This window comes from Dipodomys merriami, unplaced genomic scaffold (assembly GCF_024711535.1).
Source record: "Dipodomys merriami isolate MVZ:Mamm:240054 unplaced genomic scaffold, mDipMer1.0.p SCAF_36, whole genome shotgun sequence".
In the NCBI taxonomy this organism is placed as follows: domain Eukaryota; kingdom Metazoa; phylum Chordata; class Mammalia; order Rodentia; family Heteromyidae; genus Dipodomys; species Dipodomys merriami.
This window is the reverse complement of record NW_027205159.1, coordinates 8,689,666-8,833,844: the sequence shown is the minus strand read 5'-3', so window position 1 is coordinate 8,833,844 and position 144,179 is coordinate 8,689,666.

Here is a 144,179-nt window from a genome sequence, read left to right as displayed (position 1 = left end):
ATACAAGAAATTGTGAGCAAATCAGAAAGGGTTTGGCCTGATGGACTGATTCTCATTGGTCCATGAAGGTGAAGTGGTTACATAATGTATGAGTCCTTTTTTCTATTTAATTGTTTTTTTAAGCAATGGAAGTGAATGTCCCAGAGGTGAAACACAGAATATTCGTGTTCTAAATTCATTACCTTTTTAAAAAATCTTTTCTTACTGTGCTCCTTTGAAACATTTTTTTAACTTGTCACTGTAATATAAATCAAAGTTATTTTTCTTCTCTTCTACTCATCTATTTGGTTATAAAAACCTCATAAAAGCAAACAATTGTTATGAAGATTAAAAGTTGGCAGTAGATATTTAGTTGATGCAGTGACTATAAGGTAAATTATTAAAACATCATTTTCTTGGTGATGTTATTCAACTCTAAGCAGGAAGGGCATTAATTTGCATATAGAAAATTAATTATCATACTGTTATCTAATACTAGGGTATAGCTACAGAAAAGATGAGACTACAGAAAAGATATAGACACAATATTCTATCAATCTTACTAGGCACTACAGATTTATAACAAAGATGAAGTCCTTTATTAGAAAGTAATTTATTCCAATCCAATGTGTTCTAAAAAGTCAGTCATTGCTTTTGTTCTTTTGTTTCTTTCTAAGTTTAGCATTTAGATATTTCTCGTCTGTTGTTTTACCTTTTCACTGGAGTTCATGTTGTGTTTCTTTTATTATCAACAGGAGCGGCAAATATTTATTTTCAATATTCTAGTTTCAGAATAAGAAATAATATTCTGCACTGTGGCAAACACACTTGCTTAGCATAAGAATGTGTTCTATTTTAAAAACAATTGCACGGGTACCAGCAGCAGCATGGGAGCTGGAATTCTTTGTTAGGGGAAACGTGGCTATATGATTAAAAAAACAAAAAACATTGGCTGCTGAATTATTTGTATAATCCCAGGATTGCAGAGATGCCTGCTATGTTTATTTTCTCTTTACCTCTTTCTGTCAAACTCATCTTGCTGATGGAGTCTTCAGGATTCTAATGTATTTGCATTTCTCTTATTTTCAGGGAAACAATGGTTCTGTGTTATAGACATGTTACAATGCTAATGTCTAGGAGAAGAGATTCCTCCTTTGGTTTTTGACAAAGTTTATGTCTTGTTAAGTACAGGACTTACAAGACAAAGTTAAGGCACATCTTATGTAAGAAGAAATTATGAGTTTTTTCTATTTTTTGAAATAATAGAGACTAAGTTTAAAAAGAAATTCTAATTTTCTTTATTCTATTTTTTTCCGTTTTTTTGAATGAAGAACACAATTCTAAAAAGAATTCAGAGCTGAAAGGAAGTATCTCTACCTACTGTGTGATTAAAAATTTGCTTTTTCAAAGCAAAATTGTGGAGATAGGGAAAAGAGCTCTGAAATATATATATATATATATATATATAATATATTATATTATATATGAGTTTTGTCTCAAAAAGCTGAGTTTTTAAGCAGCTAGTATGATTTTAAAATGCAAGAAAAATAATAAATGTTTGCTGCTTCCTGGAATTGTGATGTCATTGCCTTAAGATGCACCCTATCTTGCCCAAAGATCACCATCCAGTGACTGATTGATCCATATATTTCCCATTGGATGCAATTCACATAGTATAAATAAACATGTTTGTGTATCCAGCATTCAGTTCAAGAAGCAGAACATAACCACTTTCCCAGAATTCGGCCCAACAGTAGCCTGCATAGCAGTACCCACTTCTGTTACTTGTGTCTACCTAGATTAAATTAGATTAGGTTAGTCTTATCTATAGTGGACTATGGGTCTATAGACCAAACCTAAATCATTTCTCTCTGTGTCCCCCCTGACACACAAGTTGGAAACTGGTTTGGTAAAAAGGGGCTAAGGGAGAGTGACGAAATGTGCAATTCAGATCAAGGTGCATTGTATGCATACACAGACATATCAAACTGAACCCCCTTCCCTTATAACTGACAGTAATAAAATGTGGGAAAATGGTTATTCAAATAGAACTTCAAGAGATGAGCAAACTAGATGTGGCTAATAGCAGATTTAACAATACAGAATAAAAGATCAGTAGACTTGAAGATAGGGATTGATGGGATAGAAACTGTCTATATTTTTAAAAGTAAGGAAAAAATGGAGTATATACTGAGTCAGTAAACAGTATTTAAATGTATTAACAATAGAAATCACAAGAATGAAAGAATGAAGTGGTCACACTGGCAAAATTTAACCAAAAAGTCCAAAGCAAATAAGATACACACAGTTCATGAGTATTTAAAAAAAATATACACTTATAAATAACTACAGATCATTGTAGAAATGAAAAGAAATGAGAAATTATTTGAAATTGAGTGAAAATAACTTAAATGTCTATCAAAATATTTGCATAGAAAAAATTATAACACTAAATAAAGACTTAAAGATTCTTGAAAACAAGCAAATTCTAACTGAACCAAAAGGATATAGATATTATTCACTGAAGAGATAAATAGATAGATAGATAGATAGATAGATAGATAGATAGATAGATAGATAGATTATTCTTGAGTGGAGTAGAAAATACTTTCCAATGATAGCATCACTTTGATATCAAATGAGACAAAATGTTTTAAGGAAAGAAACCTAACTAGTATTTCTACTAGAATAGCAACAAATACCCTTAGAAAACATTAGTACATCAAACAAGTAACATTTCATGGTATATGTGTACTGTATTTTCTTTTTTCATTTATTACTTGTGAAGTAATTGGATACAATAGAATTTGTTACTTTCTCCCTATTCTTCAGAATTTATAGATTGAAGTAGGCCCTGAGAGGAGACTGGTACAGCTTCTTTCCAGGCTTTGCCTTTGTTTAGTGATTTTAGGGAGAAAAAAACCCTCTAAACAAGGTTAACTGGACCTTGGCTCCAACCAGCCCAGTTCTTGGAATGGAAAGAATGCCTCTAGGTCCCCCTCTCCTTAACAACTTAACCCACCTTCATTGTTCTGTTAAGGACTGACAGATTAAACAGCCAGTAATCTGGCTTATACTGGCAATATCGTAAGTTTACCATAAACTCCGCCTTTTTCACGTGCTTATGTTAAACTCCACTAAACTCCTCCTTTGTGTATGCTTACCATAAGCTCTGCCTTACCTTTGAATTCGTGAGTCATTTAAACCAAAAGTGATAGGCTGGTTTAAACAGCCATTATGTGACAAACAGTAACCTCATTGGCCACCTGCATGTGTTCTAGTGTGACTACAATCTTTTGGGTGTGTGACAATCTCATTGGTCACCAGGCTTGACCTTGTGAATTTTGCCTAAGTACGTGGGCCGCTCGGGGTCACAGTATCAGCTCCTGAGCCTGTGCTGTGGCCCTGGCTGGTCAGTGTAGGAACCTTCTCAATAAAGTTGCTTCCTTATTAACAATTTTGCTGTAGTGGGCTCTGTCACTCCAGATGACTAGGTGGGCTTGCCTGCCTGAGTAGCGGTCTTCCTACTACATAGATGATGTAAGGTCTGTTCCTGGATGGCTAGCAGACTCCACCCTCCTCCTAGCAAAGTCTCCACCCAGTACCTGCGTTACCTAGGTAACTGGGACACCTGGAAGAGGTCACATCTGCATCCTCTGAGGTCACATCTGAATTTGATGTGGCCACACCTTTCTTGGCCTAGCCAAGGCCCAGACGCCATCTCTCTGCTCTTTTCTAGCTCTTTCTCAGCTCTTTCCTTCTCTTCTCTTTCCCAGCTCCCTTCTCCTTCTTAGCTCTCTCTTTCCTACCTTTCCCAGATGCTCTTTTCTAGCTCCTTTTTCTCTTTTTTAGCTCTTTTCTCTCTCTTTCCCAGCTCTCCCAGCTCTCTTTCCCAGGCCTTTCCCCACCGCGTGGAGGACCAAGATGGCCTGGTGCCAGCCAGAACGATGAATAAACCTACCCCTTACCTGAATACCATGTGTGTGGTGCTGCTCTTATTCGGCTACCTCTTTTTAAAAACCTAACAGATGATACTTGTTTTTTTGTCTTTTTGTTGGTATTTTATTTATTTGTTTATATAAACACTTTTTTAAATTCCCTCCATAAAGCCTGAATCCTTTCATTCAGGCTGTGAATGCCAATACTGTTTGGTTAGTTTAGTGATCATATACTAAATAGAGATTTTCAGTTTCAGGAAAAAGCAAGTCTCCTAGTTTTTGCCATAGGGCCCTGTGTACATGCTGGGGAATGACTGCAACAATCAACCAGGAACTTTAAAACTATCCTTTCCCTTCAATTCTTGCTTTAATGTCAGCCAGAGGTGAATGCTCAAGTCCTTCTCAGGCCTCTGTTGGGGGTGTGTGCACTCTTGAAAATGGGTGTGGCTTTCCAGATTTCAAGGAAGATGTCTGAACTTTTCAAAGCCTCATACTGGCATTTAATTCCCAAGCATTTCCTTTAATATTTTTGGGTGGTGGGGAAAAGAGGGTGGCTTGTAATCATCTCCTGAGACATCTGGTGTGTCAAACTGATTTTGTTTTCTAGATACCTCTGAGGAAATGGCTACTTGCACAATTGAGCTCTGAGTCAGACCAAGTAAAGATAAATCTTGGAGTCTGATTTTCCAGGAAATTGACAGGTTAAATAATGATAATTTCTTGAGACTGTAATTAGGAAGGAGCTCCAACACATACCTTCCCTTCCCCCTTCCTTGTTGTTGTGGGACATGATGTCGTTTCAGGGCATGACAAATCTGCAAGGGACTGGGAACAGGCAACGATAATTTACCACAAAGTTTTCCACTCTTATAGGCATTGATCTATTTTTCTTAAGATTATTCAAGATCATTGAAAATCTTTGGTTGATTCCCAGCATTTCCAGGAAAAACTTTGTCTTGACTATTTTTGGTAGCATTCTCTTTAATGAGAAGAGTATTTGGGGAGATTCATATCTGCCATGCTTGATATAACAACTCAGAGTTGTCAACAATTAATTAGATAGAACACAGGAAGTAATATATACAAAAGAGGAAAATAATAAAATAGAAATAGTCCTATTTTTTTAAGCTGTGATGTAAACTCAATTATAATAATAGTCAAGCCACACGTCTAGAGAGTAGCTAGACCTATCAAAGAACTTGCATTCTCTATATCTTAAAAACTCAGAAAATCTGAGAAATGTTGAGCAACATTGGGTGCTCACACTTGTAATACTAGCCAATCAGGAGGCTGAGATGATGATGGATTATGTTCCAAACCAACCCATGCTGAAAAGTCCATGAGACTCCATCTCTGATTAACCAACAAAAATGAGTGGAAGGTGTGGCTTATGTATTAGTCTGCCAGTCATGAGCAAGGAAACTGAGGCAGAACATGAGGCTCTAGGTTCAAATTCTGGTACTGGGGAAAAAATAGAGAACAGACTAAAACAGATACTTCATGAAGAGATGCAAGCAATTGCTAAACTTCCAGTTCTTTTTTTCTAAATATCATTTTTCACAAGAATGAAATAAGTTCCATGGAAAAACAATGGATAACAAATTTACAACAGTAAACTTCCACAGTGACCCTAGGACACTAATGTACCAGAAAATGCTAAAAGGGTGCTGGGAATTCCTCACAAAGGTCATGGGAGCTAATGTGTATAGGGTGCATGGCCCATTTTAGGTCCATTTGTGTGTAAGAATTATAGCAATGGAATTATCACCCACTAGAAGACACATTTATGCATAATGATACATACAAGCAAAATAACCAATTAAATAACAAATAATTAGCAATGGTAAGCAAGAGGGTGTAAGTTAACCATTTCAAAAAGATTAGTGAAAGCACTAATCAGTCTTGAAGCCCACCTATATGACTGAAGTAAGTGATCATGGTGTATTTAATTCTGGGTGTAGTAAATGGCATTTTTAGTGAAAGCTGACAAAATTTGTTTTATTGTTATTGTGAAGGTGATTCATAGAGGGTGTACAGTTTCATAAATCAGGTAAAGGGTACATTTCTTTTTGGATAATGCCACCCTTTCCCTCATTTTCTCCATTTTTGTCCCTCCTGAGCAAGCCCTCTCCAAGTTCTATAGTTCATTTTCATCATAGTGTCTAGTAAATATCACTGCTGCATTAGTTCATCCTTTGTCCCACCATTTCTATGTTCCTTCCTCTTACCCTCCCAAAGAAGGATAAACTTACATACAAAACAAAACATACAGAAAACCCAAACAGTGACAAAAGAGAAAACCACAAAAAGCAAAAAAAAATTATTGTTTCCATTTTTTGGAGTTTATTTCATTAGGCATCATTTTATATGATCATATGCACATCGCTATTGAGCCTTTGTGATCCTCTCCTAAGAATATCCTCTTTGATCTCATTGTGTGAATATCTAGGGTCCTGCATAATTTATCATTCCCAAGTGTACTTTTCTGTCATTTATAATCCAGCATGTTGTAGATTTATAGGCACAATCTAGTTACCACAAATGAAGGAAACCATGTAACCTCTGTTTCTTTGAGTCTGGCTTACTTCACCTAATATACTTTTTCCAAGACATGGAATCAACCAAGATGTCCCTCAATGTAGGAATTAATTTAAAAAATGTGGCATACATACAGAATGGAATCTATGCTTCCATCAGAAAGAATAATACTGACAAAATGAGTGAGGGTTTAACAAATTTGATAACAAATGTGCTTATGTAACTGTAACCCCTCTGTGCATCATCTTAATGATAAAATAGTTTAATGATAACAATGGATTAGAGAATTAGATTCTAATTTTCAATTATCTACTCACACAATACACATTTTATTATATAAGACAATGGAAAATATCCTCATTGTTTTTTAAAAAAGCATCATAAGTAAATTCTCATGATGTTTCCAGAAAACAGTACAGAAAAAAACTATCTATCTATCTATCTATCTATCTATCTATCTATCTATCTATCTATCTATCTATCTATCTATCTATCTCTATCTATTCTCCTTATATAGGATATGCAAGAGGACTTATAATACAAAAGAAGATCATGTGAATGATCAGTGAATATGAAAATGTGAGGAATATAACCAAGGCTTAAAAGAACACAATGGGGGTAATCCTAGTTACTCTGGAACTGAGATCTGAGAATCACTGTTTGAAGACAGCCAGGCAAGAAAATCTGTGAAGCTCTTATTGCCAATAAACTACTCAAAAAAAAAAAAACCAGAAATGGCATTGTGGCTCAAGTGGTAAAATTGCTCATCTTGAGCAAAAGAAGCTCAGAGACAGCGACCAGGCCCAGAATTCAAGCCCTAGAACCAGCCAAAAAAAAAAAAATCACAATGGGAATGGGAAATTTTTATGGCATTTCACTTGTTCCATTCAGCCTTAGTATTTATCACATTGTCATCTTTTAAACCTTTTTTCAATTGGCACCCATAAATCTTCCATTACCTGGTTTTCCTGCCACTACCCTGCACCTTTATCATCGTAGTCACTTTCTCTTCATCCCAATCTCTAAATTGGTTTGTTCATTCAGATCCCTGCTCTTCCCATCAAAAGTCACCCCACTCTTGTGGGATTAATCTAGCCACACAGATAGATGTGCAGAAGATCTTTATTTAAGCTCCATGACATACCATGTACCACCTGGTCTCTACCCTGCTGAGTGCTCATGAGTTTCTCAAATATCCAAGTCCAATATGAATTTCTGATGTTTCACCTTACTGCTATGCTTGAATTTTTAAAAATATACTTCTTTATCTCTAATCTATCCTTCCTGTTGTTTAGAATAAAACACTGAAGTTATCATTGACTTCTATTTGTTTCTTTTCAAATTTTTTCAGTTTTCACAATAGCCCCATATCATCCTGTTGATTGTGCTTTCAAAATACATTTAGAAACAGATTACTTCCTGTCATTTCTACTACCAACATATAATTTCTACTACCATCATACTTGCCTAAACTACTTCAAGCATTCTTTCTTTTATTTTTTCAAGTATATTTAGTACCTGTGATGATTTATCTTGCTTGTCAGGTTGACTGGACTGTGGCATGTTGTGAATATTGGTAAAGCATGCTCCTTGGTTTCCTGTGGGTTGATTGGCGTGCAGATCAGTAGATGAAGGGATACCTGCCCTGGAAGTGGTGGCACTGCCCACTAGTCTAGGGTTTAGATGGAGCCTAAATTAGAAGATGGGAAAAGCTGGCATGCCACACAAACTCCATTCTCCTAGGCCCAGTCATTTTTGCTGCTGCCATTGCCTGTGGACATTTGATTCCAGATCTTTCAGTCTTCAAATGCCAATTTGCACCAACAACTCCCCAAGGGCCTTCTAGGCTTTCAGCCATGGACTGAAGCTACATCAATGGGACTTCTTATTCTGAGGCTTCCACCTCCTTGAATTGAGCAACCATGAATTTCCCCCAGCTATCTATAGTGCAAATGGTGATTGTGGGCCTATTTGGCCTCTGATTATGTGAGTCTTTAACAAATCCCAATCATCCTTTACAATGATATTTATATTTTACTGATTCTGTGCCTCTAGAATTTCCTCCACTCTCAACACAGAAGGTAAGTGTGAGGTTGCTAAAATACATGTAGTATCACCCCACTGCTTGGTTTCATCTCTCCACATCTTACTTAGTAAATAAGCACTCTAACGGTGACCAGAAAGGTTCTTTATGAATTTGTTACAGGAAAGCTGCAGCACCCAGATCAGGTCCTTTATCTCTATGGGATGAGCTCACAGACACAAAGGGAGAAGTAAAATGACAAAGACTTATTGAAGAGAAAGATAAGCATAACTTCCACTAAAAGGGATCTCAAGAAAAGGCACTAGCTGGAGTGCACGGGGTTAAGAAGGTGTCTCTAGGACAGCGCTACATAACTTTCAAGATCACTGGAGAGCCAGTAAGCCACAGCAATCCCCAGATCCCCATGTAGACTGTGTGAGTTCTCTATTTGCTCTTTAGCTGTTTTATGTCCATTCAGGCACACACCTCTATGTCCACACTTCTTTAGGGCAGGGAGCTTACTCAAAGTGTCTGGAGGAAGGTGCTCAAGACCACCTAAACTAAGTTAGTGCCTCCCACCACTCCCACCAATTTGTGGACTTCTCCCTGCCTTGTTTTCCTTAAGCAAAGTCAACTGGGTTTGTATGCACACAACACACACACACACACACACACACAATGTTCATGCACATACAAGACACTTGATTTACAATGGCTTGGTTTAAAATTTGTCTACCTATTGGGATAAAACTTGGTATGCTTGAGGAGTGTTGATTTATGCATCAGCGTTTGTCTATAATTTTGTCCTCACATGGCTATAGTAGGAATCTCTGTTTTTTATTCTTTATAGCATGTAATGAGCATCTAATATTTGTGAAAAATAAATAAATACTCAAATTTGTCTTTAGCTTTTTAATGTCTGCTGTGAAAGCAGAATTGGTCTCCACCTCCCTATTTTTCTCTAATTCATTTATTTTATACCTTTCATGGATTCCTCCCTGGTGACCTTTTAAAAATAACTAATCTGTAATGTGTGTCTGTGAAGTAATGTGGTCAATACTTGCCAGAAACAAGAAAACAAAACATTGTTTCAGTCATTGTTCTTATGAACTTTATGGTAAAAAATGATGAGCCTGGTGAGTGGCAGCAGCCAGCAATTAAAAGTATTCTGATGCAGTAGAAGATCTTCTGTGCCAATAGGTATCATGTCTACATTCTTGAATTTGATGCTGAAAAAAAGCTATTGTAGATTTCCATTTGGGCTCTTACTTTCCAGAACAATGATGCTGTTCTGTGGGAGATAGTCAAGGCAGAAGGAGAAAGCAGCAATTCACTCCATCTGAAACAGATTTTCTAAGGAAGAAAAAAAGGCAGACTGTGTTTAAGCACAGCTGAAACCTTTTGTATGAATCACTGCAATAGTGTTATATAGGTAAGTTCATTTCTGACTTTCTAATCATAACTCTCTGTAATAGTGTTCAAAAACAAACTGTTGAAATTTTTTCCCATCTCTCATCTGACTTCATGACTTTCTTGCTTCGCAGAAATTCCTGCTGGAAGGTCACAGGCAACTGAACTCTCTAGTTGAGATCTTACTAAATAAATTGGAACTTTGATTCCTTTTTGTGGAGATTTTGTTATGTTAGCTTTCCAAAGGAGCAGAGTTGAAATGATCTAGCCAGCTGATTCTATGATGTGGTTGTTATTATGGGAAATGAACACATGAATATATATGAGTTTGCACACAGTATATTGAAAAGGTTCTCTAGGCTGCACATAGGGATTGCTGGAGTAGCTGAAGCTGTCTATATGGAAATCCCAAGATAAGCCCAGGATTGGATACGATATTCACAGCCATGTGCTGCACATTTCTAGTTAACCTAATAAAAATGACCTCTACAGAAAGAAATACAGGAAGGCCAAAAGTGCATAAACATAAGGAATGCTGGCCAGAAGATCAGAAAAACACAGCCCTTTGGTAATTAGTGTAAATTATGGGAGGTACATTTCCACATAGTTTCTTCATGCTGAATACCCAGCAGTACACTAATTGAACACTTGATTATTCTCTGGTAATGATCTTCCTCTTCCAGAGTATTTGCAGTTTCATTGTTGTATTCCACCAGTCTGCATAAATCTACATTTTCACAGGGAACTGCTTTACCAAATTGCACAATTCTTCAAGGTCTTCAGTTAGGCAAGAGTAGATCCACACTCCCTGTTCCTGAATAGCCTTGATTTCACATCAGCACAAATGAGCTGACTACAGGAGATTACCAACACTGCACCATTGGATTTCCAGTAAAATCTGAAATGCAGTCTCCATTTGTAACATGTCTAATGTCTTCTTATTTTCCTCTTTCTCTTCTAACCTTCTGCTTCCTAATATCTGAGACACTGAACTACAGCATAAGAGACAATTGACTCATATCCATTGATTCCCAAACTATATTGAACCAATGGGCCATTCTATGCTCATTGTTTTCTGGGCGCCTAATGTGTTTAGCTTGGACTGCTCGAGTACTCTCTCCTGCTCACTCAGATAGGAAGAATACTCCCATCCAAAACACTAACATTGCCCCTGGAAAGCAGCTTAATGGAACCCAACAAATGGTTTCTTTGTTAATTTGGGATATTCAGCAGAGCAAACTGAGGTCAGGGTCTATCTCTGTTTGGCAATTCATAAAATTTTGAAATCAAAATCATAATTGAAATGGACATAATGAGTTTGCCTTGTCCAGAATCAATAACCAATTATTTGCAAAGCATATAGGACACTGCTTCATGCCCAGGTTTACAGACTGGTTCATTTCACTTGTGTCATTATACTAAAGGGATCTGGGCATTCAGGGATGTGGGTCCACCTACTTTCAGCTAGAGTATGAATAGAGAGGAAAGAGACTAAAAGGAAGAAATTCAACTCAGTAAGAACTGTGACATTGAACATATATGCAGGGCTGGGATGGTGGCTCAGTGGTAGAATGTTTTCCTTGCATGCATGAGGCCCTGTGTTCAATTACTCAGCACCACATAAGCAGAAAAAGCTAGAAGTGGCTCTGTGGCTTAAGTGATAGAGCACAAGCCTTGAGCTGAAGAGCTGAGGCCCAGGCCCAGGCCCAGAGTTCAGGCACCACGGCCAACACACAAACAAAACAAAAACAAAAACAAAAACAAAAAAAACATACATGCAAATGGAGCCATGTATTTTGGACGATGGCTGGGCTTGGGAGAGAATGATGGAAGAAGTGACACTGATCAAGATGTTTTGTACCCATAAATTGATATGTTGCAATAAATCTCCTTTTTACAAATGATTAAAGATATTATTAAATTTTTCAAAAAAAAGAAAAAAATTAAAAATGGAAAATAGAGAATTGTGGTATTATGAGCAAATATTGTGACAAGAGAATCACTCTTTTGAGAATGTAAATCTAAGAGTGCCACTAATAGATAAAATGAACAAATGTTTATTACTTGTATCAAGGAAGGAACCTGCTGGAGATAATTCGCAAAGCAATGACTTCTCAGGCAAGCTAAGTTATGGCTTTTATTGGGGACATTTACACATATTCATCTTGGAGAGATTCATCATTACATGGAGAGGTAGGCACATCCCTGAACATGTAAAATTCAAGTTCATTTATCTCTTGTTCAAAAAATGGTGGATGAAGTCATCACTGAGCAAGGAATCAAGTGTAATAAAGAGAATATGGTAGATCACTGATCTATATTACATTTTTGTGCCTCTGCAATCTAGAAAGAAAACCTCAGGTATATCGTGACCAAGATGGTCAAGCAAAATAGTAAGCCAGAGGGTGGTGTCAGTAAGTGACTACAGAGGTGAGAGAAAATGATAAATTACTAAACTTTAGATCTACCAAAAAAATTAAAGTGAAAACTTTGCTCGAGCAGGTTGGCAACCACCTTGAGGAAGCAAGATTGGAATAAATTCACCATTCTGCCATTCCATCCCCACTGTATTAATTTGTTTTGTTCTGTTTTCCTTTTTTTTTCTTTTTTTTTTGGTAAAAGCCACCTGCACACAACTATGCAATCAAAACAACTGTGGAAAAGGATAAATACCAGCCAGAAATCTTAGCTTGAGATCTGCCTGGTGTAAAAGGTAGGACTGAGAGTCAATGATAGTGGAGGGGTAGATTTGAATTTGACTGTCCATCACCCTAAAGGCATTTCCTAGCTTAGCATGCATCAATAAATATGAGAGCCAGCAGGTCTCACACAAACTCTACTCTTGAGGGCAAGTGAAGCCACTCTGGAACTAGATTTGAAAGTCAGAGAGAGAAGTAAAAACTTGGTTCTGGGCTAAAGCCACAATGTGGAAGTTAGAATAAGCAGAACACATGCATGGGAATCTTAACACAGTGTACTTCACTAACCAGCTACAGCACAAAAATGATCTTCTAGCCCAGAATGTTGCTGTTCATGTGAAACAGTGGCTATCACACCTATCCTAATCCAGAGAATGGTTGTAGGCCCAAATGAGGACTGGGTCCTGAGTAGGAGACAAGACAGAAGTAGGAGGAATATTAATCTGGAGATGTGATCAAAAGGGGGAACACTCAACTACATACAAACCCGAGCTGCAACTGGGTCCCCCATTCAGGGAAAGGTACAGGCATTAAAAGTAGGAGAGTGTTTTCTGGCTCACTAATTGTGTTTAGGTCCATTTCTACACATCCCTTTCATATACCTGGAACTAGTCCATTAAGTCTCAGTACTGCAGTACTGCAGTCCATCCCCTGGGATTTGGTACTACTCCACCAGACTTACTTGATCTCATTACATCCATCCACTGCCCCTATTCGAGCATCAATCAACCATGGAACATTGAACTCAGGTAATAGCCAGAAGGGAATCAAGGCAGTCTGGATCCAGATGGGATACAAGAGTAAGCAGCAGAACTACAGAGAGATGAAGATCAGAGATTTGAGTGGAACATTCACTATTCCCATGGGTGCCTAGCAGTATGCATTCTTATCAAGGAAGAAATACTGTTTTAGCTTTTCTACTTTCCTTTTACAAATCTATTAGTGTCCTATTTTACCTCTTTTTTAAAGTTTTTATTATTCCTATTTATTCTATTCCCTTACAGTACTTGACCATAACAGCCTTTCCACAATAATTGAATCATATTTCTACCCATATTTATACTTACTACAGCATACACACTCCACTTCCCTTCTCTCCAGCTGCTTTCTTTGTTATTTTTTCCCTCATCTCTACTTTTCATTTCTACTATTTTTTTCAGTATTGAAATTTGAAGTCAGCTTAAGCATGCTACACAAGGCTACTACTAGGACATACCTCCAGGCTTTTCTGTATACTATTTCTAAGATAGCATCTTAGTTCATGACTAAGTATATATCTGGATGGTAATCTGTCAATGTGTGTATTTTAGGCTTTCCATTGTAGCTAGGATGCCAGGTATGTCATCTATTACCACTATGCCAAGTTTCTTTCTATGAAGAGAACAAATCATCAGGATTTTTTAAGTATTGAAAGAATATATGCATCTATTGTCAGTGTACCATATTTCATAAAATAAAAATTACTAGACACGAAAGCTCAGATAGAACCCAAAGCCATATTAGTATGTGACTACTGTAACCAATTGATATAGATAAAAACAAAAAAGGAAATAGCAGAAGTAGTTGACATAATAGTTGAAATGGACACAATAGACATCTGCAGGGTTTTTTTTATTCAAGAATTGCAGAATATACATTCTTCTCAGCAATCTATGGTACTTTCTCCAAATAGACCATATTTTAGGATATAAAACAAATTGTAACAAATACAGGAATATTTAAACAACTTCCTATATTTGTCAAGCTACAATGGTATAAAACAAGAATAAATAATAATAAAAGGCATAGAACACATTCTAGTACATGGACATTTAAAAATATGCATTGAAGTGGTGAGAGGGTCATTGAAGAAATAAACTAGAAAATTGAAGAGTGAGAAAATAAAGGTATATAAAAATAAAGGCATAACTTATCAGAATCTTTGAGATATAGTAAAAGCAGCAATAAGGAGAAAATTTAGCCAGGTGCTGGTGGTTTAATTCTATAATCCTAGCTATTCAGGAGACTGAAATCTGAAGATTGCAGTTCACAGCCAGCATGGGCAGGAAAAAAAGAAAAGAAAAACTATTCATGAGACCCTTATCTTCAATTAACCATTAAAAAAAGAAAAAGTAAAAAAGAAAAGAAAACCAGAAGTGGTGCTGTGAGTTAAAATGGTAGAACCCTAGACATGAGCAAAAGAGCACAGGGACAGCATCCAGGTCCTGAGTTCAAGCTCCATTACAAGAAGAAGAAGAAGAAGAAGAAGAAAGGAAGAAGAAGAAGAAGAAGAAGAAGAAGAAGAAGAAGAAGAAGAAGAAGAAGAAGAAGAAGAAGAAGAAGAAGAAGAAGAAGAAGAAGAAGAAGAAGAAGAAGAAGAAGAAGAAGAAGAAGAAGAAGAAGAAGAAGAAGAAGAAGAAGAAGAAGAAGAAAGAAGAAAGAAGAAGAAGAAGAAGAAGAAGAAGAAGAAGAAGAAGAAGAAGAAGAAGAAGAAGAAGAAGAAGAAGAAGAAAGAAGAAAGAAGAAGAAGGAAGAAGAAGAAGAAGAAGAAGAAGAAGAAGAAGAAGAAGAAGAAGAAGAAGAAGAAGAAGAAGAAGAAGAAGAAGAAGAAGAAAGAAGAAAGAAGAAGAAGGAAGAAGAAAAAGAAGAAGAAGAAGAAGAAGAAGAAGAAGAAGAAGAAGAAGAAGAAGAAGAAGAAGAAGAAGAAGAAAAAGAAGAAGAAGAAGAAGAAGAAGAAGAAGAAGAAAAGAAGAAGAAGAAGAAGAAGAAGAAGAAGAAGAAGAAGAAGAAGAAGAAGAAGAAGAAGAAGAAGAAGAAGAAGAAGAAAGAAGAGAAGAAGAAGAAGAAGTAGAAGAAGAAGGAAGAAGAAGAAATAAGAAGAAGGAAGAAGAAGAAGATGGAGAAGAAGAAGGAAGAAGAAGAAGAAGAAGAAGAAGAAGAAGAAGAAGAAGAAGAAGAAGAAGAAGAAGAAGAAGAAGAAGAAGAAGAAGAAGAAGAAGAAGAAGGAAGAAGAAGAAGAAGAAGAAGAAGAAGGAAGAAGAAGAAAAAAGAAGAAGAAGAAGAAGAAAAAGGAAGAAGAAGAAAAAAGAAGAAGAAGAAGAAGAAGAAGAAGAAGAAGAAGAAGAAGAAGAAGAAGAAGAAGAAGAAGAAGAAGAAGAAGAAGAAGAAGAAGAAGAAGGAAGGAGGAGGAGGAGGACGAGGAGGAGGAGGACGAGGAGGAGGAGGACAAGGAGGAGGAGGACAAGGAGGAGGAGGAAGAAGAAAATTTATAGAAATTATAGTCACAAGTACTTACATACTAACATTAAAAAAACTGATGGTAAAGAACCTAATGATGTTTCTCAAACTAAGGGAAAAATTGAACAAACCAAACCTAAAAATAGTAGATGGAAAGAAATAATAAAATCAGAGAAAACAATAGAAAACAAACAATACAAAAAAGTAAATGAAATAAAAACTTGGTTCAAAATATAAACAAGATAAACAAATATAATTCTATTTAAAAATGATAGACATATCCTAATAATCTGATTTCAAACTATAGTAGAGAAGTATGTTAATAAAAATATGGTAGTTTTATTGCCTTACTAGGCAATACTAGGAAATATAAACCAATGCAATAGAATAGAAGATCTAGAAATAAGCCCACAGTTAGAGCCAGAGGATTTTTGCCAAAAGTACAAAAACATTCATTGGAGAAAGGATAGTTTCTTCAAGAAATGATGCTGGAAAATAATATTATAAATGTGTCAGAAACAATCGTATGAAAGAAAAAAAAAATTTAGGTCCCTCCCCCTGCTTTCACTGTATTTCATGTCGGTATAATTTGTGGAGGAGATGGGAAAAACAAATCATTTAAATAGGGATACAGGTGGACCCGTTGCAACAATGAGATGTACAAGTCGGTATGTCACAAACAAACTTTACAACTTTGGTGCGTGAGGGTGGGGGAGGGAGGATTGTGGGGGGGGTGGGGGGAAGATGGGAAGGGATGGGAAGGGGAAACAAAGGAGGAGGCTACAATGTTTGATAACAAATGTACTCATTATCTTGCCCATGCAATTGTAACAATTTTATTTTCACAATAAAAAATTAATTAATTAATAAAAAATTAAAAAAAATGATGCTGGGAAAACTGGATAAGCACAGAAGTAGAAGACTAAAACTATTCATCTCTCACTCTTTACTAATAAAACTTAAAAGTGGACCAAAAATTTTAATGTAAGATGAAACTTTGAATCAACTACAGGAGAACATAAGAAAGACACTGCACTTATGACACAGGCCAAAACTCTGAATAGAACTGCAATAGTTCAGCAAATAAAAACAAGTATTGATCAATGGAATCCTACCAAACTTAAAGGCCTGAGCACTGCAAAGATCAGTTAAACAAAGAGAAAACCTATAGAATGGAAGGTAATCTTTGCCAGTTATATTGGATAAAGGATTATAAAACAGGATATATAAGGAGTTCAAAAAAATAAACTCCCCAAAACCCAACAGCCCAATTAACAAATGGACAACTGAACTGAACAGACAATTTCTGAATCAAGAAGTAACCAACAACTTCAAGAAGTGCTTAAATGCCTTGCCATAAAGGAAAAAGAAATGAAAATGACATTAAAATTTCCTTTCATTTCAGCCAGAATGGCTATTGTCAAGAACAAACACAACAGTATATATTGCCAAGGAAATGGAGAAAAGGAAACTTTTTTGGGGGAAATTAAGATGTTATTAAAAGACTTCAAATAAATAGTGTATTTTTATAGTATTAAAATGTGGAAAAGAGGTTTTTTTTTTCTCCTGATAAAAAATAAGTTGTCCTGATAGAGACAGACACAAAAGGTCCCTTCATTTCTAGTCAGCACCTTAAGTGGGTTTGGCACACATATAAGTACTAAATGATTCAGAGCTGTGGGATTTGAATAAAAAGGAATCTTTAGACACTGTTGATAGGAAAGTAAACTAGTGTAACCACTTTTGAAAGCAGTATGGAAGTTTCCCCCCAAAATATTATATGATGAAACTATTATATGATCCAGTGATACCAGTCTTGGGATTATACCAGAAGGGAATCAGGATAGAATAGAAAAATTTGCATATCTATAATAATTGCTACACTATTCACAGTGATCAAACTATGGAAACAACTTAGATGCTCTACATCTAGAGAAAATGTGGTGTATATACACACAATGCAATGTTATTTGGTCACAGGAGGAATGAAATTATGTCATTTGCTGGAAAATGGATAGAGATGGAGATTATCATGTTAAGAAAGTAAGCTAGGCTCAGAAGGACAATAGTTGTGCATTTTTCTTCAATGATTTTCATGTTAAAACTCTGAAGAAATTAAAAACAGAGCAATAACAAAATAAAGGCTGTATATGACAAATCTATAGTCAACATCATACTAAGTGGGAAAAACAATAGAAACCAAGGTTTTTCATCTCTCCACTCTTATTCAATATGGTACTGTAATATCTAGCAATATATAAAATTACAGAGAGAGATAGTGGCTTTTCTGTATACCAACATTGAACAGGATAGAAAGAAATCAGGAAAAAAACCTCCATTCATAGTACCTGCAAAAATAATAAAATAGGTTTCTGTTCTGTCTCAAGAACTATTGCAGAACAATGAGAAGAACAAGTTGTCCAAAACGAGCTTTACAAAGTCGGTACGGGGGGGGGAGGGAGAAAGGGGGAGGAAGGAGAAGGATTGGGATTGGGGGGGAGGGGGGAGGCTGGGAAGGGATGTGAAGGGTAAACAAAGGAGGAGGCTGCAATGCTTGGTAAGAAATGTATTCATTATCCTGCCCATGTAATTGTAACCCCTCTGTACAGTATGTTCACAAATAAAATAAAATTAAATTAAAAAAAAGAACTATTGCAGAGATGGAGGTCTGGAGGAAGATGGCGGAGGAGAAGCTGGAGGCTAAACAAGCTCTCCCATAGAAAGCAGTTTTAGTGTTCCAGTGAACAGTCCTAGGCTAGAGAATCACACCAAGTGTGCCATCACACTACAGGGACTTTGGCCAGAGCGGAAAAATCCAAGCAGCTTGCTCAAGGAGACAGATCTGAGCACTTGCAGGTGTCCATGGTAGAGGTGGCAGCTGCTGTGGCCACCATATCAACAAAGGCACCAGACACCATGTATGAGTGGATTCTACTCACCACCAGCAAGAACCGACAAGAAGCAGATCCTTATATATACAAGAAGCTAGATCCTTATATATCACCCTGCACCAGAATCAACTCCAAATGGATCAAAGACCTTGAACTCAAAGCAGACACTCTGAAAACATTACAGGATGGAATAGGAGAAACCCTAGGTCTCCTTGGCTCAGGCTGAAATTTTCTGAATACAGACCCGGAAACAAAACAAATCAAAGAAAGGTTGGACAAATGGGATTGCATAAGGTTGCAGAGCTTCTGCATGGCAAAGGACATAGCTAGCAAGATCAATAGAAAGCCCACGGATTGGGAGAAGATCTTCACTAGCCATACAACAGACAAGGGTCTCATATCTAAAATATACTTGGAACTCAAAAAAACTAAACCTCCCAACAACAAATCCTCAAAGAAACAAATGCCCAATAAATAAGTGGGCTAAAGACTTAAAGAGAAACTTCTCTGAAGAGGAAAGAAGGATGGCCAATAGACACATGAAGAAATGCTCAACCTCTGTAGCCATAAAAGAAATGTAAATCAAAACAACATTGAGATACCACCTCACTCCAGTTAGAATGGCAAACATCAAGAACTCTAACAACAACAGATGCTGGAGGGGATGTGGACAGAAGGGAAGCTTACTTCATTGTTGGTGGGAATGTAAACTTGTTCAACCACTTTGGAAAGCAGTATGGAGGTTCCTCAAAAGACTCCACATAGAGCTCTCCTATGACCCAGCAATCCCACTTTTGGGCATTTACCCAAATGTTTACAAACAAGACCACACTAAAGCTACCAGCACAACTATGTTTATTGCAGCATTATTTACCATAGCTAAGATATGGAACCAACCCAGATGCCCCTCAGTAGATGAATGGATCAAGAAAATGTGGTATATATACACAATGGAATTCTATGCCTCCATCAGAAAGAATGACATTGTCCCATTTGTTAGGAAATGGAAAGACTTGGAAAAAATTATATTAAGTGAAGTAAGCCAGGCCCAAAGAAACATAGGTCCCATGGTTTCCCTTATTTGTAATATCTAGAATATGTATGAGTCAAGCGGAAAAGATCATATAATGTGATGTTAGGAAAATGAGCCCTTAGATATGTATTTTAATGTTTTTTTCTTTCATGCATGTGTTTCTAACGCATTTATAAGAATATTTCTTTGTTGCTTTGTATGTCGCTCCCCCACAGTATAACCCCTTCTTTCACTATATTTGATGTCAGTATAACTTGTGGAGGAGATGGGGAAAAACAAGTCGTTTAAGGATACAGGTGGACCTCTTGCAACAATGAGAAGTACAAGTTGTCATGTGGAAAACAAGTTTTACAACGTTGGTGAGGGTGGGAGGGGGGGAGGATTGGGTGGGGGGTGAGGGGGGAGGCTGGGAAGGTATGTGAAGGATAAACAAAGGAGGAGGCTGCAATGCTTGTTAAGAAATGTACGCATTATCCTGCCCATGTAATTGTAACCCCTCTGTACAGTATGTTCACAAAAGAAAAAATAAAATAAAATAATAAAAGAAAAAAAAGAAAAAGAAAACCAACAAGAGCACAGTAAAGGCCAGCAAACTGCACCCAAACTGATAATCTAAGAACCATAGGAAGAACCCGGTTGTCATAGCTCCCAAGAAGGTGGATAACATGGGAAGAACTACCAAAGACCTCTCAATACTAACTCTCAATATTAATGGACTCTCCAATTAAGTGACATAGACTGTCTAGTTGGACAGTCTAAGCAAGATCCTTCTATCTGCTGCCTTCAAGAGTCACACCTTGCCCATAAAAACAAGCATATTCTGAAAGTGAAAGGCTGGAATAAAATCTACCAAGCAAATGGCCCCCATAAACAGGCAGGAGTTGCAACCCTAATATCAGATAAAATAGACTTCAAATTAAAATTAGTGAGAAGAGATAAAGAAGGTCGCTACATACTAATTAAGGGACCTCTCCTTAAGGAAAATATTGCAATTCTAAATACCTATTCACCAAACAACGGATCACCCAAATTTATCGAAGAAACACCACTTTCCCTCAAATTTTACATAGATCCAAAGGCATTAATTGTTGGGGACTTAAATACACCACTATCCCCAATAGATAGATCAACTGGGCAAAAATTCAGCAGAGATAACACAGATGTAAACAACTGCATAGATCAACGAGATTTAACTGACCTCTACTGAATATTTCACCCAGCAGCATTAGAATAAATGTTCTCAGCAGCACAAGGAACATTTTCCAAAACAGATCACATTTTAGGTCACAAAGTAAACTTGTCCAATTTCAGAATCATTGAAATTATGCCCTGCATTTTCTCAGACCACAAGGAATAAAATTAGAACTCAACACCAAAAGCCACCAAAGAAAGTCATGTAACACATGGAGGCTGAACAATACACTGTTGAACCACCAGTGGGTCATAGGAGAGATTAGAAAGGATATTTAAATGTTCATGATATTCAACAAAAAATGACCACACAAATTACCAGCTCATCTGGGACTCAGCAAAGGCAGTACTCAGAGGCAAGTTTATAGCTCTGAGTTCCTACATCAACAAATTGGAGGGATCTAAAACCAACAATTTAATGAGATATCTGAGCCTCCTGGAAAAAGAGCAGCAAGCTAAACCCCAATCCAGTAGATGGAAAGAAGTAATTAAAATCAAATAAAAATTGAATGGATTAGAATCCAAAAAAAGCCATAGAAAGAATCCTCAAAACAGAGTTGGTTCTTCGAAAAAATTAACAAAATTGACAGACCCTTAGCCAATCTTATCAGAAAAAGAAGAGAACACACCCAAGTAAACAAGCTCAGAGATGAGAATGGAAACATCAGAACAGAAACGACCAGCATTCAGAACATTATAAGGGAATACTTCTCAAACCTTTATGCTAATAAGTTTGAGAATCTGGAAGAAATGGACAATTTTCTAGCAAAAATTGACATGTCAAAACTAAACCAAGCTGAGTTAAACCAACTTGACAGACACATATCAAGCTTCAAAACAGCAATAAGAGACCTCCCACCCAATAAAAGCCCAGGACCAGATGGATTTACAGCTGAATTCTACAAGTACTTCAAAGCAAGATTCACACCACTATTCCTCCAACTCTTCAATGAAATTGAAATGGAGAGTTTATTACCAAACTCTTTCTATGAAGCCATTGTAACCCTCTTTCCACAACCAGGCAGGGACTCATCAAAGAAAGAGAACTATAGATCCATTTCTCTGATGAACTTTGATGCAAAATTTCTCAACAAAATTTTGGCCAATAGACTTCAACAATTCATCCAAAAAATCATACACTACGATCAAAAAGGATTCATTTCAAGGATACAGAGCTGGTTCAACATAGGCAAATCAATTAATATAAATCATCACATCAACAAGAGCAAAGAGAAGAACCACATGTTTATCTTAATAGATGCAGAAAAAGCATTTGACAAGATCCAACACCCTTTTATGATGAGGGTTCTGGAAAAATTAGGAATCCATGGAAATTTCCTCAATACAATAAAGGCTGTATATGACAAACCTACAGCCAGCATTATACTTAATGGTGAAAACTAAAGCCATTTCCTCTAAATTCAGGAATGAGACAAGGATGTCCAATCTCTCCACTTCTCTTCAATTTAGTATTAGAATGCCTAGCTACAGCAATAAGATGCAAACATAAATGGGACCCAAATAGGGAAAGCTGTAGTAAAACTCTCCTTCTTCACAGATGACATGATCTTGTATTTAAAGAATCCCGTGGACTGCACTCTCAAATTACTCGAGCTGATTTAAAACTTTGGCAAAGCAGCAGGGTATAAAATGAACCCTTAAAATCCTATGGCTTTCCTGTATGCCAACAATTAGAAGAGCATGGCTGAAATCAGGGAAACAACTCCTTTTGTAATAGCCCTATAAAAAATAAAATACCTAGGAATTAACTTAACTAAAGAAGTGAAGGACCTCTACAATGAAAACTTTAAAAAAAACCTGAAAAAGGAAATCAAAGCAGAACTTAGGAAGTGGCAAAACATCCCATGCTCCTGGATTGGAAGGATCAACAGTGTGAAAATGGCGATACTTCCCAAGGCTATCTACAAATTCAATGGGATACCTAGCAATATTCCAACTTCATTCTTCAATGAAATAGAAGAAGCAATCATAAAATTCATATGGAACAATAAAAGACCCCGAATAGCAAAAAATGATCCTTAACAGAAAGAATAGTGTTAGAGGAATATCAATACCAATTTCAAACTCTACTACAAAGCCACAGTAATCAAAACAGCTTGGTACTGGCACAAGAACAGACCTGAGGACCAATGGAATAGAATTGAAAACCCAGAAATGAATCCACACTCATAGCCACCTAATCTTTGATCAGGGAGCTTAAAAAAAATAGAACAGAAGAAAGACAGCCTCTTCAGTAAATGGTGCTGTCAAAATTGGTTAATCATCTGTAGAAAACTAAAGGTAGATACTAATATATCACCCTGCACCAGAATCAACTCCAAATGGATCAAACAACTTGGAGTCAAAGCTGACACTCTGAAAATATTACAGGAAGGAATAGGAGAAACCCTAGGTCTCCTAGGCACAGGCTGAAATTTTCTTAATAGAGACCTAGAAACACATGGAGTTGCATGAAGCTGCAGAGCTTCTGCATGGCAAAGGACATAGCTAGCAAGATCAATAGAAAGCCTACAGATTGGGAGAAGATCTTCACTAGCCATACAATGCATAATTGTCTCATATCTAAAATATACTTGGAACTCAAAAAACTAAATCCCCCAACAACAAAGAAACAACTCAAAGAAACAACTGCCCAATTAATAAGTGGGCTAAAGACTTAAAGAGAAACTTCTCTGAAGAGGAAATGAGAATGGCCAATAGACATATAAAGAAAGGCTCAACTTCTCTAGCCTTAAAAGAAAGGCAAATCAAAACAAGATTGAGATTCCACCTCACTCCAGTTAGAATGGCAAAAATCAAGAACTCTAATAACAACAGATGCTGGAGGGAATGTGGACAGAAGGGAACCTTACTGCATTTTTGTGGGAGTATAAACTTTTTCAACCACTTTGGAAAGCAGTATGAAAGTTCCTCAAAAGACTCCACATAGAGCTCCCCTATGACCCAGCAATTCCACATTTGGGCATTTACCCATATGATCACAAACAAGGCCATACTAAAGCTACCAGCACATCTATGTTTACTGCAGCATTATTTACCATAGCTAAGATATGGAACCAACCCAGATGCCCCTCAGTAGATGAATGGATCAAGAAAATGTGGTATATATACACAATGGAATTCTATGCCTCCATCAGAAAGAATGACATTGCCTCATTTGTTAGGAAATTGAAAGACCTGGAAAAATTATATTAAGTGAACATATGACCAGATAAGATGATGTTAAGTGAAATGAACCCCAAGATAGGGACTTGGTTTCTATTGTTTCTAATTCTATTTATAATGTACCATGTTATTTTCTTTTCTGTTGCTTTGTATGTTCCCCACAGCATAACCCCTGTTTTCACTGATATCATTGAATGTGTTGATGTCAGTGTCCTGCATCTTGTATATACACTTCTCTAATTGGGGAGGGAAAGGGAATAAACAAAATGCTAAATAGGGATCCAGGTTGACCCATTGTAACAATGAGATGTACAAGATCCTATGTTGAAAAACAAACTACACAATTTAGGCAGGGGTGGGGGAGAGAGTAGTTGTGGAGGTGGGAGGGAAAGGATGGTAGGGGAAAAACAAGGAGGTAACAATGCTTGATAGGAAATATACTCATTACCTTGTTTATGTAGCTGTAACCCCTCTGCACAGTATTTTTATAGTAAAAACATATTTAAAATAATAAAATAAAATAACATTCAATGCTTAGAAATAAACTTTACTAAGGAAGTGAAGGACCTCTACAATAAAACAATCAAATGGTAAAATCTTGAAGACAGAAATCTAAAACATGAGAAGATGCAACACTCTCTCATGTGCTTGTATTTTCAATATTATGAAAATATCCATACTCTCGAAAGGCAATCTGCTAATTTAATGCAATTCCCAGCAAAATCAAAATGCTATTCTTCACAGAGAACCAAAAGCAATCATGAAATTCAGATGGAAATAACAACAACCACAAGAAAATGACCTCAAATATAGCCAAAGTTATTAATCGTCGGGAAAATAACACCACTGGTGGAATAACAGTACCAGACTTTGAATTATACTATAAAGCCATCACAACTGGATGGGAAGGGGAAACAAAGGAGGAGGCAACAATGCTTGATAAGAAATGTACTCATTACCTTGCCCATGTAATTGTAACCCTTCTGTACGGCATTTTCACCAAAAAAAGCTAAAAAAATAAGCCATCATAACTAAGATAGCTTGGAAGTGGGACAAAAATAGATGGAAGTGCACATCTTAAACATGTCTTAAATTGGGAGGGGGCAGCAGCTAGAATGGATGAATGGGAAAAGGATTTATGCGAATACAGTCATAATCCTTAATGTACTTAGGTGAAAAAGAAAACATGGTATGATAGATATGAGGAGAAGGTGGGAGGGGAAAATGGAATAAGTGACTCTAATCAAGATAAGCCATATGTAGAAATGGATATCATGTCTAACATAATATCTTTCCTCAATCTCCTTAGCTTTGCTAACCCAAAATTTAAAATTCTAGCTCTCAAATGAAAAAACTAGTACAGTAATCGTTATACTCTCGGTTCTCTAAAAGGTTGGGTTTGAATGACTTGGAATTTTGCCTAGTTCCTTGTAAGTTTCTCTGGAGAGCCTTATCAAAAACAAACAAAAATATTGAAGACATATGAGCAGTCATTTAAAAGGACAGTAGCTCTCCACTCTCTTTAATCACTTCAGTTGTCTTCCTACTGAGAGCATTCTGTTTGGATCTCCTCTCACCTCAAATAACTCCCCTTCTCCCTTCTGTCAGTCTCCTCAAAGCATTTGCTGCTATTCTGTCTTGAAGTCTGTTCCTGTCCAGATCTGCATGTTTTGTTCTCAGGCCTGAAGTTTAGGGTACATGTAACATTAATATTCTGTTTATGTACATGTTGATGATTACATAAAGAAATATGAAACCTAATGATATAGTAGGAATTGGGTGATCATTTAAATGGTTTTAAATAGATATTCAGGGAAGAACTAACTGGTAAAACTGCTAAATTTGTTGCGAGATTTGAAGGAGGAATTGGAGGAATCTCTTTTTAAGGTTGGATATAGAAATGTGAGCATGCTAGCTATAGATGTACTTTAGTAAAAAGCTTTGGTTGACATTTGTTTTCTTTCCTGTTCTTTTTTTCCTTCTTTTTCTTTTTTCTTCTTTGATTTCTCTTCATGTTTCCCTTCCCTTCCCTTCCCTTCCCTTCCCTTCCCTTCCCTTCCCTTCCCTTCCCTTCCCTTCCCTTCCCTTCCCTTCCCTTCCCTTCCCTTCCCTTCCCTTCCCTTCCCTTCCCTTCCCTTCCCTTCCCTTCCCTTCCCTTCCCTTCCCTTCCCTTCCCTTCCCTTCCCTTCCCTTCCCTTCCCTTCCCTTCCCTTCCCTTCCCTTCCCTTCCCTTCCCTTCCCTTCCCTTCCCTTCCCTTCCCTTCCCTTCCCTTCCCTTCCCTTCCCTTCCCTTCCCTTCCCTTCCCTTCCCTTCCCTTCCCTTCCCTTCCCTTCCCTTCCCTTCCCTTCCCTTCCCTTCCCTTCCCTTCCCTTCCCTTCCCTTCCCTTCCCTTCCCTTCCCTTCCCTTCCCTTCCCTTCCCTTCCCTTCCCTTCCCTTCCCTTCCCTTCCCTTCCCTTCCCTTCCCTTCCCTTCCCTTCCCTTCCCTTCCCTTCCCCCCCTCTCTCCTTGAGCTGGTACTTGAATATAAACTCAGAAGCTTGTACTCTTGACTTGTTCATTCACGGTTGGCACTTTACCAAATGAGACACATTTCCAATCTGGTTTTTGTTGTTGTTGTTGTTTTGTTTTTGCTGGTTAGTTGGAAACAGTCATTTCACAGACTTTTCTACCCAAGCTAGCCTTGAATGGATGAGCCTCAGATTTCAGCCTCCTTAGTAGCTAGGATTAGGATGTGAACCACTATCTTGGGACAGTTTTGGGGCAAAATAAGAGGAGTTAAGAGCAAGCCTTTTGCCAGAAACATTTAGAAATACAGCAGAGGAAAAGCCAACTAAATAAAGAGAGGGGAGGTCATCGAGACTTATAAAAATTACAACTGTGATCTGTCATGGGAGTCCTAGGGAAAGACCCAACCGTGCTGATAAATATGTTATGGGTTTAGGACCACTTTACTATAGGATCAGGAAGCTGGGTGCAGCAAGCTGGGAACATATGGAATGTGATGAGAGAGATATGTAGAAGCAGTTATGTAATCTAGTTTTTGTCAAAAACAATTGGATGTAAGGCGAACTGAAGAATGTGGCAATAACTACAGTGTTGTGAGAATCACAATTCCAGCACAAGGACAGAGAAAGCTTTTTAATTGACTTAAAGATGGATGATTCTGCCCTATAATCTAAGTAAATCAATATGGAGAAACTGATTGCATAAAAATCAATAGAAAAGATGGAGAAACAAGAGCCATGGGAAGGTAAGAGAGGATGGTTTCTACTGTGTAGTGAAAAATAATTTGAACATGGACACTGTCCCTTTTGCAGGAGGGGTGGAAGATGTGTCCCCTTTGATTGGGGACATTGTTTCATGGGAAACATGTGGTACTTACGGCAATAAGTCATTAATTAGTTTGAGTAGACCATGGGGAGAGCAAATGCACTGTAGAACTGCCCTGCAAAAGAATCAAATCATGATATGATCCCACAGGAATTGCTTTTCCTATAAAAGAACACCAGCCATTTCAATCACTACCGTCCTCCTTCTCCCAGCCACGTTCTCCCGCCACTCCATACCCTCACTGCAATGCAGAGAAGCACAGCAGCAGAAAAGGGGGAGAGTTTGTATGAAAACACAATTCCAGGATACTGTTTCCTTTCTAAGATGCATGAAACAATGATCCTAAAACCATCAGCAGAACGCAGCCAGAAATGAATGTTACTCATCACCAATGTATATTCTGGCCCTAAGTTCTTTTAAACTAGGTGATCCATACAAGGCACTTTCCAAAAAAAAAAGTTATAAAATTTGTTTGACCTGTTTCTCCTCTTGATGAGCACTGTCTGGTTATCAAGGATAGTCACAGAAAGTCTGTAAGATGTATTTCTGTTATGAATTTTCTTCATACTGGCTTTTCCTATTCACCCGATCACTTCCTGACTGCAATTTGCCACAGCACTATTAGTCATGGGGATCTACCATAAGACACAGTGTATGTTTTCCAAGTGACTCTATGGCAAAGATCTGGACAATGTCAATGCCATGGGAGAATGGCTGTCATGATAAATGCAAATGAGAGTGGCACTTGGAGACAGTTCAAGGGCATTACATTGACAAGGGCAGCCAAGAGGGCCAATTTGGGTGTTCACCTGGGTTTAAGTGATAAATGAGAGTGAGCCAGGTGGAGTGGTGGGGGAAGACTCTTCCAGGCAATCTTCAGAACATATGGGAACATAGCAGGGGTGAGGATGCAGCCAGTTCCATATGTTTCAGATGCACCATGATGGAGAGACAGCCTTCAAGCTAAGACTCAGCCTCAGCTGGAAAACAAAGGCCCTTCTGGAACTCACCAAGGAAGCTGGCATTCATCATCAGGACCATGGGTTGCTGTTTAAAAGATGTGAGGTTAAACATATTGACAGCTTTAACAACATGAAGAGAACAGGAGTACTCAGATTTGCATTTTGGATATTTAAAGGCCGTTCTTCAAGGTAAAGTTTTTTTTAATCTATTTACAGATTTTTAAAATGACTACAGAACCTATCTATCCAGCTTGCTCTTAGCGCTATACTTCAATTTAAGCTCTCTGAGATCATTTGAGAAGAAAAGACATGCACAGTGAGTGCGGTATTGAAGTCATTGCCCAGATTTATCAGCTGAGGAGAGCACTTAATGTGTCATGCAGGGACGAGCTAAGTGAGATGAAGCTAACATCATTAGAAAATATTTGCGTGTTGAAAATGCTTCTGCCATAAAAACGTCCAGGGATTATCACTAGGTTTCTCAATTTCTTCTTTTGTAAGTGTGATCTAGGGTATCCCATGAAAGCTAGAATGCCATTTTCCCATGCAACCATGGTATGAAGATGTCTCTGCCACCTGCTGTAGTTGACCCAGATGGAGGCCTTACATGCTGGGAAGCAGCAAGCCACATGGTCTGTGGGGTCTCTGTTATTATTTATTGCTTTCAGCAAGTCTAGCTTCCTGAGTTTATCCTCAGTTGAAATTGTTTATCACTGTTCACAGCTCCTGGCTACACCCCCCCCCCCCGCACACATGTGTGATACATATATGTATAGAGGCACACAGGCACATAGGCACACACACCTCCACTCATTTGTCATTTCAAGCTAACCTTGGCTCTGCTGTCTGAAGGAGGATATTGTTAACAGCTTAACCAAGAGATTATCAAGCCTTTACCCATTTCCTGCCTAATGAACTTTACTGATCTCTCCCTCCTCCCCATCTGTTTATCTGCCTTCCTCTCTCAGTGTTGACACTGCTTTTGTAGCCAGCATTTTCTCTTGCAACCATGAGTTTATGGTGGGCATGGGTTTCTTTCTGTGGAATCTACTATATAAGTGCTACAGCTCATTGAGCTTCTTTGGAGGAAAATTTGAATAATGATTTTAATAAGCAGCAACAAACAGCATTCTAACAATTTGTACAAGGAATTCCACAACCCTATTTCTAAGGAGAATGGCTTATTTTTGGGGGGATCTGTGCTTGTCTCTAGCAGCCTGTCAGGTTTCTGCTGTTTTGACCTCTAAATAACATAATCCTCCAAGTCAAAGATGTGCTGCAGTACCTGGGTGGTGAGGAAGAGGGCGCTGCTGAATTTGAGAATGAGGCTTGAGAAGTGTCCTTGGGAACCTATTGGTGTTTGTCTTTTGGATTAATCAATTCAGCTTCATAAGCTTTACTTCAAATACTCTAAAGTCAGGTGATAATGACTTGCCTACATGTTCTGTTTGAAGTCACAAAACTACTAACATCAAATATACAAGGTTTATTATTTTCAATTCTCCAGAACGTGCTGGCGCCCTTTGGCTCAGTGCAAAGTTGGCAATAATCACTTAGCATTAGTGAAGATTCCATAAGCAAGGCTCAGGTCCACAGATCTGCTTGACTTCAGAGGTCATCCCAAGTTCTATGTGGCCACCTGTAGTTTTTTGTTGTTGTTAGTACTAGGATCTGAACTCACAGTTTTGCACTTGCTAGCCAGGAACTGTAACACGAGCCCCACCCTCAGACTGATTTTACTTTAGTCATTCTTCAAGAAGGGCCTTCCATTTTAGCCTTGCAGCTCTGTCCTCCTATCTATGCCTTCTGCATAGTTAGGATAATAGGTACTAGCCTCATACCTGACTTATTAGTGGAGATGGGATCTTGCAAAAATTTTGCCCTAGCTGGACATGAATTTTGATCTTCTTGATATCTGCCTTCTAGGTATCTTGGAGTACAGGTATGAACTACCACATGCAGCCTTGCCATCTATATGTCTGACTATGCATTATAAATTAAAAAATTAGTTTAATGGTGGTGGTGGTGGTGGTGGTGGTGGTGGTGGTGTGTGTGTGTGTGTGTGTGTGTGTGTGTGTGTGTGTGTGTGGTGTTTGTGTATGTGTGCATGTGCACATGCCAGTACTAGGGTTTAAAATCAAGGCCTGAGAACTGTCCTTTATCTTTTACACTCAAAGATGAGGCATTACCACTTTGAGCTGAAACTTCACTTCTGGCATTTTGGTGGGCAATTGGAGACAATAATCTCATAGATTTACTTGCCTGGACCTCCTGAGTAGGTCCAGTAGGATTACAGGCGTAAACCACTGGTGCCTGGCCAAATTATAGGCTCTCATGACCAATTGCTTATACGGGAGAACTTGCTACAGTGTTTCACTGGACTGAGGAAAACAGTTTGCTTGCCATGAAGAGATTATTATGTTGACTACAGCTCAGTACCAGATAAGTGAAGAAAGGCAGAGGTAGAGATGTGGCATTCCCAGGTCACTGGGCCTCCATCCTCTCCCAGGAGTGTCCCCTCCTAGATTCTCATGTATTCACAAACTGGAAGCTTATTGAATCTGCTGTTTACGAGTTTATAGATAGCATCCCCAGTCTTGTTCCCCAATCTGAGATCTGAGCTGAGGCCACAAAGTCAGTTCTTTCAAATTTCCTGGTGTTGCTGGTGACCTACCTAACTCTGAAGTCTTAGAGGCCTCCCCATTAGTTGTATCATCAACATAAATTCAAATGCAATTTAGGAATAACAACATGTTGCTACCACACAGAAAACTCCAAGGGATTTAGGAGCTCTGAGCCAGGAATGTGGAACAAGTAAATTTATTTTTATAAGATAGCATACTATACTATACAGGATCATAGGGAATATTAAATAGGTATTTTGCTGCTGATTGTTTTATAAATTCCAAGTTGACAGATGATGTAAGTATTTAGAACATTTTCTATAATGACAGTGTTTATGCAACACTAGAACAGCAGGCTGGCTCCATTATCGAGTTTACTGAGTCTAATGAGAAGGATTTGATTTTAATGTCTTTAATTTTTCTGATCTGACATTTACTTTCTCTACTCTCCATCATTTGGGAGAATGAGTATTATTCATGAAATCTGAACATACTGATGTTTAAGAAAGTTGGAATAGCCGAATAAATAAGAGATAAATAATTATCTGTAACAACCAATGGCCTGCCAAAGACCAATCACTTTCATTACCCTGAGACTGGAAATGAATGAGCCAATCACAGTGGGTGAGTGATATGCTTTGTCATGAAGATAATAAAAATGTACACAAATCTGTACCTGGGCCACTATACCTCACATTTCTCCATGGTAGAGAAAATGTATCTGAACATTCACACATTTATCAACTGTTCAGCTATTTGTAAACATTATGGAGAGTGGTATTCACATGGTATTTGTTAATTTGTTATATACATAAGCTTCCACAGATCCACATTTATGGAAACCAAGGGTCAAGTCTTTCCTTTCTGCCTCATATCAAAGCTCTTTGCATCTTTAGCTATTGTTCTATGCTAATTTCTTTTTTATTACTTTGAAAATCACTATTCTTGAATGGTTTTGTTTAAATCACAACTTAAATCTCAGCTGAGGATTATAAGCATTTTTTAATCATTTGATAGAGTTGTTAGGACCAACCCTATTTTAGCATAAGTTTAGGAAGAATTCACTGTTTCTTTTGGAATTACTTTTTATTCTTCCATTTCTATTAGACCTATTTAGGCCTTCATGTGTCTTGAAACAGACAGCGTGTATTTGCCTACAGTCATCCACTGAATAGATTTTCTGACTGAACTTGTACTTCTTTTCTGTTTCTGAAGGGTTTGGATGACCTGAGATCATAATGGAAACCTAAATCCCACCTGCTTCTTCCTTCTGACAACCCCTCAGACAAGGAGTTGAAACTGTTTCGTCTTAAGCTTACTATGTTTATCTTCCTATTTTCTTAGTCCTTCTTGAGAGAAAATAGCATTTTCCTGTTAAGTTTAGATTTCTCTTAAATTCCCACTCTAAAGTAATGGCACCCAGGGGGATCTCTGTGTCTAAATTATGGTAGGGAAAGGGGATTTTTGTCCTCTTTGGCTCTAATGGAGAGCTCTGTAGTCTTTTCTAGCTCTACTGAGAGCTTTCTGGTCATTTCTAGAACTGTGGGGAGATTGTGGCCTTTCCCAGCTTTGTGGAAACTATGCAGCCTCCTGTAGCTCTGTGAAGATCTCTATAACTGTGTGGAGTTCTCTCCATTCCTCTTTTGCTCTGTAATCTTTTCAAGCTAGCTGGGGAGATCTGTGGCTATACCCAGCTCTCTGGAGAGCACAGTGGCCTTCTTCTGGGTTTCTCCATAGAAGGAAGTCAGGCCTTGATTCCACTTCCTCTGGTTATCAATGGTCTGTACAGCCAGTACCACCTATATCTGCCATGGAAAGATGTACTAGAAAGAGACATGGACCCAAAGTAGGACACACAAATTCTGACCTGTTACTTACATTAGACAACTATGAGACTATGAAGAAGTCATATGCTCAGCTTTCACCAACTTGTGTTGAAAATAATAGATGATCCTGAGGGCCTTTTAGAGTCTTCCCTCATAAGGACTAATGCCTAGAAAAACTTTATGTTCCAGGAGAGTGTTCGCTAAGCCTCCGCTGAGATTTCTAGCTGCTGTCTTTCCTTGTCACACTAGGATTGTCTGAGTCGTAAAGTCCACAAAGTTAAGGGTCTGAATATTAACCTTCTGATCCAATTTAGCCTCAAGCTTCACTGATTTCCATAGACTGACAACAGGGAGATCAAGGGAAACTGTTTTGTGATTCACAGCACTGTCAAACTCACCCTGGATCAGATTCTTTAAAAATAACAAAGTTCTGCCAATTATGGTGGAGTGATTGAGGGACTCCTAAATAGACACAGGCTAGCACTTTTCTCTCAATGACAAAATATATGCAACTTTCTCCATCACTGAAGAACTGAATTCTAAATTTTAATTACAGAAGGAAGTTGTTTTTTTTAATCAGTTGTGGGTCTTGAACTCAGGGTCTGGGCCCTATCCTTATTGCTCAAGGCTAGCACTCTACCACTTTGAGCCACAGCTCCGCTTCTGGTTTTCTGGTGGTTAACTGGAGATAAAAGTCTCATGGACTTTCCTTCCCAGGCTGGCTTTCAACCGCTGTCCTCAGATCTCAACTTCCTGAGTAGCTAGGATTCTGGGCATGAACCAGAGGTACCCAGCTGAAGCAGTGATTTTTAAATTATTTTATTAGCATAGAATAATTGTGATTCATTGTGATTCCATTCGTGCATGTTTTGTATTTTGAAAAATCCACCCCCTTCACTACACTTTCTTAATTACCTCTTCTTCCCTTTTTTAAACTTAGTGACTCCTTTTAATTTCGTGGATTTAATTGTGCTATTTTCATACATACATATTTACCACTTATATTTATTTATATGTATATATTTTTATTTTTATTATATATATATACTTCTATATTTACCACTTATACTTACCTCCATTGCCTTTTTTTCTTCCCCTCCTTAATGTTTTTTAATCATGTTGTGTCATTGTTATCATCATCATCATCATCATCATCACTATTATTATCATCACCATCATCATCATTATCATCATCTTCATCGTTTTAGGGCATGATTCCACATAGAAGTGAAAATATACAATTTTTTGCCTTTCTGAGTTTAGATTATCTCACTCAACATGATGAACTTCAATGCCATCCTTAAAAAAATCTTTTTACAATGAAATAATTTAATTCTTCTTTTTGAGTAAGTAATGTTCCATTGTGTAGATATGCCATTTTCTTTATTGGTTATTTGGCAAGTAGGCTGATTCTACACCTTGCTACTCTGAAAAGTACTAGATATTCAGATCTCTATTGTATGTTGACTTGTATATTCTTCTGAATGTATGTCAAGAATTTCCATACTGACTACCATAGTGGCAGCAGTAATTTACATTTCCACTCACAGCATACAACGGTTCCTTACTCTCCCCTTATATCCTCATCAACATTTGTTCTTTACATTTCCTTTAGTGTTAAAGATGTTGAACATTTCTTCAGGTATTTGTCAGTGTTTTATATTTTCTTTTGGGAACTATCTGATCAACTAATTTGCCAATTTATTAGTAGGATTCTTTTGGTGCTTGATTTTTGATGCTCTTTGTATATTTAGGATATTAATCTTTTGTCAGGTGGATAGCAAAAATTTTAGTCTGTTCATTCTCATAGTTGCTTTTAAAATATGTACTTTTTTTTTTACTTGGATGCAATCTTACTTGTTAATTCTTGCTCTTCCTTCTTGAGTAATTGGAGTTCAATTCAGAAAGTCCTTGCCTATGACTATATCTTTGTTTTCTTTATGTGGTTTAAAATTATCAAGTCTTACATTAATATGATGCACTTTGAGCTTCTTTTGGGGGTCTATTTTCAGCCTTCATACACCTGGATATCCCATTTTCCTAGAAAATGTAGAAAAGATTGTCTTTTCTCCAGTGTATGTTTTTAGCTCCGATGTCATGAATCAAGTGGTTGTGGCTGTGCAGATTCATTTTTGAGTCTTCTATTCCATTGAGCTCTGGGTCTATTTTGCTACTAGTACCATGTGGTCTTTGTTACTATGACTTTGTAGAATAATTTGAAGTCAAGTATTATGATAATTTCAGCATTACTCTTTTTTTGCTTTGGCTAATCAGATAGGGTCTATGAATTGTATGATTAAGGTTTCTATTTCTAGGAAGAATTTTATTTGAATTTTGTTGGGAATTTGATTAACTCTGTCAATCTCTTCATCCATGAACATGGAAAGCCCATCTTCTAGTGTCTTTTCACTTTATTGCTTCAATGTTTTATAGTTTCATTTTAGAGGATTTTTTCCCCTGCTTAATTAAGTTTATTCCTTTTTTAAACGGCTTTTATGAGCAGGACTGATTTTCTGGTTTCTATGTCAGTTTGTTCATTGTTGATATGTAGAAAAGCTACTGCTTTTCTTATGTAGATTTTATATGATGCCAAATGTGTTTCTCAGATCTAGGTTTGTTCTTTTTTTCATATTTAGGGTCTCCTAAGTATAGGATCATATCAACTACAAATAGGATATTTTGTCTTCTTTCTTTTATTTTTTCCTCTTTCCTAATATTTTAGGTTAAGAATCCAAGCACTTAATTGAATAAGAGAGCATGTATATCCTTGTATCAGCCCAGATCTTAGAAGAAATAAATGAGTTTCAGTTTTTCCCTATTTAATTGGCTATAGGTTTTTATATAGCTTTTATTATATAGCCTTTTATATAGCCTTTATTATATAGCCTTTTATATAGCCTTTATTATGTTTAGGTACATTCTATATAATCCTAGATTTTCAAAGCTTTTGTTGTGAAACAATTTAGAATTTTATCAAAGACATTTTCTGCACCTGTTGAAATTTTTGTTATTCATCTTGTTTATGTGTTGTATTTTTGCACATATTGAATATGATTTGCATATGTTGAACCATCTTTGTATCCCTGGAATGAAACCAGCTTGAACATGGTGAATGATCTTTTTAATGAGTTCTTGAATTTGGTTTGCAAGTATTTATTATCGAGAATATTTTTGTCTATGTTCCTCAAGAAACTTAGTTTATTTTTTTCCTCTTGTTGTGATCTTATGGAGTTTTGGCATCAAGATAATGGGATGAGTTTTGCAGCATTCCTTTCTTATCCATTTTATGCAAAAGTTCAATTATCATTCACATTAGTCCTTCCTTGGAGGGTTGGTAGGGTTTGGGTGAAACTGGTCTGGGATTTTCCTTGTTAGGATACTCTACAACTACTTTACTCTTGTTGCTCATTTTAGGTAACTTTAGTGGTTGTTATCTTTTGGGATCAATTTAGATAGGTCATATACTTTTAAAACTTTATCTCATTTTTTCTCAGATAATCTAGTTTATCAGAATGTAAGTTTGGGAAGTATTCCTGAAAATTCCACTTAATTTTACTAGTATTTGCTGCAATAACTCCTTCTTTATCTCAAAGTTGTTTCTCTTCTCCTTTCCCTTGGTTAGTTTGTTAGTCAAAACTGGAATTATTGTTTCATTTTTAACCACAGTTCTTTAATTTCTTCCCCAATTGTTATTATTTCTTCCCACCTGCATTGTAATAAATAGGGTATAATTCATTATGGATAAAAACTTACAAGTTTGGGAAAATTAATTATTCGAAGAATTGCTCTTAACACATGTTAGATTTTTTAAAATAGAAATCTTTTTCTAATTTGGGATTTAAAAATCCCTCTCAGAACTTCTCACCACTATTCTCTGGTTGTTATCTTTGAACACACCTGGATTGAATCTATTTTCTCCAGGTGAATTTATATAGAATGCATAAATCTTCTGAGTCCCAATTTTAGCAGGTACTTTTGAAATCGGCCATTATAAATAGTCCTGGAGCCCATGTACTTCACAAGGTGATACATCCAGGCTAAAAACATGGGATTACCATAGAGCCCAGTTGAAAATATTGGATCTGGAAACTGAAATGTGAGTCTTTTTCCAGTCAACAACACAGATATTTTTCACTTAAATAATCAGAGAAAATTCTCACGGTTACAATGAAGCCTCAGTCTGTCAGTGTTTGTTACATGTAGTAGGCGCTTTTGTCTGGCCAGAGGCCTTTGGGCAACCCCTACAGTTTGGGGTTCGGTCAGTAGGTGGCGCTATCTTCTTCTAGAAGGTATGGGCAAACACCTTGCAGTTCGCAGGAATGTTGGCAGTTTCCTCTGGCAACACTGAGTCAAAGGTGAACTGCTGGGGGTTCCTGATCTTTATCTGTAGAATGTGATAGATAATGGCTTCCAGACACCTGGAAAGCTTGAGGGGATGCCCTGTATTTGGGTGGAAACGTGTGATGTGTCTTGATGGACTGCCTACACACATCTCAGAGATGTATTTCACTCTTTATGTTTCTTTTCACCTTTCTGATACAGCTCAGTCATAATTCTTTCCTGTTTCTTTCCCCCCAGGCTTCAACAGCAACAGCTACCATACTAAGCAATAGAAGAGAATTGAAAGAGGGGTTGGATATTCAAAGGGCCAATGAGTGGAAAGGTGTTGGATGAGATAGCAAGACATAACAAAAATACTAGCTAAAATGAAAGAAACTGCAGTGAAGATGAGAACACACAACAGTATCAGTGTCCCATTCGCGGCTAGATGGCTACAGAACTAAGTAAAATCACTCGAAAAGCTATTCACATTATCAGCTCAATAAACCTATGGCCCAATAATTATTTGATTTTTAAGTATGAAGCTGAAATCTATCTATCTATTTGTATGACTGTAATAGGCCAATGATAGAAATATCCAAATATGAGTTAACAACAGAAAGGCTGTGTAAAGGATGGTTATTAAAAAATACTATATAACAACAAAAATGAGAATGAACTCCTACAAGTGCAAGTATGGATGGATTTTATACAAACAATGATGAGTGACAGGATCTAGAAAGAAAATAATTTTTACCCTTTGGTTCCACTGTTAGGATTATGCCAACTGGCAACATCTAGTGCAAAAAAAATAGTCATGATTGGGTTTAACTGTGGGGCAATGTAAGGAGGGAAAAAGGATTTTACTGAGGTGCTGGACTGGTTCTTTGTCTTTAATTGCCCAGTTCATTTAATTTTTTTATTGTGAAAATACTGTACAGAGAGGTTACAATTACATGGGCAAGATAATGAGTACATTTCTTATCAAGCATTGTAGCCTCCTCCTTTGTTTCCCCTTCCCATTCTTTCCCATCCTCCCTCCCCCCCCCACTCAATCCTCCCCGCTCCCCACTCCACCCTCCAAAGTTGTAAAGTTCGTTTTCGACATAACAACTTGTACATCTCATGTTGCAATGGGTTCACCTGTATCCCTATTTAAACAATTTGTATTTGTTGGGCAGTATACTTAAGAAATGTGCATTGTTTGAACATGTATTATGTGGCAAAGGGTAAATAAAATTGACCACATAAAATGGTACCTTGAGTTACCTCAGAGCTTCCAGTGTGATAAGCAAATCCTCTACTAGACCACTTCCCCAGACCTTTGTTCCTCCAGTTAAAGCAAAAGGGACTGTGAATAGCCCCTCTTCCTCCCTCACAGATGGAATTATAGGTGTGTGCCACCTCATCTAACTTATTTGTTGAGATATGATCTTATTAACTTTTTGTCCCAGGCTAGCCTCACACCTGATCCTGTTCTGGATTACTGGTGTACACTCCACCCCTAGCCTTTTTTATGGTTTGGACAAAGCTTACTTTTTGCTTATCATTTGCCTTGGTTGATAAATGTCTAGGTGCTATTGCTCAGACGTTTGCTGTATAACACTGTGGGAGGAGATTCACTTTGCTTTTGTAAAGTAAAACTTGTTTTTTAAATAAGAGGCTTTACTTGGTCAATGTAGAAGAGTGATCTATTATGTAAATAAAAAGTAGATTGGAAAAAAAAGCTAGAGGACAGGAGGGGAAGAAAATAAAGAAAACCAGGGCAGGAGCATGTGAGCTCCCTCCTTACTGTAACATGCATGAAATTAAACTACACTTCCATTTCTAAATCTATGAAATCTATTCCACTTGGCATATCTGCGATTCTTCAGAGATGTGGCTGCTGCATTGGTTTAGAAAGCAAGTAGGAATGAAGTGTCCTGTAGCTATGGAATGTTATCTTCATGCTTTTCTTTCCATCCTGGAAGGAAGTGAAAGTATCTCCTGGGAAAGCTTACCTTATTATGCAGGTACAACTCTTATCATTTTCTTACTCAGTCCACTGTATAACTATGGTAATCTGGTAAATATTTAAAATAGTCCCCTTGTTCAAAATTACATCATGGAAATAATATTTAACTCTGGAACCTGTCACCTCTGCCAGTTAGGTGTTAGAGTATTCTTAAATAACCTAATGTTTGATACAGAGAACAGAAAAATTTGTGTCTTTCTTTTTCTCTTAACCTCTTTAATGTCTAGAGGTATTAAGAACATAATTGAGATCACACTAAAGGATTTCCAAAGACTTCAACAAAAATAAAGGGTCCAGTTTACCCATTGACTGATGAAAGAGAGAAATGGATTCTTTCAATAAAATAGTGAAAGAAAAAATTCAAATCCCCTGTCTAAAGATTTCTAAAGAAGTCACTACTTCGTTTTGAAGAAAATGAATCTGAGCTACATCATTTGCATAGCCTGTGATACTTTTCACAGTACATTGAAATCCATCTTTTCCCAAGCTCTGTTTCAAATATGGCAATTCTTGAACATACCAGCTAATGTGTTTATACTATTGAAAGGAACATGACAGAATAACTGAATTACTCTGGAAACTGTACCAGAGATTGTTGCTTCCCAGGGAACACTTACCAGGTGATGAATCAAGTGGTCCCTTCAGGATTTCTGTAGGTCACAGAAGTTGACAGAAAAAATATTACACCACATTTTATTAACACAAAGCATGGATGAAGGCAAAGGGAGAAAACTTAGCAGGCCAAGCTTGGAAAGCAGAGGTACAAGATCAGTATAGATTTTATATATATATATATATATATATATATATATATATATATATATACACACACACACATATATGTATATGTATATATATATACATATATATGTATATGTATGTGTGTGTGTGTGTGTCTGTGTGTGTGTGTGTGTCTGTGTGTGTATAAACCATTTTGGAACTCAACAATAATTAGGAAAAGCTACATCTTCACTAAATAGGTTCAGATTTCATTATCTTGTTAGGACTTTCCAAACAACAAGTTAGAGATGATGAGTATAGAAGTGTGTGTGGATTTTATGCAAAGGCCATTGTGTGTTTGACTTGTGCATCTGCATAAGTATCTGTGGGGTTCTTAGAATTAGTCCTTGGCTCAATACCAAGAAACATCGTTCTTCATGTTCCTTGTCTTTGGTTTCACCATCCCATGTCCATCCAATGGACACAATGTGGGTTTATTTTCAATGCAAACCTTCCTCCCCATCTACAGGGGGTCTTGGCCAGAGAAGAACAGACCTTCTGGAGGCTGGCTATCTGGATTTGGAGGCCAGTCATTTCTGGGATCAATAGAAAGGCCAGATGCTCAGATCTTGGGAACATCGAACTTGGGGGATATGACTATATTTCCAGATGAAGAAAACCATTCACCAGTACCCCCATCCTGCAGACTTGTGGGTCAAATAAATCCATGAGTATCCATAGTTGAAAGTACCCAGGCTTATATGTGACAACTCACATTCATTACAAAGAAGAGATTTCGACTTCAGCCTTTTTGTTTTGATTGTTTGGTTTGTTTATTTATTTATTTACTTATTTATGTCAATCATGGGGCTTGAACTCAAGACCTGAGCACTGTCCTTGACCCTCTTTGTGCTCAAGGTTAGTGCTCTACCACTTGAGCTACAGTGTTACTTCCAGGCTTTTGAGTGGTTAATTAGAGATAAGAGTTTCACAAGGACTTTCTGCCCAGGCTGGCTTTGAACTGTGATCCTCATATCTGAGCCTCTTAAGTAGCTAGGATTATAGGCATGAGCCACAGGTGCCTGGCTCTACTTCAGTCTTTATATTTGGTCTTTTGTCATTGAGCCAGAATCCCATATACTATTGAGCAATTTCTCAGTCTTAATTTAATTATACTTGTTTCCATCTAGCCATCAGCAAAGCCCCTGCAGCTTTTGATGATCCTGGGATCCAAAGGTCATCCTGTGAGTGGGGCAGAAATTAGAATCCAAATTTGAAATCCCACTGAGGGCACTGAAAATTCAATTACCTCCAAAGAACAGCGGTGGGAGGCTTGGTGTGGGCTGATCTCTGTTGTGGTCAGTCTTCTTAGGTACAAGTGTCTGCTGTCTGTGTTCCCCAGTGCACACTGGGATTGTGGCATGTCTTGAGTCCATCCCACTACCCCGTGCCCCTCTATATGAATAAATATTCATGCTTTCCTCTTTCCCATAGCATCGTTTAAGTTTCTATATCAGGGACTTCACTAGCAGAAGGATATTCAAGGATTTGGACACAAATATAGGAGATAGGCACTTGATTTTCCTGGTGTTTTTAGTTGAATGGAGAGGGAAATGAAAGCAAAGGCAGAGCCATGAGCACTGGGCACAGGAGCAATTTCCTCCCAGCCCTACCTCCTTCTGTATCTGCTTTGAGTACGTAGCTGTGGAGATACATAATGTCAACACTTTCCTTTCAAAATGAAAAAAAGGAGGGAGAAGATTTTATGAAGGAAAACCATCCATAGGAAAGAAGAATATTTTTCTTCTCAATGCGTGAAGGAGAATGAACTTACTTCTTTTTCTTTTAGTTATTTTCTTACTCAATAAATGTCAGTGCTTACTCTGTGACTTGAAGGAAGGACTGTGGTCTTGTGCTCACTAGGCTTGCTTGTTGAACTGACTACCACTTGCACCATACCTATACTTCCAGCTTTTTGATGGTTAATCAGGGATAAGCATCTTATAGACTTGGCTTGGAGCTGCAGTCCTCAGATCTCACCTTCTGGAGTAGTGAGGATTATAGGCATGAGCCACTAGTGCACAGTTTCAACCCTTCCTTTCTCATAGTTATTTTAGAACTAAAACCTTATCTCCTGAACTTTTCTGCTTTGCCTGGCTTTGAACTACCATTTCTCTGGATTTCACTCCCTAAATTGCTAGCATTACAGGCTAGCCACTGAGAGTACTGCTTGCATCTGGGATTAGGATAGGCCTATTTTTGTAGTCAAATAAGTTGATTGATTAGTTTAGCATTTGTACACATGTCATACCCTCAGCCAAACCCTGATTTACAATTCTGTGGCATGATCCCATGGCCACATGGTGCTAACATCCAGCAGGACCACCCGAGAAGACTAGCAAGACGGAGAGCCCCACTTGCTGTACCAGCTGGGATGCTGCCCCACTGCAGTGATCATGACTTTTGAATTGAATGAGTCAAAGGATTATCTTAGACATGTAAAATAAAAAGGATTTCACCTATAATTTGCACTTAAAATAAAATATCCAGAGCACAGATTTCTTTTTTTCTTCTGGAGTTCTGCCTGTTAAGTCTGATAGGCAACAGGCCTTTAACTTGAGGTCCCAGCTCAGAATTTTGCTTGGCAAACATCCCAACTTACCTTCTACTTTCCCCTCAGCTGTAAGCCATTTAGCACACTATCTGGCCCCACAGCAAGCTACTCCCTTACCAACTTCCATATCCACCCAGCCTGTAAACAACTGTTGGGTTCTAGCATCTGCTAGAGACTATCCATCCACAATCTTTTCTCGTGAAGAAACCTGGACTAATGTTGAACTATTGCCCTGTCTATTTTCTGTGCCTTATGAGCCTAACACTACCCAAGCCTGGGGAAGAGCAAATGGTTTAGAAGAAGGATTTTTAACTCTGCTGTAACAAAGCACCACTGGAGGAAGTAATGTACAACTTAGGACAAAAAGGCCTGTGGCCAAATCCAGCAAGAGTGGACACAAACTTTTCAGCAAAAATCAATGTCCCCAGAAATCCAGGTGGCCCCTTAGACTTGTATCACTCTTAGGATTGTTGAAGACACAAAAGTATGTCTGAGTGGGACAGAAAATGATCCATTCAGCACACAGAGATGCTTGGATGCCTTCTTCTTAGGCTTCTTACTTGTGGGCTTTTCCGTTAACTCCTAGACTCTCTTGTCTGGAAGCCGCCTCTGGCTCTTAGATGAACTGAGTTAGAACCTAAGGGAGCTGGGATGTCTGAGAATTTCCTTCCCAGGGGCAGCCCTTACCGATGGCTGATGGGAGTAAAAGGAGGCATATAAAAGCCCAGGTTATTTGCAGCAAACCAAGGGACCTCTGAAACACAGTTTACACTGCATACTTCTCTTCTGGGTTAGACTCAAGCTTCCTGTGAGGATCCTGAACAATGCTGCCCATTTTTGTGGTTCTCCATCTTTCTCTTCTGCACCCCTACTTTCTTATCAGGCCTCTCAGGACTCTTCCTTCATAAATCACTTTCAGGAGATATGAAAGGTTGTGGTCTATTGAGACAAATGATCTAATTTAAAAGAAATAAATAAACCCATAACTAATACACATGCTCACATAACTCAAAGCCTGAGTTATGGACCAATTATAACACAAAATTAAAAGGCTATATGTTTCGTTAGAATGGGTTATGATACTGTTAGCAAACCTCTTTACAACAGTTACAATAATTCTTAGTAGTTACTACTACTATAGTTTAGGTCCTAGATCCCCACTAAAGTCCCATCTTGAAGGTTCAGTATCCAGCTGATTGGTATTATCAGGAGGTGATGAAATCTTCAGGATGTGGGAAATCATGGTAAGAAGTTAGATCATCAGTGAATGTGATCTTGAAGGCATATTAAGTCCCTGGCTTTTGCTGTCCCTCCATTTGCTTCCTGGCTCTGATGGAGCAAACAGCTTTTCTGCTCCACACACTCCTGTCACGATGGCCACAAGCCCGAAGCAACAGGGCCAGCCAGGGACAGAAACCGTGGGCCAAATTAGTCTTTCTCTTTTCAGTGGTAAGCCCAGATGTGTCATCAATGGGAAGCATACTCCCATCACTGTGGAGTGGAGGAGCCTCTAGACTCTGATGAGAGCATTAGAACCTTCTAATAGATGGCACCACAACTCCCAAGTCATGTTTCAAGACTGAAGGGGTGAATGTGTGAGCTCTGTTATATTGCTGACCAGATTATGCTCCATGCAATTCCAAAGGGAATACTCGCAAAGAGAGGCATGGAAAATTGTCTCTGATGCCTCTATTTCTGTCTTAGATGTCTATAAAATGTTTCCAAACAAGATGGATTGAACATGGGAATGCCTCCATTGACATTATCGCTAGCCCTAATGCTCAGACATGTGTGGGAATGTCAACAATATTGCTTCTGTAAGAATGCAGTCTCAGTCAGACAATGCTCCTTCCCCTTGTGATTCCTGAAACAAACTGTATGGGGACCTTCTGGACAAGAACAACCACAATGCATCAGAGAACACAGCCTGAGGTCATCTCCGCAGGCAGGGTCCACAGTCTCAGCCTCATGCTCAGTCTCTGATGCAATCTGGTGGGCAGAAATGTACCACTGAAAACACCTCTGGTACTATAACATTGATAGTTTTCTGGGAAAAGACAAATGTTTAAAAAATGTGCCAAATTTGGAAAGAAAGACAAGTCCACCATGTAGATTTCACTGACTTGGGCATAAAAGGCACAGGTACTATGGTCTGCAGGAAAAAATTAGAGAAGATATTCTTGTTTGGGTCTCTCTGGTACACCTTCCCTCATAGAAAGACATCAGCTTTGAAGGTAAGGTTTATTGTGGAGTGTAAATTTTATTCACTGATAGGTAATAAATTTGCACAATTCAAAATTCACCAGACATACAAAAGTATCCAGGGAACATATTTCTTCTAAACCTTAACTCTAGCTAGCACATTCTTCTCTAATGTCAATTGATGTAGCTGATTATATAGGCTTCTGTTCAGCGATATGTTATCCATCTAAGTTTTTTTTATGTCTTTCATTACATACATATTCCTTACACTTTACATACATATTACTTATGCTTTCTTTTTTATATTCAGATATAACTAAGGAAGTCTGAAATTTGTAATATTAAGGTATTTGACTTAATGGCTTTAGTATATTGACAATATTACATAGCTATCATAACTTCATGATTCTTATATTTTCCTCACCCCAGGAAGGAAGTACATATTCATTAGCAGTTACTCCTGTCCAGTCTTAGATGATCACTAATTCTTTTTCAGTCTCATGCCCAGCAGTTGCTGGACATTTTCTTTTTCTTTTTTTTTTCAGGTAAGGGGTAGGTTTATTCAGTAGACTTGCTGGGACCAGGCCAGGTTGGCATTCCACATAGCTGGGAAAGGCCTGGGAAAGAGCTGGGAAAGAGATCTGGGAAAGAGAGAGGTGGGAAAGAGAGAGAGCTGGGAAAGAGAGCTGGGAAAGAGAGAGATCTGGGAAAGAGAGAGGTGGGAAAGAGAAAGAGCTGGGAGAGAGAGCTGGGAATAAGAGAGAGCTGGGAAAGAGCTGGACATTTTCTATAAACAGAATCTTATAATATTCACTTTCTTGTGTATGACTTCTTCACAAAACATGAACAGTGCCTCCAGGCTTATCCTCCAGTGACATGTGTTAGTTGCCATTTTTTTTCTTTTTTGTTTGATGCCAGCCACCCAGAGATCAGGCCTTGAACTCAGGGCCTGGATGCTATCCCTGAGCTTTTTGTCCTATAGGCCAGAACTCTACTACTTGAATCACAGCTCTACTTCCAGCTTTTTGGTGTTGAACTGGAGATAAGAGTCACATGGAGGGATGGGAAGGGGAAACAAAGGAGGAGGCAACAATGCTTGTTAAGAAATGTACTCATTACCTTGCCCATGTAATTGTAACCCCTCTGTATGGTATTTTCACATTAAAAAAAAAGAGTCTCATGGACTTTCTACCTGGGTTGGCATTGAGTTGCAATCTTCAAATCTCAGCTCCCTCCCTTCTTCCTTTTTCTCTTCCTCCTTCATGATGTGGTTTGGTTCCAGAGCCTCTGCTACTCTAACACTGGAGCCACATCCCCTGGTTGTTTCTGGTTGTTTCTCAGTTAGGATCTCATGCTAATTTTTTTGTTTTCAAATAACAATCCTCTTGTCGATCCTTCAAACTGGTATTACAGTAGAATCATCATGCCCAACTAAGTGAAATATTTTATCCATTTGGAGCTTGTTACAGTATGTGTTATCAAATGTAGACATCAATTTATATCTTTTCAAGTGGCCATCTTTTTTTTTAAATTTTATTTTATTTGAGAACATACTGTACAGAGGGGTTACAATTACATGGGCAGGATAATGCATACATTTCTTACCAAGCATTGCAGCCTCCTCCTTTGTTTACCCTTCACCTCAAGTGGCCATCTTTTAATCCTACTAATCATTGATTTTCTCCCGTGAGTTAAAACAAACTTTATTCCACACTGAAATTTCTTTTATTCTTTGTATATTCATATTATGGAGTTTCTTGATTATTCCATTGAAGATTTATCTTTTAATTTTTATTAGCATAAATTGATGATACAAAGCATTTTATTATGATATTTACAAACTAACCTATAATATACTTTGATCAGATTCATACCATCTATTTACTTTTTCTTAAAACCCTCCCTTTTCACAGTTTTTGGTTAGTTTCATTCTGCTATTTTCATGCACATATGTAAGTACTTTCATCGTATTTACCCCCTTTTTCCCCCTACTTCTTCCCACTGGTTGCCCTTCAACAGCCTTGTTTTATAACTTTTACAGTCATGTCATCATTATCATCATCATTATTGTCATTGTGGGTCTAGATTTCCTTCATGAGTGAAAAATGTGATATTTGTCTTTCTGAACTTAGCTTATCCTGCCCGACACAATGATCTTCTGTTCTATTTTTTCCTACAAACAAGATAGTTTCATTATTGTTTGTTGCTGAATAATACTCCCTTGTATGTAAACTACATCTTCTTTATCCATTCATTGGTTGATGGGCTCCTAGTTTAATTCTAGAGCTTGACTATTATGAGTAGTATGGCTTTAACATGGTTGTACATCTGTCTGTAAGGTATACTGACTGGGTCCTTTCAAATAATGATTAGGAATATTAGAACATGATCATAAGGGAGTTCTGCTTTGAGTTCATTGAGGAACCTCCATTCTGATTTCCATAGGGGGTGCACTAATTTATATTCTCACCAACAGTATATTAGGATTGCTTTTCCCCTGCATCACTACCAGCATTTGTTATTTGCATTCTTGATGATCACCATTCTTACTGGGGTGAGGTAGAATCTCAGTGATATTTTCATTTGCAATTTTTATGGTAAAAGATGCTGAATAGTTCTTCATGTACTTATTAATTCATTTGTATCCATTGGCTTTTTTGTAGGTAATTTAAATACCAATGCAACATTAATCACACTGATAGGGCAGTAAGTTTGCTTATACCTGCATCACTAAAAATACCTGAGTGATATGTTGGGCTATGATGTTAGGTACCTGCAAAGGAATCTTGAAATCTATTAAAATCCAGTGGGAGCACCAATCTGCTGTTGTCCCAAGCATTGTTACATGGTTATCTCTGTAGCTAATAATGTGTGTGTTTGTGTGTGTGTGTGTGTGTGTGTGTGTGTGTGTGTGTGTGTGTGTGTGTGTGTGTGTGTGTATGCCAGTCCTGGATCTTGAACTCAGGGCCTGGGTGATGTCTTTGACTACTTTTGCTCAAGATTAGTGCTCTACCACTTGAGCCACATTTCTACTTCCTGCTTTTTGGTAGTTAATTGTAGATGAGTCTAACAGACTTACCTGCCCAAACTAGCTTTGAATCTTGATTCGCAGATGTCAGCCTCTTGAGTCTAGGGTTATAAGCATGAGCCACCGGTGCCTAGCTAGTAATGGTTTTCAATTTAAGGTATCTCACATATTACAGAAATTTCACCATTAATACAATTTTGTATCTCGCTGTTCTTCACCTTCTGTTCCTCTGCTTCCAGAAAATGTTAACATGTCAACAGTGGCTGACATCTTTGACTTTTCTTGATTTAAAGGGAAATATTTCTAGTGTTCATTACTAATAAACAGTAGGTACATTTTGTCACATTATATAAACACTGATTTACTGTTTTGCATATTTTTTATTATGGAGGTTCAATGTTTTCAAATGTTTCTGTCATATATAATGATATTGGATTTTCTTCTGTTACACTTAAGATGTATATTTTATTGGTAAATTTCCTAGTATTTTATCATTTTTGATTCTGTGAAGAAAATTCCTGACAGTGACATTCTTTGATGAACTATTTCTTACTGCTATGTTCTATTTTTGAGATCTTTGTACAGATATTTGTAAGTAAAACCAAGTATTTAAAAATATTGTAAAGGTGATGTACAGAGGGGTTAGAGTTACATAAGTAAGGTAATAAGTACATTTCCCTCATTTTCTCCAATTTCCTCTGCCTCCCTCCCCCTGCCGCCACCCCACAATTTAAAGTTCAGTTCCTGTATAGTGTCTAGTGAGTATTAGTGTTGCACTGGTTCACTCTTTGTACCACCATTTGTATGATTCCCCTTGCCTTGTCCAAATCAGATAAACATAGACAAGACAAAGCAGCAATGCTTGATATGAAATGTACTCATTACCTTGCTCATGTAATTGTAACCCTTCTGTACAGTATTTTCACAATAAAACAAAAAGGGTATAGAAATAAAAAACAGTGACAATAGGGAATAAACCAAAGTGGGGGGGGGGGCAAAGAAAGGAAAAAGAAAAAATTGCAAAAGCACATTAGAAAAACATCATCTTTTCAATTCTTGGAGGCCATTTCAATCAGCATTATCTTATATGGTTATATGCACATAGCTATTAAGTTGTTGTAACCCTCTGCGAATAATATCCTAGATATGCTAGTTATTACAAATGAAGAAGACCATACAAAACCCAGGTAATTTTACACAATCATACTTGAATAATGTTATTCACACTATGCTTAACACATACAATTAAATTTCAAGGTTTTCTTATCCATAAGAACAATTAGAATAACATTGAAATTACGTACAAATGTTTTATTAGATCCCTCACCACATAAACTTACCTGGGTCTGATGCTGTTTCTTCCAAGGTAATCATTTATGCATTTCATTCATAGAACTTTTAGAAAAGCTTAATTTTGCAAATTGAGTGAGCTAAATGTTTAGAGGTTCTATATGCTCCTCAATCCAGCCTGAATTCTATCTCTCCAAATGCCAGTGTTGAATTCCTAACCCCTGGTTCTCGAAGATGTGATTGTAGTTCATGATGGAGTTGCTAAGGTGACAACTCAGGATGTCCTGTTCCCCTATGACCAGTGTCCTGATTACAAGAGAGGACCAGGTAAGCAGAGCCCAAACACAGAAAAACATGCATTCAAAGACATGGTGAGAAACTGTCCATGCAGAAGCCAAGGAGAGAAGGCAACCTTGTTACCATGTTTATCATGTCTTTCCAGCCTCCTGAACCATGAGAGAGTCCACATGAAGCTGTTGTGTAATTCTTCCCGGTTGTGGAACAGTGCCATGGCAGTTCCAGAAAATGAAGGTAGGACTTTCCTTGCAGCTAACTGTCTTCCATTTGAGAGTACACCTGTTATCATTATTGAATCATTATTGGTCGGTTATTATTAGTTGTTGCTACAATTTATGTTAACCTTCTTAGGTCTATGAGATTTTTTAAATAAATACATAAAGTTATATATTCAGCATTGCAACATCAAACAGGATAGCTTCATTTCCCTAAAACCTACCATCTTCACTTGTCCATACTTCTTCTCCTACCCCCCAAAGCCCGAACAACTGTGAATATTTTTACTCTCTCTAAAGTTACATTTTCTCAGAATATCCAATAGTTAGAATCATATCTTATGTCATCTTTGCCATGACTTCTTTACCTTCACAATATGCATTTATGGCTCTGTCTTTTTATAGCTTCGTAGTTCCTTCTTTACATTGCTGAATAAAGCTCATGGGATAACTATGCAGAGTTCCTTTACCCATTCGCTGAATGAGATACTTCTTGGTGGGTTCCAGTTTTTAGAGATTATGAAAAAAGCTACTATAAACCTTCAAATGAAAATCTTTGCATCGATAAGTTTTCTACTTAAGATAAATCTGAAAAAGTCTGATTGCAATATCATATGGTTAGAAGAGTGCTAGGTGTCAACTAGTTTTCAAAATGGTTACGCTATTCTTCATTCTAGAAGCAACAAGTGAGGCCATTCACTGACAGCAAAGCTTGTTTTGCAGTCTTGTAACATTGCCAACATTTGGTATTACTTTTTTATAACCTATTCTGATTTCTTTGAAGGAGACTGTCACTGATGTTTTAGTTCGCAGTTCTTCCATGTCAGAAGATGGGAGCATATTTTCATATGCTTACTTGTCATTTGCATATTTTCTTTAGAGGTATCTGTCTTCAGTTTTATTGCCCATATTTTTTAAAGAAGGTATTTAATTTCTTACTTTTGAGACTTAAGAGTTCTTTTAGGGCTGGAGATGTAGTTCAGTGGTAGAATACATGCCTAGCATGAGTAAAAGAGTACCTGGATTTGATCTCTACCCCTGACCCCCAAATATAAGGTGTTTTTTTTGTATTTTGGGTACTAGTGCATTATCAGGCATGATCTCAATTGTTTTCTTTGTTAGGATTTGTCTTTTCAAAATCGTAGCTTTATCTTTCCAGAGCAAAAGTACTGACTTTAATGAAATTTATCTTCCAATATTATTTTTCTCTCATAAATCATGCTTTTACTGTTGTATCTGGAAATACCTTGTCAAATGCAAAATTCCATCTAGATTTTCTCCTCTTGTGTTCTAAAAGTTGTGTAATTGATGTTCTTTAATCATATCTATGGCCCATTTTGAATTCAATGAAATTATTATTCAATTTTTAATTATCCTTCCATTGCTTCCCGCCATTTTTCTTTTTCTTTGTTCAGATAACTTCTTCCTCCCTCCCTTCCTTTTTTATTTCTTTCACATATGTGCATTTAATTGTTCTAGCACCATTTGTTAGAAAGACTATACTATCCCCATTAATTTATGTTACTTTGTCAAAGTTCAGTTGATCATTGATTTCTGGGTCAATTTCTGTGTTCTCCATTCTATTTGCTTTTTCTTTTACCAATATTATGATGTATTGAGTTTTGTGTTTTTATACAACTTGAACGTACTTCATCAGAGACTACAAAACTGGAAATGTTCCATATCCCAAATTTTTGCATGCTGACATGGCACCAACCACAAGTCAAAATTCCACTAGTGACTTCCTGACAAGTTGCAGCAAAATTACTGACACATGAAAATGTGACATGAGCTTGTATTCAGGTTCTATCTGTAACATAGATATGAAAAAAAGTGAGCTTTACTTTTAGATTTGGGTTCTATTTATTCCCCATATCTCATTACATATATGTATATAATATGTATGCAAATACTAACAATCAAAACCATCTTTAACACTTCTGGTTCCAAGTATTTTAGATAAAAGATACTTAACCTGTTCTAGGTCTTGGAATTGTGTAGTGTGTTTGCCAACTTTGTTGCCTTTTTCAGTGTTATATTAGCTTATTTGGTAGTTTTTGATGTATATATAAGGTTATAATCTACCTGCTTAATCATACAACAATTGTTTGGAGTTTTAATTAGAATTGTGTTGAATTTATAAATGAAGTGAGAATTTATATCTTAACAATGGTGAGCTTTCCTATCAATGACCATAACATCTTGTCAGTTATTTATTACCAGATTTTTCAGTTAGAATTTTGTGGTTTTCTTCATATAGATTCTGTGTAGATTTTGTTAGTTTCATGTCTAAGTATTTCAAGGTTCTTGTTGATTTTGTAAATAACAATTTTTCAACTCAACTCAACATGGTTACTTTTAAGTTTCAGCTTGACTAGAGTAAGGACTATGTCAAGAACTGTAAAGCATGCTTGGGCATGTCTGTGAAGGTGTTGCCTGTGGATCTGTGGGATGAGCAAGAAAGGTTTTTCTTCATTAAGGGCAGGACCATCTAACTGGGAAGTAGTCTCCATAGAAAGAAGTCAGAGAAAATGCAGACTTTCCTCTCACTGGGACACATTTCTCCTGCATTAGCATGAATACTGGAGGCTTTGTAGCCTCCTGACTCTGGGACTGACACCTGCAGCAGTTGGCATCAGTCCCATAACCTTGCAGTGAGAGGCACAACATCAGCTTTAAAGTTCTGAGGCCTTTGGACTTGGTCTGAGCCATCCAGCATCCCAGGGTCTTCAGATTGCAGATGGCTTCTGTGGGACTTAACCTACATAATTACAGGAAACTAATTCCTCTTGTATACACATACATTTATAGATAAATATATAGACAGATACATGATAAACAGATATTTGGGAGAAGTTCAAACAACTTCTCCCAAATTATATTGCAAAGTAATCAATCATCAAAGCCGATGTTAGCTGTATATTTTTGCAGATCATTTTTTTTTTCAATCAAATTATAGATGTTCTCTCTAAGTTCACTGTGATATCTTGTCTTCAATGGGAGTTGGATTTCATTTCCTTGTATTAACTTGGTCATGTGATTTCTTTATGCCTTTGTTGATAAATTGTATTAATTTTAATTTCTTCAGCCAGTCTGCATATCTAGAATAAATAGCATTTAAACATAAACAGAATACTTCTTTGTATATTGCAGTGGAATAGATTAGGTAAAATGTTGTTGAAGATTACTGCACTTATATTCATAAAGATATTGGGATGTAATTTTCCTTTCTTGCAATATTTCTACCTAGCTCTACTACTAAGGTAAACATTCCTATATAAGAGGTGTTAGCAAGTACTCTTTTTGCTAACAATTTCTGGTTAAGAATCGACCTTAAATATTTGATAGATGCACTAAAGAAACAATTTGTGTGCCTTCTTTTTGGAAAAGTCATTAATTATGGATTCAATATTTCAGTAGATATAGGCCAATTAGAAGATGTGTCTCTCCTTGTGTGAAGTTTATATCTGTGGTTCACACATATCTGGCAGGGGCAGGTTATCCTTTCATTTTATCTAATATTATACAATCTGTGCAAATTGAGTTGTTGATTTCATTCTTTATTATCCTTTTTAAATGAGTTTGAGATCAATAGTGATAACCTCAACTTTAACAATTTGTATCTCATCTATTTTCTCTTAGCTATCTTGGCTACAGGTATATTAATTTTATTGGTATTCTTAATAAACCAGCTTTCAGGTTCATTCATTTATTATTTTGAATTTCATTGATATATTTTTCAATTTCTATTTCCTTTCTTCTACATGATTTAATCTTAATTACATTCTCTACTTCCCTAAGATAGAAGGGTATTATTTAATTTGCACATATTTTAAGATTATCTAGCTATCTTCCAATTATTTTTCAATTTGCGTGTTATGAGAGAAAACTGTAAATTATTTCCATTTCAAAATTTTTGAAAATCCTATGGTCAGCCTCAGAAATAACTAGAATTATAGTCACAAATCTCTGATGTTCAGATATGTTTCCTTCTTTTAATCTCTCTTTTTTATTTAAAGCAAGGTTTTTCTTTTATTAAATAAATCTTTTATTGTGAAAATACTGTACAGAGGGGTTTCAGTTACATGAGCAAGGTAATGAGTACATTTCTTATCCAGCATTGTTGCCTCCTCCCTTTGTTTTTCCCCTACCATCCTTTCCCTCCCACCTCACAACTACACTCCCTCTGCCCCCCCTACTCCCCTCCCCCTCCCCCGCCTAAGTTGTAAAGTTCATTTTTCAACATAGTGTCTTGTACATCTCATTGTTACAATGGGTCAAACTGTATCCCTATTTAAACATTTTGTTTTTTCCCTTCCCCTCCCCAAATTATACTGACATTAAATACAGCGAAAACAGGGGTTATACCGTGGGGGAGGAACATACAAAGCAACAAAAAAAAATCACATGGTACCTTATAAATAAGGTTTTTCTTTAGGTATATTTGGGTTTTGATTTTTACAAAATACTTCAAATTATGTAATTTTACTTTTAATTATTATATTTAGATCATTTGCTTTTTTAATTTTTTTAAATTGGTTCTGGGCCTGAGCTCAAAGAAAACATTCTACTGCTTGAGGTACAGCTCCATTTCTGACCTTTTTGGTAATTTTAGTGAAGATCAGAGTCTCATAGCCTTTTTTCTGACCTCAGATCCTGAGTAAGTAGGAATACAGGCATGAGCCACCAACACCCATTTTTACTAGGATTTGAACTCAGAATTCCATGCTTGCTAGGCTAGTGCTCTATCACTTGAACCACACCAATGTCCCTTTTTGCTTTAGTTATTTTACTTATGGTGTATTGAATTTCTGCCTGGGTTGACCTCAGACAATGATCCATCTGCTTATGCTTTTGGCATAGGTATGTTATGAGTTTGTGCTATCCTGCCTCATTTATTTGTTGAGATGAAATCTTGATTACTTTTACCACCCCCTAAGCCTAGTCTTGAGCCATGACCCTCCTGATTTCTATCTTTCAATCAGCTGACTACTCACATTTAACCTGATTTAAGTTGGAGCAGTGTTTGCTATTAATGTCTCTATTTGTTCCATTCATTTATTCTTTGTTTCTACTTTTCAGTCTTCTTTTATCTGTATTTTCCAACTTTAGGTGAGTAATTTATTAGGTGAATTTTCCCTCTAACAGCATTATTTATAAATAGTCTATGTGGACTTTCAAATGTAGTAGTCCTGTTAAACTATGATTTAAATTACACACTTTTCATCAGCCATGGTCTACTGTGCTCCCAAATACTGACTGAAACTTGAGAGATAAACAATTCAGAAGTTTTAAATTCTAAATTCTAAATACTGAGTATATCATACACTTCCCTTCATCTCACCAGATAATCAATGTATCATTAAAAGAAGCAAAGTAAGTACACCTCAATGAAATATTTTGAGAGAAAGAGACCACATCCACATTACATTTGTTACAATTTATCATTGGGATATGTCATTTAGTCTACCCAGTACAAATGAAAATAGAAACCCCCATACCATCTAGCTATACTACTTCTGTTTGTGTAATTCTCCACCTTTGTCTATGTTAACACTATTCTCAACGCCAATTATCAGGTCATCTCAACCAATTTTATTACTAAAATTGGTTGGCTATATCTCAGTGGACAATGGTCCAAACCTTGCTGTATTATTTCCAAAGACAAACAATGTAGGGATCTTTTGGTCCTTGTCAGTACTGCCACTGTTCCATCTCAGAATCACTTCACAATGACTATTTCTTTTTTTTAAACCCTCAAATGATTATAGAATCAAATTTCAACTTAATAGGTGCATCTTGATTCATGTTACTACATCATACACCCCCACCTTTCATCTAGCCCATCTTCACCTGTCTCAAGTTTCCTAATTACATTTTCACTTTTGTACATCTAGTATAATGACTGTATTTGCCAACTCCCCTCCTTTTAGCCCCTTTTCCCAGTCAGGACATGCTTTGGCTTCCTTAACTCATTGTTAAATTGCCTGTTAATAGTCAAAAGTGGTTATACCATTTAGTTTCATGTATATATATTATATATATATATATTATACTATGTACATAGAATAAAATATATTTGAATATAATATATGAAATACACATTTATATAAAAGTACATATTTATCATATTTACAATTATAAATTATGCATATATACCCGAGTTTGTAATCATATATATTTATACCATGCATATATGAGAGAAAACATGTGCTCTTTGTGTTTCCAGACCTAACTTGCTTCACTCAATATAATTTTATCTAGGTCTATCTGTTTTAATGCAAATGACATAATGTTATTCTTCTGATAAATGAATAAAATTCTATTGTATATCATATTATTTTGATCAATTTATCTCATATAGGATATCTGGAATGTCTCCATAACTTGGCTATTGCATTCTGACTTGCTAACTTTTAGATAAATGCCTGAGTGTTATTTCTGGGTTGCAGGTTGCTTCTAGTCTTAGTATATTGAAGAACCTCCCTACTGATCTCCTCTGTGGTGGCACTTATTTTCATTCCTCAAAATAATGTATTAGGTTTTCTTTTTTGCCACATCATCATTAGCATTTGATGCTGTTTGCATTCTTGATGATGGCCATTCTTACAGGAGTGAGATGCGAGCTCAGGTTTTATAAAATTTAATTTGCATTTATCTTTTATTTTTATAGTAATTTTTATTGTGATTAAGTGCTTACATAAATTTCACAGTATTGTGGGATAGTGATACTTAGTTAAAGTCACAAACACATTCTAACCTTCATGGGGTAAATTGTCTTTATCGTGGTCTATAAAGTTTATGAGTTCTATGAGCTTTGACAATACAGTTATTTCTTCTACATCGGGTGATAAGAACATTTCTTTCCTTTTGCTTAGTGTTAGCTGTTCCCTCTGCATTCCTTTTATGGCCATAGAGGAGTGAGAATTTCCTTACATCTTTATTTTTCATTTGTACTTCTTCTGAGGCATTTTTGCCTGTTTATCAGTTGGACTATTGATTATTTGGATATTTAGCTTTTAGGCTCCTTGTATATTATATTGGTTAGACCTTTGTCAGATATAGAACTAGCAAAGATCTCTGCAAGGATCTCTTATTCCATAGACTCTTTTTTCCTGGTCCAGGGGCTTGAACTCAGGTTGTACACACTGTCTCTGAGCTTTTTTGCTTATGTTCTACTTTTTGAGCTGCAGCTCCACTTCTGGCTTTTTTGATGGTTAATTAGAAGTAAGAGTCTCAGGGACTTTCTTGCTCTGACTAGCTTCTACCTGTAACCCTCAGATCTTACCCTTCAGAGTAGCTAGAATTATAGGAGTGAGTCACCAGTGTGTGGCTCGTATGCTGTTTTGTTGTTGTTGTTTTAATTTTATTTTATTGTAAAGATTCTATACAGAGGAGTTACAGGTACATAAGCAAGGCAATGAGTGCATTTCTTGTCCAGCATTGTTACTCCCTACTTTGTTTTTCTCCCACTTTCCTTCCCACACCTCCCCCACTCCTCCCTGCCTCCCCCGAAAGTTGTAAAGTTCATTTCCAACATAGTGTTGTCTGAGTATCATTGCTGCAATGGGTCATCCTCTGTCCTTATTTCAGCACTTTGTTATTCCCCTCTCCCTCCCTAAATTAGATAAATGTATATACAAAATGCAGGGTACCAAAATCAAATGCAGTGACAACAGGGGATATAACATAGGGGGCATAACATACTTTTGTTGTTTTGTTTTTGTTTTAGGTGTGTGTGTGTGTGTGTGTGTGTGTGTGTGTGTGTGTGTGTGTGTGTGTTTGTGTGTGTGTGTGTGTGTGTGTGTGTGTGTGTGTGTGTTGGTCCTAGGGTTTGAACACTAGGCTTGGGTGCTACCCTAAGCATTTCTTTTCAAGGTTAGTGCTCTAACATAAGCCACAGTTCCAAGTTAGTTGTGGATGAGAGTCTCATGGACTTTCTTGACTTGGCTGGCTTGAACTGTGATCTTCAAATCTCAGCCTCCTGAGTAGCTAGTATTACAGGTATGAACTACCAAGGCTTGGTTTGTATGCATTCTTTTTAACCTAGTTACTCTGTCCTTTGCTGCATAGAAGCTTTTTAGCTTGATGCAATCCAATTTGCCTGTTCTATTGTCTGAAGCACTGGAATTCTATTCAAGAAGTTCTTGCCTATGCCAATAAATTATAGTATTTGTCCTACTCTATCATGTAGCAGTTTCATGTCTTAGATTAAGATCTTTGATCCATTTTAAATTTCTATTAGTGTGAAGTGAGATACAAGATTCAGTTTCAATTTTCTGCATATGAAAACCAGTTTCTCAGAACATTTTGTTGAAGAGGCTTTCTTTTTCTAACATATACCTTGGGATCCTTTGTCAAACATCAGATGGCTGTGGGTGTATGAGTTCATTTTTAGATTTTCTGCTTGGTTTAATTAGTCCTCAGGTCTGTTTATAGGCTACTACCATTTTGTTTTTGTTACTATGGTTCAATGGTGTATTTTGAAGTCTGGAAATATGCTTTCAGCATTGCATTAAAAAATTTGTTGGTTGTGTTTTTGTTTTAACATTATAGTATTTTTGGGGTTCCCATATACATTGTACAATGGATTTCTCTGTCTTTATAAAGAAAGACAGTGGAATTTTGAAGATACTATAGTGAATTTTGTAAATCCTCTTTGTCAGTACAATATTAATTATGGCATTCTATGAGCCTGAGAGGTCTTTCCCCTTTCTGGTATCTTTTCAATTATTTTCTTTAGTCTCCTATAGTTTAGTCAGATAATGGTTACTGATACTTATAAGCCAACCTACTCAGAAGGCTAAGATCTGAATGGTATGGCCTGAAACCTGTCCAGGCAGGAAAGTCTATGAGCCTCTCATCTCCACGGAACCAGCAAAATAGCCAGATGTGGAGGTGTGGCTCACATGGTAGATTGCCAGACTTGAGAGAAAAAGCTAAGGGAGAGCACCCAAACCCTAAGTTCAACCCCAAGTACAGGTATATGTGCGTACACACAGACCCAGACCCAGACCCAGACCCAGACCCAGACCCAGACCCAGACCCAGACCCAGACCCACACACACACACACACACACACACACACACACACACACACACACACACACACACACACACACACACAGATCTTATAGTTTTCATATTAATCCTTCACTTCCTTGGCTAGGATTTTTTAAGGACTTGAGGTGAATTTTTAAGTCCTTTGAGGTGATTCACAATGGTTCTTGTCCCTGCACTGAAACCAAATGCTTAGAAGAAGGGTGATTTATTCCCAGGCTGATTATGTACTGTGGTCTTCAGGATGCTTACCTGACTCCACTTCAACTCTGCTCAGTTACAGATCTGAAGTTAATTATGTTTTTGGAATCTTTTGTTTGGTCTCTGATGTTTCTTTCTGCCTCATCACTTCTACCAAAATTACTGCATATGTTTGGGATCTCTCTCTCTCTCTCTCTCTCTCTCTCTCTCTCTCTCTCTCTCTCTGTTTTTCTCTCCTTTCCCCTGACACTCCCTACACTCCTTTGTCTTTAGAAGAAAATAAGGCTCCCTCTGATCCCAGCCAAAGCTGTGTAACAACTTTGAGATTTTTTTTCTTTCTTTCACTAGAGACTCTGCCCTCTCCAGATGTGCATGATCACCATGCTGGGCTCTGTGCCTGTTGGATTGTTCCTTCTGTCTAGCTGAAAAGCAAACATGCTGAAAAACATCCCAATTCCTTTTTATAAATACAGTTCTTTTATCGAAATTCTAACCTATATTTCCTTCCCCCAACTTGAAAATAGCTACTTTCTGGCTGCTCCTGGTACTTTCCCAGTGATGCTACAATTGGTGCATATTAGCTTTCGATGCTCCAGCTTAACCTTTTCTGCATAGACTTTAAAAAATGTAGTTTCTATTTTTTTGTGTTGGTCTTTATTGATCCTAGAGCTTGAAGTCAGGACCTCAGTGCTGTCCCTGAGCTTCTTTTGCTCAAGGCTAGTGCTCTACCACTTGAGCCATAGCTCCACTTCTTCCAGCCTTTTTTTTTTTTGTAATTCATTGGTGATAAAACTCTCATGGACTTTTCTTCTCTGGGCTGGTAGATCTCAGTCTTCTGATTAGGTAAGATTACAGACATGAGCCACCAGCACCTGGAAGTTTCTATGTTTTGTTAATATTTTTGGCATAAATATACAAATAAACTGTGTTTCTGTACTTTATACTTTGCTTATTGTTTAATCATAGAATTCATAGGCTAAATTATTGTCTAATGCAAGGTGAAATTACTCACTAAAAAGTAAGCCTCTGTTGAAACAATGAATAGAGACCATACACAAAAAAGCATCTTTCAAATGCCAACTAGATCTCTCTTCTATAAGAATAGCACTGTAAGCCGGGAACCAGTGGCTCATGCCTGTAATCCTAGCTACTGAAGAGGCTGAGATCTGAGGATCACGGTTCAAAGCCAGCCAGGGCAGAAAAGTCCATGAGACTCTTATCTCCAATTAACCACTAGAAAACTGGAAGTGGTGCTGTGGCTCAGTGGTAGAGTGCTCACCTTGAGCTGACGAGTGCAAGGATAGCATCCAAGCCCAGAGTTCAAGCCCCATGACCAACCACCCCCCACCAAAAAATGAATAGCACTGTAGTATAAAACTATGATTCCAAATCTGGATTATTTATTGAACTCACTATTAAATCTCTTAAAGGGCTCTCTCTAACATTGTGTGTGAATAGGACAAAACATGCTATAACTGCTATATTCATTCTTACTGTTAACACAAACCCACTTTATTCCTTCCTCAAATCAAGTTGGTTGGAGCTGGATGATACATTACTTCTCATTTAGTAGTCCAACTGGTACCAATCAGCTGGATGGAGTCTTTAGCTAGAAACCAAAGGTCGGCAAGGAGAAGCTCTTCTAGCACTGATAATTCCAGACTCTAGAGCACCCATAGCTTAGAGAATAGACGGTCAAACAAAAATGTTTACAGCTCAAAGTCCTGAGAGCTAGGAGTCAGAGATTTCTGGCTCTAAATACTTAGGTTGGAGGTTTATCATTTTGGGTTTTAACTATTTGTGGCCTTACCACTTGAAAGATTTTATAATCCTTGGCTTCCAGTAGAAGTGAGTGGTGGCTTCACACAGCAGTGAACACTCAATGTCTTCTAGCTTTTGCTATTACTGCATTGTTGTTATTTCCACCATCCTATGTTTATGTTACAAACTTAGCTGGTTCCAACCATAAAGATAAAAAACAAGTAATAAAAGAAAGCTTGAGGGAAATCTTTCTTGAAGCCCAATATTACATCATGAGGAACAGGATAAGAAAGTATCACATGGATGGCTCACAAAGTGAACCCATTATCAGCTCATTTATATACAGAAAGTGGCTGTGAAAGGTTTATATGCCTATGCACCAATCATGGTGAAGTTACTTATGTAAAGAGGGACCACATCTGAAAGTAATGACAGTTATTCGTGGAAATGAAGGACTGTTTTCACTCACCAAATTCGTTCTTTTGAACTACCAATTTCAGAATACCAAGTATTTCCCTTTGGCCTGAGTGGAAATACCTGCAAGGCTGTCTAGAGCTCACTGATACTTATGATTGTGAAGTGTCTACAGCAGGATTTGAATGGGTTGAGGTTGACACAGTAACTTCAGGCCCCAGAGTTATGCATTGACAGCAAATAGTTCATCAAGGTATCCATGGGATGTTCAAAACAGCTGGTGCTGGCTTGAGGGAAGTCTACCTGACTGCTTGACTGATGATCCATCATTCAAAGGCAGCCACAGTACCAAGGGAAATTCTGATGGCTGTCAAGAATGTAGTCAAACTGTCCTTGTCCCCCAAATCTTAGCTTATTTAAGAAAAAAAGAAATAGTAAAGAGGTGCATAAAGTTAAGGCTTATCATTACAATTAATAGCATTTAAACTTCTGTAACAATGTTTTAGTCCTCCCCCTATACCCTATGGAGAAATGCAGCATGCCATAACGTGACTCATAACTAGTTTCATTTACAATAGAGTAATTTAGATTGGGTAATACAAAACCCTGTAATCAAATTGGAACTTTATCAGAATTGTCATACAGTCCAGTGTATATCCACCATAACTTCTTCTAGTCAGATTTTGGGGTGCCATCTCCTGAAGCCAAGCATTGTCTCAGAAAACCTATTCTACTAAACTGTTTTGCAAACTAAGAGGGCAATAAATTATCTCCTTCTCCCCCTTTGTGTGTGTGATTTGCTAAACAAGGGCTTTGCATATGCTAGATCAGAACCATGAATTTAGGCATGAAGATTTTTTTCTGAAATGATAAATAAGCTATAGGAGAGTACTGGAGCACTAGATGTGTCTCAGTGGACCCAAGCAATGGATGATGTTCAATGAGATACAGGCAAGGAATACAATGCCAAACCAGAGAGCCCCTAGAGGAAAGAAGGATCAGCACAGTCAAGTCACACATACTTCAGCTGGCTCATCAACTCTCTCTGGAACATCATAAATTTCTCAGTATACTTGATCCATCCCTTTCTTTCTTGTGCTACTTAAAGAAATATTTCCTTTTCTTGAAATGTAAAATCCCCCATTACACCCTAGTGTCCTTAGCCCAATTAATCCAATGAAAGACTTGTATCATGGACCTAACTCCAGTTAGGTCAGGAGAGTATTCAGATTCTAAATCAACTCTTATACAATACTAAACTGATATCAAAACTTTTTGAAACAATAGTGTCATGTGACATTTCAGTATCCATAATGTATACTGCTATTAACTAGTCTGTATTTATGCAAGTGTCTTGGAAATTCAGACAGATTAACATTGGTTATACATTTATCATTTTCTACTATTCCTCACTCCACTTAGTTTTCTTTTTTATTGGGTTATGCATTCTCTCATAGTACTTGAACATATTTAGAAGAAATTTCATTTCAGGCTTCTGGTGTATTTAGTAAATAATTCCTTCTATGTCCTAGATAAAAAAAATCCCTGAAAAATCTCAGTAACTACCAGTATTAATGTATGCATTTCTTTTTTCTTCTTTTTTATATTAATAAGTTTTTTTTATTATGAAAATACCATACAGAGGGGTTACAATTACATGAGCAAAGTAATGAGTACATTTCTTACCAAGCTTTGTTGCCTCCTCCTTTGTTTCCCCTTACCATCCCTGCCCTCCCATCTACCCCCCCCCACCAAAGTTGTAAAGATCGTTTTTCAATATAACGTCTTGTACATCTCATTGTTACAATGGTCCACCTATATTCCTATTTAAACAATTTGTTTTTTTTCCTTTTCCTCCCCAAATTATACCAACATCATATACAGTGAAAACAGCGGTTATGCTGTGGGGGAGGGAGATACAAAGCAACAAAGAAATCATCTTATAAATATGTTAGACACAATAGCAAGAAAGAAAAACCATTTGAGTCCTTATCTTGGGGTTCATTTTGCCTAACATCAACTTATCTGACCGTTAACATTTCTTATGTTCAAATTTATTTCATCAAATTTTTAGTGAGTACTTTGTATGCTCTAACAACAGTGTAGCATTTTAAATTACTTCTCATCAATTGCAAGTATATCTTAAGAAGGAACATATATTTCTGATTTCATTGATAAGAGAAAGAAACTTGGAGATATTAAGCATCTTCCTTCAGAATGTAGAACTAGAGAGCAGCAGAATTGAGTATTGAACATGAATGTCTTTCTCTATATCCACAATAATTTTATTATATTATACTGTTTCCCAGTTGTTGCATATTTTTTCTATCACTGAATGTCATATAGCTCAGTCTTTAAAAAGAGACACACTAAACAGTTAAAAATCAATGCAAGACAAAACCCAATAGAGCTACCCAAGAAAGAACTGTGTAATGAGATGCTGCACCTGGAAGGAAAGAATCATGAGATTGCACTTAAATTCATGGCAAGCAAAGAAGCAAAGAAGCAAAACTAATTCAAGGTAAAATCCAAAGTAAATGAGACTTAGAATTATAAATTAATTTCACATACATTATGAGTGTCCTTAAGGCTGCATATTTTTTAGTGAGAACAGAGGTCTGTATTCTTTCATTTATCATTCGACAAATATTTACTGAACCTTAAATATGTGTCAAGAAATAAAAGAAAATACCTGTACAAAACAGACATTGAACCAACGGAATAGAACAGAGGTCTAAGGAATAAATCCATCCAGATAAAGCCATCTGATTTTTGCCCAAAGAACAAAAAACATACACCAAAAAGCTGGGATATCTACATGTAGAAGACTGAAATTATACGTCTGTTTTGACTTGCATAAAATTCAGTTCAAAATTGATTAAAGGATTAATGAAAGAGGGCTGGGAAGGTGGCTCAGTGGTAGAGTGCTTGCCTTGCATGCTTGAGGCCCTGAGTTCAATTCCTCAGCTCCACATTAAAAAAAAAAGCTGGAAGTAGCGCTGTGGCTCAAGTGGTAGAGCGCTCGCCTTGAGCTGAAGAGCTGAGGGACAGTGCCCAGGCCTAGAGTTCAAGCCCCATGACCAACAAAAAAAAGAAAAGAAAAGAAAAGAAAAGAATTAATGAAAGACCTAAAACACTGAAACTACTAGAAGACATAGGGAAACTGTTTAAAGATATAGACATAGGCAATAGATTTTCTGAATAGGACTCTAACAACTCAGCAAAGGAAGAAAGAATTGATGAATAGTATTGTACCACACTGGAAACCTATTGCACAGCAGAGGAAACAAATACCCGAGTATAAATACAGCCTATAGAATGGAAGAAAATCTTTGCATACTGCCCAACCAACAAGGGATTCATATCCAGAATAAACACAGAAACCCATCAATAAACAGGCAAATGAAGCCAACAGAAAGTTCTTTTTCATGTAGACGATTTCTTTAATAATACACCTTTTTATTTTTCAATTTTTATTGAGATTAAGTGATTGCATTAATTTCACAGTATTTTGGGATAGTGATACTTAGCTAAAGTCACAAACACATTTTAACCTTCACAAGGCAAATTGTCAGTATCATGGTTTATAAAGCTTGTGAACTATATAAACTTTCACAGTACAACTATTTCTTCCAAATAAGGTGATATGTACATTTCTTTCCTTTTGCTTAGTGTCAGCTGTTCCCACTTTCCTTCTCATTCCCTCCCTCGCATTTCTGCCCTTGAGTTGGTTAGCTCACTTTCATCAGTGTGCAGTGCAGCTGATGGAACAATCTGCTGTATTTTTTACCTATTTCCTGCTGGTTCTGTACCATCCTCCTAGCTTCCCTCAGATGTGAACATGTATATACTATATGTGGGGTCGAGAACATAGAGTCATCTAAAAATGATATGACAAATTAAGAAGAGCTCCTTTGTTTCTTGAGTCCTGTTTACTTTGTAATATATCATTTTATTTTGAATTTAACATCCGCATGTCAGGAGACAGGTGCCATTTGTCTCTCTGATCTTGGCTTATTTCACTCAATGACAAGACATGTACTTATTACCTTACTTATGTAACTGTAACCCCTCTGCACATCACATTAACAATAAAAATATTGCGTAGACAATGTGGGGCTGGGAATGTGGGTTTGTTATAGAGTGCTTGCCTAGCATGATGAAGCCCTGGGTTCGGTTACTCAGTACCACATAAACACAAAAAGTTGGAAGTGGTGCTGTGGCTCAAGTAGTATAGTGGTAGCCTTGAGCAAAAAAGCTCAGGGACAGAGCCCAGGCCCTGAGTTCAAGCTCCATGACTGGCAAAAAAAAAAAGATGTGTGAATGGCCTACCTCAATTTCTGTCACATTCTAATAGAGAAAAATTAGTTATCTTGCTGAGAATCAGTGAATAAGCCAGTTCTTTTGTCTACTAGAATACAATTTGAAGTCATTTATCCCTTCCAATTTTTAAAAAGGAAATATTATTCAATTTACTTTACTAATTTACTCCTCAACTTAAAATTCATACTTCAGTGTTCTGATATAATGAATATTTTTCTTTTACAAGTATCAAAGGGTAAAATTTTGTTTACAAACAGGACTGGGGGGATGTTATGGAGGAAAAAAAATCTTCCCTTTCTTGTTATGAGATGACATTTTGTTCTTTTGTGTGCCTGCTGCCCAGTGGTCTCAGCCACCATCTGTCCCAACACCATGGTATGTCTCAGAGACCACAAAGGCCTCACCTGGGTCTGGTAACCACTTTACCTCATCCCACAAGTATGAATATCAAATCGATTCCAGTTTTTGTATCATCACGCATCCAAAGTTTTCTTACATAGCCATGCCCTGGGTCCCCGATACTGTTTTTGTTAGCTCTCCTAAGTTGACAAATGATAAACCACTGTTCACATAGCAACGCTGTCCTAGACTCAAGTAAGCCTCTCGTCCCTCCTACTTGTCACCCTCCCATGTGCTCTCAGTGCTAGCTTCCCTTTTCCTTTGATTGTGGTTGAGCTCTAGCCTAGGCAACTTAGGAAAACTTCTGTATGCATAGGATTACAATCACAACTTGAGGTTTACGCTCCATCCTTTGAGGAAGACACTTGTTTTATTCTTTTCCTCTTACTACAGTAGATTACCAGAGGTAAAATAACTTTATAAAGAGGCTCAAAGGGGTGACATTGATAAAGGCTTCCTGCATTCATAAATTGCTTTGCAGAATTGTAAGTAACCCCTTTGTACAACTACTAAAATATAATAAAAATATCATAAAAAGAGGTCCTAGGATAGTGGTCCCTACTTAGCATTATGGGCCTTCATAAGTCAGTCCACCCACCCTCCTGTCTGAAGAGTATAATTTCTCTTACTTTTGCTTTCACTTTGCTTTGCATCAGGAAGCCTGCCCTTGATTAAGTCTCATCTCTGTCCATGGAATTCTTTATTTGATGAGTACAAAATACCTTCTCATCCCTGACCAAATGGTCCAAATCCAGTAGCCTCTTTTGGCAGGCCAGCAAAGAGGGCCAAGAAGAATCTATTGTAAACTGGTAACTTTAACCTTCTTCAGTACTGGTAAGTACTGGCTCCCTACCTTTACTCTGTTCATTTCTCGTCTTTTTCTTTCTTTTCTGGACAATGTCTGTGGATTAGTTTTTGTTGGTTGTGTGGTTTGAACTCTGGGCCTGGGTGCTATCCTTTCAGCTCAAGGCTAGCACTTGAGCCACAGCACAGCTTCTGGTTTTCTGGTGGTTAATTGGAGATAAGGGTCTCTTGGGCTTTCCTGCCAGGGCTGGCTTTGAACCACAGTCTTCAGATCTCAGCTTCTTAAGTAGCTAGGATTACAGGTGTGAGCCACCGGTGCCTGGCTGTCTGAGGATATTTTAATGTTTTGTTCCAACTATTTTATTTGCTAAAGGATCTAGGAAGCAGATTTCTTCTCATAGCCTTATGTTACCCAATCTCTTACCATTGTATATGGGAATGTGACACTACTCCGATTAGCAAGACTTGGACTTATAGGTGATAGGTCTGTGGAGAAATCCAAAGCCAAGTTCTCAAAGGTTGAGTTCCTTCTCTAGTAACACCTGCATGTTTTCAGTTGACAGGTATGAGTGTTTAGAGAGGAGAGAATGGGATCTTAGAGCTAAACAGGATCCAGAAACTAGAGGACTTTGCCTTGGCTTCTTCAGGTTATTTATTAGTCATAGAACTTATACAAACTCAAGAAGGTCCTGAGAAAGCCAAAGAGGCTAACACTAGGTCAGAATCCAGATACTACAGGATATTAGAGCTAACAGATTATCTACTAAGGAGGGTTGGTGTCCACTTAGAGACCAGGAAAAGCTAAGGCTTTCAGGATACTGTACTTCTTTAGTTTCTCAGGTTCCTTCAGGAATATAGCTAAGTTCTTTATCTACTTATATTCTTCCTCTTGTCTCTCATGTAGAGATGCTTAGTCAGTTGTGACTGACTGACTGTCCTCTAGGATGCAGTTGCAAACTTTGACAGTAAACTACCCCAGACTCCCTGGAGAAGGAAGCTCTAATCTATTTCTGTAGTATCATTTCCCCTGATATAAATTGGAGGATGGAGAAATTTGGCCTGAATATAGAGGATCAAATGACAAAACTATCATGCGGTTAGTTCTCTTTCATAAGAAGTAGGGAAAAAATGGTCTAAGACACAATATATATAAGCTGTTTTGGCCCTGAGAGACAAACCTGACTTATGTTGTGGAGGCTTCTAGTTTATCCTTATAACCCTTGATGGCTCAGAGCTTCAAGCCCTTTCCACCACTGGTAAGATGTATCCTCTTGTGAAGTCATTTGGGTGATTCCTTTCCAGATACTGGAGTACCTTCCTCTCCAAAAGCTCATTTATCTGTACCAGCCTCACCTGCCCAACTCTAATATTCCCTGCTCATATGCCCACATGAGGGGACATTAGAAGACACAATACTAATCCCACTAATCCCCAGCATTCTGGGAAACCACACAATTGTGCAGCCACCCACAGTCATCAAGAAGCTCTAAAATTTGTCACTTGACTCTCAAGCCCCAAAGACATTACTAGACTTCTCTATCTTTAACAACTAAGTTCATGCACAGAATGAAAGATGTCAATCAAGACATGAGACAGGAAACCAGAGGCTAGAAAAGAGTCAAGCCACATTTTTGGCTACCCCCTGAGAAAGTATGATGCCTCTATGTTTTTCAGAAAGTATCCATCAAAGGCTTCAAGTGAAAGGGCATGCTTTCATAGAAAGTAATGCCCTCAAAATGACAGCCACCAAACGCCAGCAAAAGAGATACTGGAAACAGAATTGTGCTCATCTCTGAAGAGAATTGGATGCAAGTCCAGAAGAGCAACTGCTGGCCAAAAACTGCCAACAATCTCTTTGACTCCTTCCAGGACCATGTATATCACATGGGGGTAGTCCTGGTGACTCATGGACATGTAGGTAAGCCTATTTATATGTGGACAATGTATTTTTGTTTTCCAGCTCTTGTCTTGGACTCTTATCTTCAAAACTAGCGTTATTATAGGTGTTAAGGGAAGAAAGGCCTCAGGAGAGGTGGTTAAAAAAATCCTTCTCTCTCCTGTGTCTAGAAAACCTAATCATTCCCTATCAATTTCCACATTTAATTTTAAACTGTAACTACAGGGTTAACAGACAAAGCTCTTTGTATATCTTCTGTAACTTTTGTCTTTTTCTTACATGGACTAAGAGTATTTTGCAATTCAAGGTCAGTCGGGAATTTTCTTATTTTAGTTATCCCTAGAAGGGCTGTCACATTTAGTAACTCGTAGACTTATCTAAGACCAAGGAGAAAAGAAACATGTAAAAGTCTTTAAAATTCAAGCAGCAGTAATATCCATGAAAGACTTGCAGCTGTGGATGACTAGATTGTTTCTTTTTGTAATAAATACAGTATGGGATGTGAAGGGTAAACAAAGGAGGAGGCTGCAATGCTTGATAAGAAATGTACTCATTATCTTGTCCATGTAATTGTAACCCCTCTACACAGTATGTTCACAAAAATAAAAACAAAAATTTAAAAATAAATAAATAAATAAATACAGTATGGGTTAAAGAGACAAAATAAAAAGAAACAGTAAGTATGATATGAGGAGATGTAAAAAGGGGTATAAACAAATCATTTTTTAAATAAAGAAAGAATTTTATGTGGAAACTATGTTTTGTGTTAAGGTAAAAAATTATTCCAAAGTGGAAATAGACAGGTTAAGATAAGCCCAGAAGGGTAAACACATGTTACAGAAGGTACATGGCAGGAATTGTGATGGGAGGGGATCACCAGAAAATCTAATGCTATCCCATTCGGCTATAGAAAGCAAGAAAAGAGATGAAGCTTTGTGTCACATGCATATCACCCCCTACTCCAAAAGCAAAGGTTCTGTTAAGAGGTACAAATATACAGGGCACTGGTGGTTCAAGCCTGTAATCCTAGCTACTCAGGAGGCTGAGATCTGAGGATCATGGTTAGAAGCCAGCCTGGGCAGAAAATTCCCTGTGAGACTCTTATCTACAATTAACTGCTCCAAAACCCAGAAGTGCCGCTGTGGATATAGTGGCAGAGCACTAGCCTTGGGTGCAAAGAGGCTCAGGACAGCACCTAAGACTTGAGTTAAAAAAAAAATTAAAAAGGTACAAATACTTAAAACAACAGCAGAGCAGGATATTTTAGTTTTGTTGTTTATTTGTTTTGTGCGGGTACTTGAGCATTAACTCAGAGTCTAGGCACTCTTTTTCACTCAAGACTAGTACTCTACTACTTGAACCAGAGCTCCACTTCCAGATTTTTTCCAGTTAATTGGAGAAAGGCATCTCGTAGACCTTCCTGTCCCAGCTGGCTCTGACCTGATCCTCAAGTCTCAGCCAGCTGAGTAGCTAGGATTACAGGCATGAGCCTCTGGTGCCCAGGAAAAGCTTAAGAGTTTAAGTGAAGGCACTATGCATGGGTGGAACAGAGTACTTCCTGAAATTACAAACTCATTAAATAAAAACCCCAGTGGCAGAAGTGAGCTCCCTCCCTGGGAGTTCTTGTCTAGGGAAATTCCCCTGCTCCTCCACATACCTTATATGCTTTCGCCACTGACATTGGTTGTCCACCAGAAGTGGATGTCAAGTCTAAGTGTTAAAGACTCTACATGCTCTGGTTACAAAACATGTAAGATTCAAGTTGGGACCAAATTGGAAGCAACTTCTCTACTGTTCAGCATTGATACTATCAGAAGGCCTGTGCAGTCTGCTGGAAGACAGGGAATTTATTATTAACCATTGGTTTAAAATAGACCCCATGTATTGCACTACCAGTATGGCCTTCAGAACATACCCACCAGTGCAGAAGTGGCATGAGGAGCTAGCTGTGGTTGAAACTAACCACGTCTGGTTATATCTTAGAATCCAAAATTCTCCATGGAGTTTCCCTGCTAGAGAGATCTAAGTCTAGTGGTGTAAACCAAGAGAGAAACTTATTGTTGAGAAAATTATAGAAAGCCCAGTGGGAAAACAACTGCCATTGTTTTGTTAATAGTGATATATTTTCTTTAGTGATTTTTAGCAATTGATTCACTGAGGCCAGGTCACATCCACCCAAAATAAGGAGCAATGGACCTTCAGAGTACTCATCGAAAGTTACCTACACAGGATAACCATTTGCTATAAGACGGGAGCTTGATCTTGGTGTAGAAAAATATCTCAAATAAACACAAGCCCACTTAAAGGGAGCAAGGATGAAAGCCTGACCCCCAGATTATTTTCACTTCCAGCCACAGATAAAGAGAAACTCTTCTTGTAATTCATGGCAACTAGACCAACAACTCTGCACAAGTCCAACTGTTGGACTTCAAATGTTTCACCTGCAAATGGTAGTGTTCCAGAACTTTCAGCAGTACCACAAAATAAACACCCATAATGACTCGTACCTCTAAGAGTAGGCTGCCATTTTGGTCTATTCCATCATCTCATTCTCAATCATTTACTCCTACTAGACATCAAAGAGAAAAGATCGACCCACAGGTAATGTCAATGCCCCTGTTCATCAGTAACTAGTTTTTGAAGAAAGAAAGCTACAGCCCCTTCCTTATGTTAGAAATCCAAGACTACTTGAAGGTAAATGATTGGAGTTAATAAAGGGGTTAGGAAACTTGATGTTTGAAAACAAATGCTTGATTGTTGATAAGCATCACATCCATTGATGTTAACCAATTGACATAAGACATAGAGCAAGGGCTTAAGGGTCCAAGGAAAATGACAGCTTCCTTTATTCATTCAAGGACAAAAAATTTCCTGACTGATGAGGGAAGAGTTAGTGACACCTAGCCCAGTCTCCAGGTGTTAATGTTTCTCCAGGAATTAATTTACTAGAACTGGTACTTCCTATGTCTGCACACTCAATAAAATGTTGTGACCTTTAGGACAGCAATATTTCTTTTTTTTGTTTTTCACCTACCATCTCTTCCCTTCCCACCTCCGCAGCTCCTCCCTCCCCTTCTCCAAAGACGTAAAGTTCGTTTTCAACATAGTGTCTTGTATATTTCATTATTACAATGGATCATCCTTTATCTTTTTCAGCATTTTGTAATTTCCCTTCCCCTCCACAAATTATAAAAATGTATATACAGGATGCAGGGTGCTGACATCAAATACAGTGAAAGAACATACAAGAAAAACAAAAATCACATAGTATATTATAAATACTTGAAAACAATAACAAGAAAGATAGAACAGCTTGTATCCTTATCATGGGGTTCATTTGGCTTAGCATTATCTTATATGGTCATATGTATATAGCATTTGAACACCTCTGCTTGTCCAAGACATATACTAGTTATTGCAACTAAGGGAAACCATGGGACCGATATTACTTTGGGCTGGGTTTACTTCACTTAATATATTTTTCGTCACAGTTTTTAAAAAATGGGGCAGTGTTATTCTTTCTGATGGAGGCATAGAATTCCATTGTGTATATATACCACATTTTCTTGATCCACTCATCTACTGAGGGGCATCTGGGTTGGTTCCATATCTTAGCTATGGTGAATAATGTTGTGATAAACATAGTTGTGCTGATAGCTTTAGTATGGCTTTGTTTGTGATCTTTGGGTAAATCCCAAAAGTGGGATTGCTGGGTCATGGGGGAGCTCTATGAGGAGTCTTTTGAGGAACCTCCATACTGCTTTCCAAACTGGTTGAACAAGTTTATACTCCTACCAACAGTGCAGTAGGGTTCCTTTTGGGTGACATCTCTCCAGCATCTGTTGTTATTATATTTCTTGATTATAGCCATTCTAACTGGGGTGAGGTAGAATTGCAATGTTGTCTTGTTTTGCATTTCTTTAATGGCTAGAGAGGTTGAGCATTTCTTCATGTGTCTATTGCCATTCTTACTTCCTCTTCAGAAACATTTCTCTTTAAGTCTTTAGCCTACTTATTAATAGGGTGGTTGTTTTTTTTCAGATTTTGTTGTGAGGGGATTTAATCTTTTGAGTTTTAAGTATATTTTAAATAAGACCCTTGTCCATTGTATGGTTAGTGAAGATCTTAGCCCAATCTGTGGGGTTTCAATTGATCTTATTAACTGTGTCTTTAGCATGCGGAAGCTCTGCACTTTCATGCAATCCCATTTGTCCAATCTTTCTTTGATTTGTTATGTTTCTGGGTATTTATTAAGAAAATTTTGGCCTGTGCCAACGAGCCCAATAGTTCCTCCTATCAATTCCTGTAATATTTTCATGGTGTCTGCTTTTACTTCAAGGTCTTTGATCTATTTGGAGTTGATTCTGGTGCAACATGATGTATAAGGACCTAGCTTTAGTTTTCTACAGGTGTTTAACCAATTTTGCCAGCACCATTGACTGAAGAGGCTGTCTTTCTTCCATTCTATTTTTTAACTCCCTTATCAAATATTAGGTGGCTGTAGGTCTGTGAGTATATTTCTTGGTCTTCACTTTTATTCCATTGGTACTCAGGTCTGTTCTTGTGTCAGTACCAAGCTCTTTTGATTACTATGGCTTTGTAGTAGAGTTTGAAGTTTGGTATTGATATTCCTCCAGCACTGTCCTTTCTGCTAAGGATTGTTTTTGCTATTGGGGTCTTTTATTTTTCCATATGAGCTTTTGGGTTGCTTCTTCTATGTTATTGAAGAATAAGGTTTGGATATTGATGGGTATCGCATTGAATTTGTAGATAGCCTTCTGTTTTCATTTCCTTTTTCAGATTTTAAATTTTTCATCATAGAAGTCCTTCACTTCTTTCTTTGATTCCTAGATATTTTATTTGGATGGGGGCTATTATTAAAGGAGATGCTTTCCTGATTTCAGCTACTCTTCTCATTATTGCCAGATAGAAAAACCATTAACTTTTGGGGGCTAATTTTATACCCTGCTACTATGCCAAAGTTTCAGATCAGCTTGAGTAACTTGGGAGTGGAGTCCATGGAGTTCTTTAAATACAAGGTCATGTCATCGGCAAAAAGGGAATGTTTTACTTCATCTTTCTGTATTTGGATCCCCTTTATGTTTGCATCTGTTTCTCTAACTAGGAATTCTAATACTAAACTGAAGACAAATGGAGAGAGTGGACATCCTTGTCTTGTTCCTGAATTTAGAGTAAATGGCTTTAGACTTTTATCATTAAGTATAATGCTAGCTGTAGGTTTGTTATACTTAGGCTTTATTATATTTAGGAATGTTCATACATGTAACTGAAAACATGGAAGTGAATTTGGGATAAAAAAATTGAAAAGGACTAAACAGTTCATCATACCATTTAAAAAGATTTAGAATCATTTAGGCACAAATAAGTCATACCTGTAATATTAAGTACTTAGGATGGTGAGATCTGAGGATGGTAGTTCAAAGCCAGCCTAGTCAAAAAAGTCCATTATACTCTTATTTCCAATTAAGCTCAAAACAGCCAGAAATGGAACTGTGGGTCAACTGTTAGAGCACTAGCCTTGAGCAAAAAAGTGCAGGAATATCTCCCAGGCCCCTAAATTCAAGTCTCAGGAATGTCATAAGAGAGAGAGAGAGAGAGAGAGAGAGAGAGAGAGAGAGAGAGAGAGAGAGAGAGAGAGAGAGAGAGAGAGAGAGAGAGAGAGAGACAGAGACAGAGACAGAGACAGAGACAGAGACAGAGACAGAGACAGAGAGACAGAGAGACAGACAGAGACAGAGACAGAGACACAGAAAGACACAGAGAGAGACAGAGAGAGAGAGAGAGAGAGAGAGAGAGAGAGAGAGAGAGAGAGAGAGAGAGAGAGAGAGAGAGAGAGAGAGAGAGAGAGAGCACAGGGAATTAATAAGGAGAAGACATAGAAGTTAGAGAAGAAAAGAGGGCCCCGCCAGATTCTAGGGACCAGAATGTTGTGATGATTAGCCAAAAAGTGTTTAAGGCTCTATGATAACTCAAATTGCATTGGATAACACTTTTGAGAATATTGAGGACTTTTAGTTACATTTCAGTTCTAAATTGATTCAATGTGTACTTGCGAATATAAAAAGATAAAGAGATAAAAATAGAGAGAAATGAAACATGAAATGTACATATCTCAGTTCTGAAGCATGTCCATAAAATATTCTAGATCATGGAGGCCAGAATGTACTATTGGATTTCTTACAACTTCTAAAGGAACAGCAAACAACTATCAACCAATAATTCCACATTCAGAAAATCTATCCTACAAAATACTCTAAATATTCTCAGATAAACAATAGCAGATCATAATTTCTAGCAAGATCTTCTCTGTAAGAAAGAATAAAGGGATTTCTGTGTAGTCTTTTGAGGAAAACTCCATACTCCTTTCCAGAGTTGTTGAACAAATTTTCACTCCCATTAACGGTGCAGTAGCATTCCTTTTTGGCCACATGCCCCCCCTCCCCAGTATCTGTTGTTATTAGATTTCTTGATTATAGCCATTCTAACTGGGGTGAGGTGGAATCTCAATGCTATTTTGATTTGCATTTGTTCTATGGTCAGAGAAGTTGAGCATTTCTGCATGTGTATATTGGCCATTGTTTGTTTGTTTGTTTTGGTTGTGGGTCCTGAACTCAGCCTGGGCACTGTTCCTCAGCTCTTCAACTCAATGCTAGTGCTCTACCACTTGAGCTACAGCGCCACTTCTGGATTTTTCTGCTTATGTGGTGCAGAGGAATTGCACTGAGGGCCTCATGCATGCAACGCAAGCACTCTACCACTGAGCCACCTTCCCAGCCCTATTGGTCATTCTTATTTCCTCTTCAGAGAGGTCTCTCTTTATATCTTTAGCCCACTTATTAATGGGGTGGTTATTTCTTTGAGGATTTATTTGGGGGGGGTTTAAAAAAAGACAGCCCAGCACAAATTGGTATAAGAAACAAGCAGAGATTTAGCATTTTTACTGAATCACACATTTGTTTCTATTATCACAGTTATATGAGACATTTCTAATTTATGGGGATTTAATTGAGAAACAAGTTGAGTTTCATTAGAACTCTATTTTCCTCTTTCACTTTCTAAAAGGAACAAATTCAGAATAAATAAGCAACCTTTGATTTGGAACCATACGTGGTACATTATGATTATGTTCTAGCTTCCTTTAAGCTATAAAAAATTAAGAAAAAAAGAATAAATGTAGACCTTTATACTGAATGAAACAAAACAAGACAAATAAAAGGCAATAATTGAATTAGAAAAGAATTAGAAAACAACAATGGATATGGAACTAATGAACAACTACTATAAAAGATAGCTCAAGCCAGGCACCAGTGGTTCACACCTGTAATCCTACCTACTCAGGAGGCTGAGATCTAGTTCAAAGTCAGCCCGGGCAGGAAAGTCCACAAAACTCTTATCTCTAATAAACCACTTAGAAAACCAGTAGTGGCATTGGGCTCAAGTGGTAGAGCACTAACCTTCAGCTGAAGAGCTGAGGGACAGTGCTCATGCCCAGAGTTCAAGCTCCGTGACTGACAAAAAAAAATAAAGATAGCTCAAACATGTTTTCTGTTTATAACTTCAGTCTTTTCTATCTGATCCAAAAGATGAATATATACTCTAATAAATCTAAGTTGAGTATAGTATACAAAGATGAATTTGTGACAATAAGTGAAAATAGACTAAATTTATAATGCTATTTTGATAAATTGATATTTATTGTAACATGATTGGCATAAATTAAATGATAATAGTAATTGCCAAATAAACCACAATACAATATAATTCAACAACATTTAATGCAGTAAATGGGAAAGAAATTGAAATGCTTCAGTAGAAATATCTGTTTAACAAGAAACAGCAGTAATAGAGGAATTGATGCACAAAAAGGAAAGGAGATATAGGTGACAAGTGTGTCCTATCTTATCAGCAGTTACATATAACATAAATGGATTCAATGCACCAATTAAAATATAGATTGAGAAAATAGATAATGGATACAGCCAGATATGTTGTGTATAGAAGACACATATTTTTCAATTCAAAGATACAAGTTGTGCAATCACTATGAAATAAAAAATATCCAAACATAAAACTATCTTATGATCCAGTGATACCACGCATGGGCATTTATCCAACAAATTACAAATCAAGATATGGCAATGACACTGTATACCTGTGTATATCATTGTACTATTAACCATAGCCAAAGTGTTACAGGAACAACCCAGATGACCTCTATGGACAAATGGATCAAGAAAATGTGGCTTCTCTCTCTCTCTCTTTATATGTGTATATATGCATATGTATGTACATATGCATGTATATACACATATACATAGATGTATGTACACACATATATGTGTATCTGTGTACATATACATATGTATATAGATAAAACCTTAACACATATACACATATGTATATATGTGTATGCATGTATATATATATATATATATATATATATATATATATATATATATTTGACAAAGGTGATGGTTGCATGACCTTGTGAATTTGCTAAACAATGCTGAGTTTTATGCTTTAAACCCGCTAATTTTATAGTATTAGGATTAGAACTCAATAAAATAAAAACAAATGTAAATGCTTTAGCTCTTTATGTGATCCAATCCTTAATGCAGCTATCCTCAATGAGTTTCATAGGGACCTTTACTGTATTTCTTCTTTGCCTTAAATAGCTTGCAAAAGTTTTCTTCTTTAATATCCAATCATTTATAATTGACAGAGGAATCAAGGAACACAAGTTACAGGTAGTTTGAACTAAGACACTGCAGGTCTCATTGCCACGATAAGCATTACTATTTTTATTTTTCTTCATTTTGTTGTAAGGATGCTGTACAGTTACAGATGGGGTTACAGTTACATGACTACCACAATGGGTACATTTCTTGTCAGGCATTGTTACCCTTTTCTTTATTGCTCTCCCACTATCCCTTCCCTCCCCACTCTCTCACTTTTCCCCCCACCCCTGCCCGAAATTGTAAAGTTCAGTTCCAATAAGCATTGCTGTTTTCAACAGACAGTATAGAAAATATTTTGTCATGTCAAAACCAGCTTTACAATGTCGGTGTGGGGGGAGAGGGGGGTATGATTGGGTGGGGAGGCTGGGAAGGGAGGTGAAGGGTAAACAAAGGAGGAGGCTGCAATGCTTGGTAAGAAATGTATGCATTATCCTGCCCATGTAATTGTAACCCCTCTGTACAGTATGTTCTCAAATAAAATAAAATTAAATTAAAAAAAAAAGAAAATATTTGAGGAAGGTTTTGTTCTGCCAGAGCAATCTTGAAGGAAGATTAATCAGGCATCAGTGTGTGGCACGGATTAGAGGCATACCCTTCCTGCCCTCGAATTGCCCTCGGAGCTGTTTGTCAAGTACCTTACTTTCCACAGCTGCCATATGGAATTTTTCATCTGGATTATTCTCTAGAGATCTGAATACAAGTGACAGAATAGTCTACTTGTTTTGATCACTGAAAATTCCTTTCTTCAAATACTATTTTATTTTTGCCTGATGGGAAATTCTGTCAAATTTTAGAGCAGGAAAGAGAGCTTTAGCTCAGTTTTCTCAATGCTCACAACATAAATTATTTTTAAAAATTTGTTTTGAATAACAAGCTTGTTTTTTATTTTTTATTTTTTGGTCGGTGATGGGGACTGACCTCTGGGCCTGGGTGCTCTACCACTTGAGCCATAGCTCTACTTCTGCCCTTTTCTGCTTATGTGGTGCTGAGGAATCCAACCCAGGACCTCATGCATGCAAGGCAAGTACTCTACCACTGAGCCACCTTCCCAGCCCTTGAATTACAAGCTTGGTAAGTATATCCTAATCTGTTATCATCCTTCAGTGAGTCTGGTGATTATTTTCTTGTTATTCCTAATATGTTTATGTTCTCTTTTTTAGTTGAACTATTTATGTCTTTTGTCTTCATGGACTGTAATCTTTGAAATCAGATTTTTTTAACTCATTGACTATTCTACATTTTTACATAATCTAAAGATTGTTATACATGCAATTGTTGCTCAATCAACACTGACAAATGAGTGAATGCATAAACAAATCTCTTCCAAGTCATTGAATGTAATCGAAGGAGGTATAGTATAAATTTTTTTATTAATATGTTTTTATAGTAAAAATACTATACAGAGGAGTTACAGTTACATAAGCAGGTAATGAGTATTGAGTACATTTCTTATCAAGCATTGTTGCCTCCCCCTTTGTTTTCCCCCTACCATCCCTTCCCTTCAACCTCCACAAATACACCCCCCCACCACCTAACTTGCAAAGTTCGTTTTTCAACAGTCCTGTTCATCTCATTGTTACAATGCATCAACCTGTATCCCTATTTAAGCATTTTGTTTTTGTTATTAAAAAGGTGATATACAGAGGGTTTACAGTTATGTAAGTAAGGTAAATATGTTTCTTTTTTGACAATGTCATCCCTTCCCTCACAATCTCCCAGGGTATAGTTTTTATTCCTAATTTAATACCTTAATTCCTGAGAGAGCTCATATAGGCATCATGTAATTTATAGAAAAACAAGGAACTTCAAAGGATGTGGCATTTCTTCTCTGTTTCTACTATTAGAAGGGACTTCTGAGGTTACAGATGTGTCGTATTTGTCTAAACAGAGCTAGTCAGGTTTCCTTTTCTACTGCTCTGCTGGCACAGAACCTTGCTATACAACTTTTTCTGAGAATCTTAAAAGCTAAGGGTCCTCATGGGCATCAAAGAACCAATAAAAAAGACAAATGGAAGTAGAGAATATCAAAACTCAGCTTTTGGACTAAGAACATTAAAAAAATATACAATCTGATCAAGGAATGCCAAAGTACACATGATAAGAATGAAAGTTTCATTTAACGTCAACTTATCTGACAATTTCTGCTTGTCTCAGACATATACTAGTTATTGCAAATAAGGGAAACCATGGGACTGTACGGTATTTTCACAATTAAAAAAAGAATGAAATGTTTCACAGAGGCAATTCTACTGATACTACTATTTTCTGAAAACCATTAACTAATTCCACTGGTTTTCAATATGAAAATCAGTGTTACATCAGAAGGATAGAACAAGCCAGAAGCTAGGATAAAATATATGCACATATTGGATAAAGGAATATTATCCAAAATGTGCAAATGTTAAAACTCAACTATTTGATTAAAAGTTGAAAAGAAAACCATTACAAGGCATCTCACAAAAGATGCACAGATAGGAAAGATACCCTGGAAGTGAAAGAGGAGATGGTCTGTATCATCTACCATCAAATATCTGCCAAAGACAATAAGAGGCCACACACCTATTACAATGGCCAAAACCCAGTGCTGGTGAGGATGAAGAACTGCAACTATTTTCTTCCATTGCTAGTGGAAAGTATAAATGAAACTATCACACCACTGTGGAACTGTCAGAACATCTTACTCAAAAGCAAACATAGTGTTATTTGCATCCTAGAACATAGCTCCTTCAGTGCCTAATCACAGGGGTTGAAATGTGTGTGCACAGGAAAACCTGTGTACTGACAGGACATGATTTCAACACTTGGAAGTCATAAAGATGTCTTTCAGCAGGTAGTGGATAGACCATGGTTCATCCAGACATGGAACATTGTTCAGTGCTCAATGGAAAGAATCCCAGGGGAAGACATGTGGTCTCTTATCTGCAATTTGCTAAGTGAAAGGAGTCAGCCTAAAAATGGGAGCACTATGATTCCAAATATTCTGGAAAATGGCATATAGGGAGACATTGAAAAGCTCAGCGGTCTTAGAGGTAGGGTTGAGTCAGGCATAAGGCTCTGGGGCAGAGAAAAAGCTCTACATGATGCCACAGCAGGGGACCTAGGGCACCAGACACCTTCCCAGGGTCAAACAGTACTCACATAGGAGTGAAATTATATAAATGAAGGACTTATGATGTTTCTTTCCATGTAGGTGCATTAACTGTCACAAACGTCTCTCTCTTTCAGGGGTGCTAGGAATATATATGGAGGACTAGAAATTAAAGAAATCTGTATCCTTCTATTTTATTGCAAACCTAAACATTCTGTAATAGATAAAGCTTAGTAATTAAAATACTCATGCTCTCTCTGTCTTCATAAATAAATAATAAGTGGGGTGCTGGTGGCTCATGTTTGGAATCCTAGTTACCCATGTGTCTGAGAGCCAAGGATCATTGTTTGAAGCCAGCTTAGGCAGGGCAAAGTCCATGAGACTTTTATTTCCAATTAACTACCAAAAGATTGAGAGTAGAGCTGTCACTCAAGTATTAGAGCACTAGCCTTGAGCAAGAAAGGTCAGAGACAGTGCTCCCATCTTAAGTTCAAGTCCCTGTGTAGGAGCAATAAATAAACAAACAGATAGATAAATAAATAAATAAACTGCAATCTAAAACTGACAAGAAGGGTGGGACAACCAGGGGTCTTATTGATGTTACAATTTTGTTGAACCTTTTTGCAAAGCAGTGCTGCATTAAAGGTACACTTTTCCTTTCAACTTGTGATATTCACTTCCTGACTTCTATTTCTAAGCATGGTGGCAGCCAATGTGTGTCTTTTCATCTTCTCTGAGTTCCAGTGACACTACTCATTCATCTGGAGAGAGGAAAACCCCTAAGGAAGATGTTTATTTTATGATCTGAAATGTCTTAATTAGTGACTTTGAATGAAATGCCAGCCCTTTAAATTAATTATTTTCACACTCTAATGAAAAGTACCCAGGCTATTTTGTTTTAAGGTTTTCAATTTTTTAAGAACAAACATAAAAAGAAACAAAAATACCACATTTCTCATAAAGCTAAATCATTTAAAATGTGTATTACGACAGAATGTTATTTCTTTTACAAATCAATGGTGAGAACACATGGAAGGGTTTCTGTTTGGTTGCTTGAAAGATGATTGACTTTACATGTTTTTCATTCCTTGGTAAAAGCAAAAAGTTACCAATCTTGGTTGATTCCTTTGAAAGTTTTTGTCAAGGTATTACTGATCTAGGTCTGCTAGGAACCACAATAGCTCTTGGCTCTGTAGATAATTTCAAGCTAAGTCTCATGTGAATCCTTCATTTTATCAAACTTGCCATCTTGTTATAATAAGTCATACTATGAAAACCCCAAGAGAAGTTGGGGCACCAGTGGTCCATGCCTTATCATTGTAGCTTCTCAGGAGGCTGAGTTCCAACAATCACAGCTCAGTGGATCCATCTGTGGCAGGCAACTCTGAAAGACTTATCTCAATTGACCCGCAAAAAATCTGGAATCAGAGGCATGGTTCTAGTGATAGATCTCCAAGAGGAGCCAACTGAGCGTGAGGCATTTAGTTCAAGCCTCAATAACAGCACAAATACATGCATGCACTCACATGCACAATAAAACATAAAGAAAATGGCTTTTAGTTTGAGTGATTAACTTTTTAAAGTGAATTTCCTCAAGACATTCAGTACACACACACACACACACACACACACACACACACACACACTAAAAGGAAAAGTTTTTAATTTGACTATCTTTATAAAGTGAATTTTCTCAAGATATTCAGTTGACATAGATTAACAACCTGGTATATATACCACATTTTCTTGATCCATTCATCTACTGAGAGGCATCTGGGTTGGTTCTATACCTTACCTATGGTAAATAATGCTGCAATAAACATAGTCGTGCTGGTAGCTTTAGTATGGTCTTGTTTGTGATCATTTGGGTAAATGCCCAAAAGTGGGATTGCTGGGTCATAAGGGAGCTCTATGTGGAGTCTTTTGAGGAACCTCCATACTACTTTCCAAAGTGTTTGAACAAGGTTACACTCACACCACCAATGTAGTTCCCTTCTGTCCACATTCCCTCCAGCATCTGTTGTTATTAGAGTTCTTGATTATAGCCATTCTAACTAGGTTGAGGTTGTATCTTAATGTTGTTTTGATTTGCATTTCTTTTATATAGAGAGGTTGAGCATTTCTTCATGTGTCTATTGGCCATCCTTCTTTCCTCTAAAGAGAAATTTCTCTTTAAGTCTTTAGCTCACATTTATTTATTGGGCAGTTGTTTCTTTGAAGATTTGTTGTTGGAGGATTTAATATTTTGAGTTCTTGTGACCCTTGTCTGTTGTATGGCTAATGAAGATCTCCCAATTCATGGGCTTTCTATTGATCTTGCTTGCTATGTCCTTTGCCATGCAGAAGCTCTGCAATTTCATGCAATCCCATTTGTCCAATCTTTCTTTGATTTGTTGTGTTTTTGGGTCTCTATTAAGAAAATTTTGGCCTGTGCCAAGGAGACCTAGGGTTTCTCCTATTCCATCCTGTAATGTTTTCAGAGTGTTTGTTTTAACTCCAAGGTCTTTGATACATTTGGAGTTGATTCTGGTACAAGGTGATATATAAGGATCTAGCTTTAGTTTTCTGCAAGTAGTTAACCAATTTTTCCAGCACCATTTACTGAAGAGGCTGTCTTTCTTCTATTCTATTATTTTAGCTCCCTTATCGAAGATTAGATGGCTATAGGTCTGTAGGTTCATTTCTGGGTTTTCAATCCTATTCCATTGGTCCTGAGGTCTGTTCTTACGCCAGTACCACGCTGTTTTCCTTATTATGGCTTTGTAGTGAAGTTTGAAATTTGGTATTGATATTCCTCCAGCAGTGTTCTTTCCGTTGAGGAGCGTTTTGCTATTTGGGGTCTTTTATTGCTCCATATGAATTTTTGGATTGCTTCTTGTATTTCTTTGAAGAATGAGGTTGATTGCCCCATTTGTTTGGAAATGGAAAGACTCGGAAAAAATTTTATTAAGTGAAGTAAGCCAGGCCCAAAGAAACATAGGTCCCATGGTTTCCCTTACTTACAATAACTAGTATATGTCTGAGTCAAGCAGAAAAGGTCAGATAAGTTGATATTAGGGGAATGAACCCCAAGATAAGTATTTAAATGGTTTTTTCTTTTTCATGCAATTGTTTCTAACATATTTATAAGATGATTTCTATGTTGCTTTGTATGTCCCTCCCCCATGGTATAACCCCTGCTTTCACTGTATTTGATGTTGTTATAATTTGTGGAGGGGAAGGGAAAAAACAAATTGTTTAAATAGGGATACAGGTGGACCCATTGCAACAATGAGATGTACAAGTCGTTATGTTGAGAAACAAACTTTACAACTTTGGTGGGGGGGGAGGATCATGTAGAGGAAGGTGGGGAGAGTATGGGAAGCGATGGAAAGGGGAAACAAAGAGGAGGCAACAATGCTTGATAAGAAATGTATTGGTTATCTTGCCCATGTAATTGTAACTCCTCTGTATGGTATTTTCACAATAAAAATAAATAAATAAATCAACAACCTGGTAAAACGGAAGGTTCTGGACTTAATAATTCTATTTATCCATGTGTCTCTCATCTATCTTCTTCCATTAGCATTTCCAGAATGACTTGAATTAAGTGGTGAAGTTATACAGAGAAAATCTTTATCTCTAAGTGACTTCACCTAAGATAATTAAAAACACATTTATTGTACTGCAAAACCATTTGTATGCTGCTGTACTAACTCTTACTTTCTCTTTATAGAGAACAACAATTTGGAAAAAGCTGAACCTTTATAAGACTCAATAAATTTCCCTAATATCTTAATAGTGAAATGGTTGGCAAGCACATCATTTCCCTTGGCACACATCTATGAGTATTGAGTGGCATTTGCAGAAACACTTAGACAAGAGCAACTGTCCATCTAGGAGCTGACCTGGCGCTTGGCCTCCATATCTGTAATGACACCCACAGCTTCTGATGTGTCCCCGGAGACCATACATTTTCACATATGAACAAATATTCTAACACAAACAACCCTTTTATAAGAAGTAAAATTAAATTAACTTGATATACATTTTTTATTTTCCATTTTTGTATGTTTTTAATTGTAAAAATGCTGGACAGAGGGGTTACAGTTACATGATTGCTCATGAGTACATTTCTTATTGAGCATTGTTGCCTCCTCCTTTGTATTCCCCCTACCATCCCTTCCCCCCACCTCCACAACTACACATCCCCCCTCAAAAATTATAGCTTGTTTTCAACATAGTGTCTTGTACATCTCATTGCTACAATGGATCAACCTGTATCCTTATTTAAGCATTTTGTTTCCCCCCCCCCCCCACACAAATTAGAGAAGTGTGTATACAAGATGCAGGGCACCGGAATCAAATACAGTGAAAATAAGGGTTATACAGTGGGGGAGAAACATACAAAGCAACAAAAAATCACATGGTACCTTATAAATATGTTAGAAACAATAGCAAGAAAGAAAAAAGATATTTGTGTCGCTATCTTGGGGTTCATTTCGCTTAACATCATCTCATGTGGTCATATGTACATAGATTTTCGTCTTTTCTGCTTGATATACAAGTTATTATGAAAATGTTACTGGGCGGGTAATCAACAGGACTAGGAGAAAATGTGAAACCTAAGGCTAAAACCATGATCATACTGTATTTGGTTTCAGAAAGATGAACAAAAATTTTTCCATCTACAGGCCACTGAAGTTGGTTATAGACCTGAATTGTTTTTGAGAATCTAGACACAAGGTCACTAGAAAAAAATGGGTTTATTAGGAATAAGTAAGGAAAGAAATATTTATTTCATTTATGGCTAATTCCCCAATTGTAGTTTTAGGGTAAGAAATATGTCCCTGTAACAGTCATATGGAGAATATATTGTGGATAATGGAGAATACCATATACACTGTACTGATGAGGTTCTTTGATACCAACCCTTGAAATTGCTCTCAGTGTTCATAGATCACCCAATTTTCAGTTTCTCTGTGTCCCATAGCTTATCAGCTGGAATACACACCCACTATTTCTTTTGTGCTCTCATGATTAGTTTTATGTTGCTTTCAGTATGTGTGATCCGACTTGGTTACCATGTGTTAAAATTTCAAAGATGAGTGGGACTATTTTAATAACTTATCTTCCTTTGCTAGATCAGGGTCACAGGGTCACACATCTAAGTTTTAACCTAACCTTACTCTGTCTTTTCAGATTCAGAGTCTCAGTTAGTCCTGGCAGAAAGAAGGATATTCTCAATCATGTGTATCATGATTTTTGTCATATTACCTAAATTCCATCTCTGTTGTAAGTCATCAGATTGGTGTCAGTGCCAGTGAGTGATGATGTCCCACTAAGAGAAATGTTTTGGCATGGACATAGTGTTCTGAGAAAAAGAAATGAACAATGGTTCATGTGTTCAAAACACCATTGTTCTAAAACTGTATTTTCACAGGGAATAGTGTTGAGTACTATGCTAAAAATGATTTCAGGAAAAGTGCCAATGGCTCACACCTGTAATCCTTTTTGAATTATCTTTTAATAGTTGTACAAAGAAGTTCCCATTCTACAAAACAGTATATGAGTACAAAATGTCTGACAATATTGTCTCACATTTCTCCTAACCCATCCCTTCTCTCACTTTTTTTTCTTTAATTGAGATTAGGTGATTACATACATTTCACATATTTCACAGGATTGTGGAATAGTGATACTTAGAGTCACAAACACATTTTAACCTTCACAAGGCAAATTGTCATTATCATGGTCTATAAAGTTTGTGAATTCTATGAGTTTTGACAGTACAAGTTATTTTTTCCACATCTGGTTGATGTTTACATTTCTTCCTATAGCTTGGTGTAGGCTGTTCCCACTTATTCTGTTCCTCTTCATGGCTTCCCTTGTTGCATGCATATATATCTACCATATATATATGGTCAAGAACATGGAGTCATTTAACAATGATATGACAAAATGGGTGGCTGTACCTTGTTTCTTGAGTCCTGTTACTTTGTCATATCTTCTTATACTTTGGCTTTAGCATCCACGTATCAGAGAGACGATGTGCCTTTTGTCTCTTTGTTCTTGGCTTACCTCGCTCAAAATAATATGCTCTAGATCCACCCATTTCCCTGCAAATGGCATTATTTTGTCCTTTCTAATGGTTGCATAATATTCCATTGTATATAGGTACCACCATTTTTGGATCCACTCATCAGTTGTGGGGCATCTGGGTTGTTCCCATATCTTAGTTATTGTGAACAGTGCTGCAATAAATATGGAGGTGCATGTATCTTTGTATACTGGTTCCAGGTTGTTCAGGGTAGATGCCTAGGAGTGGTATGGCTGGGTCATAGGGGAGGTCTATATTTAGCTTTCTGAGGTACCTCCATACTGTTTTCCAAAGTTGTGGTAATACATTCCCACCAACAATAGAGTAGGGCTCCTCTTTCTCCGCATCTCCAGCATTTGTCATTGGCTGACTTTAGGATGTGGGCCATTCTGACTGGGGTAAGGTGGTATCTCAGTGTTGTTTTTATTTGCATTTTGTTTACAGCCAGGGTTGATAAACATTTTCTCACGTGTTTCTTTGCCATTTTTATCTCTTCTTTTGAGAAGTCTTGTTTTAGTTCCTTTGTCAATTTCATGATTGGTTTGTTAGATTTGTGAGGGGTTAATTTCTTGTGTTCCCTGTATATAATGGATATAAGACCCTTGTGTGATATTTTGCTAGTAAATATTTTTCTCAATTAGTTGGCTTTCTTTCTAGTTTGGTTGCTATTTGTTTTTGTCTGTGCAGAAACTTTTTGTTTTAAGGTAGTCCCATTTGTCCAGTCTCTCTCCAATTTGTTGTAACCCTGGGACTCTGTTCAGGAAGTACCTGTCTGTGCCTATAAATTCAAGGGTCTCTCCTACTCTGTCCTGCAGTAGCTTCAAAGATTTGAGTTTGATGTTAAGGTCTTTAATCCATTTTGAGTTGATGTTAGTGCATGGTGACAGGCTAGGGTCCATTTTCATTTTTCTGCATGTGGCCACCCAGTTTTCCCAGCACCAATAGTTGAAGAGGTTATGATTCTTCCACTATATGTCTTTGGCTCCTTTGTCAAATATCAACTGATTGTGCATAATGGGCTTTAGTTCTGGGTCCTCTAGTGTGTTACATTGGTCTTTGGGTCTCTTTTTATGCCAATACCAAGCTGTCTTTGTTATTATGGCTCTATAGTAGAGCTTGAAATTTGGTATTGTGATCCCTCCTGCATTGTTTCTTTGGCCTAGAATTGCTTTGGCTATTCTAGGTCTTTTCTTGTTCCATATGAACTTTTGGACTGTTTTCTCTATTTCAGTAAATTACGTCATTGAGATTTTAATGGGAATTGCATTGAATGTGTATATCAATTTTGGCAGAATACCAATTTTCACTCTATTCATTCTCCCTCTCCAGGAAATGGGAGATCTTTCCATTTCCTGGTATCCTCTATGATTCCTTTTTTAAGGCTTTTATGGTTTTCATGAAATAGGCCCTTTACATCTTTGGTTAGGTTAATTCCTAGATACTTTATTTTTTTTTAAGTTATTGTGAATGGGGTTGTTTTCTTGATTCCATTTTTGCTTGTACATTGTTGGTGTACAAAAAGGCAACTAATTTTTGTGGGTTGATTTTGTATCCTGCTACTTTGCAAAAGTGGTTTATAAGCTCTAAGAGTTTGAGGATGGAGCCTTTGGGATCGTTAAGGTATAAAATCATGTCATCTGCAAAAAGAGATAGTTTAATTCTTCCTCCCCTATGAGAATCCCTTTAATGTCTTTTTCCTGCCTTATTGCTTTGGCTAAGGATTCCAGAACTATATTGAATAGAAATGGGGAGAGTGGGCATCCTTGCCTTGTTCCTGTTTTTAGGGGAATTGGTTGTAGTTTTTCCCCATTAAGTGTAACATTGGCTGTTGGTCTGTCATATAAGGCTTTTATTGTTTTAAGGAATGTTCCTTCTATTCCTATTTCCTCCAGAGATTTTAGCATGAATGAGTGATGTAGTTTATTAAGCCGTTTCCTCATCAATAGAGATAATCATGTGGTTCCTGACCTTGGCTCTGTTGATGTGATGGATTACATTTATTGAATTACATATGTTAAACCATCCTTTTACCTCTGGGATAAAGCCTATTTCCTCATTATGTATGAGTTTTTATATGTTTTTGTATTCTCTTGGCTAGAATTTTTATTGAGGATCTTTGCATCTGTGTTCATCAAAGAGATTGGTCTGTAGATTTTTTTGGTTGGGTCCTTGCCTGGTTTGGGGATGAGTGTGATGTTGGCTTCAAAGAATGATTTTGGAATTACTCCCTCTGCTTCTATTTCTCAGAAGAAAAATCTTACTTTTTCAAAAGTCTAACATCTGAGGACTGTGGTTCAAAGTTATCCCAGACAGAAAAGTCTGTGAGGCTTTTATTTCCAAAATACCAGTGTGGAACTATGGCTCAAGTGGTAGAATGCCAGACTTGAGCTACCGGACAGCACCTAGGGTTTGAGTTGAAGTGTTGGTACTGGCATAAAAGATTATTTCAGGGGTATAAGAGGCAAACCAGGGAGGAATTAAAAGAAAAAATTCAATCCCTTAGTGCATTTTCTATATCAACGATGTTAGGGTAGTTTACCTACTAGATTAAGACAATGAAAATCAAACTTTCATGGGTAGATTGATTCATTGTGATTAATGCCACTCTTCTCACTATATACCCTCTCCCCAAATACCAGCTGATTTTTAAAGTTTTTGGTAGCATTTTCACCCTGCATTTAACTCACATTTACCTAGCAGAAATCACAAACAATAGCATCGAGTAAGACAAAGTTAATATTTGCCAATCAATGCCATTGGATGAATGAAGAGAAGTATGAATCTCTAAATATATGACTGGGGAGATGGATACTTGATTAGGTAATTTATAGGTCAGGGGAATTTGTTCATAACTTTCTGTAATTGAGAATACATATGAAGTTTCTCACATTTCCCCTTCATCTGTGCTTTTCAGTTCTATTATGTTGTCTTACTGCTTTAACAATATATTTCAGTAGACTCTAAACTTGTGCAGAAAGCATAAGGGCATGGCAAGACTCAGCCTGAAGGCAGAGAAAACTTGGCTTTGGTAACCACTGCAATCTCACTGCCGAACTCTGCAGCCATCTGTGCCAGTTAACAGGCACCTGACAGACACTTGTCCAACTCTCAACTCCATATGGAAAGCAAAGCAGGAAAAAACATTATCCAGACATGACTTATGCCATTTGTTGTATTCATTTTTTTCTTTTTTTTGTCGGCCGTGGGGCTTGAACTCTGGGCCTGGGCGCTGTCCCTCAGCTCTTCAGCTCAAGGCGAGTGCTCTACCACTTGAGCTACAGCGCCACTTCTGGTTTTCTGGTGGTTTATTGGAGATAGGAGTCTCACGGTCTTTCCTGCCCGGGCTGGCTTTGAACCGCGATCCTCAGATCTCAGCCTCCTGAGTAGCTAGGATTACAGGCGTGAGCCACCAGCGCCTGGCTTGTATTCATTTTTTTATTTAAGAAAGTTCAGACCATTTCAGAAATAACACAAGCATGGAGTTAAAAGAGCAAATGATACCAAAATATTCTTTCTGAAAATTAATGCTGGTAGCCTGCGTGCCTTATGCCTGTAATGATAGTACTCAGGAGACTGAGATCTGGAGAATCATAGATTGAGGCCAACCTGAGAAGAAAAGTTTGCAAGAATCCATCTCTAGTAAATAATCAAAATGTGCCGCTAGAGTAGAGTGGTAACAGTGAGAACAGAAGCTGAGGAAGCTTAAGGTCATCTTCTTACTTTCCATCATGAGATTCTGCCCAGTGTGGATTCTGATCAATGAACCCATTTCAGAGGCAAAGAATGCAACCATAGGCCCATGCTCATAGAATGCACTGCTTTCACTATGCTCCTTTCTGTCTGGAAGCATTTGTTTTGCTATAACAGCAGGACATTCTTGTGAATACTCCATTACAGTAAAAACGGTTGACACCTTGCAAGGCTGGGACAAGCCATAGAGGTCTATGCTCTGGAATCTGATTCTGTATGTAATTTCCTCAATGGCCAAGGATTATGGATACAGGAATCAAGGAGTAGAATGACAATGGCACCAGTCATCATTACCCCTACTGACTCATTATCAAGATGTTTGCATCTTATTCTATTACTTTATACTTTTCTGGCCTGGAGTCTTCTTTTAAATTATCTTTAAGTAGCTGCACAAAGAAGTTGCCATTTAACAAAGCAGTGTATAAATACAATATATCTTGATCAATGTCACCTTTTTTTTCAACAATCTCATCCATCCCTTCCTTACCACCCCTTCCCTCACTCTTCTTAATTTTGTAGGATATACATTGGATTATTGGATGACTTCTCCCCCTCTTCACCTCTTCATTTGTCTATGTCTTTCCCCTTGACCTCATTTCACTACTCCTAAGTATCCACTTTCTAGTGTCTTATTTTGCTGAACTTTGACTTTGCCTTTCTAAAGAATTACACTATTTAAGTTCTCCCTTGAATCTACAATATTATAGTTAATACATTTGTATACACTTACATCCTACCCAAGAAAATTACTTAAAGTTTATAAGCTAAATCTAGCTTCCACATATAAGGGGAAAATATGCATCCTTTGTCTCTTGGGCCTGACTTACTTTACTTAGCATGTCTTCATTGGAGAGGGAAGACTGTTTCTATAGGGAGAGACAACTCCATTGTTCTGAACTGAGTTTACCTTGTGCTCTTTAAGGCCTTTGTTTAATAGGCCAAGAAAGGAGTTGTTATGTTGCATGGGGTGACTTGTTCAGACTCAAAGGAGCAATTGGTTTACAATTTTACAATGGAAGCAAAATATGAGGTGCCTAAAAATCTTTCCTGGTATCACCATAGTTTAAGATAAGAGCCAGTGGGAATGGCAACAACCCATTTCATGTTGACCTATACATTGTCAATGATATCAGGAATGAAGGTTTGGGTCACTCTGATCATAATCAGATGAGTAGCTGGATGAATGTAAAGAAGATAATAAAAGAATTGATTGTAGAAGAAAGTAAAAATACCAGTTACAAGACGGTAAAATACCAGTTACAAAGTAAAGAAAGTAAAAATACCAGTTGTGCAGACTGATTGTTATATTTTTTCCTTATTTTATGAGTACAGTTATATATATGTAAATACATGTATGCATGCATATCAAGTAAATACCATTTTCTCTCATCTCTAATTCCCTTGAATAACATAAAATCCCTTGACTTACTACCAGTATTTAAGTATTAATTTTTCATGATAGTTTATATGTATGAGAGAATAGGAGAAGCATAAATATAACAAGGATTTTGCTTCCTTTCTCAGAATATATGCCTTTTATTGATGGAAGTATTGTTGTATTATGATAAGTGGAATTATGGTATTGCTATTGTCTTTATTTTGACATTCAGTGTAGTGTCAAGGGATGCATTTGCATACCTTAAGTTGTAAGTGAGTAGTCCTGTCAAAGGACTAAAGCAGGAGAGTGAATTTGCTCCCTGAATGAGCTCTGACAGCATCTTCTCCAGCCATTGGATATTAGGAGTCTTTAGACTTAGAGCAGATCTCACATCATTGTTCCCATATTTCTCAGGTCTGGGTCTTATCAGGCCTAATATTATTGGTTCTTTGTGCATATATGTGTATATGTGTATGTATATGTGTGTATGTGTGTATGCACGCATGTGTGTATGTGTGTGTGTGTGAAAAACCTTGGCTTATACACCAATTTCATGGAGGTGCGATAGTGTCATTAGGTTAGTTATTGTTACTCAGGAAGTGCTTACCACTTAAGAATTTAGTAGTCCTTCACTTACTCCTAAAACACTAGTTCATATTTCATAGTTGTTATATTGGAACTGTAACTTCAGTTTGGTTTGTAGATATATAGAAATTATGTTAACCCTTCTGCTAATTGTGTCCAGGTTCAATTTGCAGTAGAAATCCTGATAACACCCATGTTATCCACCTTACTGTGTTGATGCATTTCTTCCAAACTCAGCTTTCCCTCAGTTTAATAAACAACTCCTTTCCTAAGAGACAAACAGCTGCAGATTTGAAAAGGGGCCTAAGAGTGAACAGAATATGTGCTTTCTTACTTTACAAGGATGAATCTGATCTTCATCATTCATACATTTGTAATTTTAGATATGCTCCAGAATAGAAAATAGTTAAAAGAAATCTATTTTTAATTTTTTACACAGGATATGCAGGTGTGAATGCAATAGGAAGGACTTATTCTCTGTGAAGAGATTCTTGTTTTTACTTTTTAAATTTAATTTTTAGTACACTTTTTTATTGTCTTCAAATATCAACTCTACAAAAATATGTTTAAACAGCCAATCCCATTATCTTATCTGTCTTCAAGAAATGAATTCCTTTTTAATTTAGATAACCAAAAGAACATGTAAAATCTATACTTTTGGAAGCTTGTGTTCTGAAAATGTAAATGAAATCAAAAAGCAATTTAAGATGCAAAAATGACCCATTACTTTCTGAGAGATTTATTTCATTCAGTTTATGGTTTATTATCAGAAAGAGTGTTATGTGAGTACAGTCATAATAATCAGTGTACATATGTGAAGATGGAACTAGGTAACTCAGGAGGATGTGAGTTGGGAGGAGAATGATTGAAGGGGTGACATTATTTAAGATGCATTGTACTAAAAACTGACATGTAGAATTGAAATTCAATTGTATAACTACTTAAAGGTAAGATTTTTTCCACATACTGGGGCTTGAACTCACAGCCCAAGTGTTGTCCCTGAACTTATTTTTGCTAAAGGCTAGTATTCTACCATATAAACCACAGCTTCACTTCTAGCTTTTTTGGGGCGGAGGTTGTGTGGGAGGTAGCTAATTTTGGTATTTAATTGGAGATGGGAGTCTCACAAACTTTCTTGCCTGGGCTGGCTTTGGTTCCTGATCCTCATATCTCAACCTCCTGGGTAGCTAGAATTACAGGGGTGAACTTCCATGTCCAGGCAAGTGTGTGTTTGTTTGTTTTAAAAGAAGTCTCTGAAACTTACAAGAACTAATAATTTCAGGTGCTTCCTCTAAGGTTTTAGCATGATGATGCCCAGCTTTCAGCAACTGGAGAAGTACAGATGGAGCAGGAAGAGATGAAAATCAACAGAGAGCATGCTAACTCCAGAGAAGACATTTTGCACACTGACCATAAGAAAGCTTCAGGCTAGTCCTCAAAGACAGGGCTTAGCATCTGCCAATGAGAAACTGGAGCAGGCTAATTAGCTCCTGATCAGCAGCTCTTCAGGGCTGATGTAAATTTTATGGCCATGAACTCTTGATGCCACCTGAATTAGAAATAATGTGGAATGAAATGCAAATCACTTAGACGGGCAGACAGGGCACAAGCAACCAACATTCCATTATTGAAGTATTATTGAGAGACTGAATTTAGTCCATGGTGAAAATTAACCATAGTATTAAAAATCAAGTTCTTTGAGCCAGGAGCTAGTGGCTCACACCTGTAATCCTTGCTACTCTAAACTTGAGATTAGAGAATTGTGGTGCAAAGCCAGTGCAGGCAAGAAAGTCAGTGAGAACTTTTTTATTTTTTGGTTGGTCATGGGGCTTGAATTCAAGGCCTGGGTGCTATCCCATAGCTTTTGTGCTCAAGGGTAGTGCTCAGATCATGGACTTCCCCTCCTCAGCCTGGCTTTGAATTGTTATCCTCAGGTCTTAGCCTCTTGAGTAGCTAGGGTTGCAGACATGAGCTACCAGCTAGTGAGATTCTTATCTCCAATTAATCACAAAAAATCTGAAGTGGAGCTGTGGTTCAAGTAGTACAGGCCTAGCCTTGAGCATGAAAGCTCAGGAACATTACTCTTGCCCCAGGTTTGGCACAAACACCACCACCAAGTTTCTTGCAAAGGTGGAGATGCATGATTTCAGGATTTAGCACTACTACTGAGGATCCAGGTTGGAAGGCTAATATTTGCAGATGATAATCTCAACATCTAATACAAGGCTTCCTTTTATTCTTAAGTCTGACTCAATGGCTGAAAGTCTCAAACAATGCCCACAGGGCCTTTCTGGGGTTAACTGTCAATTGCTGAAGTACTCCACAGTTCTACCAAGTCATGATGCTTTAATGCAATGTCTTGTCTTGTCCTAAGTGGTGAACTTGACGTGACGCAGGCACTCTGGCCACCCATCCTCCCCACATCAAGTCACAGGAGTTCTATTCGTGCGCCCTCCACCCTATACACACCCCAATCTTTAAGTTTATAAGTGAGTTGACACAAGCCCACTTAAAGAAACCATAATTTACTTCTGTTTCTTCTTACAAACTAACCTTGGAGTAAACCAATCTGCCTCAGAGAGTTAGAACTCAAATTAGTGCTGTGGAATTTTATTCTACCTCAGAATAATAAGATTCTAACTTTCCAACTTTGCCTCTGAACTATCTCCTTGCAACGTTTTCCGATGGATTCTTAATTTCTTTCCTTTCTGCTTTTGGCACTTATTCACTGTCATTGTCTAAATTGCTTTTATTACTCTATGAGGCAAGGACCTTGGTGGAGAGGACTGCATTTTTTCAAGCTTAGCTGATCTTACCCTACATTTCACTCAAAGGATCATCGAATGAAAAGAAAACCACCTTTCATTAGTATTAAAAAAACAAGCAGCAGGCCAAGTGTTAAAACACCCTCACTGTTCCACAGTGACAGAGCTGGCTTTATACATCAGGTCACAGATCTTCACTTTTGCCCTCCCTAGCCCTCCAACCGAAGTACTAATCTAGTATCTTATCACCCATATGTCTCCTAGAAGTACACTAAATGATTTTTCAAGTGTATCAGGGACTCTACACACGTAAAACATAACTTTTTTCAGTAATGGAGACTGAACATAGGGTTTTGCACATGCTAGATGAAGTATTTTGCCTCTCAGTAGGGTCTCACACAGGATAAGCAAAGTGTTCTTCTGTTAAGCTACATTAATAAGCCCTTTTATTTTATTTGTTTTTGTTGTGAGAGGGGGCTTTCTATATAACTCAGGATATCTGGGTGTCAATATTGCTACTTCAGCCTCCTGGGTAGCTGAGATTTCAGGCATGTAGCACCATGCCTGCCTGATATTACACATGTATTGTTTCTAAGCTGTTTTTTTTTTCAGCTTTTCGTTTATTCAGTTATATTCTTCTTGAGATAAGAGTAGTAGGTTCTCTAAGTCTAAAAGCAAACAACATTTTCCATGGGTATTTTGTACTATTTGGATTTTCTCTTTGGCAACATCTTACATGATTAGATGCTATTAAATATTAAATCCAATTTAAATACGGACAATAACATTCAACTTCACTATCTCTGGAAAATGTTTCCAGATCCCCATTAGACACTAAAATCTGTGAACATCCAATTGCTCAGGTAATATGGCATAGTGATTATGTGTAACCTACAAATGTCCTATGTCCTATAATTTCTAGATTATTGAGAATAGGTAGCACAATACATTGTTTAGAGTTGATACAATTTATTGCTATGGAAACATTATAGCAAGTGTAAAGATTTTATTTCTGATTACTTTCAATCCACGGTTGGTTGAATCTCATGGATGGGAAAGTTGTACAGTTGATTGAATTTTTTCTTTAGAAACACTATACTAAGTGACTGGGTATAGCTCAGCCATAGACTATATTGCTTAGCATATGTCAGGCTCTGGATTCAATCCCCAGCACCGTCAGTCATCAGGATCATCATTATCAGCACCTTTGTTAATTCTCCATATTTCCAAAACATTATGTTACAGATATAGATTAAGACATCCTTTTGCTGAGTTTTGAGATGCACAGATCAAAGGGACCAAGACTAGAGGCTAGTCCATAAAATGTTTTTTCAGATTCCACATATCAACATTAACTGTGCACAGTGATATGCACTTGCCATTCCAGCTAAAATGGAGACTGAAATTAGGAAGGTCATAATTCTAGGCCAGTGAAGGCGAAAACATTAGAAAAATCCCACCTCAACAGAAAAAGCTAGACATGTCCGCACACATCTGTCATTTCAACCACCACAGCAAGCAAAAATAGGAAGATCTAAGTTTAGGCTGGCCTGGCCAAAAAGTAAGACCCAATTTCAAAAGTAACCACCTAAAAAAGGCCTAAGAAGGCCTGCTAGGCAAACGAGAAACCCCGAGTTCAAATCCTAACACTTTGAACAACAACAAAAAAGACATACTCTCCTAACTCACACACTTGCTCTGAGCTGCCACAATTAATTTGAGGCCTGGCAGTTTCTTAGAATTTTTCTACCTGGAAACTAAGAGTAGATGCATCTAACAGCCTTGGAGATCAGATATGTCCTTCTTAAATCTGCAGAACTGCAAGAGGATAGAAACTTTTTAAGTTTCTATCAATATGGTTTGCATATTGATATTTTTGTTTAGCCACTTGGAGAAACAGATTGTTCATTTCTTGCTTGTCTATTACAATAATTGTTCACTAATTATAAACAATTTCTTCCAAAATGGAGACATGTGACAGAGAGCTCCTGAAACAATTCTCTATACTGAATTTTGCCCACATATATTTATTTTCAGATGAAAGAAATAATATCATGTGCTTGCAGTTAGGAAACATTATTACCAGCATGATGTTCTTCTCAAAAGCAATTAAGATGAGTATAATATAAAAAATGCCATCAAAAATATCACTGGATTTGACTCCTCAAAATGCCATTGATATGAGACATGAAAGAAACAGAAAGACTCCACTGGATTAAATGATATTAGATATAATACAAGGATTATACAATTGATCTGAAAAATGAAGAGCCATAAAACTTATTTGGAGAAATTTAATGATGTATGTATAATCCAGAGTATATCAGGATTTTATCTCCCCACCTTTTTTTTTTTTGGTACTAGGGATTGAACCCAGGGCCTCATGCATATTAGGTAAATACTTCTCTGGGTAAGTGGGATCATACACATATACCACCTAGCTAGGCTGAAGCTTTTATAAAACAATGTACAAAATGTTCTTCTCTCAGGATACACATTCTAGATGTTGTTAGTGTTGAGGAAACCAGACTGTGGCTTATTTTTAAATGACTTAGAATGCACATACACACACATGCACATGTGGCCACAAAAATGTGGTCTACTAGATGTGAACAAAATGTATTTGCTTATTATATTTCTACTTTAGAGCTGAATTGATATTATTCCATTGTTAATTGAAAAACAATACTATATATTCTTAGGATAAAATGTTTGTGAGTATAAAATGTAATGTGTATCAATAAAATCAAGTTAATTAACATACACCTCAACTCATATACTTATCCTTTCTTAAATTTTTAAAAATTGTTATTATAAAGGTGATGTGTGGAGTGGGTCAATACATAAGTCAGGTAATGAGTACATTTCTTTCTGGACAATTCGCCCCTTCCCTTGCTCTCACTCAGTTTGTCCTTCATGTTCCTACCTACAAGTTGTATAGTTTATTTTTAACATAGCGTGCATTGAGCATCACTACTGCATTGGTTCACTCTTTGTCCTTCCATTTCTGTGCGTCCTCCTAACCTCCCAAAGACAGATAATTGAAATCTGGGTGCTGCTGGCTCATGCCTAGCTACTCAGGAGGCTAAGATCTCAGAATTGCAGTTCAGAGCCAGCCAGGTCAGGAAAGTCCGTGAGACTCTTATCTCCAATAAGTCACTCAGAAAACTGACAGTGGCCCTGTGGATCAAGTGGTAGAGCATTAGACTTGAGATGAAGAGCTGAAGAACAGTGCCCAGGTTCAGAGTTCAAGCCCCATGACAAAAAAAAAGACAAATGAACAAACAAGACAAAAATAAAAGAAAATGAAAACAGCAATTAAGGGAAAAACCTCTTATTTCCATTAACTGGAGTTCATTTCAATAAATATTATTTTGTATGATCAGAGGCACATAGGCATTGTGCCTTTGTGTTCCTCTCCTAAAAATATCTTCCTTTCATCTCACTGTGTAAATGTCTAGAGTCCTGTAACATCTTAGAGTGTCACATACTTACCATTTTATAAGAATATTTCAAGTTTTTTTTTCTCTTAGCCATTTGGAAATGTAAAATATATTATTAACAGACCTTCCATACTATGCTAATTCTTGGAAACTCATATTATTTTTTAACCTTTCTATAGGTCTGAAAGTTTTCAAAATGCAAAATTGGATGAACCACGTTGTTGTCACTATCTCATTATAAATTAGATTAATAAGTAGCTGTGTTTTATTCAAGTCCTCAGAGCCTCATGATCTATCAGACTTGTGCCTGACCACAAACACTCAGTTAGCTGAAGACAAGACTGAACTTTGTTTAAATTTAACCATAGATATGTTTCCACAGTTTTATAATTCCACAAAACACACAATATTTGTGTAGAAAGGCTTTCAAACTTTTCAAGAGACGAGCATTTATTGAGAGCTGTTTGATCTTCAGAATTTTTTTTCCTGGGTATTAATAGATGCTTCAGAAAAAAAGAAAGCTTTCTGTTTTTGCAAGGAAATAAACAATGCTCCTAGGCCAGGAGGCAGTTCCTGCTTGTGGCCTGTGAATGTGCACTGTGGACATATATTAGGACAAATGGCCTACCAATGGCCTTAGTTTCTCAGCCAGCCTCTGCCTGTGCGCTAATCACAGCTAGAGTGACATATTCATGTCAGTAAAAAAAAGAAAATCTGTGTATTATGAGACCTTTTCAGAAATAAACATAAACTGAACAAACGAATTCCCTGCGTAGTGGCTAATGATAAAAGTCACTAAACACAGACATGTGTCACTTAATGATGAGGATACATTCCTGTTCTAAGACATATGTCATCTTCTGAACATCCTATTATGCCAATTAAAATGGCTACCATGTCATCATGCAACATTACCTTTATGGACAACCATCCTATATGTGATTCAAAATTGAAGGAAATATTATGAGCTTCATGACTAGACCCCTCGTGCTCAAAAGTCTGGGTAAAAGAGGGAATAATAAAATGAAAGTCTAAAACATGTGACAAAATGAGATCAAAATGGTTGACCCTGGAAGACAGAATGGTTGGTCCCAGTATCTCAAAGGAATTCTGTATTTTTTGTGTGTGTGTTTATTATGTAACCCTCAAGTTTCCCTCTTTTGGAGATGATTCAGAAGGAAGTAGGATCCATTGTTGTAGATTAATTGTCTCCTAACATTGGAGATGCTAGGTGTAGATGTTGCCTTTGCAGTGAGGGTGAGGACTTCATGATGGGATTATTGCACTCATCAGAAGGAGCCTTGGAGAGCCTTTCTGCATTCTCTCTCTCTCCATGTAAAGACACGGCTCTCTGTATGTCACATATCAAACTGTATGGGTACCCTGACCTCAGATTTCTAGCTTCCAGAATAGGGAGAAATTTAAACCACTCCATTTAAAGTATTTTGTGAGATTATCCTGACATCACATAAAGAAATGCTGTTGATATCCTATGAAAAATGCAAGGAATCAGTCTTTGGAAAAAATGACACCAGGGTAAACACTATCTTTTTCCTCTCAGGAGATATGTTTGACTATAGATATTGATTGAGCTTACAGAATTTGCCATTCCATTTATAACAGACCCTCGGGGAACTTGTATAATAAAATCTCATTAAATGTGATACCAGTGCACCCCAGCCATCATAACACAAATGCCAAGGACAGCATCATAAACAGCACAGTGCTCATGGGCCTGCAGTATGTGCAGACCAGCACCTGTGCTAAAATCACAGCAGTTGTGGGACCATGTAGACCCAGAGAGAGCAGGAGTTTCCCAGCCATTAGACCTGGAGTACCATTATGATCCTCTAATTGCTCACTGGCTCAGCAAATTTAATGGAGAAGAGATGCTTGGCAAGCCTAGCTATTTGCTGTAACAGTTCCATTACTTTTCATCCCCCTTGAGCCCATGGCTTCTTTGGTAGCACTGGCATCAGCTTCCACCATAATCCCTGACATGAGAGCAGGTGTGAATGTCAGCACATTACACTGCTCCTCTAACACATCAGCACATTTATCTCTTCAAGGAAATATTGAAGCAGAGCTTGATCAAGAACACTGAATTTCATTAATGTAAAAGTTTATTTGCTTGTGTGTATGTGTTCTAGTACCAGAGCATTAATCCAGGGTCCTATGAATTCTCAGCTTTTTGATTCACAGCTGGTATTTTGCCACTTGAGTAATGACTGTTGTTTTTTCTTGCTGGTTAATTGGATATGGAAGCTTCACAGACATTTCAGCCTGGGCTGACTTCAAATATCAGTCTTCCAGATTTCCTGAATAGCTAGGATTAGAAGTGTGAGTCACCAGGGCCTGACAAAAGTTGAAATAAAAAGAAAAATAATTATAAAATGAAATGGTTTAAATTTTCTAAAATTTGAGGCTTTCAAGAAAAAAAACATGAAATTTGTTTGCAGTCCCAATAAAGAGAAAATTTATTATTAAAATTTAGCTTTAAAAATTCCTAGTCTTTTCTAATGTAATCTATCACTGATTTTTTTTAGTTTCAAATTTCACTAGACTCAAAATTAAATCCACCTGCTTCAAAGTTAAGTAATTCAGAATAATTCTAGTGCATGAAACTGGTTTTCTAAGCTTTCAAATGCCTCTTTAACAATGAAGAGATTTAAGGGCATTTTTTCCTCTAACTACAGAGTTAAGCTTCTAAGCTCCCTTACAGTGTCTTTCTGTTCAAGGTTATGAGCTCTCTTGAAAACACCTGAGGTGCATAAGCACAGGAGAGATGAACCTCAGCTCTTACAGAATCTCTGAGCACTGCTGAGATAGATACTACATTAATGCATCCTCCTTCTCCTGCTGAAACTGCCTGTCTCCAATCCAGAGTCTGAGCTTGGGAAATGCATGAGGCAAACAGAATAAATGCAGCAAGGTGAAAACAGAATATTCACTGCCTCTAACACTCTTAATACATCACCTCCATCCTTCCCTCCCCCCTCTACAAACCCTGTGTCTTGTCCAGTGTTTCCGGTCAACACCCCAGAACAGGACAGCTGCTCTAAAGCTTCATGGATACTTCGCTGTGCCTATCCACTACCCTATGAATGCTTGCTAGTTCATATTATGAGTATCACTCCCAGCGTGGCCCACCTTCTACCCCCACCTTCCTCCAGTCCAAACCCCACATCATGCTCTCCTACAGCTCACCTTACTGTGCAGTCTCTTTTTCATGCCATACCCAGCACAGACTGCACAAAATATCCATCCAATCATATTCTACACAGCACGTCCCCTGTCCACACCTTCCATTCACCTTTCACCACACAGATGTTTCTTCTTTCTAGGGGAGTTTATACGTAGTTCTCTTCATCATCCACATGCTCTTCTCTTCCTCTTTTCATTTCAAATAATGGGCACTGGGGAAAGACTTTGGTGGGCTCCTATACAGCATTACTTTTTTCATGGAAGGATGTGGCCACTTTATGCCTTTTCACTAACTTGCAATTATTCATTTTTTTAAAATGTGCAATACACTGACTAATGTCTAGATCACTAGTTTATGCTCTTCTTCAGAATTAGGATGATTTCTGCTTGTTTTCATCACATCTTAGAATCCCCAGTGCATAACCGCTCAGTAGTATTGACTGACACACCCAATTAAGAGTCTTACAAATAATAAATCCAGAAGTGATTCAGTGAAATTTTAATACATTGCTGGTATGTGATTGATTTGGTTTAAATAAGTCACTATAGGTAGATATGTTTTAGATAAACATTATTTTTCATTCATTGATATTTTTCCATTTGTCTATTTTGAAAATGCTTATGTTTGAAAGGTGATGATGACTCTCCAAAGATTGTTTTAAAAATGTTTTAAAAAGGTTTCAATGTACCTAGAGTAGAGAAGATAAGTGTCTGGTATTATAAAAATTATATTAAGTGAAGTAAGCCAGACCCAAAGCAAAGCAGGTTGCACGATCTCCCTCATCTGTAAGAACTAGAGTATATAGAAGATACTCTTCACAGGAGGTCTCAAGAACCCAAATGCTTAGTGCAAAAGACTATATATAATGAAGCATATTAAAATGAACTCCAATTTATGGAAACAAGAGGCTGTCACTAGACCCTTTATATAGTTTGTTCTTTTTTCTTTATTTTTTTCATTTCTCTTAGATTTTTGTACCTCTTGTTTTACATAATAGACTGCAATATGTGAAAGGGAAAGGGAATCACAGAAACAACAGAACAACGGATGAACCCAGCAACATTGATAGTCACTTGACACTATTTGGGATATGAACCTTATGACTTGGTGGGGGATAGGGAAGGGTAAGTGGGAGATACAGAGGGTTGCGATAATGATGATTACAAATAAATGTACTTATTGTCTTACCTAAAAAAATATTTAAGACAAAGCAGTGGTGAAGTACTAAAGCACATTTCAGGAATTCAGACACAGAGTTTTCTTCTTACGTGTTTGATCTAGGAAGAGTTCTTTTCTTTTGTTTGTTTGTTCATTTAGTACTGGTGCTTTACCTCAGCTTTTCTGCTCATGGCAGATGCTCTCACTTGAGCCATATCTGTAGTCCAGCTTTTCTACTTCCCAGGCTAGCTTCAAAACTTAATCCTCATACTTCAATCCCTGAGTGTCTAGAATTACAGGGCCACTACACCAGCACCTGACTTCTAGTAAGGGGTTTTTTTTTTTGTTTTGTTTTTTGCTTCTCAAGGTGCTTGAACTCTGGGCCTGGGCACTGTCCCTGAGCTGTTCAGCTCAAAGCTAGTGCTCTACCACTTGCATCACAGTACCACTTCTGGTTTTCTGAGTGATTTGTTGGAGATAAGCATCTCATGGACTTTCATGCCCGGGCTGGCTTTCAACCATGATCCTCAGATATCAGACTCCTGAGTAGCAAAGATTACAGGTGTAAGCCACCAGTGCCCAGCTAGTAAGAAGTTTTCCACCTGGATCATGGAAAATCAACAGAATTTGAAGAGATACCAATATAAGAGGAATAGAGTGACATCATACTTTCCCAGAGAGTAGAAAACTTCATAACTATTTTTTTCTATTGTCTATACAAAGTCACTTTTTAATGTGTTTTAAGTACTCATATATATATGTATATATAATTACTTAACTTTTTGGAATGAATATAAGTATTTATTAAGGCTAAAATATTTGTTAGCAAAACTGTTTCAGGAAGGGCTGGGAAGGTGGCTCAGTGGTGGAGTGCTTGCTTTGCATGCATGAGGCCCTGGGTTCAATTCCTCACCATCACATAAGCAGAAAAGCCAGAAGTCGTGTTGTGGCTCAAGTGGCAGAGTGCTAGCTTTGAGCTGAAGATCTGAGGGACAGCAACCAAGCCCAGAGTTCAGGCCCCATGACCGACAGAAGAAAAAAAATTCAGGAAATCAAGCTGATTTTAGTGGGGAGAAAGGCCATATGGAGATCAAAAACTGACATGGGGAACAAAGTAGATTTAAATAACAAATACGTGAAAGATCACCTACAAATGTGAGAAATAGCAGTTGCTAGGGATGTCCATAGGAGATGGACAGTAATCAGGTGCCTCCCCTTTAGGATGGGAACAATTAGAAAGAAAGAGAGGAGAGAGCAGCATGTTGGAGAAAGGAAATAGAGGACCTCAGGATGGAACTGAGGAAGAAGAGGGAGGAGTCCCACCTCCTAACCAGGAGCTAGATAAGAAGTGTTTTTGTATTATTTTTCCTTTTGAATATATTTATTATCTTTAAGTTGCTATATAAAGGAGTTGCCAGGCTGGGAAGGTGGCTCAGTGGTAGAACGCTTGCCTTGTATGCCTGAGGCCCTGGGTTCGATTCCTCAGCACCACATAAGCAAAAAGAAAAAAGCCAGAAGTGGTGTTGTGTCTCAAGTGGTAGAGCGCTAGCCTTGAGCTGAAGAGCTGAGGGACAGTGCCCAGGCCCAGAGTTCAGGCCCCACGACCGGACCCAAAAAAGGAGTTGCCACCACCATGATAAGAGAAACAGATAAGAGTAGAAACCATTTTTATTTTCTCTTGGCAAACTGTGGCCCCTTGCTCATTTCTACAGCAGGTTGATAGAAGGACTGGAGAGTGCAGTCTGTGTGAACTTTGCTTTCCAGGGGGACCTAGTCTGTTCCCTTGAGTTCTGTGTACTGTGTTAGGTACACAGCGGGCTGGGGCTAATGTTGCAGGTACACAGAGGTATCAGCACATTGGATTTTGAATCTTATTTTATTTATTTTCATTAGGTTACATTAGTTATATAGAGTTGGATCATTTCCCAATATATAAATCTTAAAGGAAACAAACACAAAGTAAAAAGCTTTTTATTTATTTTTTATTTATGTATGTTTTATTATAAGGATAGTGTACAGAGGGGTTACAGTTACAGGAGTAAGGTAATAAGCCTATTGGATTTTGTCATGACAGTTGATGCACTTCTGCTAGCAGGGAAACCAAGTTCCTCAACCTTCTTTACACAACAGGGTCAAGTTAGAAACTAGAAAAGTACTTGTACCTGTCTTGAGCCCATATCCAGAGACTCACAGTTTGTCTAGGATGGAGCTGGGAAGAACATCTTGGTTGTTCCTGTTTTGCTTTATAAAATAAATGTTTTATTAAAAAATCTGGGATAGATGATTAAGAGACTTTTACACAATTATTGGGCCATATTTTGGAAAACAATAAACTGACACTATCTCTAGGGAAGAACCAAAGACAGTTAAGATATTTCTCTGTTCATTTTCTGTGTTTCTCATTAGGGTGTTAACTATGTGACAGTTGGGATCTTTATATTTTATGGTCTACTAGGCATTTAAAAACAATTTGGTATCTAGAACATAGGTGATACTCAATAAGTATTTATTGATGAAGGAAATTGGGAAGTCAGGAAGGAAAGAAGGGAAAGGAAGAAAAGAAAGAGGAAGAAAGTAAGCAAATGAGTAAGGAAGAAAGAAAGGAAAGAGGAAAGAAGGAAGGAAGGAAGGAAGGAAGGAAAGAAGGAAGGGTTGGTACTAACTACATAGCAACAGAATAAGGAGTTAGTTGGCTCTCCACGGTGACTTCAAAACAAACACCACTTTGGGAGGCAATAATGTCCCTTAAAATCCCTGTCCCTGAAGTACAGGTCATGATTGTAAGAAGGACACCTGTCCAGAGAAGATAAGACTGCTCAGGTTTTGATTTAACCCCATCAGCCTATGGCATGTTGCTCTTTAGCATAAAGCAATTTATTCCTCTTTATATAATAGAAAGATATATATTCCAGCAAAAAAAAAACAAAACCAAAAACTATAAGTCTGTGATGTCTTAGAAAATGTTAAGCATGGAATGCTTTTGATAAACTATACATAAAGGCTGAGCACCAGTGGCTCATCCTATAATCCTAGCTACTCAGGAGGCTGAGATCTGAGGATCATGGTTCAAAACCAGCCTGGGCAGAAAAGTCCCTTAAAGACTCTTATCTCCAATTAACCACTCAAAAACCAGAAGTGTAGCTGTGGCTCAAAGTGGAAGAGCCCTAGCCTCTAGCAAAAGAGCTCAGGGACAGCATGAAGGCTTTCAGTTCAAGCCTTATGACTGACAAAACATAAAATAAAAACAAAGGAGGAGGTAACAATGTTCAACAAGAAATATACTCATTACCTTACTCAGGTGTTTGTAACCCCCCTGTACAGCATCTTTACATTAAAATAAAATTTAAAAAATAAAATAACTTAATTAGTTAAACATAAAGGAAAGAAATTTCACTGGTAAAGATTTCTTTTAATATATAGATTCTTCCAGACAGCAGATTTAAACAGATGCTGGCAGCTTTACTATAACAAACAATAGAAAGATTAACATTGAGAAATGGATTTGGGGATGCTGATCAATGGTAGATGCTTCCTTAACAAGCAACATTAGTTTAATCCTAAGCAGCAAAACAAAAACAACAAACAACAAACAAACCCAAACCCAAAGCAATGACAATCAAGTGACTGCCTATATACATTTTGTTTCCTGGAAAGTTTTCAGAAAACACATCACTGTTGAAAGCAGAGTGTGATGTTCCTCAGGATGAAGGAGGATGCTCCCATCTGCTATGCATGCAGTGAATGTCCACTAAGTGAGTCTAGCAGATATCCAATAGGCAAAGGAAAGTCCACAGATCTCTCAAATAGCTCACATCTTGATCTTTTGTGGATCTGGCACCGTTTAGCAGGCCTTAGTAGATCATGAGTGGGGAAAAGTAAGTCTTGCTTCTATAAACATTGGAAGAAAGACTCTGGGTAAAGCTGCAAATTCTATTTTGTAAGTTTGGGGTTTTATCTGGCTCCTCTTAATTCATTTTGCCCTTTAGACTCATGGCCTTAAATTTTTTAGTAGTTTCATGTAGATGAAGTTATTAATTATAGATGCTACCACAGTATATTCACCATCAGCTTTTTGTTTTGGTTACCTCTATGAAAAGACTACTCTGGGGACAGGATATAAATAGAGCCACCATTACTGACTTTGAGGCACCTTGTGATATGGATAAGTCATATTTTTCAAATATAGTCAAAAACATATTTTTCAAATATAGGTTTTAAAAAACATCGAAATGTGATTTGTATATGCAAATAACATTTCTCAAGTTATGGTGCTAAAAAGACAGGTTTTGAAAAAACCATTTTCAGCTTTATAAAATACATAAATAAAATTACTGAAAATTTAAATATATTAAATTTAAAAATATAAATAAGTTAAAATATGATAAATTAAACTAAATTTTGCCGATATACAATTTCTCTCAATTACTCAATGACTCTAAACATTTCAAGATTTTGAATTCCTGGTGGATCCTGTTTCTAAAAGGTGTCAGTTTACTATATGCATCAGGTCGTGTCCAGTGTAAGTTAGTTAGTAGGCTGAGATCTGGAGGATGTAAACTTTTAAGTGAGTCTGGGCAGAAAAGTCCATGAGCATCGATCTCCAATCAACCAGCAAGAAGTTGGGTTTGAAGCATGGTGTAAGTTCCAATCCCAGGACCACCAAAAATTAAGAAAAATAAATGTATTTCATGCATTATTAAGCTCTTTCACAGATATCGCATATTTTCTTTTTTAACCTTTTAAAAATATTATCTTATGTAGTTGTACAAAAGGTTTTCAAATCAACATGTCAATACAATGCATTTTCTCATTTTATCCTGAGTCTTAGCAGGTAAATGATAAAGGGATTATGGAGAACAAAGGACTGAAGTTTCAGGAGAGCTAGCAGAAGATGTAACCTCATCGCAGATAATACTCTAAAACACTTCATATAGCTCTTGAGATAGTTCAGATTCATTTTTTTCTCTTTACTCTCTGCCAGTGGAGCAGAACATCAAATATTCTTAAAAGAAATAAAAGGTAAGAACATTGGGATCCAGATTTATTTGACTATGCCTGTACAAAATGATCCCAGTCATGTTGAATTAAGTTTTGGCTCAGGAACACAGAGGTATCACTTGCTCAATTAGGAATGATTTAACTTTTCTACCTTGCTAGATCTTTCTAGTCAGTGCCAAAAGGATGAGTTTGAAACAGGCTGCTAACTTCCAGACAGTCTGCAATACCAAGCCAAATAGCTTAAATAAATTCCCTTTTAGACGGAATAATATTGAGTAGCTCTCAGGGTTGAAAAATAGTTCAGAATTCAACTTCATTGTTTTAACTGCTTAGTCATGTCCTCAAAAAGGAAAAAGTGGGGGACTCCATCCATGCAGCTGACAAAGATTTCTGGTGAATATATGAGAGAAGGCTATCTTGAATACTACCCATTGGTTGATAAAGTGACAGTGAACTTATCTCTTTCTCCAGCTATTCCTATCAAATCTGTTTGACTGACAGCTATAGTTATATCTGATGCTTTTACTACAGTTACTAAATTTTCAATGTCAGCATCAATCTCAACAGTAGTAAACCATAAAATTTGCCATTGTCATTCATGGTTTGGTATGGAGTTAAGCTCAGATTTGTGAACACAAACACGCATTCCTAAAAGCACAAAAATAATAGCTGCCTGACATGAAGATCTCAGGATGGTTTTCTTTTCTTCTTAGTCTCACTAAGAGGCATCTAAGGGTTGAATTTCAGATGGGGATTTTAAACAGAACATCAGTATTGTGACCCAGAGACAATGCTCTTGGTTGAGCTTGCCACATTTTCAGATTTCCAATTATGATCCAAAGCAATCATCAACCCAGAAAAATTTACCTAATGTGACATAGCAATAGTTCAATCATGACCTTGACACTTTTCCTACCACCAGGAAGAATAAGGTTCTGGAAATTCATCTTAAAATCCTCATCCTGAAAAAATCCAACAGCTAGCCAGACACCAAATGACTAATAAGCCAACAGTTTATATCTATATAGTGTGATATGCAGAATAAATGGATGATCCATTTCAAGGTTTTACTGTGTTACTCAAAATGTCACAGGACTCGACATCTTAAAATTTGTTTCTAGAATTTTCCTTTTAATATTTTTTTTTACCTTGGTGGACTATAGATAACTGTAACCACAAAAAGTGAAGTTATGGGATAAAGAAGATGGCAGTAACTTAAAATGTGTCTTAGTTGGCCCTGCCTAGTCCAGGAAGGAGAATGATTACATTTAGAGATACCAGAGACCTTTCATCCTTATCCACTAAAATTCCCTTGCACTGGCTCATTATGCCATTATGCAGTAGAACTCATGGTACTGCCTCTATCTTTGTATCTGCTTGAGGTCTGATCCTCTGAAGGTCCTTAACTTTATGTAGAAGCCTTAGTCACAGGATGCTTGGCATTGATGTTGAAATAGAACCATTGGCTGCTTCATTTTTCCCTTTGTGCTGACACTAGAGCTTGAACTCAGGGACCAGGCTCTCATTTGGCTCTCTTTGGTCAAGACTGGTGGTCTATTACTTGAACCACACCTTTACTTCCTGCTTTTTGTTTCTATTGGAGACAAGAGTCTCTAGGAATTTGTCTTCCCTGGCTGGCTTGGAACCATAATCCTCAGATCTCAGGTTCTTGAGTTGTAGTATTAAAGGTATTAGCTACCAATGTCCAGCTGACCACTCTGATGTCACAAGGAAAGGGTCAATACTTACAAGATGCAAGGTCTAAGTCATTTTCAATGTGGGATTCTCAGTGGCTATGATGTATTGATTTGGCTTAATTTTAGAGAGTGCATGAAACATGCATCCTTGTCCTCAGCCTTTTATGCAGAACAACTAAACATCTGATGGTTCACAATGTTGGGTCTTTCCGTCCCACGAAAGACAGACAGGGTCCAAGGAAAGGTAAGTGCGGCGCTTGCCCGTTCCCCAGCCTCCTTCAGCTCAGCCCAGGAGACAATCAGACACAGCGGGGAGCCAAATCCAGCACGTGGAAAACTTGTTTATTAACAGAGAGCAGCCCTTTTTAAAGCCAAAAAGGGCGGGTGGCATGGCAAGGGAGGAGGAGAAACCAATCACTGTCAAGGTCACACCCTATCATGCACCTAAGCCTTCCGGGCTGGTTAGGCACTGATTGGAAGGTCAATTGGGCTCTGCCCACTCTACTCTCTCCCAGGCCATCTTGGCTGCCCATGTGCTCTATAGTAAATTGGGATCTGCCCACTCAACCCCCTCTCAGCGCCATCTTTGCTGCCCATGTGCTCTACATCACAGAATATGTACAGATGGGTTATGAACAAGAACTTTACCAACTAAAACCAGAAATGTTGAATCACTGCAGAAAACTGCAAAAGAAATTATGGACTGTTGGCTTATTCTACTGATCAACTCTTTTTACTAATTCTCCCCCAGAATTTCTAGATTTTTAAAATACACATTAGAGTAATGTGAAATACCAGTCTATTCAAGCTATTCTTAGCTTGAAGGGGGTCTTTGCCTCCCTGGACAAACCTTACCTGATTCCCTTTGAGACATTTAAAATAGCATTTAGCTTTGTAGAATAGTGAAAATGAAAAGCACTCAATTCTTTTTTGTGCCAATCAGCTATTCCCCCAGAAGTGCTAGCTAGGGCTTTTCTTATTACATTTTAGGATCACCTAAAGCCAAATTTTCCTGCTTCTGATTTCTTTTGAAAAAGTAGCACTTGGGACATGTATGGCCTCCTAATGCTGCTGCAATAACAGCCAGAATCTACTGCTCTTATCTAGGGACCCCACTAAGGGGGCTGAGAACAACTTCTCCAAACATGAAATGTTTACATGCACAGCATTCTCACCTCTTTCCTGCTTATACCAGATTTGAAAATACACATCCTCCCTAAAATCATAGGAGACCATTTTGCTTTTCCTTGTAATGAACTACATTGTTCTAACAAAATAAATAACAGAACAGGTAGACAAAAAAGGTCCCAAATTGTGGTGTCAATAAAGAGAGAATGGAAGATGGGATCAGGTTTAGGTTTCTCCTGAAGTAATAGAAACATGAAATAATATCCAGTAATAGCTTTTAGCTATGTCATCTAGATATCCATGCACTACATAATATGAAAGGAAGTCAGTTAAATTATTGCATTGAGAAGAATTCTGATGTGGAAATGCACTGTTTGTAAAATCTCTGATAACTGAGTTAGATAAAGAATTCTGACTATGTGATTAGTAGTGGCTTTAGAGAAACCATAAAGATTAATTAGAGGTGTCTAGAAAATATTAATAGAAAGGACTGTCAATTGGGAAGCAATTTATTCTTTTTTAAAATTTAATTTTATTGTAAAAATGCTGTACACATGGGTTACAATACATGGTAACTGTAATAAGCATTGTTACCAGTTTGTCGAGTATTGTTTGGTCAGTCGTGGGGCTTGAACTCTGGGCCTGGGCATGGTCCCTCAGCTCTTCAGCTCAAGGCGAGCGCTCTACCACTTGAGCTACAGCACCACTTCCGGTTTTTCTGGTGGTTTATTGGAGATAGGAGTCTCACGGTCTCTCCTTCCCCGGGCTGGCTTTGAACCGAGATCCTCAGATCTCAGCCTCCTGAGTAGCTAGGATTACAGGCGTGAGCCACCAGCACCCGGCTGGAAACAATGTATTCTATAACCATCATTCTTCCATTTATTTTTCTGAGCTCTCTGTATGGAAGAGAACACCAAATAATACTTCAATGTGATTTGCTAATTGCAAACTCTCAAGATTTGGAGGATAGTGTCTAATAAAATGTAGTCTCCTATATTTTTAAAAATTTAATTTTATTGTCAATGTGATATACAGTGGTGTTACAGTTACATATGTAAGGTAATGAGTTACATTTCTTCTTGAACATTGTTACCCCCTCCCTCATCTTTCTCCTACTTTCCCTCCCCCATCTCCTTCACCCACAAGTTGTAAAGTTCATTTCCAACATAGTGTCTTGTGGGCATTGATATTGCATTGGTTCACCCTTTGTCCTTTGTCTCACCATTTTGTTGTTCTCTTCCCTTCTCCAAATCAGATAGATGTATATATACAAGACACAGGGTACCCAAATCAAAAACAGTGACAATAGGGGATAAACCAAAGGGGAGAGAAACAAAAGAAAAAGAAATAACTCCACACAGTACCTCAAAAACAACAAAGAAAATCCTTTTATTTTCATATCTTGGAGTTCATTTTGATTAGCATCATCTTATATGGTCATATGTACATAGCCATTGAGCTAGTGTGATCCTCTTCTAGGACTATCCTAGGCATAAACTAATTATTACAAATGAGGAAAACCATGTAGCCTATATTTCTTTAGGTCTGGCTTACTTAATATGATTTTTTCTAAGTTTTTCTGTTTCCTTACAAGTGGGCAATGTCATTCTTTCTGATGGAAGCATAACATTCCATTGCATATGTATTACACATTTTCTCCATTTGTCCACTGAGGGGCATCTGGTTTGGTTCCATATCTTAGCTATGGTGAATAATGCTGTAGTGAACATGGTTGTGCTGGCCTTGTTTAAGGTCATTTGGGTAATGCCCAAGAGTGGGACTGCTGGGTCATAGGGGAGCACTATAAATCTTCTGAATTCTCTCGTATTTTTCAAATTGTTTCCCCCCCACTACTACTGAGTTAGCTCCAGTAGGTTTTCTTTTAAGGCTTGAGGGCCTGGGTATTGCCCCTTAGCTTTTGCACTCAAGGTAAGAATCTTACAGACTTCAAAAGGAACCTTGAGCCTTAGATCTGAACCTTCTGAGTCAGGGATTACTGGTATGAGATATTAGCATCTGGCTGTAGTCATTGTTTGGAGAGCTGTTTATTGTCTTCTATATAATATCCATTTGCTTTACTTGCACATACCATATAAACAGGCATCTGTGACAAGGGCATGGTCAACCTCCATCAAAGAATGACAGTGTTGTAAAGTCATGGCTCTGGTAGTGGCTCTTCCCTGATGCCCTTCCTATTATGGTAGTTTGTCATCCATCATTCACTGCTAAAGTGCAGTTCATGAGTCATCCCTGGTGCCCAGGCTTAAGAACAATCTTGGAACCATTTGCTCCTACTCAGCCTAGATAGTAGAACCATTTCTTCTTGCCCAGGCTGGTTTTAATTTAATGCAAATAAATGAGCTCTGACAAATATATTATTAACAGAAGAGCGAGAAAGAGAGAGAGAGAAAGAAAGAAAGAGAAAGAAAGAAATCTAATTTTCAGAAGAAATACACAAAAATTTATCAATAGGAAACAATGGCAGACAAAGCAAAAAAAATTTGTCCTATTAAGAGTAAGAGATATAAAATCTCTTTGAAGAATAACACACATATTTGATTTTTAAAAAGCTTATTATTATAAAAATACTATTATTTATAAAATATGTTGATACAAAGTGAAAGAAAATACATAAAACACTCCCAAAATGATGATAAAATAAAATAATATTGAGTATGGATAATTTCCATAAAAAACTCATAAAGATAAAAAGTTATCAGGTAATTATAAAGATCATAAATTTGATGCATAATCGAAATATAAATCTTTATAAATCAAAATTGTATGGTATAGATTGCTTGTAGGTGCTTCTTATCCAGGGGGAAGATTTTATTCAATTTCTGGTTTGCTTAAAAAATATAGGGCTGTTAGCAAACTGATTTTGTTACATCTCTTTTTTCTTTTAATAATATTTTTATTGTCAAGATGATGTACAGAGGGGTTACAGTTACATAAGTAAGGTAAAAATAAGTATAGTTCTTGTCAAACTTGTTACCACTTCCCTTATTTTTCTCCTACTTTCCCTCCCCCCATACCTCTACCCTCAATTTGTACAGATCATTTCCAATATACTGTCTTGTGTGTATCGATGGTGCATTGGTTCCCCCATATCCTTTGTTTCACCATTCTGTTGTTCCCCTTCCCTTACCTAATTCAAATAAATCCGTATACAATACCAGGGTATCAAAATCAAATATAGTGACAACAGGGGATGTACCATAGAGGGAAGAACATACAAAAGAAACAAAAAAAGCCCACATAGGACATTAAAAACGACAACAAAGAAAACCTCTTTTGTTCATGTCTTGGAGTTCATTTCGCTTATTGTCATCTTATATGGTCACATGTTCATAGCTCATCTGCTAAAATTAAATTAAAATCCTAGACTTATACTAATTATTGCAAATAAGGGAAACTATGGGACCTATGTTTCTTTGGGTCTGGCTTACTTCACTTAATATGAATTTTTCAAATACTTCCATTTACTTAGAAATGAAGCAGTGCTATTTTTCTCATGGAAGCACAGAATTCCACTGTATTTATATACACTGTATTTTCTTAATCGATTTATCTACTGAGAGGCATCTGGGTTGGTTCCATATATTAGCTTTGGTGAATAATACTGCAATAAACACAGTTGTGCTGGCAGCTTTACTATGGGAGGATCAAAAGAAAGCCCACGGATTGGGAGAAGATCTTCACTAGCCATACAACAGACAAGGGTCTCATATCTAAAATATACTTAAAACTCAAAAAATTAAATCCCCCAAAACAAATTCTCAAAGAAACAACCACCCCATTAATAAGTGGGCTAAATACTTAGAGAAACTTCTCTGAAGAGGAAAGATGGATGACCAATAGACACATGAAGAAATGTTCAACTTCTCTAGCCATAAAAGGCATACAAATCAAAACAACATTGGGATTCCACCTCACCCCAGTTAGAATGGCTATAATCAAGAAATATAATAACAATAGATGCTGGAGGGGATGTGGACAGAAGGGAACCTTACTGCATTGTTGGTGGGAGTGTAAACTTGTTTACCCACTCTGGAAAGCAGTATGGAGGTTCCTCAAAAGACTCTATGTAGAGCTCCCCTATTACCCAGCAGTCCCACTTTTGTGCATTTACCCAAATGATCACATACATCTCTTTTTTCTGTAATGAGACACTTATATAAAGTTTGTCTTGTATTATTATGATGAATTACACTACTTTAGTTTGGAATGTTGAAAAGCTCTTTTGTATTCCTAAAATAAACCATATTTTCTCATGATGTATTTTCTATCTTTCTCTTTCTTTTTCTCTCTCTTTCCCTTTCTCTATCCATTTCCTTTGATGCCAGTTCTGGGGCTTGAACACAGTTCCTGGGTGCTATTTTTTAGACTTTCTTCCTAAGGCTGGCACTTGCCACTTGAGCCTCAGCTCCACTTCTGGCTTTTTGGTGTTTATCTGAAATTGAGAGTCTCATGAACCTTCCTATCTAAGCTGGCTTCAAAGCTGGATCTTCAAATCTCAGCCTTCTGAGTCACAAGGATTACTGGTTTAAACCACTGGTGTTTACATGGATTTAACATGCTAATTTGCATTGAGAGTTTTTGTTGAGATATTTATAGAAATATGTAACAATTTCATTAAATTGGTAAGCATGAATCATCTTTCAATTTTCTTCCAGACTTTCTTTAAGATTGATATTATTTTTCCCTAAATATGTCATAGAATTCAGAATTTTAAAAGTCTACTCTTGGAATTTTGTTGGAATTATTGGAATATTCTAGGAATGTTATTAAAATTCTATCTTATTGATATTTTGTTAACTTCATAACTTTGTTTAGTTCAAGGAATTTATTGATTTTTTTCCCCTAAATTTAAAATTTTCTCAGGTTGCTTTTCTAAAGCCATGCATCTAAACCAGCTTTTTAAATAAATATTTTGGAGACAATGTCTCACTAATTTTTTCACTTGGTCTACATTTGAATCTCAAGCCTTCTTATCTCAGCCTCTGGGTAGCAAGGATTTCAGGCATGATCCACAAGAACTTGGCCACTCCCATCTATTCTATTTTATGTTTTTTTGTTGGTACTTTTTTTGTTCTGTTCCAACCAATTTTGAGGATCTTCCATTAAATTTCTTCTTTTGCCTTTTAAATGATACCTCTTTCTACTAATCCTTCAGAGATTGTTTAATGGGTTATATTTTACCTTCTTTAGTTATCATCTTTGAGTTAATGCCATTTACATCAAACTTCATCAGGCTTAATTACATTGACACATTCTGTGTGACAGTCTTGAAGTATACTTTTGTGAAAACTAATACCCACTTTCACCTGGCACAGCTTTTAATATTTTAATGTAAGATTAAAGAGTTTGTGTAATATTTTAATGTCAGACTAAAATATATAAGCTATCTAATTAGTCCCCTTTGTGAGAAAATAAAGATTATAGAGAGAGTGGACACCCTGCAAAGGAGGTTACTGCAGATGAACAATGGTATGACTTTCTGAAGTAGAAACAAACACATTGGAAAGCAAACACTTGGTTTTGTTCTGTCTGCTCTCCCTGTGGCTTGTCCCACAGAGACACAGCCTATCTTCATTTCTTGAGAAAACTACAGGTAAAAATAGCTTTATAACCAACCAGTAATTATTACATACTGCTACTGTGTACAAATCCAGACATTAACTTTGATGATGACAATTTAGCACCACAGGTTGTGTAACATCACCACTTCGTATGTATTTCTCTTTGATCAAAGAATTGTTTGAGCGCTGGAGGCACAGCTGAGATGGTAGAGTGCCAGGCCAGTGAGGGAACACCTCAAGCAAGCGTGAGGCCCCAATACTGCCAAACAACTATCAGGAATAAGAATATCAATTTTTTTTAACATGGATGGAATCATGGGCATGCCCGAACAGTAAGTCTAGGAGAATGAATTGATTGATTGATTGATTGATTGAGGTGCTAATGATTTAACTCAGGTGCTACACATGCTAAGCAAGTGTTCTGCATGTGTTTTACCCTACCCCAGCCCAGGATGAGGTCTCTTTATTCCATTCTATAAATGACAGTTTCAAAAATGCTGTGCTACACTAAAGCAATGTATGCAAATTAATTAAAATTCATATTTCTACCAATCTGCCTGAACAAAATGCACCAGTTTCTTGCTGCAATAGGATTTCTCAACAAGTGGGTTAAACAATATCTGAGAGCTTTTCCTACTTTGAGGCAAAGCATTCAGGGAAGCGCTGTAACATTTTGTGATGGAGAAGCTGACTGGTTTATTATCGTAGAAAAATATGACTTTAATGAAACTGCTATAGAGACCAAAGATCTTCTACCACTAACAAAATTCCTAATAAGAAATTTAAACTCATTTTACAAAAAAAAGAAAGAAAGAAATTTACTCTCAAAATGATAAGATCCACCTTTAAAATGATCCATCTTTAAAGGATGAAGCAAATAAAATAATTATGTAGATGATACTGGTTCAATATTCAATATATGAAATCAAAGAAAACACATCAAGTACACTATAATCTTACATTTCAATTAGAAATATCAGTATGAACTCACTTCTTATTCTCTTAAAAATATGTGATTTCTACCTCTATCTGTTGAAATTTCTTTAGTATGGATGAACAATGAACACGCCCAATTTTCAGAATATTGTGTTTAAACACTGTTCCCTACTAAGAAGAACCAAGTTTCCTTGACAAATTATGATTAGGTCTGGGTCTGAAAATGTATACAGTAGACCTGAAGGGTTTTCTTGTAACTGAGACTAAAGATGTGCTCAGAGAACTCTGAGTCACAACAGACCAGAGCAAACTTGCAGAATGTCAAAGGGCTTCAACTGTCCAAAACATGAACAATTGGAACATTAAAAGAATCGTGATTACGATGAGTTGAGGCATATCAACTATGTTAAAAATCCGTGTTCTGTGGTGAGAGATATTGAGAGATATGAGAAACCACTGAGGTAGACTTGAAGGAACAGCTGAGGTCAAAGGGTATGGATTAAACATGGATCCAGCAGTACTACAGAAGGTAAAGTTGAATCTAGCATAGGAGAGAGATTGCAGAGTACACATTGGTGGCACAGTGGAGGACCAAAATGTATTCAATGTCAGGTCATATGTGTCAGGAAACAAGCTTAGGACAGAGTAAGTGGGTGTAACATATTATACCTGAGGTATACTCCCTAGCCATGCCCCCTCTGAAAGACACCCTGAATACAAAGGGCCCCAAGCCCATATATTCTATATCCTATATCTTCTTGGTTTCACATGAAGGCCATAACTCCATGCTACTAAATTCCTGTGGCTATTGGCACTCCAAATGTAGTTCATCTCACTTAAAATGTGGCATGCCACAATGTGAAAGACACCTAGATTTAGTATTAAAAAAACAGAACAGGGATGATAGTGTCCAGAAAAGAAAAAAAAACAGAATATACTCTTTCCCTGACTTATGAAACTGTAACCTCTCTATATATCACCTTTAAAATGATGATAAAATTTTTAAAAGAATGTAAAATTTTCCTTTTTTGTATTGATTGCATGTCAAAAATGATAATGTTCAAATATATTGGGCTAAATAAATCAATTATTAAAAATGTAAGGTTCCTACTGTGGAACCTAATTCAACATGGTTGATGTGGGGGATAGCCAATCAGCATATGATTTCACTCCTCACTCCTCTCCTCTTCCACTGTCCCCATCCTCCCCAGAGCTGACAGTATGCTGTGCCAAAGGACTACCCTCTCCCCTCACGCCACTTCAGTTCACATCTTGCCTATAGCCTTGGGACTGCACATTTTGTGAGTTGGGAACAATGTGTGTTCATGTCTCCAGGATGCTGTCACCCGTAGTTCTGCCACTGCCATAAAATCTTGTGTGCTCCCTTGACCTTTCCTACTTAGTATTCATTGTTGGAAAGCTGGTTTGCAAAGTTCACAAGTATCTTACTGGCATGTGTTTTAAACTGGAAGTAGGTGTATAAAATCTATTGGACTTTTTCTAAGCCCTTCCATGTTGGATATCATGCTTTTAACATGTGGTATGCTTACGTAGTAACTGCAAAGGCACCCTTGAAGACACTAAAACAAACCCCTTAACCAGTGGTTGCTTAGCAACAGACATTGATGTTTCATAGAATGGAAGTAGTAGGACCAAGGTCAAGGCATGACCTCTGCTTTCTGGATCATAGATGGCAACTTCTCATTGTCCTTTACTGGCCAGGAAGTTGTCTGGGTCTTCATAAGGGCTCTAATTCCATTCCAGAGTATCCACCCTGGTGGTGTTAAGTAATGCAAAGACCTCATGCCTAACATTGTAAAGATGAAGATGGGGTTTCATCAGGTGAATCTGGGGGACACAGATGATCAGAGGAGGAGATTCTGGATCCTGGTAGGAAGCCACAGAAACAAAGTGTTCTTCATTTTTCAGGGCAGATCTATAGGTAAAATAAATTTCTCAATCTTTGTGTCTGACAGTATTGTCATTGTTCATTCATTTTGGAAGCACCCATATACTAACAGGCTACTGTTGACAAGATTTGGGGTTTGGTAATTATTTTGTTCAAGGCTGAATTTATTGAGACACACCTCGCTGGCCTTCTTTGTTTTTGATGAGAAAATTAATACTCTAGGAAATTCTGTAGGGCATCATTGAGTCAACTAGATAGATAAATGTTCAAAATGAACCTGAGTGTATGTTCTAAATGTCAAATCAAACATATATTTGATATTTATCTTAACTGAATGAAAAAATGTGTTCAGAGTAGCCCTTATGTGGTCATTCTAACTAAAGATAATGGCAATATTATAGCAGAAACCATAAGTATATTGAAGAGTATGCCAGGTTTTGGTTCTGATGAAGAGCTCGAGCTTAGGCAGACCCTCTGACATTGAGTCCAGCCTCCAGCCACTTCCGTCCTGCTGATTTTTGAGAAAGGAATTTGCAACTATTACAGGCTGGAGCCTGAATTCCCTCTTACTTTCCACTTGCCACCTTAGCTGGGATGAGGGGCATGCACCACAATGCCAACTTCTTCCCTTGACATGAACTCTCATGCCCAGGCTGGCATCAAACTGCAATCTTCCCAATTCAAACCCCACAAGAAGATAGGATTATAGACACGAGTATTGGCTTTCTGACTAGATTGCAATTGATAAAAATATTAACTGTTAATCTAAATAACCACCTAAAGAAACTTTTAGCATTCTTATATTATGATTAACTCAAAGTAAGCATATAGGTAAGGCTGTCATTCTAGCTAAGCAGGAGGTTGACATGTAAGGATGACAATTCAAAGGCAACCTGGGCTGGAAAGGCCCTGCAACTCATCTCCCATGAACCACCAAAAAGGTAGAAATTGGGCTATGGCCCAACTGGTAGAGTACCAACTTTGAGTGTAAAAGCTAATGGAGAGTGTCATGCCCTGAGTTGAAGCCACAGTATAGAAACACACATAAAAGAAGTGTTTTGTAGGCCAGCAACTGAGATGACTACTGTGGGTGATGCCAGTTGGGCTGGGTACCTTGGAAGCTCTGATATCACAGAAGCCATTGTGACATAACAATAACAATATCCATATATATTGGGTGATGACAGGTGGACTCATAACTAGTTGGGAGGTTAGAGTTGAGTTGGTTTTTTGTTTTCTCATTTATCAGGTTTGGGGAGTTGGTATGTTGATTTAACTTTGATTTTCAAATTTGTAGATTTGGTTTGTTGATCTGGTTTTGAATTGTTTTTTTATTTTTTTGGATTTTTTATTTTATTGTTTGTTGTTTTAGTTATACTTTATTTTTCTTCTCTTTTACCTTCAATATTTTTATTAATTTCTTTTATTCTTTTAGTTTTTTCTTTTATTTTACTTTTATTCTTTTACTTTATTTAAAACTCTTGTTTTTGTTTTTAATTAGATAGCATATTGGTGTTTTGTTTAATTATTATTATTCATTTATTCTTTCTATATTTACATATTATGTTTGATTTATTATAAATCATTTTATTAAACACAAGCTATATTTTATTATTCATTTATGACTGAATTACATTTTAATGTTCATTTATTATAGTTATTATTCATATATTTTATTTCTTTATTATCTGCCTATATGTTTTCATTATATTTCATTTTTCTGTATTATATCTCATATACATTTTATTTCTATTTATTTGCTCATTCACTTTTTCCCTAGATGGCATTATTAGGGTGCTTTCTAGGACAGTTAGTGAGAGTAGTGAAGACAGGTCTCAACAGGGCCTTGAGGCCACTTCCTCAGATGAGGAGCTCCTCATGGCTCAGTACCAGGTGCTGACTGAGGGCCATTGGTGAGGGGGACTTTGCCCTTCTCAAGTTGCCCAAGCACTTCCTCTTGTACGCCTTGGTAGCAGTGAAATCCTAGAAAAGAAGGACATCCCCTTCTTTGCCAAGGAATTGGACCTTTTGAAGTCTGTGGACCACACAAATATTGTCAAACAGTAGGAGGTAGTGGGAACAGAGGAGCAGTTGTACTTAGTGATTGAGTACCTAGATGTAGTTGACCTAGTATACCACCTCCAACAGGTGGTCAGGCTGGAGGAGGAGGAGGCCAGGTCTTAGTTTAGACAGATCTTGAGTGCAGCCAAATTCTGCCATGACAGTGGTATTGCATACAGGGACCTCAAAGCAGGAAATATCCTGCTGTACACCAGAGGCAAGGCCAAGATATGTGACTTTGGGCCTAGCACTTGATTCAAGCCAGGGGCAGAGCTAGATAGGGAGTGTGGGACTCTGAGATCTTCAAGCAGCAGAGCCCCAAGGTGGCTGTTTGGAGCTTCCGTCTGTTACTGTACTACCTGTTGATGAGTGACATGCTCTTTAGAAGGAAGAGATGGTATGTGTTGAAAAGTCAGGTCTTAAACAACAGGCTTAGGATTCACAAATAATTCTCCCCACAGCTATAAGGCCTTCTTTTATTTTCCTATTTAATGGCTGCTTATCCTGAGCAGAGGCCTTTGCTGGGTCAAGTGATGTGGCAACCCTGGCACAAGCAAACTAAGCCAGTCTCACAAAACCCCAGCAAGATAGTCCTGTAACAGCCTGGACATAATGTGCTACCTGGGATTTGACCCAGAGAAGGTGCAGACAGCCCTGTAGGTGGCTTTGGCAACTTATCTGATGCCCCTAGAGCAGCAGGAGCTCACTCACCTTGTGAAGCACCCATTTCCTGGGTGCCTTGTCCATTGCCTGCACATTGGTCCTCTTCCCATGTTCCCCTAAAGAGAGCCAGTGCTCCTGAATATCACCCTGCAACCTGACTACCTGCTGAGCAGGAGAAGCAGCAAGGCAGCCGGAAATGTACCACATCTGTATGGCTTCTCTGCCTCCTCTGGGGCACATTCAGCAGGGGCATAGAGGGGGAGACGGAGGGCAGCATGCCTGTTCCCCTTGATCCAGCAGAAGCAGCAGCAATCTCACTCCCCTTGGGCCAACGTAGTGATTTGACCTGTCCTCCCACTGAGCAGAAGAGTCAGGAGGGCAGCAGGGTTGATTCTCTTCCATGCATTCTCCACAACACCTGGGTATGGGGCACAGGGGGGAAAATGGAGAGCAGCTTGCCTGCCCCAGGTCTAGAAGTTTCAGAACCCAACTGGAAAGACACAGAGGAGAAGAGCACCAAGCTGGCCTAAGGCACAACAGCAGCAGCAGAAAGGTCCTCCAGGGACACAGAGCTGGAGATGGATGACAGCATGCCTCCCCCTTCCCCTCCCCCCTTTAACAGCTGCACAAACCTCTGTCCCATCTGCGCAACCCACCCAACTTCACTACAGCCCCAACAAAAGACCAAGGCAGGGGCTGGTAGAGGCTGGAGAAAAGGACTCGCAAGTGTTTAAGAAGATTCTGCTGCTGCTCCATGCTTCAATAAAAGGAAAAATCCCAAAGAAAGTGTACTCCTCTGTGTGTGGAGAACAGCATTGACAGCCTACAAATAAGTAGCTCACGTGGAGAGGGTAAAACAGCATCACCATGGTACCCACTTTGAAGACATGCTATACAGCCTGAACATGCCTGCAGACAAGGGTCCCTCTGATCCTACCTGGAACAGAGTTCACAGACATTTTAAAAATAAGCACATAGCAGAGGGTTTCCAAAATCGGTTCTATTGTTTCCCCTCAAACTATACAAATATATATGACTAGGAAATAAATTGATATTCCTAGGAGGAAAAAATCCATATAATCCTAATTGAAGTCAATAGACACAATTTCTAGTTGATTCTAGAAATTGATAAAAACATCATTATACTATGAAAATTGTCAAAGAAAGAGAATCACATTTAGGACTAATGTCCCAATCCTGCAATCCTAGGACTTAAGAGGCAAAGGGAGGAAAGTTATGAGTTCAAGGCTAAATTGATCCACGGAAAGTTGCATAACAGCATGATTCACACAATGAGACTGAAAAGAAGGAATTTTTCTGCTTCAAAAGGTTTGTCATCTTACTGTAATGACTGCCTCATTTGGGATCACTAGTCTTCTTGCTTCTTTAGGATAACCCCATGTTATCTCTAGTCAGTACTAGTAGTTATTATAGACTCATAGTTAGGGTGCCTGAGTTGATCACTGATGAGGGCATCTCAGGATACTATAACAATGTGTAGCTCTGTGTGTGTGTGTGTGTGTGTATGTGTGTGTGTGTGTGTTTGTGTGTGTGTGTGTGTGTGTATGCATACGTGTGTGATAGAGACAGAGACAAATTTACTTTTGGTACATTTATGGATACTTTTAAAAATGGTAAAAAAAAAAAGACAAAGTTATACACTTCTAATTTCTTTTCTTTTTATTTGGTGTCTGCACTAGGGCTTAAACTCAGGGCCTACATACTATACATTAGCTTTTTCTATCAAGGTTGGTGTTGTACTATTGGAGCAACAGCTCTTCTTGATTTTACTGGTTAACTGGAGAAAAAAGTCTCAAGGATTTTTTTTTTTTTACCTAGCCTGGCTTTGAATTGTGATCCTCAGTTCTCAGCCTCCTGTGTATCTAGAAGTACAGATGTGAGCCTCTGACTCCTGCCTTCTTAATTTCTTATTTTTTAATTTAATTTAATTTTATTTTTGAACATACTGTACAGAGGAGTTACAATTACATGGGCAGGATAATGCGTACATTTCTTACCAAGCATTGCAGCCTCCTCCTTTGTTTACCCTTCACATCCCTTCCCAGCCTCCCCCCTCCCCCCCAATCCCAATCCCAATCCTTCTCCTTCCCCCCTTACCCCCCCCTCCCGCACCAACTTTGTAAAGCTCATTTTGGACATGACAACTTGTACTTCTCATTGTTGCAACAGGTCCACCTGTATCCTTAAACAACTGGTTTTTCCCCATCTCCTCCACAAGTTATACTGACATCAAATATAGTGAAAGCAGGGGTTATACTGTGGGGGAGGGACATACAAAGCAACAAAGAGATAATCTTATAAATGCATTAGAAACACATGCATAAAAGAAAAAAACATTAAAATACATATCTAAGGGTTCATTTTCCTGATATCACATTATCTGACCTTTTCCACTTGACTCATACATCTACTAGATATTACAAATAAGGGAAACCATGGGACCTATGTTTCTTTGGGCCTGGCTTACTTCACTTAATATAATTTTTCCCAAGTTTTTTCCATTTCCTAACAAATGGGGCAATGTCATTCTTTCTGATGGAGGCATAGAATTCCATTGTGTATATATACCACATTTTCTTGATTCATTCATCTACTGGGGGGCATCTGGGTTGGTTCCATATCTTAGCTATGGTAAATAATGCTGCAATAAACATAGTTGTGCTGGTAGCTTTAGTGTGGTCTTGTTTGTAAACATTTGGGTAAATGCCCAAAAGTGGGATTGCTGGGTCATAAGGGAGTTCTATGTGAAGTCTTTTGAGGAACCTCCATACTGCTTTCCAAAGTGGTTGAACAAGTTTACATTCCCACCAACAATGAAGTAAGGTTCCTTTCTGTCCACATCCCCTCCAGCATCTGTTGTTGTTAGAGTTCTTGATTTTTGCCGTTCTAACTGGAGTGAGGAGATATCTCAATGTTGTTTTGATTTGCATTTCTTTTATGGCTAGGGATGTTGAACATTTCTTCATGTGTCTATTGGCCATCCTTCTTTCTTCTTCAGAGAAGCTTCTCTTTAAGTCTTTCGCCCACTTATTTATTGGGCAGTTGTTTCTTTGAGGATTTGTTGTTGGGGGGGTTTAATTTTTTGAGTTCCAAGTATATTTTAGATATGAGACCCTTGTCCGTTGTATGGCTAGTAAAGATCTTCTCCCAATCCGTGGGCTTTCTATTGATCTTGCTAGCTATGTCCTTTGCCCTGCAGAAGCTCTGCAACTTTATGCAATCCCATTTGTCCAACCTTTCTTTGATTTGTTGTGTTTCTGGGTCTCTATTCAGAAAATTTCGGCCTGAGGCAAGGAGACCTAGGGTTCCTCCTATTCCATCCTGTAATGTTTTCAGAGTGTCTGCTTTGAGTTCAAGGTCTTTGATCCATTTGGAGTTGATTCTGGTGCAGGGTGATATATAAGGATCTAGCTTAAGTTTTCTACATGTAGTTAACCAATTTTGCCAGCACCATTTACTGAAGAGGTTTTCTTTCTTCCATTCTATTGTTTTAGCTCCCTTATCGAAGATTAGATGGCTATAGGTCTGTAGGTTCATTTCTGGGTTTTCAATTCTATTCCATTGGTCCTGAGGTCTGTTCTTATGCCAATACCAAGCTGTTTTGATTACTATGGCTTTATAGTAGAGTTTGAAGTTTGGTATTGATATTCCTCCAGCAGTGTTCTTTCCATTGAGGAGCGTTTTTGCTATTCGGGGTCTTTTATTGTTCCATATGAATTTTTGGATTGCCTCTTCTATTTCCTTGAAGAATGAGGTTGGAATCAGGGAGCAGAGGAGGGAAGGCCACCCCTCCCCCCCCCAGCACTGGTGATCTCCATCTTGGATACCGACAAAGCTCGGAGGAGCTGCCAGCTCCAACCCAGGCCTTGGAATAAAACGAGTCATTTAGCAGGTCACAAGAACTTAACGGCGAAGTGACCTGCCAGACTCAGCTCCATCCAGGGAAAAGTCACCCAGCTCAGGCACCAGCCATTGGAGTGGCTTTCCTCACTGGGTAACCAGAGCCAGAGGCTGCCCCTCCCTCTAGCAGCCTCCACAATCAATTGAAAAACAGAAACCCTGAGAATGGCTCCAGGCTGGGCTCTGTGAGTTTTTCACAAAATAGCCCCAGGAAAAAGCTACTGTTTGTTGAAAGGCCTCAACTCTACCAGAACCTAGCCTCATCACCCCTATTTTGTGATTCTCAAAGCAGATCACCCTCCCATTAAACTAACCTGGGAAGGGGATCTCAAAATCTTGGGTAAAGCAGAGCATTTTTCTGCCTGTTCGAACAAACTGACTTAAGAAACCAATCAAGCCACAGGACCTCAAGCTGACCAGAGACTCCAACAAGAGGCTGGTTACAGACAAAAGGGAGATACAGGATTCTTCCCACCCCTGCCTTCTTAATTTCTAATCATCTAATTTCCTAATTTCTATGGCTTTAGCCTGTTGAACTAGTTATACACCTACAGACCTGGGCAGACATTGAAGTTGCTAATGCTTGTCTTATTATTTCTATTATATATTAATGCTGGATATCTAGACCAGTGAGTCTGAGGAGGAGGCAGAGATGCAGTGACCTTATAGTATTCTTGTACAACATGGGAAAGTCTCAAGCACTCAAGACCTCTGATTGTGTCTCATCATATCCCATTGTTACAGGATCCTCTTAAAGTCAAGGTATAAGCTCCTGGGATGTTGGGTTTTAATAATACCTACTTTATAAAGAACAGATTAGTGTCTGACTTAAAGCTTTCACATTGAAGGAATATTGACATAAATTTAATAGTGTAAGAGTTGGTATTGATGCGTATTTAAGAAGTTAGCAGTACTTTCCCACATTACTTCTTTTATACCTGTGTATATTTTTTCCAACAATGATCCTGGGGACCCTGCTGTCCTATGTTCTAAGGGCATCTTTCCCTTCACCCTTACATATATAAATTAACCACCTTTATTTGCCTAACAAGGTACTTGCTTTGAAGTAGTGCATTATAATGATGCTAGCCTGCCTTAACTGAATACTTAGACCTGGGATCCAGTAAGAATTTAAAGTTAAATTCATAAAATGTTTCAAAATTGGATGCTACAAACAGATTGCTTGTGTGAAGACATGAGTTAGAACCAGAAAATGGATCCAAACTTGGCAGTGACTCCTTTGATCTACAGCAGGGAAGAAGGGGAAGAACACCAAGCTAGAGGCCTGAATCATCTCCATGCAGGCATGGAGATTCGGGAGCAATGACAATTGTTCACCAAGTAAGAGACTGTGACTTCTGAAAGCAGGGTGTGAATGAGGTGAGGTACAAAAGAGACACAGAGGAAAACATATACAATGATAGAGTATTCACCAAGGGTGAACAAATGCAGCAATGGTACTACTCACTGGACACTATGTTGAAAAGGAAGTATACAAGTGTGGGTGGGGATGGGAGGGAAAATCTGGGGAACAGGTAGGGAAGGGGAGTAACATTGTCCAAAAAGGCATGGACTCTTTACCTGACTTAAGTAACTATAACCCCTCTGAACATCACCTTTATAATAACAATTTTTGACATGTTCACCAAACTTTTAATATAGTGTGCCTATGTGTGCTAGAGACATTTCAAAGGTTACTCTCCTTCCAAGCAATATTGACAAATGATGGCAAAGTGAGGCTCCTTCTATGAATGGGGATTGCATTAGCTCTCAGCTGTCTACCAAACAGGGACCTTGAAAGGACTGATGGGGATCTTAGTCTATACTTATTGCTACCAAAGAAATGCATAGCTAAGTGGGATAAATGATGATTTTTTTCAACACATGGCTAGTAATAATGGAAAGGGAGAACTTCTTTTTCCATTAAGGAGCTCAGTGGATTAGTACATTTAGGCCTTTGTAATAGTGCCATTCCTCTTCAATTCTGTGTGTGTGTGCATGTATGTGTGTGTGAGAGAGAGACAGAGAGACAGAGATAGAGAGACAGAGAGACAGAGACTTTCAGCAGAACCATCAGTCTGAATCTAAAGAACCCCAGCAGATACAATCCAATTCAATATATCAGTGGTTTTTGGTAATCTCCAGTAACTTCATGGCTGAACAAATGACTATTGGGAAAATCTCTTCTGTCAACAAGATATCTTTATGACAACTGGGTTTTTATTTTGCTTATGTTTTTCAGTTTTATAGAATGATAGGGAGAGTTTTTCTGTGCATACTTTGTTGTTCTCATTTCTTGAAAATAAACCTAAATATACCTAAATTTTCCTCAAATATCCACATAAGTCCATCCACATACCCATCCCTAGTGATTGATATACGACTGTCTGATGGTTTTGAAAGGATATACAGAATAAAATTCAAACTAGAGAACAGAGAAGAGTATGTGAGGAGTGAGTAAATTCCCAGTATCTGTCTCAGGGCTGTACCCAACAAGATATCTTTATGACTACTGGGTTTTTATTTTGCTTATGTTTTTCAGTTTTATAGAATGATAGGGAGAGTTTTTCTGTGCATACTTTGTTGTTCTCATTTCTTGAAAATAAACCTAAATATTCCTAAATTTTCCTCAAATATCCACATAAGTCCATCCACATACCCATCCCTAGTGATTGATATACGACTGTCTGATGGTTTTGAAAGGATATACAGAATAAAATTCAAACTAGAGAACAGAGAAGAGTATGTGAGGAGTGAGTAAATTCCCAGTATCTGTCTCAGGGCTGTACCTCTAACCACTTGGCAACGAAGATGGTCCTACATTTTAGAAATGTGAGTGATTAATGTGGTTTGGTGGGGGTGGTGGCAGTGGCAGTGAGTTCTGGGAAAGGAGAGGACCAACAGAAAGACCGAGATGGTGCATTCTGAGTGCTCTCCAGAGGAGAAGAGAAGGCCAGTGAATCCATAGAAGCCTAGTGCTGGAATCACAGAGCAAGCAACTCATACAAGCAAGAGGGTAATGTATTCTCTATGCACAATAGGGAGGGCCAGCAGTGCCTGGGTGTTGGGAAGCTATTTGTCAGGATGTATGAAGAAGGGAGGTGGTCTTACTGTTCACAGCAGGGGCCAATCATAAGCCATGTGAATGATGCTGGGGTGGAGGCTCTTTGGGACACACTTGGGCAGAGCTGGCATAGATCCCTGAAGAACCCCGGGAGATGACAGAAAATGGCTCTGAGAAAGCCACTCTGCTACCAACAACAAACACATTTTAAGCAATACTGTTTATTGAAGGTATTTTGCTCTCATCAGATAAAAATTTCCTATGATAAATGTCACAATCTGTTCAGGTTGTTATAACAAAAATACCATAATCCAGATGGCTTATACATTATAGAAATTTACTTCCCACAGTTCAGGAGACTGAGAGGTTTAAGATCAGGTAGCAGTAGATTTGATGTCTGACAATAGCCTGTTCCTTATTAATCAATTACGAATTGATTTTATTAATTCGTTCATTTATTTGTTTGTACTTGGGTTTGAACACAAGGCCTCACACTTGCTAGGCAAGTGCTCTACCACTTTACCATTCTCCTAACCATTATGATGCTAGTGATTTTTCAGATATTGTCTTACTTTTTGTCCAAGACAGATTAGATAGTGATCCTTACACTTGCACAAACGAAGTAACTTAGATGACAAGCATGAGCCACCATGCCCAGCCTAGAGGCCTGTTCTTCATAAATGATTTCTTGTAGCGTTCTTACATGTTGAATGTTTGAGTGATCTCCCTTTGTTATTGTTTAGAAGAATGCTATTCCTTTATAGGGGTGAAGACCCAAGGACATTTGGATATTTATAACATGATTTGTTGGTTACACACAATTATCAATACTGGCAGATGGCTGTGGGCAGCAGATGACAAGCATATGTATCTACCCCAGCATTTACAAATGACTTCAAGGCCCTTCTACAGCCTAAGGCTAGATGTTCTCTCTCTCTAATGTCATAAGCATAGGGGCTAGCAGTTCCAACCTATGTTTTTTTCTCATGTCATAAATATCCAGACTCCATTGTAAAAGATCCTAGCATTAAACTGTCTTATCAACTAGGAAGTGCTTTTACTCTCAGCAATTGTATTATATATAACCAGCTGAAGTGGGGGTTGCTGCTACTGCTGTTCAGAGACCTAGTTTCTCTAGCATGTGACAATGGGACTGACTCTGTAGGACAAGAGAAACTGGGCAGCAGGCTTTATCAGTCGACAGCAGAGGATCAGAGATGCATTAACAGACTGACACCTGGGTAACTTGCGCTAGCTGGGATCTTCCTGGATCTGAATCAGGTCTAGGCAGAACCTGTAACATCCACCCATTTTGAGGTAATTGTTATAATTAATGACAGTAGCCATTAATTGGCTTTCTGATGTTAGTTATAGAATGCAACAAACTAGGGAAGAATCAGGAAAAGAGATCTACCTGGGCTCACATTTCTTTTTTTTTTATTGTGAAAATACTGTACAGAGAGGTTACAATTACATGAGCAAGATAATGAGTACATTTCTTATCAAGCATTGTAGCCTCCTCCTTTGTTTCCCTTTCCCATCCCATCCTCCTTCTGCCCCCCCCAACCCTCCCCCCCCACCAAAGTTGTAAAGTTTGTTTTTTAAATAACGACTTGTACATCTCATTGTTGCAATGGGTCCACCTGTATCTCTATTTAAATGATTTATTTTCCCTTCCCCTCCACAAATTATACCAATATCAAATACAGTGAAAGCAGGGGTTATACCGTGGGGGAGGGACATACAAAGCAACAAAGAAATAATCTTATAAATGTGTTAGAAACAATCACATGGAAGAAAAAAACACATTTGAATACATATCTTAGGGTTCATTTCCCTAACATCACCTTATCTGACCTTTTCTGCTTGACTCAGACATATACTAGATATTGCAAATAAGGGAAACCATGGGACTTATGTTTCCTTGGGCCTGGCTAACTTCACTTAATATAATTTTTTCCTAGTCTTTCCATTTCCTAACAAATGGGGCAATGTCATTCTTTCTGTTGGAGGCATAGAATTCCATTGTGTATATATACCACATTTTCTTGATCTATTCATCTACTGAGGGGCATCTGGGTTGGTTCCGTATCTTAGCAATGGTAAATAATGCTGCAATAAACATAGTTGAACTGGTAGCTTTAGTGTGTTCTTGTTTGTGATCATTTAGGTAAATGCCATTTTTGCTTGTACATTGTTGGTGTATAGAAATGCAACTAATTTTTGTGGGTTGATTTTGTATCCTGCTACTTTACAAAAGTGGTTTATAAGCTCTAAGAGTTTGGGGATGGAGCCTTTGGGATCGTTAATGTATAAAATCATGTCATGTGCAAAAAGATATAGTTTAACTTCTTCCTCCCTTATGCGGATCCCTTTAATGTCTTTTTCTTGTCTCATTGCTCTGGCTAAAGATTCCAGAACTAATTGAATAGGAGTGGAGAGAGTGGGCATCCTTGCCTTGTTCCTGTTTTTAGGGGAATTGGTTGTATGATATTAAGTATGATATTGGCTGTTGGTCTGTCATATACGGCTTTTAATGTTCTAAGGAATGTTCCTTCTATTCCATTTTTTTCAGAGCCTTTAACATGAATGAATGTAGTATTTTATCAAAAGCTTTTCTGTGTCAATGGAGATAATCATGTGGTTTTTGACCTTGGATCTATTGATGTGATGGATTATGCTTATTGACTTATGTATATTAAACCATCCTTGCATCTCTGGGATGAAGCCTACTTCGTCATCATGTATGATTTTTTTATGTTTCTGGATTCTGTTGGCTATAATTTTATTGAAGAGCTTTGCATTTGTGTTCATCAAAGAAATTGGTCTGTATTTCTCTTTTTTTGTTGGGTCTTTGCCTGGTTTGGGGATGAGTATGATATTGACTTCATAGAATGAGTTTGAGATTACTCCCTCTGCTTCTAATTCTCTGAAGAGCTTGAGGAGTATAGGTATTAGTTCTTCTTTAAAAGTCTTATAGAATTCCATAGTGACCATGTGGTCCTGGGCTTTTCCTTGTTGGAAGGTTTCTGATTGCTTCCTCTATCTCATTGTAGGTTGATGGTGTATTTAATTGATTTATTTCTTCTTCATTTAATTTGAGCAATTTGTATTTCCCTACAAACTCGTCCATTTTTGCTAGGTTTTCCTTCCTTTGTGAATATAGAGTCTGGAAATATTTCTTTATAATTGTTTGGATGTCTTGGATGTTTGTTGTAATTTTTCCTGTGGCATCTTTGATCTTATTGATTTAGGTGTCCTCTCTTCTTTTTTTAGTTAATATTGCCACTGGTCTGTCAATTTTATTGATTTTTTAAAACACCAGCTTTTTGTTTTATTAATTTTATTTATAGTTTCTTTTTTAGTCTCTATCTCCTTGATTTCAACTCTTATTTTGGTTATCTCGTTCTGTCTAGCGACTTTAGGTTCAACTTTTTCTTGTCTCTAGCAGTTTTATTTGCATCATGAGAATGTTTATTTGGTCTGTCTGTTTTCTTAATGTGCACACTGAGAGCAATAAACTTGCCCCTCAGGACTGCTTTTACTGTGTCCCATAGGTTTCTTTGTGATGGATCTTCATTTTCATTGAATTGTAGGAAGTTTTTAATTTCCTCTTTAATTTCTTCTGTGACCCATGTGTTGCTCAGCAGTGTGCTGTTTAATTTCCATGTGTTTGAGTTTTTTTCTACAGTATGCCTTGTTATGGAGAACTAGTTTGATTCCATTATGGTCAGATAAAATACAGGAGATTATATCAATCTTCTTGCATTTGCTTAACTTCTTTGTATGAACTAAGATATGATCCATTTTAGAAGAAATTCCTTGAGCTGCTGAGAAGAATGTGTACTGGGTTGGTTTTGGGTGGAAAACTCAATATATGTCGCTTAAGTCTGTTTGAAATATGACATTATTTAATTCAGAGACTTCTTTGCCAATTCATTGGTTGATGGACCTGTCCTTTGGTGAGAGTGTAGTATTAAAGTCTCCCAGTATTATTGTATTTGGATCCATCATTTCCTGTTAATCTGAGAGTATTTGCTTAACCTATTTGGGTGCACCACTGTTTGGGGTGTACAGCTTGATAATGGTGATGTCCTCTTCTTGGATTGTTCCCTGTATTATTATATAGTGACCTTCTTTGTCTTTTCATAGTGATTTTAGTGTAAAGTTTATTTTATCAGGTATCATAATGGCAACTCCTGCCTTCTTGCTGGGGGCATTTGCATGGTAGATCTTTCTCCACCCCTTCACTCAGTGTTTGCTTTTATCTTTGGCTGTGAGGTGGGTCTCTTGAGGACAGCAAATTGATGGATCTTGGTTTTTTTTTTTTTTAGTTTTTTTAAAATACTGTACAGAGGAGTTACATTAGCAAGGTAATGAGTATATTTCTTATCAAGCACTGCTGCCTCTTCCTTTGTTTCCCCTTACCATCCCTGCCCTCCCATCTCCTGCCCCCCCACCCCCCACCAAAGTTGTAAAGTTCTTTTTTCAACATAACATCTTGTACATCTCATTGTTGCAATTGTATCCCTATTTAAACAATTCATTTTTCCCTTCCCCTCCACAAATTATACCAACATCATATACAAAGAAAACAGGGGTTATACCATGGGGAAGGGACATACAAAGCAACAAAGAAATCATCTTATAAATATGTTAGAAACAATAGCAAGACAAAAACCATTTGAGTCCTTGTTTTCTGTTCCAATCTTCAGTTCTTTTTCTTTTGATTGGTGAATTGAGTCCATTAATATTTATGGTTATTATTAAGAGGCATAAAGTATTTCCTCTCATTTTATACGTTCCTAAGTTTTTCTTCTTTGCTTTCCTCCTGTGTTTACTAAGTTGGTCTCCTAACAACATCTGTCTCGTCTGGATCCCTGTTCTTGAATGCTTTCTTCGGATTGTATTCCCTCTCTTAATACTTTTTGTAGTGCTGGGTGATTGTTTATGAACTCATTTAAGTTTTCTTTACTATTAAAAATTTTAGTTTCTCCCTCAAATGTGAATGCTATATTTGCTGGATATACCAGTCTGAGCTGGCAGATGTTGGTTCTCAGGGCTTGGATGGTACTTTCCCAGGCTTTCCTTGCATTTAGTGTCTGTGTGGAGAGATCTGCAGTGATTCTAAATTCTTTCCCATTGTTGTATAGGTCCTCCTTTGCTTTTGTTGTGTGCCAGATGGCTTCTTTATTGCTAAAATCTAGCATTTTTACTATAATGTGCCTTGCAGTGTTCCTCCTTGGATCTTGCTTGTTAGGTATTCTGTAGGCCTCTGTTACGTAGGTAAGATTTTCTCTTTTAAGACTGGAGAAGTTTTCAGTGATGATCTTATTGAATGAGTTACATTCCTTTATTCTGGTACAACTTCCCTTTGTCCACCCCGATTATATGAAGGTTAAATTTCTTGGCATTGTCTGCTTGTTCTTGGGCTTCCCTTTGGCATGTTTTGAGTGTTTTTTTCCATATCTGTACCTTTTTTTCCAATGCCTGAATTTTGTCTTCAGTATCTGATATTCTACTTTCCATTTCACTTATTCTATTAACTGTGGCTTCCATTGTGTTTTGCATGGAGGAAATTGAATTTTGCATGGAGATTGAGCCATTTATAATTTCTATGTCATTCTTTAGAGCACTAATCTCATCTTTTAGTGAGGTGTGTATTATATCTATGTTTGTGTCTATTTCTTGTTTGAAGACCTGGATTTCTTTTGATAGCTCATTCCTTTGTTCTTTACATTTCTGATCTATTTCTCATTTTAATTCTTTAGTCATTGCCCCTATCATCTTTTGGATATAGTGTTTGTCTTCCATTTCTTTCTCATTTCCACTGGTGTTCACCCCTGTGTGGTTGCTGGCCTTTGAGTCAGGTTTACTATCTTGGTCATTGATGAATTTTGTCATTTGTCACTGTAATTTTCGCATGTGGATTCAGGGTTTTTGGAGACCAATTCCAGGCCCTGATTGTTTTGGTCACTGGATTTGGTTCTGGATTTGTCCCTGGATCAATTGATGTAGCTTGCTCTAGGCACTGGGCTGATTGTATTTTACCTGGTCTGACTTTCTGATGTGGGAGGGGCTGCTTTCCTGCTGCTGGTCTGACTCACCTTAGGACTTACTCCTGTTAGTTTGTGGTGGGCAGACACACTCCGCCGTCTGCTGGGGTGTAGACTTAGATCCTGACCGGTCAGGGGCAGGCAGTTAAGATTGCGGGGGTTCCTGCTTATCCTGGTACTGGTTGGGAGCTGTCCAGAGGTGCTGTGGCAGATCACTGGTTTTGTGAGCTATAGGTTGCTGTTCAACACCATGTTCCCCGTTCTTGAGATGATTGTAGGCTATCTGGGTGGTGGTGCAGGCTGAATCTGTGTTCCACAGCCTTTACCACTGTTTATGCTGTTCTGTTTGGTGTCCAGGATCTGGGGTTCCTCTTCACTGTCTCCCTCTCCAGGAGGTGCAGGGTCATGCTGCAGAGTCTGGGGTCCTTTGCTATCATTGCTGCCACCTGAGCTGCTGCTGCTGTTCTGGGCTGGGTTGCTTACACCAGTCTGCGTAGAGAGGAACCACATGGCACTGCATGTCTGGGGTCATTCGCTGCCACCACCGCAGTCACGGCCATCCCGAGCTCAGTTGGGTTGCTTCCGTGGACTGGGGGGGAGGGGAGAGATGCAAAAGGCCACACTGGGTTGGGTCACTTATGCAGTCCAGTACAGGGAATCACTGTCCCTGGCAGCGAGTCTGGTGTCACCCCAGGCTGGGCCCGGGTGCTTACAAGGGCCAGAGCAGAAAGGCACTGCACCACACTGCATGTCTGGGATCCTTTGCTGCCTCCGTTGTAGTCACTGCAGCCTCGAATTGGGTTACTTCTGTGGCCTGGAAAGAGAGAGACGCATGGCTGGGAATCTAGAATCACTTGCCTCTGCTGCTGCCCCTGCCCCGCCGTGGCTGCCCCTGCCACCTCAGACTGGGCTGGGGCATTTATGCAGGCCGGTGCAGAGAGGCGCTGTGTCCCACAGAAAGTCTGGGGTTGCCCCAGGCTGAGCCCGATACTTATGAGGGCAGGTGCAGAAAGGTGCTGTGTCTCGCTGGGAGCCTGTGGTTGTTTGCTGCTGGCACTGCTGAACTGGGCTGATCCTACAGGCCTGTGTAGAGATTGGGCTGGGCTGTTCGCTCTGGCGTTTGAGAGGTTGGAGTCGGTCTCTGCCGCTGCTCCAGGCTGGGCTGGGTGGGCTGCAGGCAGCTGTGGAAGGCAGTGTGCTGCCTGGCTGGAGTGGTTTGTCACGGCTGCCCATGCCGCTGTTGCATTTGGCCAGGCAGAGGCGCTGTGCCTTGGTCTTCATGTGGGTTCTGCGTTCTGAGTTTTCCTTTTTTATTGCACTGGCTCTTGGGAGTGTTCCGGGAGCCTTGGGCCGCTTGAGGGTCCCTGGTGGGTCCTGAGCCAGGCCGCTGGAGGGGTTCAGCACACTCCACCAGCAGCAAGGGGTGGCAAGGGTCTTCCTAGTTTACCATCTTTGTGTAGGTTCTGGCGTTTTTCCTTTTTTCTTTCTTTTCACTTCCTGTATCTCTCTGAGTAATCTCTTTTTTTGTTGTTGTCAGACTTTTGAAGAAATTGGAGTTTTGAAACCGGAACTCTTTATTTGGGTGGAGAGAGCCGCAGTGTTTCCCGACTGTTCCTTTGCCATCTTGGCCCCTCCCCCGAATTCTACCTTCCTAATGTCTTACTGAGGAGTAAATTTCATCCCATGAGTTACTGAAGGAGACTCAAGTTATATCCAAACCGCAGCAGCCCTAAAAGAGAGTGTGGACCCTTCCTCAATGCTGACTTAGAATAAAAACATTTTGAAAGCAAGGGGCTAAACATTTACATCAAGAAGTTAACAAAACAAGGCCATTTACACCCAAGATAAGGGAGGAGATGAAAGAAGATATTGACCTAGTTAAGAAAAGTGGACTTCTGGGTAAGGGAACTAAAAAAATAGAATGGAAGAAAGACAGCCTCTTCAGTAAGTGGGGCTGGCAAAATTGGATAACTACTTGTAGAAAACTAAAGCTAGATCCTTATGTATCACCCTGCACCACAATCAACACCAAATGGATCAAAGACCTCAGAGTCAAAGCAGACACTCTGAAAACATTACAGGATGGAAGAGGAGAAACCCTAGGTCTCCTTGGCACAGGCTGAAATTTTCTTAATAGAGACCCAGAAACACAACAAATCAAAGAAAGGTTGGACAAATGGGATTGCATGAAATTGCAGAGCTTCTGCATGGCAAAGGACATAGCTAGCAAGATCAATAGAAAGCCCAAGGATTGGGAGAAGATCTTCACTAGCTATACAACGGACCAGGGTCTCATATCTAAAATATACTTGGAATTCAAAAAACTAAATCCCCCAACAACAAATCCTCAAAGAAACAACTGCCCAATAAATAAGTGGGCGAAAGACTTAAAGAGAAACTTCTCTGAAGAAGAAAGAAGGATGGCCAATAGACACATGAAGAAATGCTCAACCTCTCTAGCCATAAAAGAAATGCAAATCAAAACAATATTGAGGTACCACCTCACCCCAGTTAGAATGGCAAAAATCAAGAACTCTAATAACAACAGATGCTGGAGGGGATGTGGACAGAAAGGAACCTTACTGCATTGTTGGTGGGAGTGTAAACTTGTTCAACCACTTTGGAAAGTAGTATGGAGGTTCCTCAAAAGACTCCAAATAGAACTCCCCTATGACACAACAATCCCACTTTTGGGCATTTACCCAAATGTTTACAAACAAGACCACACTAAAGCTACCAGCACAACTATGTTTATTGCAGCATCATTTACTATAGTTAAGATATGGAACCAACCCAGATGCCCCCCAGTAGATGAATGAATCAAGAAAATGTGGTATATATACACAATGGAATTCTATGCCTCCATCAGAAAGAATGACATTGTCCCATTTGTTAGGAAATGGAAAGACTTGGAAAAAATTATATTAAGTGAAGTAAGCCAAGCCCAAAGAAACATAGGTCCCATGGTTTCCCTTATTTGCAATATCTAGTATATGTCTGAGTCAAGCAGAAAAGGTCAGATAAGGTGATGTTACAGAAATGAACCCTAAGATATGTATTCAAATGTTTTTTTTTCTTCCATGCGATTGTTTCAAAAGCATTTATAAGATTATTTCTTTGTTGCTTTTTATGTCCCTCCCCCACGGTATAAACCCTGCTTTCACTGTATTTGATGTCGGTATAATTTGTGGAGGGGAAGGGGAAAAACAAGTCGTTTAAATAAGGATACAGGTGGACCCATTGCAACAATGAGATGTACAAGTTGTTATGTCGAAAACGAACTTTACAACTTTGATGGGGGGCGGGAAGGATTGAGTGGGGGTGTGGGGGGAGGATGGGAAGGGATGGGAAGGGGAAACAAAGGAGGAGGCAACAATGCTTGATAAGAAATATACTCATTATCTTGCCCATGTAATTGTAACTCCTGTGTACAGTATTTTCACAATAAAAAATAAATAAAATTTAAAAAAAGAAAAGTGGACTTATTGTGTCACCCAAATATCCCACAGAAACATGTGTCTCCCTCTTCTCTGTTTTCAAGCACAAGCCACTCATCTCATCAAGGTGCCACAGACATATGCTCTGGAAACCTCAGACCCTTGTTTGTAAGAACCTGTAACTGTATTCAAGTTACCAAGGCATCAATGTAGAAATATGAAAACATTCATAAACATAAATGAAATTTTAGAAATAACCCCTGTAATACCAACTCAGTTTAGTCTAGCAGACTAAACTACTCCTGGCTTCTCAGCCACTGCTAGGAGAAGGCAGAAAGTTACCAGAACCAACCAAAAGGGGCAAGTGTGCCCCGACTTAGGCCAGTCTGCATGACTAGAAGCTTTTGTAATAAGGCTGGAGCATTTTGCTCATCTTGACAATGCTGCGGCATGCTTTAAGTCTGGTGTTTGTGCTTTTTGAGACAGAAACATAGCCATTATTGCAGTTGAGCTTTCACTGTGCATTGAGATAACAAGAAAGTAAATAATGAGAAACAACAATTATAACACGATTTCCATTGGTTACTACCATTCTACAGCATGATAACACACTGATTTCAAAGATACTCTCTCCACCAGAAGGGACTTCTTATGGTCTTCTAAAGTAAAGTAATGCCTAAATATCTAGTCAACCCTAAAGGGGGAAAACATAAAATCTATTAATTGAAAAAAAAAATCTCAAGCTGAATTGGTTTCATGTAGAAATGGCTCAGAAATCAGGAGAAGGAACACCTAGTCCAATGCAAAAGTAGGACATTGTTTTCACTTAATCAGGGTCCAGATGGGCTGACATGAGCGCACAGCTCCCTGATTTGCATAGCCTTTTTTTCTCTGGGCACCCTAAGAAAGGATGCTGTCCTAGCATCCCAACTGGGCCTTGGAATTCAAATAAATAATTCTTTTGACCTATGGCTCATCTCTCAGCTTTGTCCAGATGTCTCCCTTTTGTGTATGGAGGGAATAATTGTATCACTAAAGCTCAGACATTCACTTGAGGGGATAGCTAACATTTTAAAAGCTCTTTATGTTACAGCTATGTCATCCAAAAGGAGAGGGATTTATGTGTTTTATAGGTGTAATACAGCAACTCATGAAAGAAGTTTCTGCTCTATGGTGGAGAGAATAGAGAGCAATATGGACTCCAGACCTGGCAAACTAATGTACAGCAACATAGCCACAAACAACTCACCAAGACTTTCTGGTCTCAATTTCCTCTTCGATAGGGCAAAATATCTGCCTCTAAGGAACCTTCCTTTGATAACTTGTCGTGACAAATGTCACGACAAGTACACACTTATATGTAAATGATAAAAAAGATAATAGTGGCACATAAGTGACACAAAGAAGATTTACATAAATGATAGCTATGTAGCTAGATGATAGTTAAATAGGTATGAATATAATTGGTTCCCTCTCAAAATTTGGTAGAAAAAAAAACTACTTGACAAAGAGTTTCTATTTTACTGAAAACTATAAAAATATTTTGAGAAATATATAAAAACAACAGTGCACAACTGCCTAAACAATGAAGGAGCTCCTACTCTGCATTTAAAAAAACAACAGAAGATTTAAAATACCAAGGTGAGCAGTTACTGAAAGTTATACATAACCTTTAAGTAATTACTTGAAATAAAAAAAAAATAAAACTAGGAGGTCAATGAGTCTTGAAATTTGTTATTTAGTTAACCACTCATTTATTTAACAATTATTTAAATAGTATCTGGTAGGTACCAGATGCTGTAGAATGTATATTATATGTCAACTAAAAGCAAAAATTATTGTGCCAATACTGGAGCTTGAACTCGGGATTTTCCTTAGTATTTTTTGTGTTGTTGTTGTTCAAGGCTGGCATTGTACCATTTGAGCAAAAACTCCAGTTTCTGGCTTTTTCTGGTTGATTTGAGACAAGAGTCTCATTGACTTTCTTGCCTGGGCTGGCTTTGAACCGTGATCCTCAGATCTCAGCCTCCTGCATAGCTGTGATTACAGGCGTGAGCAACTAGCATGGACTTTAAAAATAAATAGTTTTTGAAAGCAACAAATCAAATTATTAACATTTACTGAATGCCCTGTTAGGCAGGTGCTATGCTTGCATTATAGTGATTCTATCTACAAATCAGGAAAGGCAAACAAGGGAAGATGAATGTATGTGATACTGACCAATATGTTGCTGACCAAGGATTCACACCAAACTTTCTGACCTTCAGAATACAAGAAAGTGTTACAAAGCAGTAAGGACCAGCACAATGACTTTTATCTTATTATGCCCTGACAAGGCCCTTGCTGTGGAACTTGAGGACTATGGAATGGACCTGCTCCCCACTTGACCTTTATATTCCTGCATGTTCCATGCATGCGTGTCTTACCTGTCAGCTCAAGTGGTTCTTTGAAATAACTAGTCCAAATCAAGTGAAGAGCAGGCACATGTGAAGCAGTCCATTGTTTTCCTGTTCCATGATACCAGGCTCATTGCTGTACAACTGTGTTCATCATGCTCCCTCCTGCCCAAGTCCTTCGCCACCTTTTTCAATCCATTCCAAATGTCCGATGGTCCAGGAAACTTTTGTGATTCTCATAGGTGAATAAATTTCTCCTTTTGTTCTCCAATGCCCAAGTTTTAAATCAATTAACTCTAAGAAATTTAGTTTTGCTTTCCAGAAATCTTAATACCGGTGTTATGATCATTATCTTTTATGTGTTTTATGGACAATATTCCAAGTTCAACATTTCTTGAGTCAAAAATAGTTTTGATAAAGATACTTATTTTTTCCAGGTACCAGTGGTTCATGCCTGTAATCCTAGCCATTCAGGAAGCTGAGATCTGAAGATCAAGGTTTCAAGCTAACCTGAGCAGAAAAGTCTATAAGATGTTTATCTCCAATTAACCAGCAAGAAACTAGAAATGGAGCTGTGGCTCAATAGTAGAGTACCATCCTTGAGCAAGAAAGGCAAGCAAGAGGGTGAGGCCCTAAATCAAGCCAAGTTTGGGCACAAAAATTGTAATATAGGGCTGGGAAGGTGGCTCAGTGGTAGAGCCCTTGCCTTGCATGCCTGAGGCCCTGGGTTCGATTCCTCAGCACCACATAAGCAAAAAGAAAAAAGCCGGAAGTGGCACTGTGGCTCAAGTGGTAGAGCACTAGCCTTGAGCTGAAGAGCTGAGGGACAGAGCCCAGGCCCAGAGTTTAGGCCCCACGACTGGACCCCCCCCCACAATTATAATATATATGTTTATAAAGATCAGTCTATAGTAATTAAACATATTTATGAGGATTAGAATGATAACTTAATACATATTTACAAAGCATAATGAGCTATTAGGGTAATTGGCATTCCCATCTCTTTAAACATTTATGATTTCTTTCTGTTGGGAACCTTCAAATACCTTTCTTTTCTCTGTATATAATATACGATTAACCATTTTCATTGTAGTGTATAACATAGAAATTATTACTGCTATGTAATTTTATTTTCTACCATTTACTCTACTTCCTTCTAGGAGTTTCTTAATTTGTAGTAACCACTAGTGTACTCTCGCTGTAGCTAGGAAATTGTTTTAGCTTCTACATTTGAGCAAAGAAAGTGGTACTTGTCTTTTGTTTTTGTTTTTGTTTTTATGCTTCCCTGTATGTGAACAATAAGCAATCGATTAAGATTACTGAGAATATTATCTCAAGTGTTTTTTCCGCTATGGTCAAAATCCTCTTTTCTAACAATTTTAAAATATTCTTGTTGGTAGATGGTGGTTCACACCTATAATCTTAGCTACTCAGGAGGCTGAGACATGAAAATCACAGTTCAAAGCCAGCCTAGACAGGAAAGTCCATGAGACTCTCTCTACTTAACCACAAGAAAACTTGAAGTGGAGCTGTGACTCAAAGTGATACACAACAAGCCTTGAACAAAAAAGCTCAAAGAAATGTCCAAGCCCTGAGTTCAAACCCTATGATGGACACACACACACACACACACACACACACACACACACACACACACACACACACACACACACACACACATTCTATACAATGTTAACTATTGTCATCCTACTGTACAAGAGAACACCAGTATTATTTATTCTGACTGTAAATTGGTGCTGTTGACTAATTTCTTCTTGTGTTCATCTCTCTTCTTCCATCCTCAGCTTCTGGTAATCCAGCTAATTCCTACTGGTGGAGGATGGCTTCTTTAGACTGTGATCATGTGGTTTGTCTTTCTGTGTCAGTATAATGTATTCTAGGTTTATCTATGGTGCCACAAATGTCAACATTCCATCATTTTTATGGCTGAATAATATTCTATTGTATATTCACATCATATTTATTTCCCTATTCATCTATTGAAGACACTTAAGACAATTTTATGTGTCAGCTCTTATGAATGGTACTAAAATAAAATCATCAAGAAAATGCAAATAAAAACCAAAATAAGATATCAACTCCCCCAGTTAGCATGGCTTGTTTGGGAAGGTGGCCCAGTGGTAGAGTTCTTGCCTTGCATGCATGAGGCCCTGGGTTTGATTCCTCAGCACCACATAAGCAGACAAAGCCAGAAGTGCCACTGTGGCTTAAATGGTAGAGCACTAGCCTTGAGCTGAAATGCTGAGGGACAGTGCCCAGGCCCAGAGTTCAGGCCCCATGACCAACCAAAAGAAAGTTCTATCTGGGTCTGAACAACAGGGATCTCCCTTTGTGTATGTTGGTGAAATATAATCTTGCTGTGATATTCTCAGCTCTCCTTCCTCTTTCCTCCTTCCCCTTCTCTGTTGCTACCTCCAGCACAATGGTTTTCCTTTCAAGAATATTTATCGTTATTTCCTTAGCAGAGCCCACTCTTCACCTGCTGCTTCAGCCATACCACTCAAATATGCAAGCGCACCTTTGGGATTTTAATCTGTTTCTTGGAAACTCTTCTCCAATAGTTGTTTACTTTCCTTTTCTTTCTGCAATCTGCTCTCTGCTTCTCCTCTGTAACAGCAGAGATATGTACACTCCTGCTAAGCATTCTAAAGTGCATACAAACCCAGGAAAATTATTAGAGGAAATTAACAGGGATTTTGTTAATCTGTAAAATGTAGAGAATAACATTCTATTCTTCTGAGTCCTATTGCAGAGATGAAAGGAATTAATACAAGTAATTTTCCAAAGAAAACTTGGACCACTGTGTTAGCTGTTATAATAAGTATCCTATTATTCATTCATTTTAAGTGTGAATTCATAATTTTATCTCATAACTGGCTGCTAGAGCCAGTAGTAGTTAGTGAAAAAGCAGCCAATCAAGGAATTTCAGCATATACAACTTGGAGATGGAAGAATAAGCTGATAAACCAGAACTGGTAAACAATTAAATAGGGTTATGGAGAAGGGGCTATAAAAGAATACGGAAGAAACAAAAGCAAAGGAATGAGGAAACTATGATAGGACAGTAATCTTTGACATCACAACCTTACAGAAAACAGAAATCAGAAAGCCATCTGATTTTCACTATTTGACAGAAATGTTATAATGAGAAAGCCTAAAATGGCTGAGATGGCTTAAAATTGTTGCCTTCCCATGGTGTGTCTATGCCAAGTATTATTTCTCTGCCATATGTACTTTCTAATAAAATTTCCCACTACTTTTACATATGGTTATGTCTTGCTTGAATTCTTTGCTTGCTAGAAGCCACAACTGTAATTGTTAATTTGTCCTAAACTTTCTGGTAACACATTTGTTGTATTGTCTAGGAAGTTAATGATTCAGTATGCCTTTTTTCTGGCTTGCACTCATTGAATTGTTATAATACTGACCACTGAAATCAAGATTCTTAAATGACTTTATTTGCTTAAATGTTGCCACCACAATGCTAAGCAAAATGGTACAGCAATGAAAATATCCAAGTGTTTTATTAGGTCCACAACATCTTGACTGACAAAAAGATTACCTTGACACTATGTTAATGTTTCTACCATTTATAAAACCATCTCACTCATACCCAATTTTTTCAATAGATTCTATCTTGCATCATTTCTAGTGTGTTTCATCTATCATTATATCATGTGCCTTTATCAGTTA